The following is a 144179-nucleotide window of genomic DNA, read 5'->3' on the forward strand; positions in this document are numbered from 1 at the left end:
AGTTAAAATTTGTCAATGCCCTTGAATGCTACCTAAATAATAGTTTTAAGGTCTTTACTAGCCTTTTCCCCACCTGAGAACTCTTAATCCTACAGAAACATATATAGAAACATTAGCTAGCAATAATCTGGTAAGAGAAGTCATATTTTATTAACTAAAATTGAAGGTTCATTCAGATTAATTTGAAATGCAAATCTGCATATATTTTTTCTGAAATTATCTGAAATCAATCCACCCCAATTCAGAAAAGAAGTTTATGATAAAGGGCTCTTGTGTCATTTTTCAAAAAAATAAATGGAATGGCTTTTACATACTGAACACTGTTTACTATTAGCAGGCATTCACTATATTTGTTAAAGACATTAAAAAAGAATTTATTCACTCAAGACTACCCAGCTTGGAGTTGAAATGACCCAAAGTTGAAATTAAATCTGTCCAACCCCAAAGCCTAAATTCCTATAATAATACTATACTGTCTCCCAGAATGGAATAAACACAAATATTCATTATAAGCTTTTGCAAATGTTGGAAAGATACATTTATATACATATATACATAATAATATGCAATAGTTAATATATGTGTTTATATTTTCTCTGACTATATGCAAATGAATTTCTTTAAATTATCACAGATGTAGATTAATTCTTAGCCATGGGTATTGTATAATGTAACCTTAGTATCATATTCATAAGTAGTATGTCATTTTCTAAAAACTTTTATAGGAGCTTAGAAAATCATAAGAAAAGACAATGCACATGAGTTGGTTTCCTAAAACTTATACTGGTCAGCCCACTATCACCTATAAGCCAGGTCCTAGGGAATCCAGCAACCTCTTCTGACCTCCATTGGTGCCTGCATGCACATGGTACATGAGCATAAACTGAATAATGTGCATACACATAAAATTTTTGTGAATATATTTTTATGTATCATGTATAAACATAGTGTGTATAAGTGTATAAAACATTGTATAATGTTAATGTTAATTGTATAACATATAAAGCATTGAAACAACTCAATTATTTCTCTTTAGACACTGGATTTAGGATCTTGACTGAGTTGTATTTCTATAAAATCACTACCTAGGAAGTGTCAACACCAGATGTTAAAGTCAATTATTTTGTCTTTAGACTTTTTCTAAGACTATAACGCTTTCTCTACACAGTATCAATTCCCAGAGAAGTTGCTGAGATTGGAAACTTGCTAGTCTCAATTGGACATGGTGTTATTAGGCACAGTTTAGGGACTTGTACCTTTTCCCATAATATTGTTTTACCTACCAGAAGCAACACACTGTTGGTTACTCTTCCTATTTTAGTCAGCATCTTTTTGTGATAGCTTCCCATAGTCCTGATTTTAAAATATCTGCTACCAATTCTCTGTTGGCTTTAAATTCAATCATTAAATATTTAAAATAAGGATGTCTAGGATACAAGACATTTTAACATAAAGAGTATAAACTCGTCTTTTATAGGAGATAATAGTTTACCTTTGTATTTGTCTAACTATAAAATTACTATATGCTTATTTTCAATATTCACAAAGTCTAGGAGTTTAAGTATGAAGAACAAATATAGTAATCTTAACATCAATATCTGAAAAAACACAATCTTACTATATTTTCATGGAGTTTATTAATTTGTCAATGTGGCTATCATTAATTTTAAGGTAGCCTCCCAGTCCCTACATGTCCATATTTTTAAAAATGTGACAACTTGTATCTTATTTTATTTTTCAGCCAGGGCTTCTCTACACCTCTTGCTAGCCTGGACCTCACTGCAATACTCCTGTCTAAGCCTCCCAAAGTTCCAGGAATGAGTCAGTACTCCTGACTTCCTCTATTTTTACTTGCTACATAAGTTAAACTATTTGATGGGTTCGTAAATGACTTTTAAACACGTGGGCCTTGATTTTCACATAAACTTCATGATGTAAATACACTGTAACATTATTTCCCCTTTGTTCCAAGTAATATTACTATTGTTTCCATTTGGGGACATAATTACATGAAAATCATTTTTGATCAATCAGAATTTTGACTTAGATTTCCACTTGTGAACTCAAGAATATGGAAAGTTTAGGCTCTGGATATACATAGTTCATTCTCAATAGTTTTATAATGTCCTCTTGTGTACATTAAATGAGCTGTAGTCATTTTAGTTACATCCTGTAGCCTAGCAGTTTCCTTCCCTTGCTCAGAACAGGCTAGGTGGTTTTACTCCAAGCATTTCAAGATGAAGTTAAAGTCTGAAGAGTATTGAATAGAGCAGAAATTGGATGAAAGCTTTCCATTTCACCCTGGTGCTGTCATCATCCTTTAAATCCTATTTGCGGTGGTGTTGCTGTTGTTGAAACAGCCTCTGTGTGTGCAGCAAGGCTGTCTTTGAACTTGCAATCTTCCTTCCGGAGTCTCTAGAGTGCTCAGATGGGTTGGTCTTGTCTTTCATGTGAGGGAATACATGCACTGAGTCACAAACTACCCAAGGCCTGTTCTGAAAGTTACCTTGAAAGCAGTTGGGAGCAGCTCACAGAAACATCTGCAGTCTTCCCCATTCCCCCCCCCTTTGGTTCTATAAGTAATGCAAAAACACCTGTTGGATATTAAATAATAATTTGTAACTGTGCAGAATATAAAATTAATTTCTTCATATTGTTAGTAAATCTGTAGGAATAGTGATTGAAACTATCATTAACTAAAATCATTTTATTTTAATAAATTTTTAATTGAAAATAGATTCTTCTCTCAAACAATATACCCAGACCACAGTTTCCCCTCCCTCTCTTCTCCCGGATCTCATACACCTTCCATCTTCCCCACATATACTCCCTTCCCCAATTTCTGTTTAGAAAAGAGCAGGACCCCAAGGGACAACAACCAAACATGACAAAACAAGATAAAATAAGACAAGCCAACCACCCTCATATCAAAACAGGACAAAACAAACCAAGATGAAGGAAAAAAGTATCAAGAGCAGGCAAAAGTCAGAGGCACTAAAAGAAAACATTTAAAAATTGAGACACCTATGTATCCTTCACTGTACACCTGAGGCTCCCTGGAACACTGCACATTATTTGAGAAGTTTGTACTTCCTAATTTATTACATAATTGTAGTAAAGAGGACATTTCTGTGCTTCAAGGCATACAAAGAAGTCAAAGAATGAAGACCATTTTTATACTATGGTATGCTCGTATAGTAAGGAGGATGTGTCTCACCAGCATTCACAGGGGCCTTCATTCGGTGGACCCAAGGCTTAGGCTATTTCAGCCTCTGACCTACTGGAGTCATTGAATGAAATGAAATCCGAAGATTGAGAAAATCTAGTTAATAAAGCAGTAAAAATCGACATCTATTTCTCAATGAAAATCTTTATCTCCATCCATTCAAAATTTCAAGTCCCTATCTGCGGCTTCATATGTACAACCTACTTCTATGTTGGAATTAATTTCTCTACATGACTTCAAAGCTGACTTAGTGACCTTAGACTTCATTAGACTGTGAATAATTACATATTTATTCAGATAATCCCTAAGCTTTTTCTTTCTCTTGGGAAGTCTCTATTTCCTACTTCTAACTTTCATCTGCTGGCTTGATTTTGTCATTAGTTTTCTTGAGGTCTTAATTTCTCTACTAGACCATTACACACAGGATTGTCACCTCTTCTCCTGTGTTCATCATCTACCTTTTCTGATTTACACTGATGTTCATGGACCAAGAGGTCAACTCTCATCATTATCCTGGTTCTTTGAGCTCATTAACCAGTTGTAGTATTTCTACATACTAAACTCTACCTTTATATTCACACTTCTCCTACAGCAGTGTTCTCAACCTCCCCTATGCTGTGACTTTGTAATATAATTCCTCATGTTGTGTTGACCCCCCAACCACAAGATTATTTTTGCTGCTTCTTCATAACTGTAATTTTGCTACAGTTACCATTCATAACCTAAATATCTATGTTTTCCAATGGTCTTAAGAGACCTCTGTCAAAGGGTAGGTCAACACCTAAAAGTTCACAATCCACAGGTTGAGAGCCTCTGTCCTATAGAGACCATAAATAGCTGAGGGTTGAGAGTTAGGATTTTGATCTCACACTGTATATATTTATTTTGTTTTAGAGGTATCTTACCACGCATAATGAAATTGATGGAGCTCCAGGCATATTTTTATGACATGATCTTACTATTAAGTGAAGTCAAGACAGAAAACTTAAAAACTGTCAGTACAAAACATCTGCTCACTTTTTTGAAAAAAAGAATTTATATAGGTTTACTTTATCTAATGAATGTATGTATGTGTATGTATGTAGTATTCCTGTAGTATGTAGTATGTATGTAGTATTCTTGTAGTATGTGCAATATTCTTGAGGACAGATTAAGGCATCAGATTCCTTGGCCCTACAGTTAAATATGGTTGTTAGCTACCATATGGGGGCTAGGAACCAATCAAATTCCTCTGGAAGAGCAGCCAATGTTTTTACCCACTAAGCCATACTTCCAGCCAGACTTACTCTTAAGATCTATGTAAATTATGTTTCTTCCTCAAGCATAGTATGATTTTACTCACATTGTACATATATTTTTTTTGTTTTTTGGTTTTTTGGTTTTTTTATTAATTTATTCTTGCTACATCTAAATGGTTATCCCATCCCTTGTATCCTCCCATTCTTCCCTCCTTCCCATTTTCCCCTTATCTCCTTTATTTTCCCTTAACTTTAATACCTACATACATACCCTTGGTCCCTAAAATAAAAATATTCAATTTTCTAATCTCATATCATACCTGTGAGTGGTGTTTGTAGATAAATTTAATGTTAGTAAGTTAGGAGAACTTCTCTATGGACCCTAGAGAAGAAGTATGGAAGCAAATGCTCCTTTGACAAATGTCAGTTAGAAACAGAAAAGGATTTCTGTTTACCAAAGATTCATTTACAAAATTCCTGTTTTGTATATATTAACTCCTTTCCTCATGACAACAGTCTTAGTACTTTTAGATCAAGCTCAAATCCTTTTCTTCCTAAGAGTCCTAACATTTTTGTTAGCCACTCAGTTGTCTCTAGCTGTTCTCCATAGGGGCCCTCAGCCCTTCTTGTCACAATCTAGACAAAATTTGTTTTTTTTTTCTTTTTTACACATCTTTTATCTCTTCTACTAAAAGCCTATTCCCTAAACTCATTCGCACAGAAATGCTCCAGCTTCTTATGTCCTCCCTTTGGTGTCTAGGAGGAAGCCTACCTTCTAAGAATAGTTTGTGTACCTGCATTCCCAGGACCTGACCTGACCTGATCTATCAGTTTGTTCAGTACACAGCTTCCTGTCACTCCTAGGCACCCTTTGCCAATGAGGCGTCTGCAGGGTCAGCTGCTTGTCATGTGACCTTTGCCTCAGGTTACTTGCAGATTGAAATTGGGCAATGAAAAGTACCTCTTTAAGCTATTCCTTCAACAAGTTGCCCTGATTTGTGCAGAGATGCTTCTAGCTTTCCATAAGAAAAACAAAACAAATCTGAAGAAATTTCAGATAGAATGAGAAGGGCTATGGGAGCTACAGATGTGGGGTAGAGGATCACACAAAATTAATTTGATTGTTCAGGAATAGAGAATGCTCAGTATTTCAGTTCCTCTGTGTGGAACATCATTTTAGAGAGAGTCATTTATCTTTCTCTTCATCATTTCCTTGTTATCATTTTGTCAACTTCTTCCTATATTTCTCTTTATTCCTCCTGTTTATTCTTTATTCTCTTCCTCCTCATTCCTCCTGTTTATTCATTATTCTTGTTCTCCTCCTCTGCTTTTTTTTCTTTTTCACTTCTTTCTATTTCTTTGTGTCTTCAAATAATTTGTGGTTTCAATAACTACAATAACTATCACTCATTAGAGAGGATGAACACAATTAAATCAGGTCCCAAGTCTGAACAGAGCAGTACTGGGCAATAAAAGTGTTAATTCAATACTTCAGTCTTACCAAGCAACCTTATCATCAAAAGCAATAGTTGACACATGGAAAGTTTCAAGGATCAGGAGCTACTTGTGTGCATCCCTCACACAAATGAGCATTAAGCAGCTGCCTTGTCCTTGCTTCCAGTCAGTGCTCTTTTCTGATCACTTTGAGACTCTGTTTTATCTTTTTTTGCTTTAAGAAATGAATTTTTTTTAAAACATTATTCAGTGTTGGATTTACTCTTTCATTATAAGACAAACTGACACCTTATCTGAGACCATAGAAATCTATAATTAGTCTTCTCCTTTATTCTAATATCTGTCACTATCCTTTTAATCAGATCCACAAGTATATCCATTTCTGCCCTAGCCTTCAACTTTGTACTTACATGTTCCATACTCAGGTAAATCTCAGGCTGAGCTATAGTCCCTCTCAGGGTGTGATATAGGCTCCAATTTCTGAGGTTGTTCACCCTTAATCATTGTGCCCTGGCACTGTCAACAGCTGTCCAGCTGTGGCTCATGTTGCCTTGGCATTTTGATATCTTCAGAAACAATTTGAAGATGAATCCTCACTTTGTCTGAAGCTCCCTGGTATTGATTTAAAAAATAAAAACTTCCATCAATTCTTCCCCTGCCCCTACAGGTGATATGACTCTTCCCTTAAACATTACAGAGTTTTGTGAATTGTCTCCATTTATTTTTGACCATTTTCAAACTTAACCCTTTTTGTTGCTGTGCAGTTTGAAATTTTTATATTGTCTTGATTATGTTTTTCTTTAGATTTCCAATATTTGAAAATGATATGCTGTATGTGTAACACCATTAGATTTTTGTATATGGAATTTGCTCAGATTCTTCAAACAAAATACTTATATCTCTAGATAAATTGGGATAATTTATCCATTATTTTATTTCATTTCTTTACTCTTATCATTCCTCTGCCTTTTTCAGGACTAAAAAACTTGAAATGCTTCATATTCCTGCACATAACGCAGGGTGTTTTAAACATTTCTGTTTGCTCTCTCTTGTTCCAATTTGATGGATTCAACTCTAATCTACTTTCCCTCACTATAATATTATTTTGTTTTATTCCTCTTTTAAGCCCATCCATTGAAATTGGTGTTTCAGATTTCAATTTCAAGTGTTTTTACTTGCTTAGCTTCTGTACCTTCATTTATTTTCATGATAACTTTATCTTTCCTTCTTAGAACTTACTATTTTCCTTTATTTTAAACATATTCTCAATTATTCATTAAAATGGGTTATCATAATTAAGTTCGTTCATGTAAAAACATTAATGCTGTTATTATATGAGAGTGTCTTGACTCTCTTTTCCTTCTCACAGTGAGATTTTCTTTGATAGTCATATAATTAGTACTTGTGGACAGATAATGAGGACATTGGAAACATTTATGACTTTGAAGCTTATTAAGACATTCTATCTTTGGCTGAGTTCTTCTGATGCCACTACATTAGAACCTGTGGAGCAGAGTATGATGCAACATCTTTATTTCCACATAAAGACTGAACTAAAACCTTTTCATTTGTTTTCACTGACACATCCTTGGCTGGGAGAGTAAGATTAGAGGTACTTCATATCTGTTTTCATTTGGCCTCCTCTGACACAATGGAGAAGTAGGACAAACAGTGACAACAGTTTGGTTGAAGAATTAGTTAAAATGTTTTTTTCTTCATGACGTCTCTTCTGACACCAACTCAGAAGCATGAAAAACATCTATATATACATGGCCAGCTTAATTATAGTTTCTGACCAGGATAGCTCACTACTCTTTGGCATTTTTCTAGTGGACAATGGATTTTAAATAATTATAAATTGAAATATTATAAATTGAAATTATAAATTGTAATTTCTTCCTATTAGGAAATTTTAAAATTGATCTAGCTTCTGAGTATGTTGTGTAGTTTGGGTGTCATAATGGTACAAACATGTAGGAGTAACCAACTACTTCTTGATTGTATTTACGTTGCACTCCACAAGATAAACCAATACCTGACACCATTACTGGGCTAAGAATCTGTTGATAGACACATCATAGCCCTATAGAACTGTATACTACTATTATTCCACTAAATGGAAATACAATTAAGCTGATATCTAATGAATTATTGCTATACTTGTAGATACATTATGCATCACTTAATTTTAACCAGAGAAGCTTCTAATTACCTTAGATGATGATTAACAGAGAACCACAACTGGTCCATGTGTAGAGAATGAAAGACTTTGGAATGCTCAGCTCTAACTAGGACAACTATACCACAGAACCTACTCATAAGGCTTAGTGAACGTTGTAGAAAAGGAGCTGTAAGAGTATAAGTGACTTTCTCACATACTCTGGTGCCTCACCTTTGACCATGTCCCCTGGAGGGGGAGACCTGGTGGCACTCAGAGGAAGGACAGCAGGTTACCAAGAAGAGACTTGGTACCCTATGAGCATATTCAGGGGAAGGTAATCCCCCTCAGGAACAGTCATAGGGGAGGGGAATAAGGGGAAAATGGGAGGGAGGGAAGAATGGGAGGATACAAGGGATGGGATAACCATTGAGATGTAACAAGAATAAACTAATAAAAAAATTAAAAAAGAGTATAAGAGCCTGAAACAGATGACTACAAGAAAAACAAATTTTCTGAAACAGCAAGGTAGATCCACATATGGTTGAAATGGTTATGACTGCATGTAAAAGACCCATTTAAGCTCAAGTCAGAATAAATTCTAGCATCGAAATGGGAGGTGAGTATGAAGTCCCTCCCCTAGCCAAGGAGATTTGGCAGTGGATTGTCGCTAGAAGAGACATATTCAATTTTCTCTAACAGTATAGATGCTAGTAAATCAAGTATATGCCAGTGGAAGGGCACATATCCAAGAATATGTGGGCAGTACAAATTGGACTTTGTGGATGTAAAAATAATAAATAGAATGTAAAAGGTAATGATACAATTGAAAAAATTCTCTGTAGTACCAGAGACTTACATCAATAAGTCAGTATATTTTGCAAGGGAACACAGTAGTGAAGACATGGACGACATTAGCTATAAAAATAAATTATAATGCTGTAATCTGCTCTTGCTTAAATTATCTGCTTAAGTAAAACTTATCCATGCTTATCATTGAAACCAAAACAAAAATAATACTTATCGGGAATAAGCTATTCTTTTACTGCATTTGCTAAATTATAACAGAATGTTGCCCAAAGAATATGTGCTCAAATTGTCCATTTGTGATGAAGAAAACCATTCAGTTTCTCAATGGTATATCAGTGAAGTCCTAACACACTGAATAATCTGTTAGGAAATGGGTTCTGAAATAGGCTGAGGAATTACTCCTCTGAGGAGTCTGCTGTTTTACTAAGTTTGTTTCTAGTTCTGAGGTTGATCTAGAATAAATGGAGTCAGTGTTTTACTAACACTTATGCTTTAGACACTGAAATAAAGACTTATAAGCATACCAATCAAGTACCAATTACATGGCTAGAGGATTGCCTTAGACATTGTTTTAAGGATAATAAAATGTTTATAGGTTGAGTATTAGCTTCCTTCCCATTTCCCCTCACCCCCTCATTGTTTGAGATGGGATCTCTTCCAGTTCACCCTCATCTTGAACTCACTGTATAGGTGAGGCTGATCATGACTCCTGCTTTTCTTGCTCCAGCTTCTGGACTAATATGATTTTAAACATATGCCATTATTACCATCTTAGAATAATTCTTTTTAAACATCAGCACCAAGCTTCTCTCCAAACAAAACAATGTGGGAGAAGGAAGAATTAGTTTAAAACTATGGGCTCACAAGCCTGTAGTGGATGACAGGTAACATTTATAGGGAAGGCTGGTGAATTAAAACTCATACAGAATTTCTCTGTTTAGAGTCTTGAGGCAAAATTACTTCTGAAAAATCTCACATTTTCTTTCTAATGTCATCAAGTGAGTAGATGAGGCCTATCACATTACTGAGGGAAACACCAAGCTCAACTGATTTCAAGTGTTAATCAGCTTTACAAAACCTTCAGGGTAAAATAAAGATTAGTGTTTGACCAAAGAATTGAGCATGATAGAGTAAGTAAGATCTGTTCTCATAAGAGGCAAATTATTATGCATGCAAATTATGGTCCCTGTTTCTTAGCACATAAAACACATCATATATTAGTAGTAGTTTAGATAACAACCAAAGGGGATCATCCTTTATAGTATCTCACAATTTCAATGGTTAAGTCCATATTTGTTAGTCCATCATGCTAGTGCTCTCATGATCATATCATGTCTGAGGCTGCCTTAACAGACACATGCAGATACGTGCTTCACTAGTCTTCTATGTAGTTGACAATTATGTTGAAAATAAAAAAATATCACTTATTCATATATATATATATATATATATATATATATATATATATATATATATAACCTACATAAGCTAATTTAAGCATTCCCTAACAAGAGAAGAGATGGAAACAATAATGATAAATGCTCCCCACCCCCCCAAAAAAAAACAAAAAAAAAACAAAAAAATACCTCATGTCTAAATGGATTCAGTGTCAGAATTTTGAAAGAAATAGATAATATCTATTAATTGTTAACTGTGGAGCCTGAGCCCTTGGTGTTCTGTTCAGAAACCTCATGAAACTCAAAAGCTTCTGTAAGGCAAAAGACACTATCAATAGAACAAAATGACAGCCGATAAACTAAGAAAGGATTTTTACCCAACCCTACATTTGACAAAGGGCTATTACCCAAAATATATAAAGAAATCAAGAAATTAAACACCACCAAGCCAAATAATCCAAATAAAAATGGAGTACAGAGCTAAACAGATAATTCTCAACAGAGGAATATCAAATGGATGAGAAACACTTAAAACAATGCTCAAATTCCTTAGTCAACAAGGAAATGCAAATCAAAATGACTCTGAGATTCCAGAGTCATACCTATCAGAATGCTTAAGATAAAAAACTCAAGTGACAGCAGATGTTGGAGAGGATGTAGAGAAAGGAGAACACTCCTCCATTGGTGGTGGCAGTACAAATTTGTACAACCACTTTGGAAATCTATCTGGCACTTTTTCAGAAAATTGGGAAGAATTCTACCTCAAGACCCAGCTATAACCTTCCTGGGCATATACCCCAAAAATGCTCTAACATACAACAAGCACACTTGCTCAACTATATTCATAGCAGCCTTATTTCTAGTAGTCAGAATCTGGAAAAAAACTAAATGTCCTTCAACCAAAGAATGGATAAAGAAGCTGTGGTATATTTACACAATAGAATACTACTCAGCTATTAAAAACAGGGAACTCTTGAAATTTGCTGGCAAGTAGATTGAACTAGAAATGATCATAATGAGTGAGTTAACCCAGAAGCAGAAAGAGTCAAATGGTATATAGTCACTTATATCTGCATACTAGCCCAAGGGGCATGTCCTGGTAAGTCTTCACTTACCAGGAAACTGGGACAGAGAGGAGGACATCCTATTGGGTCTCTAGATGAGAGAAGCATGGGAGAATGGCAAAGCTGAAGGATCTAGAGGGTCCTAGAAACCTACAAGAAGAACATTATGATAGGCAGATTTGGGCCCAGGGGTCCTACTCAAACTGTGGCTCCAGCCAAGGACAATACAGGCCGTAAACTTCAAACCCTTACCCAGATATAGCCAATGGACAGGACATTCTCAACAGTTGAGGGGAGAGTGGGGTATGACTTTGACAGGTACTCTGGTGCTTCATATTTGACCACGTCCCCTGGATGGGGAGACCTGGTGGCACTCAGAGGAAGGATAGCAGGCTACCAAGAAGAGACTTGATACCCTATGAGCATATAAAGGGGGAGGAAGTCCTTTTCAGTCACAGTCATAAGGGAAGGGAGTCAGGGGAAAATGGGAGGGAGTGAGGAATGGGAGGATACAAGGGATGGAAAAACTATAGAGATGTAATATGAATAAATTAATAAAAATAAAAATTAAAAAATAGCAACAAAAGGATAATATCAATATTTCTCAAGTGGCAGGAAAGAATCATATCAAGCTCATTCTTAGAAGCCAGTATAGACATGTCAATACACGCACATGCACACACACACACACACACACACACATGCACGCACGCTCACAGGCACGCACGCACGCACAGTAGCAGATAGATACACAGGCATAGACGCAAAAGAAAAAGAAAACGATGATACCCTATGAGCATATACAGGGGGAGGTAATCCCCCTCAGGAACAGTCATAGGGGAGGGGAATAAGGGGAAAATGGAAGGGAGGGAAGAATGGGAGGATACAAGGGTTGGGATAACCATTGAGATGTAACAAGAATAAATTAATAAAAAAAAATAGGTGAAAAAAAAGAAAACTATGAACCAAGTACCATGATAAACACAGATACATATTTTCTTAATGAAATATTTGAAGCTGGGTGGGGGTGAAGTGCACCTTTATTACTAGTACTGGGGAAGCAGAGGCATAGTTAGGGAGATCTCCAGGAGTTTGAAGCCAGCCTGGTCTACAGAATGCCTTCCAGGAAATACATGGCTCCACAGAGACACCATGTCTCAAAAAAATGAAATGAAATATTTGCACATCAAATTGAAGAACATAGTATAACATCAAATGTGGACAAATAGGTTTTATATCTGGCATGCAAGTTTGGTTCAATATATACAAGTCAGTAAGTGCAGTGCAACAAACAAGTATACTAAAGGGAAAAAGTTACAGGATTATTAGAATCTTCTGGCAAGTTCTAATAAGCCATCAATAAAAGTTCTGAAAAAAGTTAGAATGTATTTGTGTATAATATATAGTATATGTGTCCAAACTACAGGCAACATTAAATAAAATGGGGGAAAATAATGAAGGTTTTTCTCAAATCTTCAACAAGACAAGGCTGTCAATATTCTTGCTTTTGTTCAACATAATACTTAGATTTTTAGTGATAGCAGAAAGATAAAGGAAAGAAATGAAAGGTATTATAAATAAGGAATGAAGAAGTCAAAGTACCCTTCCTTTCAAATGACATGTTCCTGAACATAAAAGACCCAAAAACTACTTGAAAAATTTTATACATGATAAACACTTTCAGCAAAGTAGTGGATTATAAAATAACACACAGAGATCAGCAGCCATTCTACACAGTAATTACGTACTTACTAAGAAAGAAATCAGAGACAAACCCATTCACATTATTTCCAAAAAGCATAAAAAGGAAAATGGAAAATATAGGAATAAACCCAACCAAAAAGGTGAAAGACTTCTACAGTAAAAAGAGGAAAGCTTTAAAACACTGACGGTAAAAAGAGGAGACTAGAAGACAAGCCTCTGTTATGGTTGGTGTTAACAATGGCAGGATGTGGAAACACCTAAGGAATTACCTCCAGACACTCCAGTGATGAAATATTATTTGCTTCTGAGCATCCCTCTGAGGGAATATCTTGATTTGATTAATCCAAGTAGAAAGATTCACTCTAAAAGTGGGTGATGACAGTCTCAGAGTTTGCATCTGAGACTACTTCAAAGGGAAAATCCCAGTAGAGGACTAACCATTTTTGCTCTCTTCTTGATTGCAGGAACATTGTCTCCAGCTACTTCAAGCTCCATCTGCCTTGATTTTTCTACCATGATGGATCTTAGGACTTTGAAGTGAAATAAATCATTCTTTCTTCCTTTTGTTGTTGGTTTTACAAGATATTTTTCTCTTGAGGAGATAAAATATCCCATGTTCATAGATGGGCAGAATTAATATTGTACTGATGACAAGTTTGCCAAAAATGTTATATAAATTCAATGAAATTCCAATTAAAATTCTAAGCACATTATTCAGAACATTAAAAAGAAAAAAATCTAAATTTTATGTAGAACCATAATAGGCACCCAAATGAAAAAAATGAAAAGACATCGCATTGCACTCTCTGACCCCCATAGGCTTGTAGTCATAACATATTAAAAAATACATTTAAGCCAACTTCAAAAGTCTCCATAGTTTATCACAGTCCCAACAATGTTTAGAAGTTCAAAGTCCCTTCTGAGAGGCATGCAATCTCTTAATGTCTTCCTCTAGAAAATAAAATAAAATAATATACTTCAATCTATAATACCACAGATTACATTATTATTCTATAAAGGAGGAAAGGGAGCATGCTGAGGAAATCCTGGACCAAAGCAAGTTCCAACACGAGCTAGGCCAACTCCAAATGTTGCATCTTAATTAGGGTTTTATTTCTATCTTAATTGGTATTTTATTTCTGTGAAAAGACACCATTACAATGCAAACATTTATAAGCAGAACATTTAATTGAGAGTAGTTTACACTTTCATATATTCTAACCATTATCATCATGGCAGGAAACACAACAGCACACCAGCATACATGATGCTAGTGAAAGTGCTGAAAGTTCTATATTGTGATCCAGGGGCATCAAAAGAAGATTTTGTTCCACAGTAGATGTAGTGTGAGACTAGATCTCAAAGCCCACCTCACAGTGACATGCTTCCTCCAACCAGCTCATCCTTCCTAATAGTGCCATTCCCTATAAGCCAAGCATTCAAATATGTGATTCTACGGGCGCAATACCTATTAAAAAACATATTGGGGAAAGCACTAGATTTACTTTATTCATGTCTATGCCTTACAGTTTTAAGTAGAAACTCATAGAAAATGCTCTATGTTTGTTGTGATGGCTATTGTTGGTTGTGTGTACTTGACTACATCTCTAATTAAGTAATTCCCCAAAATGGAAGGCACACCTATAAGGGATTTTTTGCTCAATGTGAAGTGCAAAAGTCTGTTTCCAATCTGGACCTATGAGATAAGAAGACACATTTAATTCAGATCTTTAGAGCTAGGAAAACTCACCTCTAATCTGGGCCACACCTTCTCTTGGAAACCTATGAAGTACATGGGGAAAAAAAGCATTTGCTCTTTGCCTGCTTGCTCCCACTTTGCTGCAGGGCCATTCTTTCACTATTATTAGAGCCTACTTCTTTAGGATTACAACTTATATTGAAGACCAGCTGAAACATCCAGATGTGTGAATTGAGCAACTACTAGATTCTTGGACTTTCCATAATTAGCCATTTTTGGAAATGCTGAGCCACAGCCTGTAACTCACTCATAAATCTTATATATATACATGGGCCACAACTATTTAAAAAATCATATTGGGGATTGCACTAGATTTATTTTATTCGTGTCTGTGACTTACAGTTTTAAGTAGAAAACACACACATATAATGTGTGATATATAAAATATGACTATATATATATATATATATATATATATATATATATATATATACAGAGAAAGAATGAGAGACAGAGATTCAAATGTAAGTTCTGTGACTCTAGAGCAGTGGTTCTCAACCTTCTTAATGTTGCAACCCTTTAATACAGTTGCTCATGTTGTTGTGGCCCCCAGCCATAAAATTATTTCATTTCTACTTCATAACTGTAATTTTCCCACTCTTAGAAATTGTAATGTAAACATCTAATGTGCAGGACATCTACTATGTGATCCCCAGAAAGGGGTTGTAATGCACAAGTTGAAAACCACAGTTCTAGAGAATCCTGACTAATATAGTTTTTACTTTGGAATATTGTATATTTAATTACCTTTCTTTTAAATGTATTCTTTCTCTGTGAACAGGAGCTCTTCCAGTAGACTTTTCAATTTGGTTATCTATGTAGATGTGTCAAGGACATATTTTGCCAGTGTATTATTCAATTACAACAAAGGAGAGACCAAAGGTAAGGTTACTCTCAGTGCTGAGAGGAAATACCTGATAGAAAAAAACTTTACCAAAAAAAAAAAAAGGTTTATTTTGACTCATAGTTTGAAGGTACAAGGATCATAGTTCAGAATACATATTATAGGAAACTCTGGACATTTTGTACATGATCAGGAAATGGAGAAAAAAGTATGTTTCTGTTCAGCTTTTTCTCCCTCTTTATTCATTCTGGAAAACCAGCCTCATATGGTGCTTCCCAAAATCTTTATATCCTTTTTTTAATCTATAGTTCCTCATAATCATTCTCAGAAATTTGCATCTATGGTGAATCCAAACCATGCCAATTTGAATTCCAGGCTAATCATCATCATGCCAAACACGATAATATGAATCTATGAATTAGAAAGAAATCCCAAGGTTTTGTTATGCTTACAAGCCTTTCTGCCTATACTTGCTTGTGTTATAATGAAACAAAATGAAATTTAATAGGAAAAGCAACCCAAGAACTGAAGCAAACTGAGAAAAAACTGCTGCCAGATGGTGAAGTCTGCAGCGCTTCACCAGTGCTGCTCTTCTCCCTAGGTGTCCTGGCAGAGCATCGACTTACTTCAGTAACAGAAAGCAAGTTCTTAACACTATTGGCTGCTCCTGAACCAATGCAGTTATGAAAGAGAAAGCTGGGCTCTTTCTGACTGAAACATCAACAACCCTGCGACCTATGCACCATTTGTAGCATCTTTATTACTGCTGATGATGTCAGAGCCAAAATAGCACAACCTAGTTAATAATTGACAACGAATTTTGCTTTAGTACACCAGCAGCTAAAAATGGTCTTTTGGTTGCTAAACCAATGACATTCAAAGTAAAAATCACTGAGATTGAAAAAAAATATCTTAAAAGCCCCAAAAGATAATATAAGAAATCATTATTCGATCTGTAATTAAAATTTAATGTCATTGAAAAGTTCTTGTTCTTGCTGTTTAGAGTACAGTTTTTGTTCACATTAGACCACATGCTTTTCTTAGGGAAATCTGTCACAAGACCCTCTGTTTATCATCATAAATACCTTATGTTCATTCCAAAAGAACAGAAAGGGAATGTATGTGATCACTGAAGCTAAAACACACATTTTATTATTAAAAAGTGTGAATTCTCAAAGTCCATCCACTTTAATGTTTCTAGTTAGAATTCTTATTTTCTCAGAAATTATCATTTTTAAAGTTAAAAAATTATAGGCAGATTTGGGCCCAGGGGTCCCGCTCAAACTAAGGCACCAGCCAAGGACAATACAGGCGGTAAACCTTAAACCCCTACCCAGATCTAGACAATGGACAGAACACTTTCCACAGTAGAATGGAGAGTGGGATATTACTTTCTCACATACTCTGGTGCCTCAACTTTCACCATGTCCCCTGGAGGGGGAAACCTGGTGGCACTCAGAGGAAGGACAGCAGGTTACCAAGAAGAGACTTGATACCCTATGAACATATAGAGGAGGAGGTATTCCCCCTCAGGAACAGTCATAGGGGAGGGGAATAAGGGGAAAATGGGAGGGAGGGAAGAATGGGAGGCTATGAACTGGATCCATCATGTCACTGTGTCCTTCCCGTATTAGTCTGTAACTGTTTTCTCACTCTTTTATGTGCATGTTTACAATTTTCATGAAGCCTATCTTAGCAATAGTTTCCCTGGTGGATATTGGGTCTTTGGCGTTTTTGTCAAAAAATCATCATTCTATCTAAGTCATATAGTTTATTTTTTTCAGTTATCTTTCAGTAACTTTACAATTTTAAAAGGTTTACACTGGGTTTAGTGACCATTTTTTTCTTAATTTGTATGAAGATACAAGGCCTGTGAGTGCCTAGTTGCCTATCTTTGTATTTAAAGACTATCTTCCCCCCATTGTGTTGCTTTGCTCCTTTAGGAAAGGTTAGTTAACTGTATTTATGTGAGCCTCTATATGGGCGTTTTAGCTTGTTTCGTTGAGTTACATGTTCTTTTACCAGAAGGACATATTTCTAATTTCTACTTTTCTTCTTTACATATTAGGACATTTATTTTGTTGTTGTTGTGCCTCTATTTATTTTTTTCCAAGATATATATTATTTTATTAATTTGTTCTTGTTACATCTCAAGGGTTATCCCATCCCTTATATCCTCCCATTCTTCCCTCCCTCCCATTTTCCCCTTACTCCTCTCCCCTATGACTGTGACTGAGGGGGACTTCCTCCCCATGTATATGCTCATAGGGTATCAAGTCTCTTCTTGGTAACCTGCATTAAACTCAACACACCCCATCCCATGATTATGTTTGCTTCATAAATTGCTCACCAAATATTATTTTTAAAAAATACTATTAAAGCTAGCTACACACCTTCATTCAAAAGCATATACATAACATTTGACATTGGTAGCAAACATGCAAATGTGTTCTTGACAATACAGTCTACATAACCAATATTTTATCTATGTTCTGTTTCTTTTTCATGATTTCAATTAGTTCAGAGAAGTTTTTGGTACAAGCCTTTATAATATTAGGAGTAAATAGGAATATAGACCAAGAAACAGTAAATCCCATCAACATTTTTGCAATGATTCTCTGCTGTGGCTGTTTCCATTCTCTCACTTCCTGAATCTGCTTGATGCTACTGTATCCTTTCATCCATCACATTTCATTGTGTGTGGACTATGGTACTAAGAGAAATTTGAAAATTCTTCTAACAGAGTTTTAGGGAGTCTTTTCAAAAGTTTTGTGTAGGTATTAATAATTGCCATGAGAATTAAAAGAAGAAGATGAAGAGCTATAAATTCAATCTGGAGGCACAGGATTTGCTAATAATTTTAATTATCCTGAAAATGTCTAAACATTCCTAAATATACTTCAGAATGAATTTTAACAAGTCATGCTTATTTTTCATGCCTCAGTTAATTGTAGAAGACCTTATATGGATTATTAATGGAAAATATATGTAAATATGTTACAGAATTATCATGCAAGTGTTGGTAATTGATTATAATCACAAGTTCATAGAAATTATATTATATATTCAATCATGTAGAAATTATTATGATATGATATTTGGACATACTTTAAGATTTTCAAAAATACATTATTGTTTATACAAGAAACAAAAGAAACAACTGCTGGCAAGAAAGATTACTACACGAAAGTGGTCCCTTGGGGACTCTTTTAAGCTCCACAAATATTCTCCCATTCCAAGAGCATTTCTGAAGCACAGAATATATTATATATATGAGGTGATCACTTTCCCTCAAGTAATATATAATGAAATTTAAATAATTTCTACTGAATTCATGAAAATTAGAGCATATTTTACAAACTTAGGTGAATTGTTTAATAAAGTTCATTATATGATGATCTGTCTATATTGTGAACACAGAATTGTCTAATTAATGATGCTGTCATCTTCTAGGTTACCTGCCCAATTATTAGGCGCCAAATGTGACTAGATTCTACATTTTTGGGGGGTTGTCAAAAAAAGAAAAATGTTAATTTTCTCTTTCATCTCCAATCGCTAAGAGTTCTCCTGCTTCTTCTTCTCTGTGCAGACTCTGCCCTTTTGACACAACCGCAGACTCTCCTCACCCTCTACCTCTGTTTCCACAACTCAGACCTCAGGTTTCCTCCTTCCCTTTTCCTGAGCAATTCACACACACACACACACACACACACACACACACACACACACACACAAAACTGACCCAGATTTATCGTTTTCCCCTTTAAAACAATCCTCACTCACTATCTTCTACACACACACACACAAAACAGACCCAGATTTATCATTTTCCTCTTTAAAACAATCCGCGCTCACTATCTTCTTATTTTTTTAACCTGAGACTTTTTTAGACTTCTTTTTAATTGAAAATAGATTCTTCTCTCACCCAATACATCCCAAGCACAGTTTTCCCCTAAGGATTCCAACTTCCTCTCTCCACAGATGCACTGGCCTCCATTTTCCTTCAGAAAACATCAAGCCTCACAACAACCATATTTAACAAAACAAAATGCAATAAAACAAGGCAAATGGCCTCATACCAATGCTGCAAAATCTAAACTTATAGGAGGAAAATACTCTAAAGAGCAGGTAAAAGAGTCAGAGACACACCTGACCTTATTTAACTTTTTATTTAACTTTTTTATCCATAACTCCTTATGCAGACCAAGTGGCCTGTATCTTACCTTCCTTGGCAATTACTAGTTCCTTAAAATAATGCAAAGTCAAAATTATTTTATTTTTTGTCTCTGAGTGATGGTTTGCATTTTACTGTTCAAATGTATTCTAAACTTATGAATCCATTGCAGAGAAGTTAAAGGGATCCAAAACCTCTCCATGAAGAGTGTTAGATAAACAGGGTTATTGTTAACCAGAGCTTTTGTCCTGCTAGCCCTATCAAGCTAGGCATGGCCACTCATTTTTGATAAGTGAGCTAAAGGTGCAGTATTGAAAACCAAATGGAAATTTTTATTCCAATTGACCACACTTGAAAGGAGGACAAAGAAGTTCAAGGTCCTCCAAAGTCTGTGATTAGATCTTCAGGATATTAATATGAAGCTTATATTTAGACGGAGACCCAGAGGTATTCATAACTCAGCACTGCAGATCAAGGTTTCACTCTGCTCATCACTGTGGTCTCAGTTCCAATCTCTCCTGTTGGTTTTCATTTTGTGTGAGTGTTATTGGATATTTTTAAAGCTTTTTATTGATTCTTTGTGAGTTTCACATCATACATCCCAGTCCTTCTTATCTCCCCATCCCCTCATATCTGTTTTTTTTTTCTTGCAACTTCCCCCTCAAAACAACATACACACAACAAAAAAAAAGCAGAGAAGAGATAGAAAAGCATCTCCTCATGAAATGTGTAGTACCTCACAGTGTGTCCACAGTATCCCTCTGCCCACACAGCTTCACTTACAAACGTTCATTTCAATGAGTCATTGGTTTTATTTGAGGTCTCTGGCATCTGTGACACAATCAACACTGTATCCTCACCTAGACTCCTCCCAACTATCCTGTTGTTGACCTCTGACACGGAGACCCTGTAGTTTTGGATCCCCAGGACTGGCCTTTCCATGGTCTCAACCATTAGCAGATGATATAGATTTAGGAACGAGCCAACTCAAATCCCTGGATCTGAGCCTGGGCTCCTAGGCTATCCCTTATCTGCACCACTAGCACAAACTCTCAAAATGGCTCTGACTAGTCCACCAAATGCCATTATTTGCAGGACACAGGGTCAACTCTTCTACTCTCATTCCCTCTGGGAGGCTCACCTACACCTATACCTCCAGAAACAACTCCACTCTGCTGTCCAATCAAGGTACAAAGACCTACTTTTCCAAGTTCTGCACTCTGAGAGGGGCTGGGATGGTCTCCTGATCTCATGCCTTTAGGCATGGCTCACCCTTGCCTTCAAAATCATGGCCAGCTCCCCTGTGCTACCTGGGCAAATCACAGGACCCATTCTCCCAAGTGCTACCACAGGTGAGAGGTAAGGCTATCTCTACAGTTTTGCATCTGGACATCCATTTGGCCCCTGGCAGCTGTCAAAATAGTTGCAATCAATATTTGCTGTGCCATGGAGAAGGGAGGATATGTGTTAACTTTCAAGACAATAACATAAGCACTGTTAGGTGCATTTTAATATTTGAACAAGGTCCTAAGTCGAAAACACAGAAGACAGCAAAAGAGTTATAAAAATTCTCTGTCTCTGTCCTGAGATCTGCTTAATCTCAAAAAGCAGCATTAATTAATTATATCATCATCATCATCAACAACAACAACATCATCATCATCATCATCATCATCATCATCATCATCATCATCATCATCATTAGTTTTGGAGAGATTAAACTTAGCCTCCTATGCACACTCTGCAGTACTCTACCCCTGAGCCACACTCTCAATCCCAAATAATTTTAATTTTTCTTTGTAAGAAAAATCAATTTATTATAGCCTACTCCCTTGAGCAGAATTTTTGAATCCTCGTTCCTCTGTAATAGTTTAAGATTGCTTACTCATAAGAACAGATGGACTTAGAAGGGTATAAGGAACAAGGCCAACTCTTAAATTCCAAACTGACTCATTCAAAATGAACGATGTGTCCTTAGCTCTGTGAGCTGAGCTGCCAATTGTTCATTTGTTAAAGAGACCACAAGTAATGTTCCCTCCTTGGCTAAAAGGCACACATAGTTTAAATAAGTCTTTCAGTATTAAAACTTGATAAAATTATTTTTTGGTGAGATTTGTATTGGTAAGCATGTGTGTATGTATTTAATTCCTATGGTTTATTTTTTAAACATTGTTTCAAAATATTATCAGATTTTAAAATATTGTTTTAAAATACCATCAAATAAAGCATGTTCTCTCTGGGGAATATGAATCCAAGGAAACTGATGTGCGTTTTCTTGGTCTGTGCTCCCATGCACCTTTCCAAGGTCTTCTAGTAAAATTCAGTTTAGGAGATTAATGGCACTATATTCTCATGACATCTATAGTGCAGAATTAGCCTCTATAATGGCACTTATGTACCTTGGTCATAAAACTCAACACTATAAACTCTCTGCTTCAGGTTCCTCGATGGCCTCTATATTGTCCACTAAAATTATTTCCACACTGATAAATTCTCCTTTGACCTAAACTTGTCAAAAGGCTTACAAAGCTCCCTCAAAGTCAGAGAAAGCTTCCAGAAAGATACTGCTTTTTTCTTAAACAGTTCTTTGTGTTCTGGTGTATATAAGTAAACATTTAACATGAGATTATCAGTAGAGGTTAACCAAAGCAACCAAGAAGAAATATGTCCATTTTCTTTTGTTTTGTTTGGATCAATGTCTTGAAGACTTTATTCCTACCATGTTCAAGTTACACATAATAAATTTAATATTTGCATAGGCTTGCCTGGCAGTCAATCTGCCTTTAAAATAGAAAAAAAAGCTCTAAAATTAATTATTTTAATTCTACATGATATGTGTGTTCTTTGTATGGTGAATATAATTGTCATAGTGTGTGTGTGTGTGTGTGTGTGTGTGTGTGTGTGTGTGATTGTGTGTATGTAGTTGAATATGTATACAAATATGTAGAGGTAAGAGGTTGACATGGAATAACTAGATCACCCTCCACCTTTATTTTTTAAGAAAGGGTCACTCAGTGAACCCAAAGTCTTCAATTTAGCCAAACTGGGTTGCCAGTGAGCTTCAGGAATCTCTCTTTGTCCTCTTTCAGCTCCTGGCTTGGGAACAGAGGCACACGCCACCTTGTCAGCATTTTTATCTGAGTTCCATGAACCCAGAGTGTTTGAGCCATAGGTGTGTTATAAATTTATCCATCTTCCAAGTCCTTGGATTTGTCTGTTTTGTGATAACATTGTATTTGTAATAGGATGTTTTCTCTTTACTTTCACATTATCATCTTCAAAATAAACTAAACATCTCACTGTCAAATTCACTCATATACTAAACATTTTATGAGCTTCTGTAATTGTTTTGTTCATTCAAAAATTGTGTATTGAAAGAATAAAATTGTAACTCCATAGTGGAAGGGCTCAAAAGGTTATGGAGTAACTCTTAAACCAAATATACCTGCATGGAATTTTTTTTAGTATTTGTTCAACTTAATATACTACTCAATCTGTCACTGCTACCTTGATCTGAGCACCTCCACATTGGCAGCTCTATTAGAATGTTCTTTCTCCTCAAAAATCTCCCTGCATTTGAATAAAATAACTGGCTTCCCTCTTAACTCCTTTGTCTATGCATAAATCATCCATGGCACAGCAAGAAATCCTCTTCTTTTTGCATACTCATATTTTCTCAGGGTAGGGTGCTATTCTGGGCATCTTTCTTGAAGAACTTTTCCAAAATAATCTTAATAATTTTCCTCATGAGACTATATCTTAGAAATGCAAACATTGTTGGTAGGTTGTTACATAATTCCTTTCTTTTAGTCAATAAATATTTTGGTTCCTCAAGTTTCAGTCAGAGAAGGCTGTGAGCAGAGGTCAAGAGTATGCACAGCATTAAGTTCTATGACTATCAATATTTTAGGGTAAAGAAAGCAAATAGCTCTCACTTCAGTATTTACCATATCATTCACACTCCTAGTATAAAGATGAGACTTAGAGCAATGCCATAAGTAAGTAATGAGAAAGGACTGTCTGAACTGCAAGCTTCTATTAGATGTATTAGAAAGTAAGCATTCTGTACAACAGAAACAATCATAGAAACACATTCGACCTGTGCTGAGCTCCTTCAGAATTGTCAAACAAGATATATTATACTCAGAGAGATCATCAATATTTGAAATTAAAATAATCCCCATGTCATCTACAACATTTAGCAGAACCAGAGACCTGATTAAGTGCTTATTCATTGGATATGTATATGGAGGCTTTTTAATTAAAGAAAAACCATATCACTAATAATTAGATTTTAAATTAAAACCTATGACTAATGTAAAAATCATAAACAATGGCATTAATTCATTTAACAAACCAAGAAAGTAATGATTTGGTGTTTGGTGACTTGGTCAACTTTACTTGATTTATTTGTTGATATCCAAAAAGGGGAAAATATATCACATCTGCTTCAAAGAAAAATTAATCAGAGTTTAAAATATAACTTGAAAATACTTAAAAGCAATAAACCAAAAATTGTATTAATTCAGTACTGTGACTCCTGTATAAGGAATAAATGATAGGAATAGTGGTCACGCACAGTCTTATATATAGGATTCAAGTTGTTATTGATTAAAAATTGTGAGTGCTTGGTCTATTTACACTCATCTCAGTTAGCATAGGAATTGAGCTCTCCAGACTCTGCCTCTGCTGCATATGATTTGTGTGTTGAACTCTCAGGTTAAATCTGGAAGGAAACACTAGTCCTAAAGTGGTACTCAGTGTAGGGAGTCCGAAGCCTACTCAGATAAGATTTCCGGGATAAGAACTAGCAGTGCACCCTTAAATCTCATGTTCACCAATGGTGGGATGGAAGAAAATGGAAAAATGAAGCTAGATTTAGGTCTCCTAACCACATCTAAAACAACATTTTCAATTCCAGATAAAACTAACATGTAAGAAAACCGTGCAAGTCAGTTATGGAGAAAATAAACCAACTATATCATAAACAAGCGGTAACCTAGGAAACTGGACAGGAAAACAGAAACTAAGACATAGGTACACAAATTAATTATCAGACATGGAATAGATATGTGTGTAGAATGTTGCAGCTCTTTCATTAACTATAACAGAAGGTATATAATAATCCTATTATAAACTGAATACAAGAAAAATTGGTATGAGGAATTTTAAGCCATCAATAACTCATGCTTGCTCCGCTTCTCTCCTCTTCCACTTCTTTTTTTTGTTTTCCGCACTTCTAGCCCATTCTCCTGTTGATCACCCTCACTGACCACTCAGCCTCAACTAAGATCTTTAGGTTATTGATTGACATGAAAATTACTTATATTTTTTACATAAGTTATTACATGATAGAAAGGTTGGACAATGTATAATGAATGAATTACATAGATAACTGAGTTGACTTAAGTTCTGCTACAGATAGTATGAGAGGAAAGAGCCATTGCAGGTTATCACAGAAGGATCAGTCCTAAATATTTAATCAATAGACCGGTACTTAAATATTTGTGAATATACTAATTTTCCTTAAGTATAAAAATATTTCAGAGGAAAAGACATTTATCCTACATTTTTAAAACTTAGTAATAAACTTCAAAAGTAGTTATATTTGACAAAATTCTAAAACCTAGTTGCTTCAACTAAAATATTCAATGAGATTAAAAATCCACCAGCCAGATTTAGGGTTAACATCAAAGTACTTAATGTAAAAGAAGTGATCTCTTCTCAAAGTCCAGGGAGGTAAACAGCATAAACTCTAGCCTGTCTTTGTTTAATCTATGCAAGTATTATGGTCTAGAAACACTACGTGGTTTTCATAGGAAGAATAGAGGGAGACATCATTTTCTCTCATCTCCATAGGCTGCAGCCAATGACATGTTAGTGGCCTTAAAAACTAATTTCTCATGATAAAGCAACATAATTATGGATATACTATCCACTACCTGCTGTAACAAGAAATAACATTCTCATGACTGAAAATATGCAGCAGTAATGAGGCAGACCTACTTTTTATCCTACCACTGCATTCAGGTTTTTACTTCTCTTAATTAAAATTTGAATACTCAAAAATATTTACTAGTTTGCTCTCATAATTTAGTATGATTGCCACAATACACACTCTGCATATGTGCAGTACCTCATAAATTACACAAGCAGATGAAAGGCCTTGGAACAAAATAGAAAAACAAAGTGAGTTATTTGTTGCATGGATGCTATTCTTGCTAATAACTCCTATCAAAATCTAGTTTCAGGACACTGAAAAGAAACAGAATCTGTTGATGGTTGGAAGACTATGGTGCTTATTGCATAAACATGTACAAGATCTCTTGTCTTCCCAGCCCTCATAGAAATAATTAATTATGTAGCCTGTAGTACATGGCCGTTAGTGTACAATCTCTACTAAGAGAATAAGAATTACCTACATATTACCATGGCCAATGGTACCAAAGGCAAAAGGATGCTGTAATATATGCAGAAGCAGCATTATTTCTACTCATTTTAATCCTGTTTGAGACCATAGAGACATTAAATTTTATCTTACTATTGTAGAATGTGGAAGAACACTGTCCTGACAGCTTTTTTTTTTTGAGAATGTGAACTGAAAGATGGTAGAATTTTCTTCCATATCTATACTAAGATGTTATAAGTGAGCATTGTTATTGTCAGGAGTCACAAAAGGAATGGTATTGATTGTGGAACTACCCAGACTTAGCAAGATGCTTTCATGTTGGAGCACAAGAATCAATTCTACAGCCCTGCTCTTAATTTCAATTCTTCAAATTGGAAAAGTAGCAGTGACACATTATTTAAATTTAAAATATATTACACAATTTACATTTGTTATATCTCTTTTCAAGTCATCAATAAAATTTATTTCAAAAAAGATATTATTTGTCACATGAAGTTTCTCATGAAAAATATTAATAAACCCTATTGTGCCTAAATACTATGACTAGTAAATTACAAGGCAATTCATACTGAAGATGAAGATGAAATAGAAGTTCTGGTTAGTAGACTATAATGATTAATTTTAATTTTCAACACAATCCATATTTGCCCATGAAGAAAGACTCACTGAGAATTTGTCAAGATCAGGTTGGCCTAAACCAGAGGTTTTCAACCTGTGGGTCATGATCTTTTGTGGGGGGTTGAATCACCCTTTGACAAGGGTTGCCTAAGACAATTGGAAAACACAGATATTTACATTGCAATTCATAACAGTAGCAAAATTACAGCAATGAAATAGCAACAAAAATAATTTATTGTTGGAGGTCACTATAGCATGAGGAACTGAATTAATGGGTCTCAGCATTAGAAAGGTTGAGAACAATTGGCCTGAGCATGTGACTTTGGGAGTTGGTTTTGATTATGAACACTGACGTGGAGAGATCCAGCTGACAGACACTACATAATACCACTTGCTAGACTGTAATCCTGAACTGTATAGGAGTGAATAAGAGGAGCTTGGTAGTAGGCATTCCTTTCTCTCTGCTTTGGACTGTGATGTAATAAAATTGGTTGCTTTAAGTTCATGTTGTCTTTATTTCATGAAGGACTCAAGCCTAAAATTGTGATCTTTATAAATCCTTTGATCCTTTAAGTTAACTTATTTGTAGGGGTATTTTTATCACAACAACAAAATGAAACTATGACAAAAACAAAAAGAAGGCATTCCAGTTCTTAAACAGGTAGATACAATAAGTTATCATCAGAGTATTTCAGAGTATAAATTATTATTCATCAAGAACTGTAATAAAGGAAGCACTCAGAGAATTTATGGACAAAATAATGGAGGGACTAATTTATTCTAATTTTTCCATCTTGGCATTACTTGGTTCTATGAAAAGTTATACAAATAAAAAGCTTGGAGGGGTGCTTGGTATGGAAGCCTCATGTCATGGCAACTCCCTAGATCTTCAACCCTAGTGAAGACTCCCAGGAATGAGGGACATGTAGCCTGGCCATCTTCTAGAACTAGGCAATGCTTCCTGCATTGGAACTGGGAAGCCAACCTAGTCACAGAACCTTTGATCCACAATCTGTCCTGCCTCCAAGACATGTTGTGGTAATGATGACTCTGAATTTTTGGGAGTGGCCAACCAATTACTAGTTGAACTTGAGTCCCACACCACAAGAGGGAGATTACACCTGACACTGACTGGATAGTCAGGAACCAGGGTATCCAAGTTTTCTGGACAATCCAGAAAACCAGGATAGAAACAGGCATGACCAGAGTAAAACATTCAATGAAATAATTGCTAATGATATTCTGCTATAATCATAGATCAGTGCCTGTCTCAGTAAGGCATCATCCACTAGGCAGAGCCAGGGAAACCCACAGAAAAGGGGAGGGGGAAGGATTGCAGAAGCCAGAAGTGCCAAGGACACCATGAAAACACAGCTCACATAATCAACTAAGCGGGGCTCATAGGGGGATCACAGCGACTGAAGTGACAATCACAGACCCTATATGAGCCTGATCTATGTCCTTATCATATATGTTATGGTTATGTAGCTGAGTATCTTTATAGGATTCCTAATAGTGAGAGTTAGAGGTGTCTCTGTTTCTCTTGGGACCCCTTTTTCTCTTACTGGGTTGCTTCATCCAGTCTTGATATGAGGGTTTGTGCCGAGTTTTATTGTAACTTGTTATGACATGTGCAACTGATAGCCCTAGGAAGCCCGCTTTCTTAAAAAAGGGAAACAAAGGAGGCGTGGATCTGAGAAAGAGTGGAGATGGAGTAGAGATTGACTAGGAAGAAAAAAAGGAGGGGAAAGTGGAGTCAAGATGTAATGTGTGTGAAAAGAATAAAAGAAAAACACTCAAGATTATTCTAAAGTCCTGAGAATTTGTGGTCCACAAAGTTTACTAAATTAAAAAATGAATTTGTTATGTATGCATATATCTATAAAGTACATCTTTTAATTTTCTCAATGAGACTATAAGTTAAATATGATTCTTCTTCTAGCTTTTTATGACAGGTAATATTGATTGTCTTTTTTTTTTTTTTTACAAAACCATGCAATGAAGTGTCTGGGGATTACTGTGAAAATTTATCTGCATCATGTAAACTGATATGCAAAGATGTATCCTAATGGTAAGTGGAATTATTACATAGGCTGGAGGTACGGAATGAATAAAGGAAAGAAAGTGAGCTAAGCATGGATGTTCATCACTCTCTACTTTCTAATGGAAGTCCCAGTGTGGCCTCCTACCTCATTGACAGACTGTATCCACAAACCCTGAGCCAAGGTAGCCCTTTTTTCCCTGTGTGCCTTTGTAAGGCATTTTGTCGTAGCCATGAGCATAATAAGTAAAAAATAAAGTTAGTATTAGGAATGGACCTACTGCTGTGATAAACCAGACCACAGAATTATCAGTTATTTAACTGGTTTGGAGAAAGGAAGCAGAAAACATAGGAACTTTGGGTTAGTAGAGTTCTTGAATAATGTACACATACCTTAACGGTCCTTTCTTGTGAGAGTTTGTAAAAACGGACTATAAAACAAAAACATGGATAGTGAAGTCCTAGATCAGAATACTAAAGAAGAAAACAAGAATTCTTATCAGAAATGAGGCTAGGGCCCATTCATGTGGTATTCTGGCAAAGAATCTTGCTTCATTCCACCCATATCCTGAGAACTTGAGTGATAGTGAATGCAGGAGTAGTGAATAAATGTGTCTCACCAAGAATGTTGCAGATAGGACAGAATACAAACTGTGAGGAGAATACTCCTTACTTCTCTAATTTATATCTATACTGGAGGGAGAAAAGATTAGAGAAAGGGATTTAAAAAAAAATAAGTTTGGTGAGGAAGATTGTAAATGTCTCTAATCTTACAGAAAAGGCAGATGTAAATTTTAAATAGATAAGTACCGGAAGGTGCCATGTGAGCTTTCAAAAGATGGAGTAACCAATAGTCATACCCAGCTATGATGCCTATGGTTCACATCAGTGATGAGCATGGCACAGTAATGCTAAGGGTGCAGGAATGGCACACATACCTTACAGGGACCAACAGGTCTCTGATTTGATTATGGTCCAATCAATAAGAAGGAGACTATGCGTGATAATAGACATCGAGCCAACTCCTCAGTGCTAGTGAAATTGTGGTTATTGGAGGAGAACCTAAAACCACTAATTTATTAGACCAGCATAATCCTTAGCAGCAATATATAAGCATTCATTCTTTTACTCACAGATAAATATAGTCATTATGTTTCATTAAAGAAAATCCTTTCTACCACAGATAGAAAGGATTACAGAAAACCACAACAAATCAAAGTGCAGAGGCATGGAGCCCTATCCAAACTGATACAACTACCAAAAACTCTTGGAGCTAAGGATCAGAGAACACTGTAGAAAGGGGGATGGAAAGAGTATACAAGCCAAAGGATCAAGGGTCAACTTTGTCTCCTATTAATATAATAATCTACACCAAAAAACCCTTATCTATATGACTTCCTATATTGTAGATAAACAGGGTTGACACCAATGAGCATGCCAAACTAGACACAGAAAAGGCATGGAGGTCGCAACCCTACACAAAAATCTATAGACAATTGAGGAAAGCCACAGATGGAAAGGGTGGCCTGCTCCATGGAAGAGCATAATATTTGGTTGTCAAGAGGAAAATGGTCATCCCTGGAAACATATACACACCTAGCATTATATATTCTGATCAGGTTGTACCTATGTATATAAATAGGTATGTGTGTGTGTGTGTGTGTGTGTGTGTGTGTGTGTGTGTGTGTGTGTGGACATGTATACACACACATGATTATAATAACAATTAATGAATAAATGGGATGAAGAAATCAAAGGAGAGAAGTGAAAGATCTATCAAAGTATTTAGAAGTAGGATGTGGAAGGGAGAAATGTTGTAATTATAATCTCAAAAAAAAAAAAAACACAGTCACTGAAGAGATTACTGGCACTCTGCACTGAAACAGCAGAAAAAGTGCCCTAATGACAACACTCTACCCACCAAAAGCATTATTTGCCGAAAATGCAATTCACTAGAGAGGAGATTCTAAGCTTACTTATAGAGATTCCTTGCTCAAAAACAACTGCCAACAAAAGTGCTTACCTAGGATCTGTATCAAAGTCAGATGGAAATGTGACCCAACATAGCCAGATTCAGCTGAAGATGGCAGCACAATTTGGCCACATCTTCCCAATGGTACTAATTTTGAAGATGTAAAAAAATGCAAGGTTTAGGGAGACAGAGTTTTGTTTGACCATCCTAGATAGCTATATCCAGGCTGTGTGATAGAGTAGACATCTCAACAAGAAGTCCTGTAATAGCTTCTGTATAAAACTGTGAAGATGAAGGCTAAATTTTAATGGACATCCTAGAGTACTGAAAATGTCAGAACTACTGGATTTATGTCAAAAATCTGCAGTCAAGAAATACGAGCTTTCTTGGGAGAAGCTGACAGTGTCACAAGACACTGGGCTCTAGTGGTAGAGATATGTAAGTCCTCTAGAGCCCAGATGATTGCACCATGAGCCTATACCCTACATGACATTGCAAAATTTGCTGTTCTTACTATTTAATTTAGTCTGATATGTCCTTTGTATGGCCTTATGCCTTTATTTTATAATTAGAATGCTTACTTAGTGTCATTTTATGCTGATTATATGTAACATGATATTTTGGTTGTATAATTGATCATAGTTAAGTGATTGCCCCATTTCAGGAGAGTCCCTATACTTACACTTTTGTGTAAGAAGTGTTAGAAGTATTAAAGATAATAGGGATTATGAAATTGAACTGAATGCATTCTGCACTGTGTGAGTGCCACAAGATTGGAGGTGACAACAAACAGAAGATTAGGGCTTCAAAGTAATAGGTTTAGGAATTGAGTTTTCAAGGGGTGAACTCCTAATTGTTGAACTGATTATCAACCTGATATGGCTTAGGGTCACCATGGAAAGAAGCAACTGGACATATCTGTGAGGTTAGATGATTAGAAGACCCCTTCTCCCACAAATGTATGTAGAACCATCCTATGGTTAGATGTCACAGAGTACAAAGGAAAAAGTGAGCTGACCACAGGCACTCACTGGTCTCTGCTTCCTAAGTATGGATGCAGTGTGTGACCAGCTGCCTCAAACCCCTCCAATCACAGCAACCCAGTTTGGGCTATAGTCAAAAGAAGCTCAACTCTGAGAAGACTCAGACTTATGTAAGAGAGGCCACCACTGACCTCACCCCATCCAAAAGCTGTTTCATACTCTCCTAACTCTCTCTTCAAAGCTCCTTGCAATTTCTCCTTACTGTATTCTTGATCACATTTCACACATTTTCAACGGAGACTGGAATCTGAGCCCATAACCACAGTGAGATCCAGCGAGAGCCAGAAAGCTATGTACTTTGCCAATATTCTTTCAGTATTCAAAATCCTCCATGGACTTCTCTAATTATTTCTAAAATATGTAGTGCTAACCCTATTAAACACTATTATACAGGTGAGCCATTGGAGGAAAATCTATCTGAATAGATCTGCTGAGGCAAAGTGCCAAAAATAAAATGTCAGTACCCAGATTAAACATTCAGCTAAGTCAATTCATTCTAGTGATATCTCTTAAGGAGTAGTTCTAGCTAGATATTCCCCCAAGAAACAGCAGAGGCAGTGATTCAGGGCACACAGAAGCCTCAGTCTAAGTCACAGGGCCAATTCTAACTCTCTTACAGAAATGAGGAACCCACTGCACTGGGAAAGCTGTTTCTTGACTTCACACTTCAAAAATTAAGTTGACTTTTCCTGAGTCTTTGGAATATTCTACAGGGATTCACTTGGAGGTTGTACAATATATGGACTGACCTATAATCCCAACCCAACCTTAACACATATCCCATAAAATTTTATGCTGATATTATTATTAATATTTTGCCTACAGGTTTTGACATTAAAAATAACGTTGATATTATGTTATTTGTTTTCTCATCATATGATAATTGAGTATATTCAAATAGCAACCAGTTTACACAGAGGAATTTTCAAATATTTGTGTTTTGAGTTAATGTAAGTTCTGTTTGTTATTTTTCCTTGCTTTCTAAGAGTGTCTTCAAATTTCTACTTTATTCGTAATGTTTTAGTGTTCTTCTAGATACTTTTGCTGCTAAGTTGCTCTCTAGGTCTCTGAGTTACTTGATTAAAAAAAAAAGCACCCTAGATTATATCTACCTACAGTCTCTTCACTTAATGCCCATAAATTCACAGCCTCTCCATGTGTATGGGCTGTGTTGGATTGAATAATAATGGCCCTCATAGACTCATATTTGAAGGTTTGTGAAGTGCCGTCAGGAGAGGTAGTCTTTTGGAGTAGATGTGGCTTTGTTGGAGAAAGTGTGTTTCTGAAGGTGGCTTTTGGGGACTGAAGTGCACAAGCCAGGCCCACAGGATTTTTTGTTGTTGCCTACTGATCCACATGTAAAACTCCCAGATACCTTTTCAACACCATGTTGGCCCACTAGCTGTCATACTCCAACTATGACAATAATAGACTGAACCTCAGAACTGTAAACCAGCATGAATTAAATGTTTTTCTTTGTAAGAGTTGCTGTGGCCATGGTGTCTCTTCACAGCAATAAAGCCCTAAGAGAAAAGTTGGTACCAGAAGTGGGTTACTGCTAATAGGCCAGACCATGTTTGCACTTGAAAGAATATGAAACATTTAAGGAATATGGACTAGAAAAGCAAATGGAGGCTTAATGAGCATCCCTGGTAGGGGCCTGGATAATAATGGTGCTGAGGGTGATTTGAACTCTGTGGGCCCAGATCAAGATGTTTCAGAGGGAAGAATATTAGTATTTTAGGTATCATCCTTATGCTGCTTTGGTGAAGACTGTGAATGCTTCCTGCCTAATCCAAAAACTCTGTCTGAGACTAAACTGAAGAGTTTTGTATTAACAGTTTTTTTTCTCCTTTATTAATTTATTCTTGTTACAACTCAATGGTTATCCCATCCCTTGTATCCTCCCATTCTTCCCTCCCTCCCATTTTCCCCTTATTCCCCTCCCCTATGACTGTTCCTGAGGGGGATTTCCTCCCCCTATATATGCTCATAGGGTATCAAGTCTCTTCTTGGTGACCTGCTATCCTTCCACTGAGTGCCACCAGGTCTCCCCCACCAGGGGACATGGTCAAAGGTGAGGCACCAGAGTATGTGAGAAAGTAATATCCCACTCTCCATTCTACTGTGGAGAGTGTTCTGTCCATTGTCTAGATCTGGGTAGGGGTTAAGGTTTACCGCCTGTATTGTCCTTGGCTGGTGCCTTAGTTTGAGCGGGACCCCTGGGCCCAAATCTGCCTATCATAATGTTCTACTTGTAGGCTTCTAGGACCCTCTGGATCCTTCTACTTTGCCATTCTCCCATGATTCTCTCATCTAGAGTCCCACTAGAATGTTTTCTCCTCTGTCTCAGTTTCCTGGTAAGTGAAGGCTTTGGTGAGACATGTCCCTTGGGCTAATATGCAGATATAAGTGAGGACATACCATTTGAGTCTTTCTGCTTCTGGGTTAACTCACTCATTATGATCATTTCTAGCTCAATCTATTCATCCACAAATTTTGGGAATTCCTTGTTTTTAATAGCTGAATAGTATTCCATAGTGTATATGTACCACAGTTTCTTTATCCATTCTTCTATTGAGGGACACTTCGGCTGTTTCCATGTTCTGGCTATGATGAATAAGGCTGCTATGAACATGGTTGAGCAAATTTTCTTGCTGTGTGCTGGAGCACCTTCTGGGTATATTCCAAGGAGTGGAATAGCTGGGTCTTGAGGAAGCCCTATTCCCATTTTTCTGAGATAGCACCAGATACATTTCCAAAGTGGCTGTAGTAGTTTGCATTCCCACCAGCAATGAAAGAGTGTTCCTCTCTCCCCACATCCTCGCCAGCATGTGGTGTCGCTTGAATTTTTGATCTTAGGCATTCTGATGGGTGTAAGATGGAATCTCAGAGTTGTTTTGATTTGCATTTCCCTGATGATTAAGGAGGTTGAGCATTTCTTTAAGTGTTTCTCAGCCATTTGATATTCCTCTGTTGAGAATTCTCTGTTTAGTTCCAAGCCCCATTTCTCAATTGGGTTATTAGGTTTGGTGGTGTTTAATTTCTTGAGTTCTTTATATATTTTGGATATTAGACCTTTGTCAGATGTAGGGTTGGTGAAAATCTTTTCCCAGTCTGTAGGCTGTCGCTTTGTTCCCTTGACAGTGTCTCCTGCCTTACAGAAGCTTCTCAGCCTCATGAGGTCCCATTTATTAATTGTTGACATTAATGCCTGGGCTGTTGGTGTTCTGTTCATGAAGTTGTCTCCTGTGCCAATATGTTCCAGGCTCTTTCCCATTTTTTTCTTCTAAGTAACTTAGTGTCTCTGGTTTTATGTTGAGGTCTTTAATCCACTTGGATTTGAGTTTTGTACAAGGTGACAAATATGGGTCCAGTTGCATTTTTTTACACATAGACATCCAGTTAGACCAGCACCATTTGTTGAAGATGCTATCCCTTTTCCATCGAATGGATTTGGCTTCTTTGTCAAAAATCAAATGCCCATATGTGTGTGGATTCATATCTGGGTCTTCGATTCGATTCCACTGATCAACCGGCCTGTTGCTGTGCCAGTACCATGCTGTTTTAATTACTATTGCTTTATAGTACATTTTGAGATCAGGTATGGAGACTCCTCCAGAGCAACTTTTATTGTACAAGATTGTTTTAGCTATTCTGGGTTTTTTGTTTTTCCATATGAAGTTCAGAATTGAACTTTCAATGTCTTTAAAAAATTGTGTAGGTATTTTGATAGGGATTGCATTGAATCTGTAGATTGCTTTTGGTAGGATGGCCATTTTTATTATGTTAATTCTCCCGATTCATGAGCAAGGAAGATCCTTCCATCTTCTCATGTCATCTTCAATCTCTTTCTTTAGAGTTTTGAAATTTTTTTCAAACAAGTCCTTCACTTGCTTAGTTAGAGTAACTCCTAAGTACTTTATATTGCTTGTGGCTAATGTGAAGGGTGTAGTTTTCCTAATTTCTTCCTCTGCAAGCTTGTCATTTGTGTATAGGAAGGCTACAGACTTTTTTGAGTTAATTTTGTATCCAGCCAATTTGCTGAAGGTGTTTATCAGCTGTAGGAGTTCTCTGGTGGAATTTTGAGGGTCGCTTATGTAGACTATCATATCATCTGCAAATAGGGATAATTTGACTTCCTCCTTTTCCATTTGAATACCCTTGATCTCCTTTTGTTGTCTTATTGCTCTGGCTAGAACTTTGAGTACGATATTGAAGAGATATGGAGAGAGTGGGCAGCCTTGCCTTGTTCCTGATTTTAGAGGAATTTCCTTGAGTATCTCACCATTTACTTTTATTTTGGCTATTGGCTTCCTATATATAGCCTTTATTATGTTGAGGAAAGTGCCTTGTATTCCCGATCTCTCTAAAACTTTAAGCATGAATGGGTGTTGGATTTTATCAAATGCTTTCTCTGCATCCAAAGAGATGATCATGTGGTTTTATTTTCAGTTTGTTTATGTGGTGGATTACATTGATGGATTTCCATATGTTAAACCATCCCTGCATTCCTGGAATGAAGCCTGCTTGGTCATGATGAATTATATCTTTGATGTGCTCTTGTATTCGTTTTGCAAGTATTTTATTTAGTATTTTTGCATCGATGTTCATCAAAGAAACTAGTCTGAAATTCTCTTTCTTTGTTGAGTCTTTGTGAGGTTTAGGTATCAATGAGACTATGGCCTCATAGAATGAATTTGGTAATGTTCCATCCCTTTCTATCTTTAGGAGTAGCTTGAAGAGTATCGGTATTAGCTTGCCCTTGAAGGTCTGGTAGAATTCTGCACTGAAACCATCTGGCCCTGGGCTTTTTTTGGTTGGGAGATTATCAATGATTACTTCAATTTCTGTAGGGGAAATGGGACTATTTAGCTTGTTCATCTGTTCTTCACTCAGCTTTGGCAAGTGAAATTGATCAAGAAAATCGTCCATTTCCCTTAGATTTTCAAATTTTGTGGCATATATGCCTTCAAAGTAGGATCTTATGATTCTTTGTATTTCTTCAGTGTCTGTTGTTATGTCTCCCTTTTCATTTCTGATTTTGTTGATTTCAATACTGTCTCTCTGCCTTTTAGTTATTTTGGCTAATGGTCTGTCTATCTTGTTGACTTTCTCAAAGAACCAGCCCTTGGTTTTGTTGATTCTTTGGACTGTTTTCTTAGTGTCTAATTTGTTAATTTCACCCTTGAGTTTGATTATTTCCAGACATCTACTCCTTTTGGGTGTTTCTGCTTCTTTTTTTTCTAGGGCTTCCAGTTGTGTCGTTAAGGTGTTTATGTGCGATGCTTCCAATTTCTTTTTAAAGGCACTTAGTGCTATGAATTTTCCTCTTAGCACTGCTTTCAATGTATCCCACAAATTTGGGTATGTTGTTCTTTCATTTTCATTGAATTTCAGAAACTCCTTGATTTCTTTCTTTATTTCTTCCCTGACCCAGGTGTCATTTAGCAGAGAGTTGTTTAGTTTCCACATACGTGTAGGCTTTTTGTTATTTCTGTTGTTGTTGAATTGCAGCCTAAGCCCATGATGATCTGATAGGATACAAGGTATTATTTCAATCCTCTTGTATCCGTTGAGGCTTTCTTTGTGAACTACGATGTGATCAATTTTGGAGAAGGTTCCATGGGGTGCAGAGAAGAAGGTATATTCTTTCTTGTTTGGGTGAAAGGTTCTATAGATATCTGTTAGATCCATTTGACCATGGCATTGGTTAATGATGTTATTTCTTGGCTTAGTTTCTGTTTCAATGACTTGTCCTTCAGTGAGAGTGGGGTGTTGAAGTCTCCCACTATTATTGTGTGGGGATCGATGTGTGGTTTAAGCCTTTTTAGCAGATCTTTTACAAATGTGGGTGCCCTTGTATTGGGAGCATAGATGTTCAGAATTGTGATGTCATCTTGGTTGACTTTACCTTTGATGAGTATGAAGTGTCCATCCTCATCCCTTTTGATTAATCTTGGTTGAAAGTCTATTTTGTTCGATATTAAAATGGCTATGCCTGCTTGCTTCTTGTGACCATTTGCTTGGAATATTTTTTTCCAACCTTTTATCCTGAGGTAATGCCTATCATTATGGGTGAGATGTGTTTCTTGAATGCAAAAGAATGTTGGATCCTGTTTATGCACCCATTCAGTTAGTCTGTGTCTTTTTATTGGAGAATTGAGACCATTGATGTTGAGAGATATTAACGACCAGTTACTATTAAGAGTCTTAATTTTGATGTTGGTTCCAGTCGAGCATTTGTGTAGTTGTGTTTTTGCCATGGTATAGTTATCTATTTCCTGAGTAGTTTTGGTTGTAGCTTGACCCTTTGGGATGGAGTTTTCCTTCTAGTACCTTCTGTAAAGCTGGATTTGTGGATAGGAACTGTTTGAATTTGGTTTTGTCATGGAATATTTTGTTTGCTCCCTCAATGATTATTGATAGTTTTGCTGGGTCAAGTAGTCTGGCCTGTCATCTGTGGTCTCTTAGTGTTTGCAGGATCTCTGTCCAGGCCCTTCTGGCTTTGATGGTCTCTGCTGAGAAGTCGGGTGTATTTCTGATAGGTTTGCCATTAAATGTAATTTGGCCCTTTTCCCATGCAGCTTTTAATATTTTTCTTTGTTCTGTATGTTTTGTGTTTTGATTATTATGTGACAGGCAGTTTTTCTTTTCTGGTCAATTCTATTTGGTGTTCTGTAGGCCTCTTGTATGTTTATAGGCATCTCTTTCTTTAGATTGGGGAAATTTTCTTCTATGATTTTGTTGAGAAAATTTCTGGGCCTTGGAGTCTGATATCTTCTCTTTCTTCAATGCCTATTATCCTCAGATTTCTTCTTTTCATGGTGTCCTTAATTTCCTGGATGTTTTGTGTCAGGAGTTTTCCAGAATTGGCATTTTCTTTAATGGTTGCTTCAAGATCTGTTATTGTATCTTCTAGACTTCTCACGTTCTCAGTTTTCTTCTGTCTGTGTGTTTATCATTGAATCCATTTTCATCTTCATATCTTGAACGGATTTTTTTATTTCTTTCATCTGGTTGTTTACATTTTCCTGAAAAATTTCCAGTTCCACTCTATGTACTTCTTTTATGTCTTGCACCTGCTTGGCTGCATCTTCCTGCATCTGACTTCGAATTTTATTTGTTTCCTCCATTATCATCCTCATTACCAAGGATTTGAGGTCATTTTCTTGTGTTTCCGTTGTATTTGAGTTCTCTGGGTTGTTTTCTTTGGGATAGCTGGGAACTGGAGACGCCATGTTGTTTTAGGGTTTTTTGCGTATGCTTTTACGCTGTCCTTTAGACATCTTGCTATCTCTGTTTTTGTTGAGTAACTTCCAGAGTTGAGTGGAGTGAGTCTGATGATAGATTCCCTTGTTTTCTCATGATTTCCGTGGGCTGGAAGCCCTGATACTTCACTGGTGTGGATGGCAGGAGGTTAGCCCTGTAGTTTTGGGCTCTCACAGCCAGTGATCCTCAGCTCCCCTTTGCTGTGGGTCCTGCAATCGTTCTGGGTCTCTGAATGAGCATTGGATCAGGCCAAGGTATCCACAATCTTTTGGGTCCCCTGCCAAGTCCAGCCGGGGATATTGGGCCCGAACCACGCGTCGAGCTCAGCTATTTACTCAGGGCCTGAACCGTCTGCCACAGCAGGAGAACTGTGACTGCACTGAGCAAGTGCCTAGGGTGGAAGTGAGCACTCCACCCAGCCTGTGTCACAGCAGGGAAACTGCGACTGCGCTGAGCAAGCACCTGGTGGAAGTGAGCACTCTGCCCAGCTTGCATCACAGCAGGGAAACTTCAACTGCACTGAGCAAGCACCTAGGGTAGAAGTGAGCGCTCCGCCCAGCTTGCGTCACAGCAGGGAAACTGCGACTGCGCTGAGCAAGCACCTGGTGGAAGTGAGTGCTCCTCCCAGCTTGCGTCACAGCAGGAAAACTGTGGCTGCGCTGAGCTGGAGCCTGGGGGGTAGTGAGCACTCCACCCAGCCTGTGTCACAGCAGGGGAGCCTTGGGCAGAATTGCTTGCTGAGCTGAGCCAGCTTCTCCACGGCACAGCTCACTAAGCAAACCCAGAACTCTGGGGCTGAACTGTCTGCTGAGTCTAGTTTGGGTCTCAAGGCACCACGCGACCCAAATCCTGTTCAGAGTCCCCTCTCCCGCAGCAACTCCCACTGTCCACCACACCAATCGCCTCCACTGGAAGGCTCTGAGCTGCAAACCTCAGCCACCACCGCTGGTGCCGCTGGAGCCGCTGGTGCCGCTGGTGCCGCTGGTGGCACTGCTATCTCTGCCACTGCTGCTCTGATCTGAGAAAGTCCGTGCTCCTCCTGTGTGCCGGGGCAAGCAGGTCTTCCGCACCCTGGTCCCTCCAAACCGTGGAGCACTTCTGCTGCCGTGGTGTGGGGACCTTGGTGTTCCTGGCTCAGAAATCTGTGCAATTCCCTGAATTGTTCACTGGAGCTTTCAAACACAGTCCACACTGCTCACCGCCATCTTGGATCTCCCCCTGTATTAACAGTTTTGACAGAAGAGATTTCTAGGAAGACTAGTACTGACTGTGTTGTTTGGTTATTAGTAGCCAAAGTTTTATAATGCCAATATAAAGCCAAAGCAGCTTTATAATGAATACGTACAAGCTGACCAAGAAGAAAATACAAATGTACAGCTGAAGGAAAAAGAAGCACCAAGAATAATGGGAAGGGGACTGTTGTAGTTGAGTAACCATTATTATCAGGCCCCATTTTGTGTGTCACTTGTTGTTGTTAAATTATCAATAGGGTCTAATTGTTTATTATCAAACCTAAAATTGTTAGTATTATGACAGTATAACCCTCTAGCAATCAATAATGGCACAGACACCTGTTATAATTTTAAATACCCTTGGCTCACCTGGGGCAGGGCAGATATTAATCCCTTAAATTACCTCCTATATTGAAGCAGGTATCCCATACCCTGCCCCAATCTGATGCCACCTGCTTCTAATAATTTCTGTCAAGCTACCTCCCGTCCATTATCCTGTATAGTTGCTAATGTTCTTCATTTTGGCCAAATCTCCATCCACGCCAGCCATATGCTTCTCTTCCATCTATCCCATGGTGGCCTTCTCCTCCTACTCTTCTCCAGACACTACTTTTCCCCCAAGATTCTCTCTGTCTCTCCAAGCCTGGTAAACTTAGCCATGCCTATCTCATTTGCCAGGTGTGATGGCTTTTAATCAATCAGGACCAAAATACATCAGACCAACCCCCAACAGATGACCTTAGGCCAAAACCCTAAGCTTCCAATTTGTTAAAAGGAATTAAAGAAAAGTTTAGAGCCAAGCTTGGTGGCACACACCTATAATCCTACCACTCCACAAGAAGAGACAGGCAGATCTCTGAGTTCAAGGTTAGCCTGCTCTACAGATGAACTTTAAGGACTGCCAAGCTTAGGCAGTAACGGAAACTATCAAAAACAGAAAGCTGGTGAAAATGTCCTTGAATAAGGGGACCATGTTTCATCCCCAGCAAGCAGCAGGACTTGGCAATTTTACCCACATGGTTCTAGCTTTAGAATCAAGGATATAAAAAATGGACTGTAGGATCTTTCTTTCCAAAGCTGAGGAAAACTGCTGAGGCCAGATGTGTGTCAGAGGTTCCGTTTCATGGAGGCCTACAGAGACCATTGTGTGATGCTATGAAGATGAAGCTTAGGTTGCTTTGGAGATCCTATGATGTTGGGGATGCAAGAGGCATGGGGGTAATGGGCATAAGAAAGGTGCTAACATGGACAGGAGCCAGTTCCAAGAGAGGACAGTGTACTGCAGTCAACAAAGCTAAAAAAAAATTGGAGATCTGAAGAATACTTTGGCACCTGGAAATGTAGAGATTGGAGTTTTCCAGCTAGTTTTCAGTCTTGCTTTTAGCCAGTATATTCTCACTATACTCTCTTTCCTTACTTTTGGAATGGTAATGTATATTATGTGCCAAAATATGTTGGAAGTATGTGGTTTTTTTAATTTTGATTTTTATAAGGAAATATCTTTAAGAGTTTGCCCTGAGTCTCAGATGAAACATTGACCTTTGGACTCTTAAACAGGGTTCAGAATGATAGACTGTGGGGACTGATGAAGTTGGACTGAACACATTTCAAAATTATAATTAAAAGCCTATGGGGTGGGGGGAAGTGGGAGTGAGGGAAGAATGGGAGGAGACAGGGGAAGGGCTAACAGTCGAGATGTAATATGAATAAATTAATAAAAAAATCTATGGAGTATATGTTGTAGTTTGAATAATAATGGCCCCATAGATTCATTTTTGAATGCTAAGGAGTGGCATTAGGAGGTGTTGCCTAGTTGGTGTAATATGGCCTTGTGTGAGGAAGTGTGTCACTGGGTATGGGCTTTGTGCTTTTTAAATGCCCAAGACAGGTTCAGTGGTGCTCTCTATTTCTGCTGCTTGCCAATCCAAATGTACAACTCTCAACTCCCTCTCCAGTCCCATGCCTCTGCCATGTTTCCACCATGATGACAATCAACTAAATCTCTGAACTGTAAGCCTCAATTAAATGCTTTCCTCTAGAAGAATTAGTGTGGCCATGGTGTCTCTTCACAGCAATGGAAACTCTAAGACAGGAGGAGTGAAGGATTCCAGCAAACATGCTACTGGAGGGCTGTAGGGCCACAGTGTTCAGGCCAGGTTTGGTCAGAAGCACAAAGGCCCATCTAGATCAGACAACACAATCAATTGGGGAATGAAAGCAGAGGTCAGTTTGGGATGTAGGCAGAACATGTATTTTCCTAGCATACTTGAGCCTTCAGGAATTTTAAACCTGTGACTAAGGGGAGAGGTGGATCATCAAGACCAAAGTATGAAAGGACACATCTAACATATGTTTCCTGCTTTGCTCTATACCCTATGGACCTGTGTTTAAAACTGTCTTGGAAATCTGACTCATAAGGAAGCAATTACTTCTGTACTTATGAGGCTTTCTGTCATGGCTGCCAAAAATCCTGTTTGTTTATGATTGTGTTCAAACCTTCCTGCACTTATGTATTCTAGAATTGTAACATTTTCTGGCCAACAATATTAACTGAGCTTCAATCTCAGTTCAATCCAGAAACTTTTTCTACCACTGTTATGGGATACTACTTAAAATAAAGATGCTTTATCAGGATATATGTTTGGTTGGTTTAGTATTACCACTAAAACAGTTTTCAAGCAGATTCTCAATGAAAGTTAAAAATATATTACTGTAAAAATCATTATAATCTACTTGTAGGCTTCTAGGACACTCTGGATCCTTCTACTTTGCCATTCTCCCATGATTTTCTCATCTAGAGTCTCACTAGAATGTCCTCCCCTCTGTCTCAGTTTTCTGGTAAGTGAAGGCTTTCGTGGGACATACCCCTTGGGCTAATATGCAGATATAAGTGAGTATATACCATTTGAGTCTTTCTGAACATTATGATAGGCAGATTTGGGCACAGGGGTCCTGCTCAAACTAAGGCACCAGCCAAGGACAATACAGGCAGTAAACCTTAAACCCCTACCCAGATCTAGACAATGGACAGAACACTCTCCACAGTAGAGTGGAGAGTGGGATATTACTTTCTCACATACTCTGGTGCCTCAACTTTGACCATGTCCCCTGGAGGGGGAGACCTGGTGGCACTCAAAGGAAGGACAGCAGGTTACCAAGAAGAAACTTGATACCCTATGAACATATACAGGGGGAGGTAATCCCCCTCAGGAACAGTCATAGGGGAGGGGAATAAGGGGAAAATGGGAGGGAGGGAAGAATGGGAGGATACAAGGGATGGGATAACCATTGAGATGTAACAAGAATAAATTAATAAAGGAGAAAAAAATCATTATGAAACATTTTTGCTATCTTGATTAAAACATGCTATATTCTATATTTTACTATTTATTTATGAAGATTTACAAAAATTATTTGTAGTTGGGGAGGAAGAGTCAAATTTTATTTTTATAATTTGTATTATTTCTGTGTCTGGGTAGTAAGACCCAGTTTAAACCCGTAAAGGCCACTGTCAGAAAATTTACTTTGCTGCTGGTTTAAGGTCAACAATTTAATTTTGTGTAAGCACTTTCCATTTCTTTTATTTCCATATATTCATTATAGCTCACTTTCACATAAAGCTAAATGTACTCTTCCATTGCTAAGGCAGTAAAAAGGTTAATTTAAAGCAAGAGTAAGAAATAAAAGAAAAAGTCAGCACTTCACCGCAGCCAAGCTCTAATTCTCTTAAACCTTCATGTAATCTTCCTCACTGTGGAAAATTCCACAGGCATCAAACTATGCAAACGAAGTAAAAGAATGCCTACTTGTCTGTAAGCCCCTCCCTTCTCCATCCCAGAAACAGGCAAATCTGACTCATTTTTTTTTTATGTGTAAGAAATTTATAATGTCATACTGCCAGTCATTCTATTATTTACTTTATCCTCTCCAGTAAGAAACTTTCTCTTTTTTCATGCATAAGTTTGTTTTACTGTTATATATTATGTGACACTATTGTAATGTAAATTGCAAGAAACAAGGATTCTCATCATTTAGTTAACTCCCACCTTGATACTTCCTATTTTATGTGCCACCAAACAATCCAGAGACGGTTCAGATAGTAGAAAATATTATTTGTCAACTTTGTAAACCAGTTGATGAATGAGCCAAATAGATTTACAAGAAGCTGCCTGGAATTGAAAACTGTTTTTAGAACATTTTTTTTTTTTTTTACTAAAAACCTAAAATGTCTTAGAGCAGAAGGCACTAAACAATTTGGGCTCATGAGCAGAAATATGAATAAAGATCTAGACAGAGACAGTTTAGTGAGTGGAGCCGAGGATTCCAGTGAGATACTTGGAAACACCAGAAAACGGCAGAAGCAAAACTGTGCTCAGTGATGAACAACGCATTCAAGAGTGAGTACCAACATCTCTGAGTTCCAGAGATTCACAAGATGTGTGCCCAGGTCATGAAGTTTACTGTCTTGAACCTTGAAAAGTTTGACTTTCAGTGTCTGGAGATTGGTGTTGTAGATGTTCAGGGCAAAGGCTTGTGCATCTGTGTAGAGTACCATTACTTAAAAGTTTCAATAAAATAGATGATTTACCATTTCACTGACTTTATCGAGGACTACTATTATAAAGTCCAGAGTACTTTACAATTGAATTTGAGTTTGCTAACGTTGTTCCTGCAGTTTTCAATGTGTCCAAATGACACAGTGACGTTATGAACAGCCATCAAAGGAAGAGCTGCTCTCTATTGACAGCTCCCAGTCAAAGGAGCATGGGACAAAAGAAGTGTGTGACATCTGTTAGTAAGTCAATCCAGTCCATTCCCTAACAACATAGTTTATTTGAAAGAAAGAAGCTTAAAAGTGTTTATAATGAAGACTGCTGGATAACATTCACACCCTTAGCACTATTTCATAGTATGTAACTCTAGCCGTGCACACTTCTTCTGCCTGTGATTCACCAGCATCCAATAGCTCCCTGGAATTTATAGACCAACACTCCAACCTTCTCTTTAATGGATTAGCAGAGAACTTCATATTGCTCTGGATTCTAGTTTTCCTAAGAAGTTAAGTTCTATTTGTTTCCTTTGGGGAGGCTGATTTGACTTTTTGGAGAGAGGGGAGTGATTGTGGCCTACTTCTCTAAGTGTACATCTCATGTTCAATATTACTAAAGAGTCAAGTGTGTTTTTGTTTGTTTGTTGTTTGTGTGGGTTGTTTGATTGCTTGTTTTGTGGTGGCTAATGGCCAGGGAGCATTTAAGATCTTAGATATCCCTCTCAGTACCCTTGTCTTGAATCTCCTCTATGACAGTACCTGAGAATTTCCCCCTTTGCATACATCTCTCAGGCTTGAGTCTTTCTAATGTCTCCAGTCACCAATCAAAAAAAGAAAAATAATCATCTTCAATTTTAATGGACCTATATGCTCTGGCCAGGATCAGTGAGATAATTTCTACAAGGTAAAGTCAGCCAGTGGGGGATCTTACAGCTGCATCTAGACTACTGTTTGAATAACCAAAGGCCCGAAATCCTGGAGAGCCATTTGAGAATTCTGGCAACCACAGCAGTTATTTTACTTTGAAATGAGATTGTGATGATGTTCAGACAACTCTGTAAATGTATAAATAATCATTGAATTGTGAACTTAAAGCAGATGGAGTTTATGGTATGGAACTCCCTCCACAATAAAGCAGGAGAAAATTACTTCCATTTGCACTGTCAGTCTTTAGAAAGATTAAATAACCACATTGCAGTTACTATTACTGCAACTTTGAAGATAAAGAAGAACCAAAACTCACAGAGTTTAACAAATTCTGTGTGAACTGTCAGAGTAAAAAGCAGAATTGCATGAATAGTTTCTTACAGGTTCCATTATTTTGTCTTATATAATTACCATCTGTTTTGGTAAAAACATAAGAAAATTTTAGGATTCTTCCATTGTTACCTGAAAACTATATCTCATTTTAAGATGTTGATTATTTCACAAATGATTTTATATTTACTCTATAGGATGACTCTCTGTGTATACAATTACAAATGGCTAAAATTGAATAAAATACTTCTTAATACACAAATGCCCTTTTCTACAAAACCATCTCATAGATAGAGGAAGAATAGAAAATCAGTAGCACTGAGTGATAAAGAGAGATGAAGGAGGAGGAAACAGATATAAACTAACCTCAGTAATTTTTCTCAATATGAAGACAAATGTATACTGGATAGTACCCCACACTGGAGATGGGTTATTTTATACTCTACACATTGTTTCTAAGAGTGTGGAGTCTCAAGCACACATGAACAGTCACAGCTGTTATTTCCACTCTTTCAGAAACTGCAACACTAAAATAAATCCCACACTTAATTAGCAATTCAGATATTGCAGAAAATATTTCTAAGCTCAATTTTTTCACCTAATAAAAATTCAGGTTTTTAATAAAAAAATAAGACAACTAAAATATTATAAGTCCAGAGAGAATGCAAGAATAAAATTGATTTTCATTGCATTTTATCCCCATAAGGAAAAGCATTTCTTCATGTAAACTATGTTTTAGGGATCACTAAAAATTTTCAATTGCTTAACAGCTGTTTGGTACCTCCATAGAAGAGATATATAAATTGTGCTTTTTATTTTTATCTTTTTGGTAAAAGTTGTGAAGACTGTTAATTAAAAAAGAGAGAAAGAAAAGAAAAGAAAAAACTGTACAAGAAATAGTTGAAATGTAAAACTGCATGTTGCTTTCAATTCTATAAAAGATACAAAAATCCTTTAACAAAAAGAAAATCTGTATGGCCGTGTATGTCTATTTAAAACCTACAGTTACTATTACCTTAATCATCCAGATGCTTTTAAGATATTTTTCTTTCCTTTGCATTCAATTTACATAGAGTGAATTGGCATTGTAGATTTTCTCTTGTTGGTTTTATGTTGTTGTTGTTGTTGTTGTTGTTGTTGTTGTTGTTGTTGTTGTAAGTTTTAGAACAAATATGACTTGGCTTTTTATTTTCAGTAGTTCTACATAGATAAATTCTAAGTACTCAGTTATAGTATACAATAAACACTAGTGACTCAAACATAACAGATATTAAATACTTAAAATATTAAAGAAGGAACTGGATCTATTGGCTAATTTGCAATTCCCAGCAAGCTCCATTACTAACTGCCCAGGCTAGACTGCCTACTATGGCTTTCTAAGAAGCAGTTGTGCCCTGCCTGCCAACTCCCATGAAACTACAGCCAATAGTAGTAAATTGCACTCCATATTATGTGACCCATTTCCTGCCCCTCAACGCTACCTGCTTTCCCAGATGTCTGTGGGCACCAAGGGGTACCATGTAAGCCCCTCCTGCCTTAAGTGCTGACTGTTGAATCACCTGAAAGCACACTCAACAGCAGTAAACTGCACCGATAGTGCTCCACTTCCCAACCCCCAATTCTACATTGTTTCTTTGGGGCCTGATGGCACCAGGGACATCAGGTAAGCACCTCCCTCCTCCACAAGCCCTTGACTACTAAATCCACTGGAAGCACCTGCAACAGTAAGAAATTGCACCCCTACCCTGTGTTCCATTTTCTGTCACACAGTAAGCCTGCATTTTTGGAAGTCTGTACTCATCAGTTACAACAGGGTAAAACCCTACCCAAATACCTTGCCTGACCTATTCCCCTAAAATACATTCATCAGCCTTAAACTGTATCTCACTTTCCGGACTTCATTTTCCAGACCATAACCTGGCCTGCTTTCCTGGAGGCCTGCCAGCACTGGGTATACCAAGCTATTCTGATACTAGGTACTCAAGAATAAAGATAGCACTCAAAAATCCAGAGGTCATGCAGGACACAAAAACTCCAGGAGAAGCACCCTACTAGAACTGAAGATTAGCTAGTTACCAAGCCACACAGACAAGTAGACAGAGAGAAAATCAAAACTATGGGGAAAATATCCCAAACACATCCACTCAACAAAGATAAACTCAGTATTAGCATCTAAGCTTACAATGATTGCAACAGTCAAATGGCTAAAGGCCAGTGTAATAAAAAAAATGGTAGGCAGGACAATATGGTACTACCAGAGCCCAGAGATCCTTCTTCAACAAGCTCTGGATATACAAATATAGCTGAAACACAGGAAAATAACCTTAAATTCAATCTTAGGAAGATGATAGAGGCCTTTAAAGAAGAAAGAGAATGCATCACCTAAAGAAACACAGGGAAATAGAAGCAAACAGGTAAAGAAATGACTAACACTTTTTAAGACCTGAAAATGGAAATAGAAACAGCAAAGAAAATATAAACAGTGGGAATCCTGGAGGTGGAAAACCTTGGTAAGAGAACAGAAACTACACACTCAAGCATCATGAAAGAATACAAGAAATAGATGAAAGAATCTCTGGCAAAGAAGATGCAATGGAAAAAGCTGAAACAACAGTCAAAGAGAATGGCATATCTAAACAGTTCCTGGCACAAAACATCCAGGAAATCTGAGAAAGTATAAAAAACTAAACAAAGGATAATAAAGTAGAAGGTAGAGATGGTTCCCAGAGCCAAGGCCAGGAAAATAGTTTCAACAAAATCATCGAAAAAATTTCCCCAGCCCACAGAATGATATGCCTATAATCATACAAGAAGCTTACAGAACACCAAATAACTTGTACCAAAAAAGAAAACCTTTCTGTCATATAATAATCAAAACACTAAATGTACAAAATAAAAAATATTAAATGCTATAAGAAAAAAAAAAGGCCAAGTACATACAAAAGCAAACCTATCAAAATTATACCTGACTTCTCAACAGAAACTCTAAAAGCCAGAAGATTGTGGGCAGATATCTTGTAGTTTCTAAAAGACCATAGATGCCAGCCCACACTTGTATACTCAGAAAAACTTTCAATCACCATAAAGGAGGGAAAAGATATTCCATGAAAAAATTATACAATATCTATCCATAAATTCATCCTTAACAGTAGATGCTAGAAGTTAAACTCCAACCAAAGGAAGTTAACTACACCCCTTCCCCCCAAAATACCTCATGATATAAAAATTCCACACTATCAAAACCAAAATAAAGGAAACATACACACACAGACACACACTACCACCACTAACATCAAAAGAACAGGATATTATAAAGACTGGTCACTAATATCTCACAACATCAATGGACTCAATCCCCTAATAAAAAGGCACAGACTAACACAACAGATGCAAAAATGGGACACATCATTCTACTGCATACAAGAATCAGACCTCAGAAACAAAAATAGAAATGACCTCAGGGTAAAGTGCTGGAAAAATATTTTCAATGGAAATGGTCCCAAGAAGCAAGCTAAAGTATCCATTCTAATACATAATAAAACAGACTTTCAACCAAAATAAATCAATATAGATGGGGAAGGATATTTCATATTCATCAAAGGAAAAATTCACCAAGATGGCATCTCAATTCTGAACATCTATGCCCCACATGCAAAGGTACCCACATTCATTAAAAAAAAAAAAGCAACATGACTAAAGCTTAAATCATATATCAAACATCACATAATAATAGTGGTAGACTTCAACAACCCATTCTCTCCAATTGACAGGCCATCCACTGCAATTAAACAGAGAAATAATTAACATGTTATGAAGCAAATGGACGTAACAGACATCTACAGAACATTTCATTCAAACACAAAAGAATATGTCTTCTTCTCAGAACTTCATGCAAATTAAGTGTCCATAGATACAAGAAAATGAAAGAAAACCTTGTATCCTATCTATACTTCAACCTGAACAAGAACAAAAACAAAACGGAAAGCCTACAAACCTACAGAAAGTAAAAACTCCCTACATAATGACCACTGGGTCAAGGGAGAAATAAAGACTTTCTATAATTCAATGAAAATGAAGGTACAGCACAGCTAAATTCTTGAGGCAGAACTAAATCTTGCTAAAAGGAAAGTTCATAGCACTAAGTGTCTTCACAAAGAAAGTGGAGAGATCCCATTCTGGCTACTTAACACACCTGAAAGCTCTAGAAGAAAAAGAAGCAAACACACCCAAGAGGAGTAGATAGCAGAAAATATTCAAGAAATTATAAACAAAGAGAACAAGACAAAGAATCATCAAAACCGAGAACTGGTTCTTTGTGGAAATCAACAAGATAGACAAACCCTTAGCCAAACTAGTGAAAAGGTAATAAGAGAATTTCTAAATTAACAAAATCAGAAATGAAAAGGGGAAAATAAAACAAAATCATAAGGTCTTACTTCAAAAGCCTGTACTTCACAAATTGAATCATCTAAACAAAACGGATGGCTTTTATTTTAGATACCACTACAAAAGTTAAATCAAGATTTAAAAAAACTATTTAAATTGTCCTATAGCCACTAAAGAAAATGAAGCAGTTATTAAAGATCTCCAAATGAAAAAGAGCCCAGGGCCAAATGGATCTAGTACAGATTTCTACCACACTTTCAAAGAAAGGCTACTACAAATGCTCCTCAAATTATTTTACAAAACAGAAACAGAAGGAACACTGTTGAATTTATGTTATGAGGCCATAGTTACACAGATAACTAAACCACAAAAAGACTCAAACAAGAAAGACATTTTAAGCCAATGTCCCTTATGAGCACTGATACAAAAATACTTAAGAAAATACTCAGAAACTGAATTCAAGAACACATCCAAAACATTATCCACCATGATGAAGTGGGTTTCATACCAGAGATACAGGAATAGTTCAATCTATGAAAATCCATCTTGTAGTGCACCATATAAACAAAGTAAAAAAAAAACATGATCATCTCATTAGATGATGAAAAAGCTTTTAGCAAAATCAAACACCACTTTATGATAAACTTTAAAAAAAATTTATTAATTTATTATTGTTACATCTCAATGGTTATCCCATCCCTTGTATCCTCCCCTTCTTCCCTCCCTCCCATTTTCCCCTTATTCCCCTCCCCTATGACTGTGCGTGAGGGGGATTTCCTCCCCCTGTATATGCTCATAGGGTATCAAGTCTCTTCTTGGTAACCTGCTATCCTTCCTCTGAGTGCCACCAGGTCTCCCTCTCCAGGGGACATGGTCAAATATGAGGCACCAGAGTATGTGTGAAAGTCATACCCCACTCTCCACTCAACTGTAGAGAATGTTCTGTCCATTGGCTAGATCTGCATAGGGGTTTAAAGTTTACCGCCTGTATTGTCCTTGGCTGGTGCCTTAGTTTGAGGGGGACCCCTGAGCCCAAATCTGCCTATCATAATGTTCTACTTGTAGGCTTCTAGGACCCTCTGGATCCTTCTACTTTGCTATTCTCCCATTCTCTCATCTAGAGTCCCAATAGGATGTCCTGCCCTCTGTCCCAGTTTCCTGGTAAGTGAAGAGTTTCAAGGATATGCCCCTTGGGCTAGTATGCAGATATAAGTGAGTATATGCCATTTGAGTCTTTCTGCTTCTGGGTTAACTCACTCATTATGATCATTTCTAGCTCAATCCATTTGTCCACAAATATCAGGAATTCCTTGTTTTTAATAGTTGAGTAGTATTCCATAGTGTACATGTACCACAGTTTCTTTATCCATTCTTCTACTGAGGGACACTTCGGCTGTTTCCATGTTCTGGCTATTATGAATAAGGCTGCTATGAACATGGTTGAGCAAATTTTCTTGTCGTGTGCTGGAGCATCTTTTGGGTATATTCCAAGGAGTGGAATAGCTGGGTCTTGTTGAAGCCCTATTCCCATTTTTCTGAGATAGCACCAGATACATTTCCAAAGTGGCTGTCGTAGTTTGCATTCCCACCAGCAATGAAGGAGTGTTCCTCTCTCCACATCCTTGCCAGCATGTGGTGTTGCTTGAATTTTTGATCTGAGCCATTCTGATGGGTGTAAGATGGAATCTCAGAGTTGTTTTGATTTGTATTTCCCTGATGACTAAGGAGGTTGAGCATTTCTTTAAGTGTTTCTCAGCCATTTGATATTCCTCTACTGAGAATTCTCTGTTTAGATCCAAGCCCCATGGTAAATGGACTTAGAAAGAAATTAATGAAACAACATTCTTTACAATAGCCACAAATAATATAAAATATCTTGGTGTAACTCTAACCTAGCAAGTGAAAGTTCTATATGACAAGAACATTAGGTCTGAGAAGAAAACAATTTGAAAAAGATATAAGAAGGTGGAAAGATCTCCTATGCTCATGGACTGGTGTAATTAACAGTAAAAATGGCCATCGTACCAAAAGAAATCTATAGATTCAAAGAAATTCTCAAAAACATTCCAACACAATTCTTTACAGATCTCGAAAAGACAACACTCAGCTTTATACGCAAAATTGAAAAACCCAAGATAGTTAAAATTCCTATAAAATAAATGAGCTTCTGGAGGCATTACCATCCTTCATTTCAATCTGTACAACAAGCAATAGTAATAATAAACATGTTGTACAGCCACAGGTTGATCAATGGACTCAAACTGAAGACACAGAAATAACTTCACACACCTTTGTACACTTGATTTTATGTGGAAAAAGTCAAAACTTATACAATGGAATAATACAGATTTTACCAAAAAAGGTTCTTAACTAATTGGATGCCTGGACACAGGAGAACGCAAATAGTTCTATATCTATCACCCTGCACAGAATTTAAGTTCACGTTGATCATAGACCTCAATGTAAAAATGGATATACTAGGGGGGGTTCCAAGATGGTGTCGACAAGTATGCACTGTGTCTGATCTACTGCATGGAGACCAGGGACTTGAATGGAGCCACAGACTGCTGGATCTAGAGACCTGTAGGAGAGTGGGGTCCCAAACTGTGCAGACCACCGGTGACCCTGGCCCCAGGATAAACAACAGCCCAGAGGCCCTGAACCCACTCCCCAGATGCTCGAACGGAACTCACCTGCAGCCTGCAGCCAGCTTATAAAGCACAAACTCACTGTGTGTGGGCTGGAGGTAGACTGGAGCCCCTGGCCTAAGGAGTCTCAGAGAATAGGGTGAAACTGCCTTTGTTTCCCTCCACCCACCCCACGCCAAATTGCGTAGGTCCCCCAGGCTGAGTGGAAACACAGGTGGCAGCAGGGGCCCATGAAAAACAGCTAGAGTGTGCATGCAGCTTGTGGGCTAACCTGGGCCCAATCTAGAGCTGGACACAACGGACTTAGCCTGCAAACAGGGGCAGTTAGAACCCATATTGGACTGCTCCCACAGGCCCAGAAGAATCTCCCAAGCTCTTGGGAAAGGCTGACACCCCTGCAGTGTCTAATTGCTGGCCTGAAAGGCAACTATAGCTCCGGGGATCTGTGAGCAGTCCGGCTACAGGTTCACTGAAAGTGCAGGCACCTTGGAGCCTGCCCACGGTCTGAAATGGTCTTGTCTCTGGGCTGCCTCATACTGATCCTGTACTCTCTAACAGACAGAACCTGACTGGATCAGCTCCCACAGGCCTGGCACCATTTCCCATGCTCTCAGGAGAGGCTGGACACCTCTGCAGTGTTTAGAGGCAGGGTTAAAACACAGCTACAGCTCAGAAAAATCTGATCCAGCTGGGGTCTTGGCTACAAAGCGGCAAGAAGGACTGGCAGCTAGGACCAACCTACTCAACCAAAGTGCTTGCGTGCTGACCTTCTTCTAGGTCCCAAAACAGCAGTCCTGAATTAGAGCAGTAAAGTGAAAGGATCCAGACAGAAACCTACTTCTGCTGACTTAGTCCGGAGCCTAAGGTGTAGAGCAAAATCTCCAGGAATGGAAACCAGATCACCTGCCTGTTCCAGGGAAATACTCCCTAATCTCCATAGGCAAGGGCACACAACCTATAATCATTTACCAACTATCCAATCTCAACCAGTGAGGGACACCAGAAGCTACCTCCAACATCAGAAACACCAAAATGACAAGAGGACAGCAAAAGAATGCAAACAAAAACCAAAACAGTTTGGCACCTCCAGATCACAGCAATCCCAATGAAAGCAACCCTAAAAACCCAAACACAGTCGAAATACAAGAAAATGACCTCAAGTCCTTAGTAAGGAAGATGATAATGGAGGAAATGGATAAAATCTATAAACAACTGCAGACATAAAAGAGTCATATAGAGAGGCACTGGAAGAATTTCAGAAAAATACAAACAACCAGACGAAGGCAATCATTAAAAACCATTCAATATTTGAAGACAAAAATGGAAGCTATGATAAAGGAACACACAGGAAAAAAACATGATTGAGAGGCCTCAGAGAAGAAAGCAAGCATCACAGAAGTGACCTTACATAACAAAATCCAAGAAATAGAGCAACAAATACTGGGACTTGAAGATACAATCATAGAACTCAAAACAACCATCTAAGAAAATGCTAAATCTGAAAAGTTCCTGACACAAAACATCCAAGAAATCAAGCACCCCATGAAAAGACAAAAATGAGAACAATAGATATTGAGGAAAGAGAGGAAACCCGACTCCACAGTCCAAATAATATCTTTAACAAAACCAAAGAAGAAATTTCCCCCAATCTGCAGAAAGAGATGCATATGAGAATACAAGAGGCCTACAGAACACCAAATAGAATAGACCAGAAGAAAATCTTCCTGGAACATAATAATAAAACACAAAATATACAGAACAAGGAAAAATATTAAAAGCAGCAAGAGAAAAAGGCCAAGTAACATATGGTAGCAAACCTATCAGAATTACACCCAACTTCTCAGGAGAGACCATGAAAGCCAAAAGGGCCTGGAAAGAGATCCTGCAAACCCTAAGAGACCACAGATGCCAGGTCACACTACTATACCCAGCGAAACTATCAATAACCATTGACGGAGAAAACAAGATATTCCATGACAAAAACAAATTCAAACAGTACCTGGCCACAAATCTGGTTTTACAGAAGTTACTAGAAGGAAAACTCTACCCCAAAGGGTCATATTACAATCAAAACCACCTAGGAAATAGATAACTACACATCACAAAATCACAACCTCACAAACTCTCAACTGTAACAAACAGCAAAAATGAAGGGACTTAACAGTCACTGGTCATTAATATCTCTCAACATCAGTAGTCTTAAATCTCCAATAAAAAGACACAGACTGAGTGGATGCATAAACATGATGCAAAATTCTTCTGCATTCAAGAAATACACCTCACCCACAAGTACAGACATTACCTCAGAGTAAAAGGTTGGGTAAAAATATTCCAAGAAAATGGTCACAAGAAGCAAGCTGGTGTAGCCATTCTAATATCTAATAATATAGACTTTCAACCAAAATTAACCAAAAGGAAAGAGGAGGGACACTTCATACTCAGGAAAAGTAAAATCAACCAAGAAGACATCACAGATGTTAACATCTAGGCTCCTAATATCAGGGCACCCACATTTGTAAAAGAACTATTAACAAAGCTTAAACCAGTCATCAATCCCCACACATTAATAATGGGAGATTTCAACACTCCACTTTCACGGAAGGATAGGTCTTTGAAACAGAAACTAAACCAGGAAATAACTTCATTAACCAATGTCATGAATCATATGGATCTAAGAGATATCTACAGAACTTTTCACCCAAATGCAAAGGATTATACCTTCTTCTCAGCACCCCATGGAACGTTCTCTAAAATTGATCACATAGTAGGTCATGAAGCAAGCCTCAACAGATACAAGAAGATTGAAATAATACCGTGTATCATATCAGATCACCATGGTCTAAGGCTGGACTTCAACAACAACAGAAATAACAAAAAGCCTACACACACATGGAAACTGAACAACTCTCTACTTAATGACACCTGGGTCAGGGAAGAAAGAAAGGACTTCTTGAAATTCAATGAAAATGAAGGAACAATATACCCACATTTGTGGGACACAATGAAAGCAGTGCTAAGAGGAAAAAGCACTAAGTGCCTTTAGAAAGAAAGTGGAAACATCCTACATAAACAACTTAACGACACATCTGGAAACCCTAAGAAAGAAAGCAGAAACACTCAAGAGGAGTAGACATATGTGAATAATCAAATCAGGGCTGAAATCAGTAAATTAAAAACAAAGAGAACAATTCAAAGAATCAACAAGCCAAGAGTGGGTTCTTTGAGAAAATCAACAAGATAGACAAACCATTAGCCAATCAACTAAAAGATAGAGAAACACTATCTAATTCAACAAAATCAGAAATGGAAATGGAGACATAACAAAAGACACTGAGGAAATACAAAGAATCATAAGAACCTACTTTAAAGGCATTTATGCCACAAAATTTGAAAATCTAAGGGAAATGGACAAATTAGTCGACCAATTTCACATGCCAAAATTGAATCAAGATCAAATAAACAAATTAAGTAGCCCTATTTTGCCTATACAAATAGAAGCAATCATTAATAGTCTCCCAACCAAAAAAAGCCTAGGGCCAGATGGTTTCAGTGTAGAATTCTACCAGGCCTTCAAAGAGAAGCTAATACCAATACTCTTCAAGCTACTCTAAAAGACAGAAATGGATGAGACATTACCAAATTCCTTCTAGGAGACAAAAGTCATGTTGATACCTAAACCCCATAGAGCCCCCCCAAAAAAGAGTGTCTCAGACGAATTTCTTTTATGAACATTGATGCAAAAGTACTCAATTAAATCCTCGCAAAATGAATACAAAGACATAGCAAAGACATCATTCACCATGACCAGGTAACTTAATTCCAGGCAGGCAGGGATGGTTTAACATACAGAAATCCATCACTGTAATCCACCATAAAAACAAACTGAAAGAGAAAAACCACACAACCATCTCCTTAGATGCAGAAAAAGCATTTGACAAATTCCAACACCCATTCACATTTAAAGTTCTGGACAGATCAGGATATAAGGCACATACTTACACATAATAAAAGCTATATACAGCAAGTCAATACCCAACATCAAATTAAATGGAGAGATACTCAAGGAATTTCCTCTAAAATCAGGGACCAGAAATGGCTGCCCACTTTCTCCCTATCTCTTCAATATAGTTCTTAAAGTTCTAGCCAGAGCAATCAGACATCAAAAGGAGATCAAGGGGATCCAAATGGGAAAGAAAGAAGTTAAATTATCCCTATTTTCAGATGATATGATAGTGTACATAAGTGTCCCCAAAAATTCCACCAGAGAACTCCGAGAGCTGATAAACATGTTCAGCAAATTGGCTGGATACAAAATTAACTTAAAAAAGTCAGTAGCCTTCCTATATACAAATGACGAACAGGCAGAGGAAGAAATTAGGAAAACTACACCCTTCACAATAGCCATAAGCAATATAAAGTATCTAAGAGTACTCTAACCAAGCAAGTGAAGGACTTGTTTGAAAAAAAGCTTTAAAGCTCTGAAGAAAGAGATTGAAGATGACATCAGAAGATGGAGGGATCTCCCTTGTTTGTGGATCAGGAGAATCAACATAGTAAAAGTGGCCATCTCACCAAAAGCAATTTACAGATCCAATGCAATACCTATCAAAATACTTACAAAATATTTTGAAAATATTGAAAGATCAATTCTCAACTTCATATAGAGAAACCAAAAGCCCAGAATAGCAAAAACAATCCTATACAATAAAAGATCCTCCAGAGGAATCTCCATACCCGATCTCATGCTGTACTATAGAGCAACAATAATTAAAACAGCATGGTACTGGCACAGCAATAGGCTGGTTGATCAATGGAATCAAACCAAAGACCCAGAAATGAATCCATACACATTTGGTCACTTGATTTTTGACAAAGAAGCCAAATCTTTTCAATAGAAAGAGGATAGCATCTTCAACAAATGGTGCTAGTCTAACTGGATGTCTACATGTAGAAAAATGCAATTAGACCCATATTTGTCACCATGCACAAAAATCAAGTCCAAATGGATTAAAGACCTCAACATAAAACCAGAAACTTTAAAATCGATTAGAGGAAAAAGTGGAGAAGAGCCTGGAACACATTAGCATAGGAGACAACTTCCTGAACAGAACACCAACCGCCCAGGCCTTAAGGTCACAATTAACAAATGGGACCTCATGAGGCTGAGAAACTTCTGGAAGGCAGGAGCCACTGTCAACAGAACAAAGTGACAGCCTACAGACTGGGAAAAGATTTTCACCAACCCTATATCTGACAAAGATCTAATATCCAAAATATATAAAGAGCTCAAGAAATTAAACACCACCAAACCAAATAACCCAATTGAGAAATGGGGCTCAGAACTAAACAGAGAATTCTTAACAGAGGAATAGCAAGTGGCTGAGAAACACTTAAAAGAAATGCTCAACATCTTTAGTCATCAGAGAACTGCAAATCAAAATGACACTGAGATTCTATCTTACACCCATCAGAAAAGCTAAAATAAAAAATTCAAGTGACACCACATGGTGGCGAGGATGTGGAGAAAGAGGAACACTCCTTCATTGCTGGTGGGAACACTAACTGGTACAACCACTTTGTAAATCTCTCTGATTCTTTCTCAGAAAAATAGGAATAGGGCTTCCTCAAGACCCAGCCAATACAGTCCTTGGAATATACTCAGAAAATGTTCTACCACACAACAAGAACATTTGCTCAACCATGCTCATAGTGGCCTTATTCATAAGAGCCAGAACAAGGAAGCAGCCTAAGTGTACCTCTGTAGAAGAATGGATAAAGAAACTGTGGTACGTTTACACTATGGAATACTACTCAGCTATCTAAAAAAATGAATTCCAGGAATTTGTTGGCAAGTGGATTGAACTAGAAATTATCATAATGAGTGAGTTCACCCAGAAGCAGAAAGTGTTAAATGGTATATACTCACTTATATCTAGACACTAGCCCAAGGGGCATGTCCCATGAAAGTCTTCACTTACCAGGAAAGTGGGTCAGAGGGGAGGACATCCTATTGGGACTTTAGGTGAGAGATACATGGGAGAATGGGGAAATAGAAGGATCCAGAGGGTCCTAGAAACCTACAAGAACATTATGACGGATGGATCTGGGCCCAGGGGTCCTGCTCAAACTATGACACCAGCCGAGGACAATACGGGAAACAAGCTTCGAACCCCTTCCCAGATCTAGCTGATGGACAGGACGTTCTCCATCATTGAGTGGAGAGTGGGCACTGACATTCACACAAACACTGGTGCCCCATATTTGACCATGACCTTGATGGAGAGGCCTGGTGGTACTCAGAGGAAGAATAGCAGGCTATCAAGAAGAGACTTGATACCCTATGAGCATATACAGGGGGAGGAGGGCCCCATCAGTCACAGACATAGTGGAGGGGAGTAGGGGGAAAGTGGGAGGGAGAGACGAATGGGAGGACACAAGGGATGGGCATTGAGATGTAATATTTATAAACTATTAAAATATTTAAAAATGGATACACTATATCTGATAGAAAAGAAAGTGGCAAATGTCCTTAGGTCATTTGACACAGGAGACATCTCAGGCACTAAGATCAACAAGTAATAAATGGGACCTCATGAAACTAAAAGGACATTCTTTTTTTTAAAGGTTTATTTATTTATGTGTACAGTGTTCTGCCTGCATGTACACCTGCAGGCCAGAAGAGGGCATCAGATTTCACTGTAGATGGTTGTGAGCCACCACGTGGTTGCTGGGATATGAACTCAGGACCTTTGGAACAGCAGACAGTGCTCTTACGCTCTGACCCATTTCTCCAGCCCCTCTAAAAAGACTTTCTAAGGCAAAGAACACTGTCAACAGAACAAAGTGACAGCTCACAATTAGGCAAAAAAAATCTTCACCAACCCTCCATCCAACAGATGGCTGATAGCCAAAATATATAAAGAATTCAAAGAACTAGACATTAACAAACCAAATAATCAAATTTAACTATGGTGCCCCATATTTGAACACTTCCCCATGGTAGGGCGCCCTCGTGACACACATAGAAAGGATAAGCAGGCTATCAAGATGAGATTTGGCAGATAGCCTATGACCATGTAGTAGGGGAGGAGGTCCCCCTCGGTCATAGATCAAGGGAAGGGGAATAGGGTGAAAGCAGGAGGGAAGGAGCAATGGGTGGATACAAGTCAGGGAAAAATAATTGAGATGTAATATGAATAAATTAAATAATAAATAATTTTAATGGGGCATAGATATAAATAGGAAATTCTCAACAGAGAATCTCTACTGGCCAAGAAGTACCTAATGCAGCTGAAACACAGACAAATGACTGTAAATCTACACTTTTGAAGATGCTAGAAGCCTTTAAAGGAGAAATTAATAAATCCCTCAAAAAATATAGAAACATTTTAAAACCTAATGAAAGAAATGTATTTGAATAACTAGAAGCTTACTGAACACCAAATAGATTAGATACAAAAAATTCTACCTGCCACATAATAGTCAAATCCCTAAATGTACAGAGCAAAGGAAAATAATAAAAGATTTAAGGAATAAATGTGAAGTAATATGTAAAGGCAGGCAGACCAATCAGAATTATACCTGACTTATCAACAGAGACTATGCAAGCCAGAAAGGTCTGGACAGATGTCATGCAGACCATAAGACAACATAGATATCAACCCAGACTACTACATCCAGCAAATCTTTTAATCATCATAGATGGAGAAAACAAGATATTGCTTGACAAAAGCAAATTTAAACAATGTCTATTCATTGAAGAAAACAGAAGATAGAAATAACTAGACTGGAAAAAAACAAAATAATATAAGAACACCAACACACTAACACAATCAACATCAAAATAATAGGAACAAACAATTATTGATCATAACATCTCTCGACATCAATAGACTCAACTCTCCAATAAAAAGATACAGACTAACAGAATCAAAGCATAAACAGAACTCAATATTCTGTTGAATACAAAAACACACCCACAACAACGAAGAATAACTTTACCTCAGAGTAAAAGGCTAGAAAAATGTTCTCCAAGCAAAAAGACCCAAGAAGAGAGCTGGAATAGTCATCCTAATATCCAATAAAATAGACTGTCAACCAAAATTAATCAAAAGATATGGGGAAGGTCACTTCATTCTCATCAAAGGAAAAATCCAGCAAGAGGACATCTCAATGCTGAACATCTATGCCACAAATAAAAGGGCACATACACTTGTAAAAGAAACATTATTAAAGTTTAAATTATACATCGATCCACACACATTAATAGCAGGAGACTTCAAGCACCTCTCTAACAAACAGGCAGATCATTGAGACAGAAACTAAATAGAGAAATAATGAAACTAACAGAGAGCATGAACTGAGACATAATAGATATCTACAGAACTTTTCACCCAAGTACAAAAGAATATACCTGCTTCTTATCACCCCATGGAATATTGTCTAAAATCATTCCTTTTAATAGGTCACAAAGCAAGCCTCAACTGATACAAGAAAATTGACTTAACCCATTGTATCTTATAATACCAGCATGGATTAAAACTAGAACTCAACACCAAAAACAAAAGAAACCCTTCAGCCGCATGGAAACTGAAAAACTCCCTACATAATGAGGGAGGGGTGAATTAAAAAAATAAATTAAATATATTCTCGAATTTAATGAAAATGAAAACACAACATACCTGAACTTATGGGACACAATGAAAGCAGTGCTAAGAATAAAGTTCACAGAATTAAATGCCTTCAGAAAGAAATTGGATAGATCCCCATACTGTTGTTTTAATTGAAACTAATGACCCAGATGTTGGGATGAAAAACCTGGTAGCTCAGAGAGGCAGAGAATGCACCCAGAAGACCTTCCTACTCAGCTCTTGCCCTGATGGAAAAGGCCTAAAGGTTCACAAGCTCAGCTGAATGCCCAGGAGGAAAAGGCAAAAATGTAAATAAAAAAATAAAAATAATGCCAAAGGCTTGCTTGCTCAAAGCCCAAAGAGCCAAAAAGCCAATGAGCTAAGGAGCTCAAGAGCTAGAGCACTAAGACCCAAAGAGCTAAATGCTGAAGAACTAAGGAGTTCAAGCTAGAATCCCAAAATCCAAGAGCTAAAATCTAAAGACCTAAAGCCTAAAGCCTTCTTCTACTTCTACATGCTGTCTTAAATAACCCTCAACTCGAAGTCCCTCCTATTCTTCAATCCCTGTCAGCTGGTTTCTTGCTTTATCTGTTGACCTAAGGTTAAGTTTATTCAATCCTGTGTACAGATAGCTCTTGGATTAAAGGTGTGTGTTAGGGCTCAACCACACCAAACAAAATACAGATTTTTACAGTTCACAATCTCAGGGATCACAATGGGATCAAATACCCTGCAACACCATACTAGAAATTTAACAGCACACATGAAAGTTCTGGAACAAAAACAAGCAAACACACCGAAAAGGCATAGATGACAGGAAATACTTAAACTTATGTCTGGAATCAATAAATTAGAGCTGTTTCATTGAGAAAAATCAAGAATAAAAATAAACCCAGCCAAACTAATCAAAAATCAGACAGACAATATGCAAAGTAACAAAATCAGAAATGAAAAGGGGCTGAGGAAAGTCACTGAGGACATCCAAAGAGTCATTAGGCCTTACTTCAAAAGCCTGTATTCCACAAAATGGATCATTTCCTTGATAGATTTCACATAACAATGTTATATACAGACCAAGTAAAGAGTTTAAATAGTCTGTAACCCCTAAGGAAATAGAAGCTGTCATCAAAATTCTATCAACCAAAAAAAAAAAACAAAAACAAAAAAACAAAAAAACAAAAACAAAAAAAACCCCACAAGGCTAGATCATTTTAGTGCAAAATCCAACCAGACATTCAAAGAACAGCTAATACTAATACCCCTCAAACTATTCCACAAAATAGAAACGGAACGAACATTAACAACTCACTCTATGAAACCATAGTCACTCTGATACCTAAAACACAAAGACTCAACAAAGAGAGTTTCAGACTGATTTCATTCATGCATATTGATGCTAAAATAATCAATAAAATACTCACAAACTAAATCCAAGAACTCATAAAGTACATTATATACCATGATCAAGTAAGCTTCATTCCAGGAATGCAGGGATAGTTCAACATAAGAAAATCAAAAAATGTAACCCACCATATAAACAAGCTGAGGGAAAAAAATCACTTGCTGATCTCATCAGATGCAGAAAAAGGCTTTGACAAAATCCAACACTCCTTCATGTTGAAAGTTTTGCAGAGATTAAGGATACAAGGCACAAACCTAAACATAATAAAGACTACTTACACAAAGCTGGTAGCCAATATCAAATTAAATGGAGGAAAACTCAGTGCAATTACACTAAAATCAGGGAGAAAACAAGGCTACCCATTCTCTCCATATCTCTTCAGTATAGTGCTTGAATTCCTAACAAGAGCAATAGAGCAAGTAAAGGAGATCAAGGGATACAAATTGGAAAGGAAAAAGTCAAAATATTGCTATTTGCAGATGATATGATAGTATACACAAATGATCCCAAAAAATTCTACCAGAGAACTCCTACAATTGAGAAAAAATCTTCAGCAATGTGGCTGGATAAGAGATTAATTTTTTAAAAATTGGTACCCTTCCTGTATACAAAGGAAAAATAAATTAAGAAAGAATAGCGAAACTACATCCTCTACAATAGCCACAAATAATATTAAGTTTCTTAGTGTAACTCTAAACAAGCAAGTCAAAGACCTATATGACAAGAACTTCAAATCTCCGAAGAAAGAGATTAAGAAAATATCAGAAGATGGAAAGATAGCCCATGCTCATTGATCGTTAGGATTAACATGGGACAAATGGCCATTTTACCAAGAGCAATCTATAGAGACAATGCAATTCCCATCAACATGCCAAAACAATTCTTTATGAACATTGAAAGAAGCGTTCTCATCTTCCTATGGGGAGACAAAAAACAAAAAACAAAAAACAAACAAACAAACAAAAAAAACAGAATAGCTAGATAATCCTAAACAATAAAGTGACTTCTGGAGATGTTCCCATCTCTTTCTTCAAGCTGTACTACAGAGCAATAGTAATAAAAACTTCATGGAACTAGCATAGAAACAGACTGTTTAATCAATGGAATCTAACCAATGACCCAGAAATAAGCTCACATACCTATGAACACTTTTTTTTTTAACAAAGAAGCCAAAACCATACAAAAGAATAAAGAAAACAGCTTCAACAAATAGTGGTCTAAATGGATGTCTACATATAGAAAAATGCAGATAGATCCATATTTATCACTCTGCACAAAGCTCAAGTCCAGGTAGATCAAAGACATCAATATAAAACCAGAAACCAGAAAATATGTTAGGGAAGAGCTTTCAAATCATTGTCACAGGAGATGATTTCCTGATCAGAGTACCAACAGCTCCAACTCTAAGACCCACAATTAATAAATGGGACCTTATGAAATTGAAAAGTTTTTTTTAAGGCAAAGGACATTGTCAATAGAACAAAATGGCAGCCTACAGATTGAAAAAGGGTATTTAATCCTAAGGGCAATTATTCAAAGTATATAAAGAACTCAATAAATTAAACACCAACAAACCAAATAATCTAATTTAAAACGAGGTACAGAGCTAAAGAGAGAATTCTAAACAAAGGAATATTGAATGGCCAAGAAACAGTTAAAGAAATGCTCAACATCCTTAGTCATCAAGGAAACGCAAGTCAAAACAACTCTAAGATTTCTTCTTACACACATAATGGTTAGGATCAAGAACTCAAGTGATAGCACATGCTGGGGAGGATGTGGAGCAAGGATAACACTCCTCCATTGCTGATGGGCTTGCAAACTTACACAGCCACTTTGGAAATCACTCTGGCTCTTTCTCTGAAAATTGGGAACAGCTCTACCTCAAGACCCAGCTACACCACTCCTGGTCATATACCCAAAAGATGGCCACCATACAACAAGGATATTTGTTCAACTACGTTCATAGCTGCTTTACTCATATCAGCCAGAAACCGATGTGCCTGCCGATTCATGTCACCTAGCTTCTTCTACACTGTAAAGTACTAGGGAAGGGGCACTAATGTGCCATACAAGTAATACGGTCCCTGATATATCAATCCTTAACTCTCCTGTCCTTTCAACCCAGTAAAATGAGTATAAAAATTGTCTTCTCCTTTGATACTTGTCTCAGTAATGCCTGTCATCCCTTTATTGTCTTCTCATTCCTGGTGTTCATGGAAATTTCATCTAATGATAATCAAATGTCTTTTTAAAATCCATGAACTTTCCCACAGGAATGTTGTCTTTCATATTTCCAAAGGTTACACATTCCTTTTCTCAAGTAAGGATATATAGTTATATTTCTTAGTTTGGCTGCTTCTATGCACCAACCCTAAAACCATTTGTCCCTATATTCCTCAGCCTCATGCGGTAATCTGTGAATAGCTCTTTAATTTCTTACTTAAAAGAGTTTTAGTATTCATCAGTTTAGAGGTAGTCTGTCTCCAGACTATCATAGTTTTCATTACTGAGTCACTCTGAAGGCCCTTATTTGCATGCTGAATTATGGATTTTTTTAAATCAAAAGTCAGTAAGTCAATCCTTGAGTATTACCTATTAATTCTACCCCATTCTTGTGGGAAGCCGCGCTCACATTCGCCATTACAAGATGGCACTGACACCCTGTGTCCCATTCTGACAAACAACTAATCTGCGCATGTGCGAAGGGATTTTCCACTCGTTGTGCTCTGCCTCTCCCGTGGCATCATCTCGCCTGATGAGCAACAGCCAATCAGGGACTGACACATCCTAAGCGGAGGACAGTTTCCTACATAAGGGAGGGGTTTCTGCTGTTTGCTCTCTCTGTCTCCGTTTTACGTGTTGTAAGCTTATGCTCTCCCTCTCAAGAGGCATTAAAGCTTTACTGAAGAAGGGTCCTGTTTGTGTGTGCAGCGTCGTTCTTGCTGACGAGACTGTAACGCTAGCCACACATTCTCACCTTCTTTGCTGTCCAATTCCTTCTACAAGTCCCGAGTTTTTGGAACCTAATAAGCCTTCTTTAATAATCATAAAAGTTGTCTTCTCTCTTATATCCTTCCAGATAAAAGAAACAACTAGCCAACTATTCTCTCTCCCTTCCTCCCTTCCTCCCTTTCTCTCTCTCTCTCTCTCTCTCTCTCTCTCTCTCTCTCTCTCTCTCATACACACACACACACACACAGACACACACAAGCACACACACACTTTTACAACCAAATTACGAGTTATTAAAGAGAAAATATCCACATGTTTTTTTCCCCAGAATCTTTGCATCAGTTCAGAATAAAATGCAATGTTATAAAAGTGATAATACAACCTGAGATACCACAATCTCATCGCCTATTTGGGGGTTTACCAGTATCACTGGTCCATGAGCCATATCCATTCTGGGACCATTTCTGTATCCCACCATATCTCAAAGATACATGTCAAATCACACTCACAGAAAAGGGCAACTTCCTTGAGGATGCCCTACAAAAATTGCTTGGACTTCATTGCATGACCTATCATTAATTTCAGGGAACATTAAAAAAAACTGCTACTTATCAAATAAACCTTACATTTCAGATTATATAGGGAAAGAAAGACGTATTATGATTGGTTCTTCAGACACTGCCACCTCATACAGATCAACTTCAATTGTATGCCTCCTCTGTCATTTCAGGGGCCATGTAATCTCTTGTCTATAATTTGTCCTTTGGTGTGTCACTCCATGTTCAGGTTCCAATTATGTTATGAGATGTTTCCTGAGGAAACAAGAACAATATCTCTTGATCCTAGATGAGACCCAAATCATAAACCACTGAGGTGATTACACTTGAAGTCTTTGTGAACCAATATGTTTACTGGGGTTTATTGATGGAAGCTCCAGAAAAGGGTTAATTTAGAGGCAGATGATTGGCTGAAAGGCAACTGCGTTGCCAAAATGCCATCAGGATAAATCACAAAAGGTGCAGGCAGCTCCACTGGAAATAGTGAGGTGGTTTTGAATGAGAAGGGCCCTCATGCACTCATATATTTGAAGATCTGGTTGTCGCTTTGTGAACTGTTTAGGAAGGCCCCATGAAAGTCTTCCTTCTATTCATTGCCTTAATAATGGTGTTTTGTCACAGCAAAACTACTATGACACCTCGTAGTTGTTTACTGCACAAATAGCCTTAGCTTCAGGCCTGTGAACATTGTAACTTCCCAAATTTCCTGAGCCTTGAATGTTTCCTTAGTTTCTTTAGTTTTAGGACTATTCCTCCTCCATACAGGACATAGCATTTTAATTAGAAGGATATAGCTACATACAAACACCTTAGTGTATAAGCATCAACTAAAATCAAACAGCAAATTGGTAAGTTCTATTTAATTAAACATAAACAAGTAAAGAAAATAACCTGCTGAAATTTCAGTGAGAACTACGTATGAGTGCCAGTAACATTTATGACTGGATGTTCCATAACCAGTCCTATAAGCCTAGGTAGTATGATTATTCTGAACAACAGATGCAAATTGGCCTATTGTGGCTGACTCAGAAAGAAGTGGATACAACACACTCAGAGATATCAGCAGGAAAGTAGCAAGCGTGGTAGGAAACCATGCAGGTCCCTGGGACTAACAGCAGTTGCCGTGGAATGATAGACTAGATTGCTAGAAAAAAGATACTCAGGGACAGCCAAAATTGGAACATTCTTACAGGGTCTTTACAGTCCCTTCACAAAGCTCAAGCCATCTGTACTGGTACAGCATACCCACTGAAGAACTTAGAGGACCAAACTTAACTAAAATACTGATATTGGCCCAAAAGTTACCTGACCTCTGAACAATACTTTGAAATCAACACTGAAAATAGGTTTGTAAGACATCAAACCTGTAATGAACCAGTAGCTGACTATAAAAGAGGCAAGAAGCTAGAAATTCAAAGCTAAAATTATAGCCGATAATAAAAATTGTCATAATGGATTGAACACATAACGTGAATCAAAGATTTCATAGGTTAAGAACAGGCAGGTAACACATGAAAGGAGACATGAAACAGAAACCGGGAAGCAACTTGGAAACAACAAAAGATTATAACGCATAGTTGCTATGACATTAAATCATCCATTTTCAACTGAATTATATGATCTATGCAAAGAACAGCAAAGTATGTCCATGAGCCAATGAAAAAGCAATTAGCTGAATCTGTGTCAATGAGCCCGGCCAGATGCTGTGTTAGCAGCACTGAGTTTAAAATAAGTATAGCCAAAATGCTTGTAGAATTAAGGAAGCCAAGTATAGGAAACAGAGAAATATACAAGGACAGCACTCAACCAAAAACAGATTATTCATAAAACTAAAGAAACCATTAGAAAGAAGCAGATATAAAATCTAGAGTTAAAAAATGCAATAAACTTACCTGATGGACTCAGTAGTAGATTTAAGATTGCACAAGAAGCAGTCAGTGACCTTGAATATAAATCAATAAAAAGTATGCAGTCTAAAGAACAAAAAGAAAAAACCTGAAAAATGTCTGCAGAAGATTAGGCATCATCCAAGTACCTAATATGAGACACAAGAAAGAACTGTGTGAGAAATGGAAACTTGAAAAATAATACAAGATGCACACAAACACACACACACACACACACACACACACACACACACACACACACACACACACACACACAATGTAAGTGAACATGTTAGACACTCCATTTTGCCAAATCCTGCTCCTGTTTAGTGGTGTGTTCATTTATTTTAGATATAATTTATCATATTTTGGCTTTGCTCATCTATGTTTAAATATCTCCATTGGTTTTCAGTTCTTCTCTTTAAATATTTGCTTATCTTTGGGTCATTTGACATCCTCATCGCATTCCCTTTCATTTATTATAATTTTAACTAGATTTTTATGACTTTATTACTTTTCCTAGGTTAAAAAGTATGTACCTAATAATGGTGCATTTAGTTTGTTACCACTTACCATTAATGCACAGGTCCATTTACTGTCCACTACACATTGTATGATGACACCATCTTCCAGTTCACAGATGCAACATTAAACCTCATCAGTGCAGTTTAAAGAACTTAAGAGAACCATTCAGTATTTAGCATTTATGTTCTAAGATCTAAGATTGCACAAGAAGCAGTCCTTAATGATGTCCCAATTTTTCTTCTAGTATCATTTTTTAACTGCCTAGGAAGTTCTATTTATCCATTACTTCAAAGAAATTCTACAAGTTCTTTAACAATGAGTGGCTCTCATCTGTGAGTTCTTTCTTTAGCCATCATTCCCAATTGTCAGTGGAATTAGTACTCCAGGGTCAATTTGTTGTTGCCTCTCCTCATATTTCTCTCTCTCTTTTACCTCTATTTATATTTGGTCTGCTTCCTTGTCTATTTTCTTGCTCAGTCACTCTTTCTTCAAACTTCCAGCTTTTTTCTATTGAATCATTTCCATTGGTGTCTGTTGGTGTTGTTTTCTATGGCTCCAATGCTTTTAGGTTCCTTTGTTCACTTGATATTTGTCCATCTCTTTTCTGTATATTTTTGTCTTGTGTGTTTTAAAGTATGTTCACAGTTTTCATTTGTTGTCATTCAAGCCTTTTTTTAAACAATTGCCTTTGAGATGTTTATAGCGTTTGTACTTTGGTTCATGCATATTGACTGTCTTTTCTGAGTCAAATTTGACAAATAATTTACTTCAGTACTGCCAGGTATCTTTGATTCTGTGGACTGGGTTTCCAGTGCATTTCTTTTTCTTTTTCTTTTTTAAAATTATTTTTCCTTTCATTTCTGTTTTTATTTTTATTTAAATAATTTATTCATATGTCCCAATTATTATCCCCTCACTTGTATCTTCCCATTCCCACATCCTTCCCTCTTTCACCCTATTCTACTCCCATAGACTTGGAACAGAAGGAGAACCCCCCCTCCACCACCATAAGATCACAGCCTATCAGGTACCCTGGTAGCCTGCTTACCCTTACTCTGAGTGCCAACAGGCCTACCCACCAAGGGGAAGTGCTCAAATAGGGGCACCAGAGTTCATGTCGGAGTCAGTTTATGCTCCCCGCACAGCTGTGGTGAATGTGCTATCTATTGGATAGATCTGAACAGGAGGTCTAGGCTTAGTGCATGCATTGTCCTTGGTTAGTACAGTAGTTTGTGCATGCCCCTGGGTCCAGATCTTCCTGCCTTGATGGTCTCCATGTAGGATTTCTGGACCCCCTGTATCCTTCTATCTCTCCATTCTCCTATATCTCTCTCACCTGGAATCCCAATAGCAAGGCGCGGCATTTGTCCCAATTCTCCACGGAGCGAGGACTCTCAGAGAACATCCATGTTGGGCTAGTATCCAATTATAAGTGAGTATATACCATGTGTATCCTACTGGGTCTGAGCTTACTCACTCAGGATGATCCCTTCTAGTTCCATTCATTTGTCTCCAAATTTCAAGATATCTTTGTTTTTAATAGCTTATTACTATTCCATAGCATAGATGTAGCACAGTTTCTTTATCGATTCTTTGACTGAGGGTCATCTAGGTTGTTTCTAGCTTTTGGCTATTATGAATAAGGCTGCTATAAACATAGTTGAGCAAATGTCCTTGTTGTGTGGTAGAGTACCTGTTTTTCATTTTCTAGAGACCTAAACAAGGATTTTCTCACTGATTGGTCAGGATAGGTGGAAAATTTTATAACTTTTAAGGCATATGCTACAGTTTTCAGGTGTGGCCAGATTAATAGCCACATAATCTCTCTAGAACATTTATTTTTCTAAACACAGAGATGGCTACAAGCAAACATATTATAAAGTTTATATACTGGCACAAAGTCATGGTATCAAAGAAAGTACCAAAATCAACAAATTTATGAAACATTAGTAGAATGTATTATCGCTAAGCATAGTAAAACCTTATACTTTATGTTAACCAGATACTAAATGATGGAAAGGTCTCCCATGCTCAGGGATCATTGGTATTGTATAATAAAAATGGCCATTTTACTAAAAGCAATCTACAGATTCAGTATAATCCCAAACTAAATTTCAAACAATTCTTCAGAAATCCTGAAAGGATAATTTTTAGCTTCAGATGGAAACACAAAAACACCAAGTAAAGCCAAAAGCAACCCTGGAGAATAAAATAACTGCGGGATGCATCACTATTACCATCACAGATCTCATATTTTCAATACAGAACTAATAAAGTAATAAAATTACCATGGTGGTGGCACAAAAGTGGGCATTTTGACAAATGCAATTATATTAAAGACTCAGAAATAAGTCCATGCTTCCATGGACACTTGATTTTTCTAAAGAAGCCAGAAATATACATTTGGAAGATGACATTTTTAAACAAATGGTGCCACATATAGATCCATATTTATCACCTTTTATAAAAACTCAACTACAAATTGATTAAAGATTTAAGATACACTAATTCCGACAGAAGAGAAAGTAGGGAATAACATTGAACTTATTGGCACAGGAAAAGAACTTAGAATATCTTCAGCACAGGCACTAAGATCAACAATTAATAAGTGGGACCTCTTGAAACTGAAAAGCTTCTGTACGGACAATGATTCCATCATGCAGACAAAGAGGCATCCTGCAAGGTCCAAAGAGAATTTCCCAGCAACACATCTGATAGGGGGATAATACCCAAAATACAGAAAAACCTCAAAATATTAGCCACCAGAAAAACAAATACTCCAATTAAAAATATGGTACAGATCTAAACAGATAATGCTCCAAGGAGGAAAGACTAATGTCTCAGAAGCACTTAAAGAAATGTATAACACCCTTATTCATCAGAGAAATACAAACCAAAACTATTTTGAGAGTTTCTCTTACAGGAGTCATAATGGTCAAAGTCAATAAAAACAAGTGACAGCTCATGCTGCTAAAAATGTGGAGTAAGGAAAACCCATATCCACTGCTGGCAGGGGTTCAACCTTGTACAACCACTGTGGAAATCGGTGTGGCAATTGCTTAGGAAGCTGAGAATCAATCTTCCTCAAGATTTAGTGATACCAGCAACCTTCGGGCATATATCTTTAGAAGAAGAATTCCTCATCCTATTAAAAAGACACTTACTCAAGAATATTCATAATAGCCAGAAATGGGGAAAACATAAATATCCATCAATGGATGAATGAAAAAAGAAACTATAGTATAAGATTACTCAGCCACTAACAACAACAACAGTAACAAATATGAAATTCATAGGTAAATAAATAGAGCTAGAAAAATTTAGGTTTCCTAGACCCAAAAGGACTAATATGGTATGTGTTCACTTATACATAGATGTTTGCTATTGAGCTATTGTTAAGTAATAACTCAAATTTTAGGTATAAAGTAGAAGACTAGATGGGAGGAAAAGATCTCCATAGGAAAAGGGAAATGGAGTAGATTGTTATGCATGGATGGGGACAGGGAATGGAACAAGAAAATCAAATGGCAAGAAAAGGACAGACAGAGACAAGGGAGGAAATACGGGAAGAGAGAGCTAAAAAACAAGCGGTTGAATTGAAAACTAATACAGTAGAAGCTTCCTAAAATATATACATATATGGCAGCCATCTAAGTAAAATTGCCACCTAAGGGGCGAAACAGAGCTCCAACTGTACATATCTCATCACCAAGGCTACCAGTACCAGGAATATGTTATATATAATCTACAGTTGGACAAAGGGGTCCCATGAAAATCCTGAGATAATCAAGGTTATTAAGGATCAAGGATACTGTTGCTGTCCACAAACTGACAATTAGACCCTTTTTCTAAGAGCAACACCTACACAACATATTGAACTTAGAGATGTTGAGCTGATGCCTACCTATACCTACTACCACTACATACTAGTGTTCATGGTACCAGAATGAACTCCGTGTGCTACACCAACATAGCTACAAACCATCCAATCTAAAATGGTAACATGCCGGTAAAACACCTGGTGCAATAGGGACACAAAGCTTGTGGGAGTAACGAAGATCTGAATTGATTTAAAGTTCCATGAGATGAAACCTATACTTCACTCTGCTTGTATGTCTAAGAACATGGACTACATAAGCATCATGCCCAGCAGTTAGCTGGATAAAACAATATCAAACTCAATAGCATCTTTGCAGGTTCTTTGTCACATAATAGTTGTATCGGGTACATTTTTTAAAATCATACAGGTTCTTTATGTGTGTGTGTGTGTGTGTGTGTGTATAAAATGGCTTCAGGTTTATGTTTTTACAGGATTCCTGTGTGTGAAAAATGTTTCTCATGTTTTTTATTTGGTTCTCTTTCTTTTATTTGTTTATTTGTTTTGTCCTATTCCATCTTGCTTGCTTTTTAAAACATCTTTATTTTTATTATTATTATTATTATTATTATTATTATTATTATTATTATTATTATTTTCTTAAATTCTTGTTTATTTTCTTAGGATAGACAGAAAGGACATGCATCTGGAAGGGAAGAGAAGTGTGAAGAAACTGGGAGTTTGGGGAGGAATTATCATAACCACAATTTATTGTTTGAAAAAGTTTATTTTCAATAAAAGAAAAACTGAGAAAAAGCAAGTTGAGTACAGATTCAGTGGGATAGATTCATTTATGGAAGGAAACAAATGGCAACAAGGAGGGAGGAGATGGGGGCAAGAGCAGAAATACAGTTCATCACATTCTTATCCACATACAAAGAGAGAGAGGGGGCAGAGACAAAGAGTAGAAAATGGATCCAGGCTAATAGCTCCAATGTCTAAATGTTCTGTAACCTTTCTAAGCAAAGCCATCAACTGTGGACCAAATGTTCAAGTGTTTGACCCTCTGGGGGCATTTCCCATTCAAACCGCAACAACTAGATATTCATATTTTTACTTAACCTATACAGAAATAATTGCTAAAGCTTAGACAAATATCAGCATGCCTTAATTAGTCTTACCCTTAGCTGACCAATATAACAGACAAAATCTCAAGTGCATGCACAAGAGTATATTATCAAGTTTTTAGTCTATGGAAAATTAATACTCATTAAAAGATCTAAAATTCTAGAAATACTTATCCTGAATATCTTGCCTTGTGCTCTCTTAATCTCCAGCCTATACTCAAGAGCAAAATGATGCCACATTTAAGTATGTACTGTTTAAGGTGACATGAGCAATTTCTATTATTAAATGAATTCAATTTTTAAACTGCTTAAATTTAGAACGATTTGTAGAAATTGTTTGTTACTTTATGTGGGTGTCTTTTCTCCTTTGAATCAACTATTTGAATCACCATTTCTGCTTTATCATCACTGACTTTTCTTCAGTATTTCATTAAGCAAACAGAAGCAGCGGAGGGAGAGGTGAAAGCATGTTGCTGCCATATGCGTGATGGCTAGGGTCTTAGAACTGATATATTTGCTCATGCTGGTAAACTGAGTATTCACCATGGGGAAAAGAAAGCAAAGGAAATGCATTACAGGTAGGAACTCCACATCACAGAAAATTTCTGTTTATATTAACAAAATTTATTTTCAAGACTGAGTAAGTAATTCAATTGCCTCCACTTAATGCTATTTGTTTAGCAAGCTTTTGTATAGTATGCACTTTGCTCACCATGTAACTACAAATTTATAGAAGGATTTGCTTCCCCCTGAGATCGTAGTGCTAAACTTGAACTATTGATCTGTGGTGTTTTAACAATAGCCTTTGGGTTTACCAAAGAACCAAAACATTAGTGCTTAGATTTAATACCTATTCTGGGAATAACACATGAAGATACTTGAAAAAACTTCTCTTTATCAGTACTTTTCTCTTAATGAGCCTGGATAGGGTTTGGATTTCTATCTGTCCTGTCTAAATGCCTAGCCAGTTATTCTCCTGAGGAGTGTTTGGAGTAATTTACGTGAGTTAGAGCACGCTGTCTTTCATGCTAGCATTTAATGAACACAGTTGCTCTTGTATTGTTTAGGAGAAATAAATTTCATGCCTTGGCCAATTTTCATATGGTCTAATTTTATGACAGCAAAACTCTTCTTTTTTTTTGTTAAGCTGCCATTCTCCTCTGAGATCTGTAGCTGGAGTAAATATACTAGTTAATTTTCCTTTCATACAATTGGTTCCTTTTTATGTAAAATATTTAAGTATTTACCATCATGGTGCTCTAACATTCAAAAGCAAATAATGCATGAAATAAAAATCAATGCCAGTATCTAAAATTCATTCATAAATATAAATTAAAAGATATGTAAGCCTCAGCAGGAAAGCAAATATTACACAGAGCATAGCCTGACTTCTAACACTCATGGACCACTGCTGCAGCACACCACGCACTTCAAAAACCCCTTGTAAGGGAAGTGTGTTAGCTCTATGATTACCAAAAGATGCCAACAATAAGGTAAGGAAGACAAGACATAAACACGTCACCATAATTCACATAATGTTCAAAAAAATACCAAAATATGGTTATCTATTTTTTTCTAGTTAAATCCAAATTTTGAGTTCACTGTTTCTATCACCTTCCTTCTGAGTGCACAAACTTTCTTTCTGATTCACTGTGAGAGTCAGAGGCTCTGTCACACTCCCCTCCTAACCTTCCGTTCCTGTGCCTATCCATGGGATCCTTTCATCAGTTGCATCAGTGAATCTTTGTCCATGTGCTTTGTTTGAATGTTGGATCTACTTTTTTTCCACCCACTTAATTATTTTACCCTAATAATTACAGCTTTCCTTATATAAGGTTTTTCTTCTATATGACGCTGTAACAGACAGAAAGATCATTGAGACATGGTTTTTCTCTTGTTAAAAACAAAACAAAATTTTTCTCAAATTCCGACTTCTTATCAACCACAGCACTTTAGGCTGCTTGGTCTTGTTCTTCAGTAAGCTGTCTAAACTCACTTTAAGCAATCTTGCCTCCTCCCAGACTACTTTAAACTCACACCATGCAAATGACTATCGACTACTTCAATAAAATTTATTTTGTCAAAATAAGACTTCAGTTTCTCATGTCAAAAGTCGATTCTCCACTGTCTTATTATTGGACTCTTAGTGTATGAGTTGCCTTTTTTTTTTCATGAAGATGACAAATCATTCCACTAAAACAACTTAAGGGTGAAATAATTATTTTGCCATGGAATGTTATAAAACACATTATGTGAATTCTGAGCCACAGTGGAGACTACAGGATATCAGAGCTTCCAGGAACACAAGCTAAGGAAAACCATATGCATTGTGTGGAACCATTGAGAAAAGGAGTGCTCACATATACCACAATGTGAGGGAGGCATGGTGACAGGGAATTTTTTCACTGTATTACCAGAAACTTTTATTTACAAAAAATCATAAACAAGGAGGGTAGTAAGACCAGCCTCTAAACCCTTGTGCCCACCTCCTGGAGACCAACATTCTCCATATGGGTTTCATTTCCTGTACATTGTAGAATCTCCAAGTACCAGCAGCTAGGGACCAAGTGGTCAAACAATGAGGATGTTGAGGCACATTTTGTTGGGTCTGGAGTCACGCATATGAAACACCAAGAGCATCCTTTAGTGGAACAAAAAGTTTATTTTCCAGGAAACACATATCGGCCTCCAAAGACACAGCTCCAAGCTCAGGAATTGAAGCCACAAGAGAAAAGCAAGTTTGCTACTGTCTTGTTAAAGCAAATAACCATAAGTAGTCAACAATGTGTCAAGTCAGCAACAGCAACATATTTTGAGACTGGGAACATCTGTCTGTCCTTGGCTACTGGGTGGTCTCATTGTTCTTGTGGTTTTTTGTTTGTTTGTTTGTTTGTTTTTCTCGGAAGTGAAGGCCTGTGTGCTAAGACGGAGGATGGGGCTAAGATGAAGTCAGGCTAGCTAATCCTTTCTATCTCACATAAAATCATAACATTCTATGATGGCTCCCATCATGGATGGTTTAACGGCTACCTCACAATGCGGAACATATTCAATAAATTTCAAAAATACCAAAGGTCTTAAAATCCCAAGTTTTAAGATGCACAAACTATCTTGTGCAACTTAAGGTAGTCTCTTAACTGTGTGTTCTTAGATAATCAAACACAAGTTACATACTTCCAAGATTAGATGGCATAGGGTAAACATTGCCACTCAAATAGGGAGGACTGCAAGGAAAGGAAGAAGCAAGGAAAGACTGAAACTGAACAGGACAAACACCAACCTCTGTAGCTGTGTGTCTGGATTTAGGACTTATTGTATCATCTTCACTGTACTGGGCTTGGGTAACCCAGCCTCTCCAATGTTTTTGACTGGCACACACATGATTTATCTTTTGGGCTGGCTCCACACATGACATATAGCTTTCCTTGGCAAATCCTCCTTGTTTCTAGAATCTCTCTTATCTTAGAATCTCCACTGCACCTCTGGATTCCACTTTGTAGGTACATACATGGTCCCTTAGGAGTTCCATATAGGGATTTTGATGCTGATATCATCAGCCGACTTCACAGGTCTTCTGATATTTGATATGGAGATACTCTCTTTTGAAACAAAAGTTTACATTATTGAACTTTGGAAATCAATTTTTGGTTGACTGTTAGGAGTATTTCTGATTATTCATAACATGCCCCATTCAGTGGCACCTGAGTTTGTGTAAATGATCTAACTCAGACAGAAATCACAAGGTAATGTAGGATGAGACTTATCTTTACACAAAAATTAATAGATAGGTAGATCCTTAAGTACCACCCACTTCTCCCTACCCACCCTTCCAAGAAGAGTAGGAAAAGTAGGACCTTAACCTCTATAAGGCTCACAAATTATGAGCTTCAGAGAGCTTTCCAGTGGGTGTACACCTAATGATGTTTGCAAGGTGTGCTCAGAGAGGACAGAAGAGCACAGCGTACTTTACTCTGTACCTTACTCACTCTGTACATGTTTTCTACTTACTGCTCCAATGTTGCATCCAGTGAATATATATATATATATATATATATATATATATATATATATATATATATATATATATATACACACACCATCCTGAATTCTAGGAGCTGTTCCTGAAAACTAACAAAAATTAGAATGATGTTAGAATACCAGTTTACCGCTGATCAATTAGAAATATGAGGCCCCATCATTTGTAAGTGATGTACAAATTAGGATTAGACACTTGAGGTTGAAAGTGTTTGACTTGTCTGTCTCCTAGGAGTTAGAGGTGGAACTGAGTAACATTACACTGAATTATTGAAATTACAGTGACTAAAAGACAAGAGAATAGGTTGCTGGGGTTAGAACACATTTCTACTCCATACAAGTTCCTTACTACTTTAGATGACCAAAGAGACTTGACCCATGAGATGCATTGGTTTCCAGTAGTAACATAAAGCCTCTGAAAAAAGCCAGCAATGAATGAAAACCTCCATCCTAAGTCCACAAGGTATAGAATTCTGCTGAAAATCTGAATGAGCTTGGAAACAGTCATCATCATACTTGCTACAAAGGAAATTTTCCTTCTATAGGCAATTATTTATTCATATCTGTGGCTTTGTCATTAAAGAGAATGAGAAAGGTTTAGTTGGACAATTAAAGCAAGAGCTTAAGCTAAAGTGAAGGAAAATACACACATGGAGGCAGAGTAGTGAGGTTTTCATCTGTTTTAAGTTACTGTGTAGGCTCAGATGAGGAGCCAATGTTTTAGTCAAAGCATCTTCTAAGTGTCTATTTCAATAGCATTTGAGAATTTGGATGGATTTGGGAATTTTGAAAGGACACATAAAATGAAAGTTCTTTGGAAATGTTAGGGTAGGGTAAAAGAATTTTGTATTTAGGGATGACATGACACTTTGATTGACTAGAAGGCAGAGAGGTAAGCAGATTTCCAAAGATGAGCCATTCTAAATCGCAGTTTTGTAAACAGTAATTGAAGTACTTGCAAGAGTTTGCAATGTAACTAAAGTCCGAAGTCAATTGACTTAAAATATAAAGATTATTATTCAGCACTGATACAATAAGGCTATGCCCTTAAAAGCCTGGAGTTTTCTTCTCTTGATGTCAAAAGCTATGTAAGACATAAAGTACAATAATAAGTTGTACTGTTCCTAGTTTGCAGATTAGAGGAGCACATGAAAAAGCCTTGGGAACTGAGCGAGAAGCCTTGGGAACTGAGCAAGAAGTCCTTCTCTATCAACCAGTTGTGGGTGGGGACTTAAGCATATAGCTGTATGACATCAAGTTCTGCCAACAATCCAAATCCAAAATACAATATGTTACGTCAGAATCCTTGCCAATCATCAAAGAATAACAAGTCGGTAGTACACAACTTGTCCAGAGCTCAGCCTGAGGTGCAGCTATGACACTCCCAAGACAGGATCAATCAATAGAAGAGAATGATGGATAGATCTTCATGAAACCAACTACAATTAGGAGGTAGACTTTCTACAGACTATACTGAAAAGAAAATCATTAAATAAGCAAAGTACATTATTTTATTAAATTTTAGCAAGTGGTATATCCTTCTCACTCAGTTGAGAAATTTAGAAATTAAAACTAATCTAAATCTTCTGCATAGCTGAATAAAGAAATAAACTATTTAACTTGATAAATTTATATACCAAGTATTAACTCAGGCCTATGGAGCAGAAATCAAAAATAAAATTATACTTTAACACGAATCACTGATTGGCAGTACCTAAAAAGAATCTTTTTTTTTTTTACACAAGAGACTTATACAGGGCAGTAAATAAAAGGCTCTCAAATAATTTATTATGCATATTGGTTAACATGAAAGTAGGAGCGAACTCTGGTAAATTATACTTTAATGAAAAGTTCAAAATGTTGAAAACTGTTCTTGCTTTTATTTCCCTACCTCAAAATTGAGAAAAATATTATATGCCTATAGAGGTATGTAATGTGATAATGGAATAGGTTGTGTTTTATGAAGAGATTGTAAAACCCATGAAAAGTTGCCCACAGCCAAAAGGAAATTAGGCCAAGCATAAAAAGCATATTGCCAGTGGAAAATAAGAATTTTAATAAAATTGAAAATACAACCCATCTCCCTCTTTTATACTTCTCCAGGCTACCAATGCTCTTCCCCAGCCATGTTTCATTGTTACAACATTGATAAGAAAGAGAGCAGATAGTTTTGAGAGCTGGCAAAATAGTTTTGGTGGGTGAATCATTCAAAAGCTAATATGGCAAAGAAATTGCAGTCATAGAATTAAATTTGGCTGCCCCATGAACAATGTAATAAATTACAGCACTAGAAATAAGTGATAATTTATATGGGAGTGCTAAGATGAAATGATTATTAGTTCTTAGTTGGAGAAAAGTACATTGAGAACTCTAACTCAGTCTTTCAACCCACAACCTAGTTATGAGGCAAGTGATTGGAACTGGTGTGTCCAACAAAGTAGGAAATATGAAATTTAAGCATATGTCTCATTTTTAAAATCTTTGTATTCTTCATTAAATCTTTCAGAATTAATTAATGGCAGCGTTCATAGCTACTAAAAACATTTACCTGCTTAAATTATTTATATTGCCAAGAATATCGTCAAAATTGACTAGGATAAAATGCCAGCACTTTCTACAAGAAAGCAGATAAATCAGTCAAGGGGTTCTCCTGATGCGTCTTCACCAATCCAAATGTACAATTAAGACAGCTCAGCCTTTTTTCTTGACTCAATCATACTGAAATTCTTCTCTGCGAAGCTCTGGGTCTTTGCTGAGCCTAGGCTGGAGAGGCTGAACTGACAGCTGAGACCTTTCTGGATGCCTGAACCAGGCTGCTGATAGCATGGAAGGCACTTTCTCAGCAGCAGGACTCCAACTCACTACACATACATGCTACATCAAATGCACGGTTGTGAGGAAATACACATTTTTTTCTTTGTAACTTTTAAAAAGAGTTTAGAAAAAAGGAGTCCTGACACACCTGGGTTAAAGTCTATACCTTCCACTCTTTATTTCCACCTTTCAAATGGCCTGGAAGAATCAAATGAGATTATGAGCAATCACCATCTTGCAAGTCTCCTACACCATTCAATGGCCTCTCAGAATTTTGTTGCCTATAGACAAGGGTCAGCTTCTCAAACAGGTTGCCGACTGGATGCAGTTATTACAGGAATAGTCTGGATTCTTTGTAGCCAGGTAATAATACAGAGCATACATAATACAGAGCACAGAGATAATGAAGGAAGGTGTCGTCACATGAAACATTAAGTTACATTCTGGAGATTTTAAAGCAAAGGTAATTATACACTATTCTGCCAAAAATCAGAGAGGCAATTATTTATTCTAGCATTACATAGGCAATAAGAGGAAATTTAGTAGAACAACCTCATGAAGTTTTGTCTTTTGTTATGAGGTAATTAAAGCCAAGGACTCACAATAACAGATATTTCTTTCAAAAGTTTTCTAAAGACAAGCCCTACTCCCATTTTCGTCCCAGATGAACTTGGCTGGAAATGTATTATGTTTATTATGTTTATGGCTCATTTTGAAAAAAGGTGTAGATGTACACGTGTGCACACATATATGCTTATATCAGTTCATGCCTAGAGAGTCATAGGCCCTGTGGTAGAATCAAATATTTTTACATATACATTTATATTATTACACATGTATACAATAAACTATATACAGTAAGGAGACCCACGAAGCAATCAGGAATTATATAAATGTTACAGCCATAATGCTTTGGCTATTTGTATTTGACAGCCTTGAAGAAAACATTTTTCCTATCTTGGTGCATCTAAAATTCTGAATGTAAGCCAATAGCCATTATATCTTGTCATTATCAGCTTAAAACATATCTTTAGACCTAAAAACATCTTAACCCCTAAACAACTAAGCTTAATTGTAAGACTAAACTGTCTGGTCTTCAAGCCCATCAGAGATTGGAGAAGGAATAAAATTAATTACCTGAGTATACAGGAGTGCAAGTTAGCAGCTTGCAAAATAAAAAGATAGCAGAGACAGCTCGCTGCCTGAACAGTCAGCTCAGAGGTTAAGAGCACCAACTACTATTTCTGAGGTTCTGAGTTCAATTCCTAGCAACCACATGGTAGCTTGCAACCATCTGTAATATGATAAAATATTGTTATTTTGATATATGGTCATATTATCAAACTGTCTTGTAAATATTTATGTTTAAAGCTTGATAGATGGCTCAGCAATTAAAAATACTGACTGTTTTTCTAAATGACCCAGATTTGATTGGCAACACAGCTATGATGACACAGAACTGACTGTTACTCCACTCCCAGGGGATCCAATGTCCCATTGTTTCACCTAAAGGCATTAAGAGTGCGTGAGGCACACAGAATAAATACAAATGAGACGCCTGTACACATAAAATGAAAACAAAACTTAATAAATTTATATTTTTTGCAATAGAAGCTTTGTCACTGAAGCTTCTTAATTCAGTGAGCTGCAGTCAATGCAGACTCAGTACCACATAAAGAACTGAAAATAAGTCAATGTGAGTGTTCCACCCTAAATGAGACTTCTTTTCAAGTCTTCTCTGTCATCCCACTACAAGATTAAGCCAGAGAGAAGTCTAGTATAGACCTCTAGTATAGACCAGAGAGGGATACATGAGGCTCCATCTCTGAGAAGCTATTGGGAGTTAATGGCTGTTGGGGAAAAAACAATCATTCTTTGGGGGTGTGGCCACAGGTAGGTTGTCCATGCTGTAGTGGCTACTGTCATACCCACATCCATATGGGCAGCACTAAGCCAACTTAGTAAGTTGCTTGTTTTGGTTTGGTTTCTTAATGGACATGAAGTTGTAATGTAATAGGTGGAAGGGATATTGCAGGGATTTGGAAGGGAGAAGTGCCGGGTGGATAAGATGGCTCAGAGGTTAAGAGCACTGTCTGTTCTTCCAGAGGCCCTGAGTTCAATTCCCAGCAACCACATGGTGGCTCACAGCCATCTATAATGTGATCTGACGCCCTCTTCTGGTGTATAAATGTAATAAATAAATAAAAATAAAATATTAAAAAAAAAAAAAGATTACCCTTAGTTGTATCCACCTGGAGTTTACAACAGATAAATTAGGAAATCTTAAAAAAGAAAGTAAGATCAATAAGATGAATAAAGTCTGGCGGGTAAATTCAGAGTTATGTAGGCTACAACGTCCAGCAAGGAAGTCCAGGTAGAGTGAAGTGAAGACCATTTTGAACCACAAAATCAATCAGATCATGAACTCATGTATATATCAATTCAAATCACTTCTCATCTGCAGAAGAGAAAAGCAATTGCTTTATATGTGTCAAATTAAAATTTGACATATAAAAAGTAATTTAAAAATAAATAAATAAATACTAAAGGGGATAGCATGTGTAAAATGGTAAATGGAACCAACTGGAATCCCATCTCCTGTGAAAGTTGTCCTAAGTAGCTAAAACAGCTGAGACAGATATCCCACTAAAAAACAAAAAGACAAAACAAATACAAAATATGTTGAAAAGCAGTCATGTTTGAAAAATGTGACATTTGTAAGAATAGCAGTTGCCCCACCCTGTGGATGTGATTAAAACAGGTGTGAATTTCCGATGGTTTGTTGCTTTGATTCCATCTTTCAAATCTTAGTTAGGATCTCTTCCCAATATCACTGGAAACATACAAGAATTATATGTGAAAATAATATCAGTTAAAAATAGAATTATCCCAGGGGTTCACACCTTAAATCTCAGTACTCATGGAGGCATAGGCAGGTGGATCTTTGTGAGTTTGAAGCCAGCTTGGTCCACATAGTGAGTCCAGCACAGCCGAGAAGTGCACAGTAAAACCCTGTCTCAAAAAGAACAAAAACAAAAACAAAAACAAAAACAAAAACAAAAAAAAGCAAAACAACAACAACAAAAAAAAACAAAAGACAATACAGAGGGAATGGGGGATATAGGGAGGAATTAAAAAAAAATACTACAGCCTGAAAAAATGTTGAGTAGGAATACTAAGCAACATGATATCAAAAGTTCAACTAATGAAGGGATTGATTCATTGTGTCATCTCCGAACTGGGATGTAACAGAGATACAAAGACACATTTCACTTGCCAAGTTGTTTTTATGGTCTTTTAGATGGGGGCAAGGGTTAACTTGAGACAGTAGCCAGTTTTGATCTTCTGCTGAGGCAGGACATTTTAGTGTTCTATGCATTAAATTATATATTAGCAGTTCTCCTGGCTGGTAGATGGGAAACTATTCCAGCCTTTTTGAGGACTATAAATTGTTCCTAGCAATCTGATCGAGTTATTCTTTACCCATCTCTTCTCTCTCTCTCTCTCTCTCTCTCTCTCTCTCTCTCTCTCTCTCTCTCTCTCTCTCTCTCTCTCTCTCTCTCTCTCTCCTATCTATCTCTCCTACCTAGGGACTACCCTTAAACACTGTCTCATACCTAGTATCTTTAAATCATTGTTTCACATATTTTGTTTCCTTTCTCTTTAGTGTCTTCCAGTTGGAGACATTTCTGTTCCCTGCTTCTCCATCTTTCTAAAAATATTTTAAGACCTTCTTTGTCATGTTACCACAAAGTAACATCATAGTTAGAAGCACAAAACCTAATTTAAGAATATAATTTTATTCTAACTGTCAGTATTCTCTCACTGCCTGGCTTTGTTCACTAGCTGTAGGAACTTTGGCAGTAATTTATAAAGTGCTCCAAACTGCCTTTCCACTTTATAATATATGTTTCGTTACGCATGTTCCACCTGTCAGAGTAATGAGTAATAGGTTACATAGAGTTCTTTTCATATGTCCTATTGAATTCTTTCTCCAAAATATAAAGTGTTTCTAAGATTGTTCTCTTCACTAACTATGTGATGTAGACATAGGTGATTGACAACAAATCATTCGAAACTCTGCAGGGATGTTTCTAAAATATATTTTCTACTGTATTTACATTCTAAATAGAATATTATCAAGTCTGGATAGTTCAATAAGGGTATATAGAACTCTCAATATAGAGAACTAGGTGATTTCCTGTTGGATTTAATATCCAGCCATGAGTACTTGTGGAGAGTGAGTATTTTTTTTTTTTTTTTTTTTTTAGAATGTGTTATCTGTACTGTTAGGTCCCTAATGCAATCTTTAGTTTTACTCCGTGGAAAAATGTTTATCATGACCTAAAATCTTATTCATATAAATAATGCTAATCATCATCAGCAGGTCACATTTATATGTTAATTTACACATATATGTAACATTAATAATTAAAGAAAAAGTGGTCATGAATTTGAGAGAGCAGGATAATCACATGGAGGGGTTAGAAAGTGGAGAGAGAGAGAGGAAACAATGGAAATATATTTTAACTATATATAAAAAAAACTTAAAATAGTTTAAACCAAAAGTGTAGAAAGTGAAGAATTTTAGTGAGGACAGTGACAAGAATGTACCTGATAAAATTGAAGGCAACTGTCATCTTAGAAATGACTACATGAGGTACTCAGTGCTATGTTGTCCGGCTCTATTTTCAGTACTAGGAAAGTACTGTCATTTCTTACTTCACAGGTCTTTTCCAGCACAGTCATTTTCTCTTTTGTTCTCTGCCTTAGCTTAATTTTTGTTGCTGTGACAATTGTGACCAAAAGCCACTTGAGAAAAAGATTTATTTCAACCTAAAAATATCATGTATGGAGGCCTGAGCAGGAAGCCAGGGCAGAGGTTTTAAGACGCTGCAGTGGTGGCACATGCCTTTCGTCCCAGGATTCAGGAGTCAGAGGATATCTGTGAGTTTGAGGCCAGCCTGGTCTACAAAGTGAGTCCAGGACAGGCAAGGATACACAGAGAAACCCTGTCTCAAAAAACAAACAAACGAACAAACAAAGCTGCAGGCGTGCTTGGACTCATGTTCACTTGCTCATACTAGTTTTATCAGTTTTATTATTTCTAGGCTCACTCACCTAGGGATGACACCACTGCCCACAGTGGGCTGGACCCTGCTGTGTCAATTAGCAATCAAGAAAGTGCTCCACACGAGGTGCCAAGACTGGTTGGGAGTTAAGAGCTCTGGAAGCTCTTTCAGAGGACCAAAGATCACCTCCCAGAATACACACGGTGGGCAGCAACCTCCTTTCCCTACCTCTGTTGGCACTGCTTGAATGTGGCACACACACATATAAGTGGGCACACGTAAACACACATATTTTTTTTTAATCTTAAACAAAATGTCCCACAGACATGCTGCCAAGCTAGTTTGAGGAAGGTGATGTTTCTGTTGAGGACTTTTCTTCTGAGGTGTGTCAGACTGACAAACAAGATTAGCCATCACATACTCCTTACGAGGACATAAAAACCATGCTACTAAAGAAGCTTCTATGGAGATGCACTTCCAGGAGAGGACTGAGCCTTTGCACTTTTGGTTTCTTTTCATTCAAGAACTCAGAATGAAATCCAACAGGCAGAGCACCTTCAATCAAAGGAAGTATGCCCAAAGTAAATGATCTAATCCTGTTTCTATATGAGTCCCTGAAGGAAGAACTGATGATGGGAATACAACAGTTACTAATGGATTATTAAATAATAACAGTAAGAGGTTTCACTGAAAAGAGACACTGAGAAGGATACAAAGTACATGACTGATAATCTGAAAATTATCTTGAGACAACTTTAGTTCAGAATCTGGTTCTTCCTCTATAACATTGGACATGCATTTCTCACAAGAGTTTTCTCCTTTTAAACAGCAAAAATAGTTGAAATGCAGAGTTTACTTACAATACTTACAGGAAGAATACATATTGCTTAGGCTGACAAGTAGAATATACCCTTGGAAGAATTAGGAAACTACTGTTAGTTATAAACTCAACCCATTATAAGGGGAGAAACACAAGCCCCTTGAATACAAAGGGCTAAAAGCAATTATCTATTGTTTCACTTCATTGGCAGACTGAAGAGCGGAAGAAACAGATTTTGTTAAAGTTGGTTAATTAAAGATCAGATCAAAGTAACCACTTGGTAATGTTCTGTAATGTCTGCTCCACAACAGCCACCACACACAATCCTATTACTAAAACCTTGTGACTTTTCTCAGGAGAGGAAGGTTCATGGTCAAATTGATCTTAGCTTAAATCTAGCATGAAACCCCTTCAGGTGATTCCCAGAGTGTCTAAAGAAAATTATTCTGAGAGTCAGTGTTTATTTTTTATTAAAAAATATGTTTACTCTCACAGAACATATCCTGATGACTGTTTCCATAGACATTATCCCTCCCAGCTCCTCCCCACCTCCCCTTCCATCTCTCCTACCCTCTTTCTGTCCTTCATTCAATAGAACAGGCTTTTATGAAATAATAATAAAATAAAATGAGATATATTTTAAAAGACCAATCAATCAGAATAGAACAAAGCAAAGTAACAGTAGGAAAATTGTCTAAGAAAACACACAAGAAGCAGACACAGAGATTCACATGATTGCACATTCAGGAATCCCATAACAGCACTAAACTACAGGTTATAATATATACTAAAAGGAATTGTAAGATAAAAACAGATTAAAAGTATATATACATGAAAAAATTCTAAAAGCACTGACAAAATATTATGGGATAAGGAATTTCCCATGATGCTTTTGAGTTCATTTTCTATTGCCTATCTTCTCCTGGGCATGCAGGCTACCTTTAAGAGTAGATTGGTTTCCAAGTGAGATTGTATTTTAGTAGCATGCAGATTACCTGCCCATAACAAAGACACTTAGCACATAGGGGTGAAGGTGCTATGGATGTATCTACTTAACTTCTTCAGGTTTACTAAATTTCAACGGTGTTGTCTTCAGCAATGGAAGCTTGCTGTCAGCTTTGTGGAAAGCAAACAGACTTGCAGGTTCCCATGGGAATGTTTTGGCCAATTAGATGTAACCCAGTTCCTGTATGCAAGTTTTATTTAGTGACAAGAGATATTCAATTGGGCCTCTGTCTCTCTCTGTCTCTCTCTGTCTCTCTCTGTCTCTCTCTGTCTCTCTCTGTCTCTCTCTGTCTCTCTCTCTCTCTCTCCATATATATATATATATATATATATATATATATATATATATATATATATATATCTCCAATATCCTTTACATACAAATATAATTTAAGAGAGACTAGGAGAGGAGATTCAGGAAGAACAGCTGATTGGAAAGCATCCAGACAGAGTTTAGAAAGACATAGAAAGTGTGGTCTGATTTCCAAGATGGTGGTGCTGAACAAGCACTGTATCTGATCTACAGGAAGGAGACTAAGGATCCTACTGGGATCCACACACTGGAAGACCTGGAGAACACTAGATGAGAGGGGTTTGCACAATGCAGACCACAGGTGGGTCTGGCCATCTGGTCATCAAATGGCCCACAGAGAATGGAAGGCCGGTCACCAGAGTCTGGATGAGCACCCCCCTGTGAAATAGCATGAACTTGGTATATGGGGCTGAACTCTGAGCAGTGAAGCACCAGAGCTCCTGGCCTGCTGAAATCTCAGGGAAACAGGTGGATCTGTCCGCAGACTCCCACCCTGCCACCACACTCCAGTCCACAGAAAGACCCAGGTGCCACATGGGGTCCAGGCAAAAACCTAAACAACTACTAGAAGCCAGCAGGGATTCAGGCCCTCTAGGGTGATCTGAGCCTAGGAACCAAAGCCCCAAAGCCTGATAAAAAAATTAAATAGTCCTATTTATCCTTCAGAAATAGAAGCAGCCATTAATAGTCTCCCATCCAAAAACAAGCCCAGGGACAGATGGTTTCAGTGTAGAATCCTACCAGACCTTCAAAGATGACCTAATACTGACTCTTCAAGGTACTCCAAAAGATAGAAATGGATGGAGCTTTTCCAAACTCATTCTATGAGGCCACTGTCACCTTGATACCTAAACCTCACAAAGACCCAACAAAGAAAGAGAATTTCAGACCAATTTCTCTTATAAACATTGATGCAAAAGTACTGAATAAAATACTTGCAAACCAAGTACAAAACACATCAAAGATATCATTCACCACCAGCAGCTAGGCTTCACTCTAGGCATGCAGATATGGGTTAATATATGGAAATCCACCATATAAAAAAACTGAAATAAAAAAACCACATGATCATATCCTTAGATGCAGAAAAAGCATTTGACAAAATACAACACCCATGCATGTTTAAAGTTTTGGAGAGGTCAGGGATACAAGGGACATACCTAAACATAACAAAGGCTGTATAGCCAACATCAAATTGAATGAGGAAATTCCTCTAAAATCGGAGACCAGGCAAGGCTACCCACTCTCTCCATATCTCTTCAATGTCATTCTTGAAATTCTAGCTAGAGCAATAAGACAACAAAAAGGAGATCAAGAAGATCCAATGGGAAAGGAGGAGGTCAAATTGTCCCTATTAGCAGATTATATGATAGTATACATAAGCGACCCCCAAAGTTCCTCCAGAGAACTCCTGCAGATGATAAAAATTTTCAGCAAAATGGCTGGATACAAAATAAACTCAAAAAAGTCAGTAGCCTTCCTATATGTAAATGACAATCGCACAGAGGAGGAAATTAGGGGAACTACACCCTTTATGATAGCTGCACACAATATTAAATATGTAGGAGTAACTAACCGGGCAAGTTAAGTATTTGTTTGAAAAAAACTTCCAATCTCTGAAGAAAGAGATTGAAGATGACATTAGAAGATGGAAAGACCTCTCTTGTTCATGGATTGAGAGAATTAACAGAGTAAAAAATGGCCATTTTACCAAAAGCAATTTACAGATTCAATGTAATCCCTATCATAATACACACACAATTTTTAAAGACATAGAAAGGTCAATTCTCAATTTCATATGGAAAAAGAAAACCCCAGAATAGCTAAAACAATCCTGTACAATAAAAGATCCTCTGGAGGAATCTCCATACCTGATCTCAAGCTGTACTATAGAGCAACAGTAATTAAAACAATATGTTACTGGCATAGCAATAGGATGGTTGATGAATGGAATCAAATCAAAGACCCAAAAATAAATTCACATACATTCGCTCACTTGATTTTTGTCAAAGAAGTAAATCTATTCAATTGAAAAAAGGATAGCATCTTCAACAAATGGTGCTGGTCTAACTGGATGTCTACCTGTAGAAAAATGCAAGTAGACCCATATTTATCACCATGCACAAAACCCAAGTCCATGTGGATTAAAGACCTCAACATAAAACCAGAGACACTAAATCTGTTAGAAGAAAAAGTAGGGAAGAGCTTGGATCTCATTGGCACAGGAGACAACTTCCTGAACAGAACACCAACCGCCAGGCCTTAAGGTAAAACATTAATAAATGGGACCTCATGAGGCTGAGAAGCTTCTGTAAGGCAGGAAGGAAACACTGTCAACAGAACTGACAGCCTACAGACTGGGAAAAGATCTTCACCAATCCTACATCTGACAAAGGTCTAATATCCAAAATATATAAAGATCTCAAGATATTAAACACCACCAAACCAAATAAATCAATTAAGAAATGGGGATCAGAATTGACCAGAGAATTCTCAACAGAGGAATATCAAATGGCTGAGAAATACTTAAAGAAATGTTCAACATCTTTAGTCGTCAGAGAAATGTGAATCAAAATGACCCTGAGATTCCATCTTACACCCATCAGAATGGCTAAGAGGCCTGGTGACACTTGGAGGAAGGATGGCAAGCTACCAAGAAGAGTCTTGATATCCTATGAGCATATACAGGGGGAGGAGGTGCACCTCAGTCACAGTCATAGGGGAGAGGAGTAAGGGTAAAATGGGAGCGAGGAATGGGAGGATACAAGGGATGAGATAACAACTGAGATGTAATATGAATACATTAATAAAATATATTTTGAAAAATTCGTGACACCACATGCTGGCAAGGATATGGAGAGAGGGGAACATGCCTTCATTGTTGGTGGGAATGAAAACTTGTACAACCACTTTGAAAATCAATCTTATTCTTTTTCAGAAAACTGGCAATAGGACTACCTTAAGACCCAGCTATTCCACTCCTTGGAATATACCCAGAAGTTGCTCCACCACACGACAAGGACATATGCTCACCCATGTTCATAGCAGCCTTATTCATAATAGTCAGAACATGGAAACAACATAAATGTCTCTCAGTTGAAGAATGGATAAAGAAACTGGTAAATTTACACTATGGAATACTACTCAGGTATTAAAAACAAGAAAATACTGAAATTTGCAGACAATTGGATGGAACTGGAAATTTTCATACTGAGTGAGTTAACTCAGAAAGACTCATATGGTATATACTCACTTATAATTGGACACTATCCAAAAGGGATGTCCCATGAAAGTCTTCACTTACCAGGACTTTGGGATAGATGCGAGGACTTTCTATTGGAACTCTAGGTGAGAGAAGTATGAGAGAATAGAGAAATAGAAGGATCTGGAGGACCCTAGATACCAACAAGAAGAACATCATGATGGGTGTATCTGGACCAATGGGGCTCTTCTCAAACTACTGCACCAACCAAGGACAATACATGCAGTAAACATTGAACCCCTACTCAGATCTAGCCAATGGACAGGACATTCTCCACAGTCGTGTGGAGATTGGGGAATGACTCTCACACACACTCTGGTGTCCCATATTTGACCACTTCCCCTTGGTCAGGAGGCCTGGTGGCACTCAGATAAAGGATAAGCAGGCTAACAAGCAGAGACTTTATAGACTGTGACCATATGGTGGGGAGGAGGTCACCTTCTGTCACAGACCTAGGTGAGGGGAATAGGGTAAAAGAAGGAGGGATGGAGGGAAGATTGGGGAAATGAGAAGATAGAAGTAAGGGCTAACAGTTAAGATATAATGTGAATAAATTAGTAAACCTAAATTTAAAAATAAATATAATTTAAGAAGTTTCTACTCTACTAGGTTCCATAATGCCCCTACAATGGCACTTAATTTTAGCTACCTCTCCCCATATTTACTCCCTCACCTGTCTCTTCCCTTGACCTCTAAACTTGATCCTCTTATTCCAGTCCCAAACCATCTATTCATAACTATCTATTCTATTTCCCTTTTCTATAGAGATCTACCTGCCCATTCTGGTCCCTTACTTTACATCTTACCTCTGTGGTTCAACTGATTGTAGATTGATTATTATTGACTTAATAGCTAATATCCACATTTAGGTGACTAGTTGCCCATTTGATTTCTGGGCCTGGATTACCTTACTCAGTTTTTGCCTTTCAGTTTGTTTATATGGCAGATTACATTTATCAACTATGTATATTGAACCATTCCTGCATCTCTGGGAAAAAATGCTACTTGATCATAACAGGTCGTCTTTTTTTGACATTTTTTTTTTCATTCAGGTTGCAGGGTGTTTTAGTTTTTTGTTTGTTTGGTTGGTTTTTTTGTAGTGCAAAACTGAAAGGTCTTCTAGCCCAGAAGAACATTATTTTTCTTCTGTTCCTCTTTTGGGCCAACTCCAGTACTTTATTAAAAATGAAGTTCAAGGTTTTTTTTCATTAGAGATTACATCATGGTTTTTTCATATTTTCCAATCAATAGAACATTTAAAAATCAACAGATCAAGAAAACAATCTATCAAAGAAATACAAACAGTTCTGTATAATCTACAACAAAGCATATAGCAAAAATTAATCAATATCCAAGCAATGGTCAGCATGACAGATTATTTCTTTCTGTTCTATTTTTACTTTTATTATATTTTTTAACTTATACATTTATATTATTATACATGAATAAAATAAACTACATAGAGCAGGAAGAAGCATGAGACAATCAAAAATTATATAAATGCTACATTTATAGTGATTTGGCTATTTGTATTTGGCAATGTGAAGTAAACGTCTTTCCTATCTTGTTAGGTCTAAATTTCTGAATGAAAATCAATATCTATCATAGCTCATCCTTTTTAACTTAAATCATATACCATGATTTTAAAACATCTTAATCCTTAACCTACTAAGCTGAATTGAAAGACTAAATTTTCTGGTCTTCAGCCCCATCAGAGATTTGAGAACGAAAAAACTTAGGTTTCTGTTTATTCTCTTGTTCTACAGATGATTATTTTCATTGAGAGATGGTTATGATATTATTGATCTTTTAAAGAGAGGGAACTAGGTTTGACTGAGGGACATCTCTCTTTTCCTTTATCTTTCTTTTGTAGGTAAGGATATAGGAGCTCAAAAGAAAGAAGGGGGGATATAGAAACATAGAGGGAGGATAGAACAAGAGGTAGATTACTGAATCTACTCCTCATCTCAAGGACTTAATTGTTTGTTACAAATAAGGTTATTTTTTTTAATTCAGTGATATTGAATTTTATATATTGAATCAAATTGTGGTCATGTCAAAAACTAGTATAATTTTATCACAAGAATATATATTCTAGGTCTAATATATAGATATGATTCCATGGATATAAAAGATAAAATTGTTAAATCACGTCTTCAAAAGCATCAGAGACATCCAGAATATGGCATATAAAAATGTTTCTATTATTCTAAACATAATTTGACAACAAGACAAGTTAACTCCTGGCAACACCCAGCCTGCCTCAAAGAACATGATGAGCATCAAAGAACCTCCTTATAGAGTTGGCTTCAGATGTGGGAAACCAGCCACTTGGCAAAATGTCCTAATTTCTGCCCCAGACAGAGTTCTGCCTAAAAATAGGCAAGTTTGGATGCAGGCGGAGTCGATGGTTAAACTCTGCCAAAACAGGGCAAGCGATTCTTCAATAGTTCCTGCCTCACACATATGTCTGTTAAATGTATAAGGCCAGAAGGCTGAAGATGATGCTCCAATATTATAGAGAGTGTTGGGTGGCTGTTCAGGCAGTAAACTGTCTCAGTCATTTTTTTTTCATTTTGGAAGCTGCTAACCTGCCCTTCTAGTTTGCAGGTACTTTATTGAGAAGTGTTATACTTACGTTCATAATGGAAATTGGTGTAAATTTTTCCTTCTTTTTTGAATCTTTATATTATTTGAGCATCAGGGTACCTGTGGCATAATAAAATTGAGCAATGTTCCTTTTTGTAGAATAATTTGAGGAGTATTGGTATTGACTCTTCTTTGAACACCTGGTAGAATTGTGTGCTGCAACCATCTAACTCTGGACTTTATTTTTATTTGGTGATTTTAAATTGCTATTTATTTCCATAGGAGCTGTAGATCTATATACATTGTTTATTTGTTCTTTATTTATCTCTAGTAAGTTATATGTATTGAGAAAATTATCCATTTCTTTTAGATTTTTCAATTTTGTTGAATACAGGTTTTTGAGTATATCCTTATAGTTCTCTGGACTTTGCTGGTATCCATTGTTACGCCCCTTTAGTTTCCCTAATTTTGTTAATTTGAATATTCTCTTTCCACATTTTATCTTATTTGGATAAAAGTTTGTCATTCTAATTGATTGTATCAAAGAACCATCTCTTTGTTTCACTGATTGATTCTTTGTAATTTTGTTGATGTTGTTTGTTTCTAATTTATTGATTTTAGCCCAAAGTTTATGCATTGTCATTTACTTCTTTTGAGTATAATTCTTCTTTTTGTTCTAGATATTTCAGGTGTCCTGTTAAGTTACTACTAAAAGATCTCTCCATCTTATCATGCAGTCATGTAGCATTATAAATTTGCCTCAGATTCAACTTCATTTTGTCACAAAATTTTGGGCAGGTTGTGAATTCATTTTACTCCAATTCTAGAAAGTCTTCTTTAATTTCTATATAGAACTATATATTATTCCATAGAGAGTTGTTAAGTTTCCCTGAGTTGGTAGGTTTTCTTTTGTTTTCTTGTTATTGATATTCAGGTTTAATTCGGAATGATCAGATAGAGTATAGGATATTATTTCAACTTTCTTTTATCTGTTGAGACTTATTTTATACCTAATTACATGGTTATTTTTGGAGAAAGTTCCATGAGGTGCTGAGAAGAAAATATGTTCTTTTGTGATTGGTTGAAATGTTCTGTTGATATCTGTTGGTTCCATTTGGGTTATAACAGTAGTTAGCCACAGTATATTTTTTATTAGTTTTTGTCTCAATTACCTATCTATTAGTGAGAGTGGAGTATTGAAGTCCCCCACTATCTGTTTGCTCTGATTGATATTTTACTTAAGCTGTAATAGCTTATTAATTTTGGTGCCATTTTATTTGGCATATTGATGTTAAGTATCAAAACATCCTCTTAATAGGTTTTTCCTTTGATAATGATGTGGTATCTAGTCCTGTCTCTTCTGATTAATTTTGATTTGGAGTATGTTTTGCCTGGTATTAAAAGGATTCTATCATCTTGCTTCTTAGGTGTATTTGCATCCATCCTTTTTACCTTGGGGTGATCTCTATCCTTGATATTAAGGTACATGTCATTGATACATCAGAAGAAGGAACTTGTTTTTTCATGCATTCTTTTAGTGTGTCTTTTCCTCTGTGAAGGCTGAAGGAAAAGATCTGCTCGATCCAGTGGAAATGGGGCAGAGGAGCTAAGAAGGTTATGACAAGTGGTCTGTGTTGAGAGTGAGACTAGGGGATTGGGTTGGAAGAGAGCAGAGAAAGGTGATAGACGCCTGCTTCCTTGGTTAGAGTGTTTCCAGGAATTGTTTGCTGGAGTTGGGTACTGGGATAAATTCATGAAAGGTTGTGGAGATGAAGACGATTGGAGGAGAAATTCTATCTGAGGAGGGGGCAAGGAAAGAAAAGAGCCCACAGCAGGTAGTCTGACACAGTACTTCCAATGAGATTGGGGGATTGAATTTGGAAGATTTTTCAAAAGAAATTAATATTTTACCTTAAAACTGTGTTATCCTATACTACATTAGGCTTTAAATGATATTATGTTTGTTTCTGATGACATCCTAACCAACTGTGTGGGGCTGAGAATACTTCTTTGTTTATTTAAGAGAAAGTAAAATAAATTTTGAAAATGTACAGTGATGTTGAATATAAAAATAGTGTATTTACAACTTGTCTTGCTTGTGCAGTTAAATTGTTTTCTTGTTGATAATGGCATACAGCAAGACACTGTATTTTATAAGACCTGTAGGGTATGTGTGTTGTGTATGCCTTTGTGTACATACAGGCACACATCATTTTTTTTGAGACAAAGTATACCTAGCTATATATGCAGCTCAGGCAAGCCTTAATCTTGTCATGTATACTAATTTGCCCTTGAACTTCTGCTTCAGCCTCCTAATTGCTGAGATCACAGGCATACATCAACATACCTGCCTAATAATCTAGTTCATCTGTTTTCTAGGCTTCATACAAGACTCCTGGGACATAATGATCAAAAATTATTGCTCTGGCTCTCAGTGTAGCAGAGTGCCAAATGAGAGTAGGATGCAAACGTGAGAATAATTAATCCTAGAGAGACTGTGAAAGTTTATTGAAGTAATATTTACCTAGGTTCTTTGATGAATAGAATAAATTATATACCAAAAAGAAGAAAACAATAGGCAAGACAAATGAACAAAGCACTGAGCAGCAAATGGGATTAGAATATCCCAGAACATAGGAAAAAGTTTACCATGAGGGATACACAGGTTTGGGTACAGAAGCAGGAAGGTAAATCAGGAAAATATGCTGAGGAGTTCAAAACCATGGAGCCTGTATATTAATTTTAAAGAATTTTTCAGCAGAAATTTCATAGTATGAATGGTGTAATCAGATCTCTCCTGCACAAAAATGACATCTTAGAAAACACATTTGAGGAGACAAAATTAGGGTAGCTAATCAGAAAAATATTAAAATTGCAGAGCTAAAAACTGTCCAATGACCTATGAGGGCAGTGACAGTGGGAATGGGAAGTGACAGAAACTGGAGGGAAAAAGTGCTTCATTGAAATGAGTGAAATTTTTAGATTAGTTGACTTAAGGAGAGGACTCTACGGCTTGAACATCTGATGGTTGAGGAGTCATGAATTAAACAGAAATATGGGTGGAGAACTCACTTCTGTTTTCTAGGTATGAACTTGCTGCAATGAATCCTGCTCAATATAAAAAAAGCTGAAATCTTCAAGCCAACAAAAAAAAATCTTATTAAAAATGAGATCATGGTGGATGGTACCTGAGGAGACAGCTCAATTGGTTAAGTAATGGCTGCACAGGAATAAGGATATGAATTTGGCATCCCAACATTCAATATATAAACTGATAGCACCCATATATAATCCCAGAGCTCAGAGATAAGAATATTTTTTTTATTCTTTTTTTATTAATTTATTCTTGTTACATCTCAATGGTTATCCCATCCCTTGTATCCTCCCATTCTTCCCTCCCTCCCATTTTCCTCTTATTCCCCTCCCCTATAACTGTTCCTGAGGGGGATTTCCTCCCCCTGTATATGCTCATAGGGTATCAAGTCTCCTCTTGGTAACCTGCGGTAAATTTTAAACCCCTACCTAGATCTAGCCAAGGGTCAGAACATTCTCCACAGTTGAGTGGAGAGTGGGTGATGACTTTCTCATGTACTCTGGTGCCTCACATTTGACCATGTTCCCTAGAGGGGGAGACCTGGTGGCACTCGGAGGAAGGACAGCAGGTTACCAAGAAGAGACTTGATATCTTTTTTTATTCTTTAAATAAAATTTTAAATTTTTTTTGTTTAATGAATGTATTCAGATTACATCTCTATTGTTATCCCATCCCTTATATCCTCCCATTCCTCCTTCCCTCCCACTCTCACCCTATTCCCCTCTCCTATGTCTGTGACTGAGGGACCTCCTCCCCCAACATATGATCACAGAGTATCAAGTCTCATCTTGGTAGCCTGCTTATTCTTTCTCTGTGTGCTACCAAGCCTCTCCACCACAGGGAAGTGGTCAAATAAGTATGGGAGAATGGGGAAATGGAAGGATCCAGAGGGTGCTTAAAACCTACAAGAAGAACATCATGATGGGCGGATCTAGGCCCAGGGGTTCTGCACAAACTACTGCACCATCCAAGGACAACACTTGCAGTAAACATTGAACCCCTTCTCAGATCTAGCCAAAGGACAAGATAAGAATATTTCTAGATATTGTTATATAACTGATCTAGCCAAATTGGTGAGCTCCAGTTCCAGTGAGAGGACCAATCTCAAAAACTAAACTTAAGAATGATAGAGGAAGGTACTTGAAGTCAACCTGTGACACTTGAGAACTCAGTAGCTGTGATGGCCAACACCAGAGTGTTTACTTTTAGCACTGCACAGTAGTACTTTATCAAGATGTGCCTCAGTTCACTCACTCAGCTTCTAATGGACATCTAGATTTCTGTAAACTTCTCACAGCCATGCTGAAAGTTGCTATACTTACCCCAGGGCAGATCCTTGTGTTGAAATAAGTTTTCAGTTCATATGCACGCATTACAAAGAGTGCAGTTGGTGAATGGTCTAGGGTAAGGATGTGCTTACTTTTGTAAGAAACATCCAAACTCTCTTCCAAAGTAGCTCAACTGTTTTGAAATTACCAGCAATGAAAAAAAAAAAAAAAAGAAATTACCAGCAATGAATGAGTACAGCCATTGTGTCACACTCTTGTCAGTCTGTGTTTGGTGGTGGAGGCATCCTCAGTAAAGGCCATTCTAATTGACCACTTGTGTGCTCTTGCTATCTTTTCCATTGGCAATCTTCTAATGACAAGGCCCTGAGCACATTTTAATGAATGAATTCAACTTGAAACTCAAATTTTTGGTTCTGTGGGCTTCAAATGTTGAAGAAATGTGTCATTTAAACTGTGGTTTAATCTAATTTTGTCATTGCAGCCTCAATTTAATACTCAGTGTACTTGCACATTTTTGCCACCAACCAGGTATACACTGAATTTAAAAATTAGGGACCTTGACTTTCAATTAAATTGCCTATCTTGATAATTTGATTCCATGTCCTAGATTTTCTATCTCTGGTTCACTTTATCCCATTGTACTAAACACACAGAGTAAAAATTTATAGCCTTGCAGACATTAATATTAAGGCATAAGAAAAGAAATTCAAAGGAAAGAAATTTCATTTTTGAAATTGATATGTTTTGTGATCTTTGCCAAATAGCACAGATTTTCTCAATCTGTTACCATCATGATAATTATGAGGCTCAACAGAGCCCAACAGACTATCATTTCACTTGTAATTTCCTCAGTAATTCAAGCAGATTTCTGAGAAAGTCCATCTTGTAGCGATATTAGTTTGAAAATAAGGAAATAATTTCAAAGTCAATTCTTTGATAATATCCCATTTTGGCCAAACATGGAAACATTCCATATCTATTAAAACAAAGAGAAATAGGAGACATTTTTTAGATGTTAGCTCATCATGCCATGTATTTTCCGTAAAACATATGCTGCAATTCTACTTTTAGTGTGACAGTTTTTGTTGTGTTAACTTTATTCTGCCATCCAACAAACAAAATGATGGTTATTAAATTGAAACAAAGCACTAGGACATTGAATTAAATGAAATTGTGTCTGAAGCACCATTCAGAATGTCCCTCCACTCTGTAGTAGCTGTATTGTGTACAATGGCATGCTCTATAAAATACAGGTATGTAACAGCATGGATGGTAAGTGAGGATATTCTCAGGCTGAAGATAAACACTATTTTCTTAATACTATCTTTTCTTATGCCTTAGCACTTGCACTACAAAGTAAGTAACCTGATGTATTTTGTGTTGCTTTCAACAAACCTAATAATTCAGGGTAAGTTAACTCCAAGAGGTATAATATTGTACTTTTCAATTAAGTTTACTAATTTTCACAATTTAAGTTACACTTAAATAATTTCAAGCATTTCATAAATATTTTAGGATATAAAATATATATGTTTAAAAACTAGAAACCCCCAAAGTGCTCATTATATGCAGACATTATACATTTATGATCCTTAATTCTATAAATGATAATATGTAAAATTTGGATTTTACAAAATGTTTGTGGTCACTTTTAGATTTCTAGAGTCTGATGGCAAAATAGGGAAGATCATGACAATTTTAGCTAAAAGGATAAATTGCATATAAAGTTAATCAAATGCTTTTTAAACTCCAGACAGGCTTCTGTTCTTCAAGAAGGAGTGCTTTAGAGTGTAACCTCCTGACTTGGTGCCACAATCACAAAACACTACTAAAAGTAGCTTAAAATAAAAATAATTTTGGTCTGCATTTTTCATATATTTTTACTGAGTGATTAGGAGAAATGAATCAAATAGAAAAATGGATGAGATACATGAGAAAGTGTAATTCCTCAAGTGTAAAATATACTCATCACTTCTGTCACTCTTATTATCAATTTGAAACACATACATACACATAGGGTGTGAGGGGGAGAGAGAGGGGGAAGGGAGAGAGAGAGAGAGAGAGAGAGAGAGAGAGAGAGAGAGAGAGAGAGAGAGAGAGAGAGAGAGAGAGAGAAACCATTCCCCATTCTATGCAGGGCAAAAGGGTCTTGTAACAAGGCTTCCTGACATTTTATTTTTATTGTCAGGTACTCAAATGGCCCTTCAGAGGCAACAACAATGCACACACTCCAACCACACAAACAGCACAAAGCAGCAAAAGACTCTTCTTGAGCTTGCTATCATTCCTTAAGGACCTGTTCCCATAATCTCTACATCCTGGATCAGAAAGGAAGGGTGTGCCTCTAGACCTAGATATGTGTGGTAGAGATGAAGGTGGAGGAAATGAGGAAGAACCCAAAGCAACAATGATACAGAAAGAGCAGCATGCTCCCCAGAATGCATCAAATACCTAGCTTTTAATGCTCCTACATGCACAGTACTTTTGTAATTATTCCTAGATTATCTTCACCAAGTATCAGTATAGTGATAGTGCATTCTTTTCTGAAATTAATCAGCTCTAAGAAAATAAAAAATCCTTGAGACTGATATTACTGTTGCTACTACTGTGGAGCAGATAGCAGTGTATATGATCACAACAGGTGCCAAGTAATGGATCTTAAAGTGAATCCCATGGGACTGCATACCCTATGGTCATCACAACTCTCCACACTTCTACTAAAGACCAGCTGGTGTAGCAAACCCCCCTGAAGAGGTTCAGATATAAAATGATGCTGAACAGGAGACCACTAATTTAGGAGACGTTCTATAAGATAAAGCTACTCTACACACAGGGTTTGTTTTATTGAATCTCCAGCTCCGTGTCTTTTTTATTAATTTATTTCCTCATATATTACATTCTGACTGCAAATTCCCCTCTTTCCCTTCCCTCCTCACCTCCTCCATCTCCCCACATCTTCCCTTCCCTATCCACTCTTCAACTACTTCACTACCAGAAAGGGTAGACCTCCTGGGGATATAAACCAAACTTGGCATGTCATGATGCAAGTAGACATGGCACTTTCACCTCATGTGAAAGTTGTATGGGAGAACAAGGGTCCCCAAAAGAGGAAAGAATGTCAGAATCAGCCTACATTAACTTCTGTTAGGAGTCCCACAAAAACACAAAGCTACACAACAGTAACATATTCATATTCAGAGGGCCTTGGTTGGAGCAATGCAGCTTGCTGACTGTCACTTCAGTCTCTATGAGGTCCTACATTTGTTGATTCTTTGGAGGATGTGTGTGTGTGTGTGTGTGTGTGTTGTCTTTGATAACGCTTCTTCCTTTTCTTCAACAGGATTCACCCAAATTCAGCCTACTATTTGGATGTAGGTCTCTACATCTGTTTCCATTACTTGCTGAGAGAAGCTTCTCTGGTGACAACTGAGTCAGGCAACAGTCTATGAGTATAGTAGAGTTTCTTTGGCATTTTTGTTAGTCGTGTTTGGTTCTATATTAGGTCTCTGGGCATCCAGTCTCTGGTTTCTGCTCCTCCTGGCAGTATCTGTGTAGACGCCCTCTCATACCATGTTTCTCAAACTGGACTAGTCATTCATTATCCATTCCTGCAACTTGTGGCACCTTACCCCAGCACATAATACTGGCAGAACAAATTATAAGTTGGATGTTTTGTGACTGGGTTGGTGCCCCACACTCTCTACTGGAAAACTTGCCTGTTTGTAGGAGATGGCCAGTTCAGTCTGTTCATTCACCATTACTAGGAATCTTAGCTAGGGTCATCCTATTATATTCCTGGAAGTTTTCATTGCACAAGGTTTCTGCCTTGGCCCCAAACTGCACCTCCCAATTCCAGTTGTCTATGCTGGTACTCTCCACCCTCTCCCTGTATAATCTCTGTAAGAGTATCTTTTATTCAGCTGAATTATTGTTTTGGAGGCTTACTGCCTTAATCTGCTAACCTAGGCCTACTTCTGGAAGCTTCAAACCTCTGAACAATCTTACAGAGCCCAGAAAACTTTCAGGCTCTGAGACTTACTGCTGAATGAACTCACCCTTTTTAGTTATTTTGGAACTCTTCTGGCTGGTTCAACTTGGCTACTCTGGTTCAATGCCTCTCCAAGCTGATTAATTCAAACTGCCTTCTCTTGGCTTCTAACTGAATTTCTCTGCTTGGCCTTAAACTAACTCTAACAATCCATTCTAATCTTCTGCCTCCTTCTTCTTTGTCTCATATGTCTTCCCCTGTCTAATTTTTTTTTCTCTGCAATCTGTCTCTGTACAAATGTCCCAGTAAACTTGCTTCCTCCATCTCTCCCTCTGTACTGATCTTAAGTCACATCCCTTTCCTCTGTTCACATGAGAGTTGGGCCTCTCCTATTCTGTAAAATCTTTCTCTGATTCATACCTTTTACTCTCCCTCAATTAGAAATCACTTTCAAACATGGATGGTTCTTTCTGCAAACTAACTTTGTTTGGGATTAAAGGTGTGTGTGAAGTACGTATCTGTACTCCATCCTGAGTAGTCATGCGGCTGGATTAAAATCTCTCTTCTTTCAGTCTCCCAGTCCACCTGCAATATATATGCTGTTTCCCCTTCCCAGGGAGACCCATGCATTCCTCATCCCCTTGCAGCTCAGTATTAAATGTGAAATAGACACAAACATCATTAAGTGAAGGAGGTTAAACACTATTAATTTACATCACTTTAAAAACTTCAAAAGTCCTGACAGCCTATTCCACATTCAAAATAGAAAAGAGAACAAAAACCACACACACATGCACACACACACACACACACACACACACACACACACACACACATACATACACACACAAACTGGATAAGGTAGGAGGTAAAATGACACATATCTTGCAGTGTACCTTAGTTCTTTTTTTTTTTAATTTTACTAATTTATTCAGATTGCAACTCAATTGTTATTCCATCACTTGTATTCTTCCATTCCTCTTTCCCTCCTGCTTTCACACTATTCCCCTCTGCTAGGTCTATGACAGAGGGAAATATCCTCCCCCACTATATGGTCATAGGCTATCAAGTCTCATTTTGGTAGCCTTCTTATTCTTTCTTTGAATGCCACCAGGCCTCCCCACCAAGAGGAGGTGGTGGTCACATAAGGAGCACTGGAGTTCATATCAAAGTCAGTAACCGCTCTCCACATAAGTGTGGAGAATGTCCTGTCCATTGGGTAGATCAGAGTAGGGGTTCAATGTTTACTACTGTATTGTCCTAGGTTAATGCAATAGTTTGAGCAGAACCCCGTGGGCCCCAATACACCCAACAAGATGTTCTTCTTGTTCTAGGACCCTCTGGGTCCTTCTATTTCCCCATCTCCCATATTTCTCTTACCTAGAGTCTCAGTAGGATGTCCTCACATCTACTCCAATCTCCTGGTAAGTGAAGACTTTGTGGGATGTGCTTTTGGTCTAGTGCCCAATTATAAGTGAGTATATACAATGTGAGTCTTTCTGCTTCTGGATTAACTCACTCATTGTGATCATTTCTATTCCTATCTATTTGTCCACAAATTTCAGGATTTCCTTGTTTTTAAAAGCTGAGTAGTAGTCCATAGTGTAAATGTACAATAGTTTCTTTATCCATTCTTCAACTAAGGGGAATTTAGGCTGTTTCCAGATTCTGGCTATTATAAATAAGGCTGCTATAAACATGGTTGAGCACATGTCTTTGTTGTGTGGTGGAGCATCTTCTGGGTATATTCCAAGGAGTGGAATACCTGGGTCTTGAGGAAGCCTTATTCCCAGTTTTCTGAGAAACTGCCAGACAGATTTCCAAAATGGTTTTACAAGTTTGCATTCCCACCATCAATTAAGAAGTGTTCCTCTTTCTCCACATCCTCACCACCATGTGGTGTCACTTGAATTTTTTTATCCTAGCCATTCTGATGGATGTAAGGTGGAATCTCAGAGTCATTTTGATTTCCATTTCTCTAATGACTAAAGATGTTAAGTATTTCTTTAGTTGTTTCTCAGCCATTCCATATTCCTCAGTTGAGAATTCTCTGTTTAGTTCTGAGCCCCATTTCTCAGTTGGATTATTTGGTTTGGTGCTGTTTAATATCTTGAGTTCTTTATATATTTTGGATATTAGACCTTTGTTAAATGTAGGGCTGGTGAAGATGTTTTCCGAGTCTGTAGGCTGCCATTTTGTTCTCTTGGCAGTGTCTTCTGCTTTACAAAAGCTTCTCTGCTTCATGAGGTCCCTTTTATTATTTGTTGACCTTAAGGCCTGGGCTGTTGGTATTCTGTTCAGGAAGATGTCTCCTGTGCCAATGTGTTCCAGCTCTTCCCCACTTTTTCTTCTAACTGATTTCATGTCTCTTGTTTTATGTTGAGGTCCTTAACCCATTTGAACTTGATTTTTGTGCATGGTGACAAATATGGGTTCAATTGCATTTTTCTACATGTAGACATCCAGTTAGGCCAGCACCATTTGTTGAAGATGCTATCCTTTTTCCATTGAATAGATTTGGCTTCTTCATCAAAAATCAAGTGAGCATATGTGTGTGGATTCATCTTTGGGTCTTCGATTCAATTCTACTGATCAACCAGCCTATTGCTGTGCCAGTACCATGCTGTTTTAATTCCTGTTGCCCTAAAATGCAGCTTGAGATCAGGTATGGAAATTCCTCCAGAGAATCTTTTATTGTATAGGATTCTTTTTGCTATTCTGAGTTTTTGTTTTTCCATATGAAGTTGAGTATTGATCTTTCAATGATGTTAAAAATGTTTTGTAGGTATTTTGATACGGATTGCATTGAATCTGGAAATTGCTTTTGGTAAGATGGCCATTTTTACTATATTAATTCTCTAGATCCACAAACAAGGGAGATCTCTTCATCTTCTGATGTCATGTTCAATCTCTTTCTTCAGAGATTTAAAGTTGTTTTTCAAATAAGTCCTTCACTTGCTTGGTTAGAGTTACTCCTAGATATTTTATGTTGTCCATGGCTATCGTAAAGGGTGCAGTTTTTCTAATTTCTTTCTCTGCATGTTTATCATTTGTATATAGGAAGGCTACTGACTTTTCTGAGTTAATTTTGTATCCTGCCAATTTTCTGAAGGTGTTTACCAGCTGTAGGAGTTCTCTGGTAGAACTTTTGGGGTCACTTATGTACACTTTCATATCATCTGCAAATAGGGATAATATGACTTCCTCCTTTCCCACTTAGATCCCCTTGATCTCCTTTTGATGTCTTATTGCTCTGGATAGAACTTCAAGAACTATATTGAAGAGATATGGAGAAAGTGGGCAGCCTTGTCGGGTCCCCAATTTTAGAGAAATTTCTTTGAGTATCTCTCCATTTAATTTGATATTTGCTATTGGCTTGCTATATACAGCCTTTATTATTTTTAGGTATGTGCCTTGTATTCCCAATCTCTCCAAAATTTTAAACTAAATGGGTGTTAGATTTTGTCAAATGCTTTCTCTGCATCTAAGGAGATGATCATGTGTTTTTCTCTTTCAGTTTGTTTTTATGGTGGATTACATTAATGCATTTCCATATGTTAAACTATCCCTGCATACCTGGAATGAAGCCTACCTGGTCATGGTGAATAATATCTTGGATATATTCTTGTATTCATTTTGCGGGTATTTAATTGAGTATTTTTGCATCAATGTTCATAAAAGAAATTGGTCTGAAATTCTCTTTTTTTGTTGTTGTTGTGTCTTTGTGAGATTTAGGCATCAACATGACTGTAGCCTCATAGAATGAATTTGGTAATTTTCCATCTGTTTCTATCTTTTGGAGTAGCTTGAAGAGTATCAGTATTAGCTCTTCTTTGAAGGTCTAGTAGAATTCTGTGCTGAAACCATCTAGCCCTGGGATATTTTTGGTTGGGAGACTATCAATGATTCTTCTATTTCTATAGGAGAAATAGGCCTATTTAATTTGTTTATCTGATCTTGATTCAATTTTAGCAAGTGGAATTGATCAAGAAAGTTGTCCAATTCCCTGAGATTATCAAATTTTGTGGCATATGTACCATTAGAGTAGGATGTTATGATTCTTTGTACTTCTTCAATGTCTCTTGTTATTTCTCCCTTTTCATTTCTGATTTTGTTGATTTGGATAATATCTTTCTGCCTTTTCATTAGTTTGGCTAATGGTTTGTCTATCTTGTTGATTTTCTCAAAGAACTAACTCCTGGTTTTGTTGATTCCTTGAATTGTTCTCTTTGTTTCTAATTTATTGATCTCAACTCTGAGTTTGATTATTTTCAGATGTCTACTCCTCTTGGGTGTTTCTGCTATTTTTTTTTTCTAGGGCTTCCAGTTGTGTCATTAAGTTGCTTATATGGCATGTTTCTACTTTCTTTCTAAAGTCTCTTAGTGCATTGAATTTTCCTTTAGCACCACTTTCATTGTGTCTGACAAATTTGGATATGTTGTTTTTTCATTATCATTGAATTTCAGGAAGTCCTTAATTTCTTTCTTCCTTTCTTCCCTGATCCAGGTGCATTAAGTAGAGAGTTGTTTAGTTTCCATGTATGTGTAGGCTTTTTTGTTATTTCTGTTGTTGTTGAAGTCCAGCCTTAGATCATGGTGATCTGATAGGATACATGGTACTATTTCAATCTTCTTGTATCTGCTGAGGCTTGCTTTTTGACCTAGTATGTGATCAATTTTGGAGTAGGTTCCATGGGGTGCTGAGAAGAAGGTATAATCCTTTGTGTTTCGTTAAAAAGTTCTATAAATATCTGTTAGATCCATTTGATTCACAGTGTTGGTTAATGAGGTTTGTTCTTGGATTAGTTTCTGTTTCAATGACCTATCCTTCTGTGAGAGTGGGGTGTTGAAGTCTCCCACTATTAAGTATTTTGGGATCGATATGTGGTTTTAGCTTTTTTAATAGTTCTTTTACAAATGTGGGTGCCCTTATAGTTGGAGCATAGATGATCAAAATTGTGATGTCCTCTTGGTTGATTTTACCTTTGATGAGTATGAAGTGTACTTCCTCAGCCCTTTTGATTAATTTTGGGTGGAAAGTCTATTTTGTTGGATATTAGAATGGCTATACCAGCTTGCTTCTTGTGACCATTTGCTTGGTATATTTTTTCCAGCCTTTTACTTTGAGATAACATCTGTCCTGGTGGGTGAAATGTGTTTCTTGAATGCGGAAGAATGTTGGATCTTGTTTATGTATCCATTCAGTTAGTCTGTATCTTTTTATTGGAGCATTGAGACCATTGATGTTGAGAGATATTAATTACAAGTGACTGTTAACCTTCTTAATTTTTGATGTTTGTTACAGTAGAGAGTTTATGTGGTTGTGTTTTTGTGATGGTGTATTTATCTGTTTCCTGTGTAGTTTTTGGTTGTGGCTTGTCCCTTTGAGGTGGAGTTTACCATCTAGTAACTTCTGTAAAGCTGGATTTGTAGATAGGTACTGTTTGAATTTGTTTTTGTCATGGAATGTTTTTTTTTCCTCTGTCAATGTTTATTGATAGTTATGCTGGGTACAGTAGTCTGGCCTGGCATCTGTGGTCTCTTAGGGTTTGCAGGACCTCTGTCCAGGTCCTTCTGGCTTTTATGGTCTCTGATGAGAAGTTGGGTGTAATTCTGATAGGGTTGTCATTCTGATGTTACTTTGCCTTTTTTCCCTTGCTGCTTTTAATATTTTTTCTTTGTTCTGTATATTTTGTGTTTTGATTATTATGTGATGGGGAGTTTTTCTTTTCTGGTCTATTCTGTTTGGTGTTCTGTAGGCCTCTTGTATGTTTATATGCATCTCCTTCTTTAAATTGGGGGAATTATCTTCTATCATTTTGTTGAAGATATTTTCTGGGCCTTGGAGTCGAGTCTCTTCTCTTTCCTCGATGTCTATTATTCTCAGGTTTTTTTTTTTTCATGGTGTCCTTGATTTCTTGGATATTTTGTGTCAGGAATTTTTCAGATTTAGCATTGTCTTTCATGGCTGCTTCAAGACTACAATTGTATCTTCTAGTCCGGAGATTCCTTCTTCCATTTCTTGGATTCTATTAGAGAAGCTCACTTGCTTACTTTCTTCTCTAAGGTTTCTCATTCCTGTTTTTCTTCTGTCTATGCTTTTGTCACTGTTTCTATTTTAATATTCAGATCTTAAACTGTTTTATTTATTTCCTTCATCTGGTTGTTGGTATTTTTCTGAAATTTTTCCAGTGTTTCTCTGTAGGCATCTTTTATGTCTTCCTCCTGTTTGGCTGCATCTAACGGCATTTGATTATGGATTTTATTCATTTCCTCCATCGTCATCTTTTTAAACATTTAAGACTATGCATCCAGAAGCTGCAGATATGGCTCAATGGTAAAGAACACTGTCTATTCTTCAGGTGGCCCTGGTTCTATTCTCAGCATCCACGTGGTGCCTCAGACTAGTCTGTAACTACATTTCCAGGGGACTCACCACCTTCTGGTGGCCTCCACAGGTACTTTATGTACATAGTGCATAGCATACTCGTCCAATAAAATAATCACTTATCCCAGAAAATAAAAGGAAAAGATAAATAAGTAAGCGCTACCCATACAACACCAGATGTGCTCTGTCCTCTTCTCCCTTAAGCCTATTTTCAAGGATTACTCTCACTCCCTCTAGAAAGAAGAACATTCAGAATGGGTACATGTTAACCATTGGAGAGCCAGGGTAGAAGCAAGGAAAGAAAGTTTCAATAGATGTTCACATACTTCAGTGTGAGTGGCAACATGATTTTGCCTTGTTTTCCATTTAAAGCCTTTTGTGGCATTTCTGCTTCTGTTTTTATTTTGGTGAGATTTTTGTAAATGTTTTGTGCTGTATGAATTTCAGGTGAAGCCTTTGTTTTGTATTCCAGGTTGATTTTAAATTCATCATCTTCCTGGCTCTACTTCCTTCATTTTGAGATTAAGGTGTATACCACCACACTCTGTAGCTTTGTGGTTTTGTGGTGTATGTTGTATAGTATATGTGAGCTACATTCTCACATACAACAGTTGGTCATTGGCTCTTCATTATCCCCAGGACTGAAAAGCATCATTTTCTAAAGACCATTAATAAAGCAGTGGCTAATAATCCAAGAAAATCTTCCAGAGATAGCTGTAATTCGTACCCATGAGCAATACACATGCAGTAGATGAGGAAGGAGGTCATTATCTGGCCAAGGCAGTCTGGGTTGAACATCAACCATCTCAAATACAGTAATCACTACATGTTTATCTAGTATCTAAATCACTATTATATTAGTAGATAAACTACAGAAGCAGTAGTAAGAGCATCAATCTTATTGGCAAAAAAGATGTGTGTATAAAAATAAACAAAGATCTCAGTCATGAAGAGCACTGGTTGCTCTTCCATGGGACCTGGGTCCAGTTCCCAGCACCCACATGGTAGAACAAAACTGCCTATAACTCTAATTCTCAAGGATCCAATGCCATCTTCTAGCTTCTATAGACAACCAGACATTCATGTGATACCCACCCATGCAATCAGGTAAACACTCATTCATAAAAATAAAAATAAATTAGTTAAAATAAGTAATGGATTAATATAGGTATATATTTTAGAATGTCTTATTATATTAAAATGGATTTTAATGACATCTTTTATTTTTATCTCTGATGAGTTTAATCTTATAAATAAAGAAACATAAACGTTTGATGATGGTTGTCCTCACAATTGAAAGGGAAAAGAGCTTATTAATTCAGGCTTTTGAAAAGCACTCAAATAAGCTTGAATTCTGAAAGGTACAGATTATATTGTGTTTATATGTAAGTAATTTTCACAAATATTTATTACACACTTATGCATATCTGCAAACATGCACGCATATGCCTGCCACAGGGTATATATGGCAGTCTGAGTAGAAGTTGAGGGTGAAGCCTCTTTTATTATGTAGGTTCCAGGAACCAAACCCGGGTAGTTTAGTTTGGTAACAACTTCTCACCCCTTAAGGCATCTCACAATACCTAAATATTTCTTTTAATAAGGTTAATTCTACTCAAATATACCAAATTAAATGAGTTGAAGAATATTTTATTTAAACCAGAGTTTTCTTTCATTTCCCAACATTCCTTGTTAGCCTCATGCCCTATACTATTTCATGTTATATTATTAATTTTTGCAATAAAACATGAATATAGAAATCTTTCCCTCCTATGAAATGCATATGTGCATACATACTCTAGACAGGTGCCAAAAATTCTATTACATGACAGTGTTTTGAGGTCAAGAAACAACCACCTGGTGCCCAAGTACATTTGAGTTACTTGGCTTAGGTCATAAATGTCTGTAAAATTGTAAGCACAATTTTTATAACTTTTTTATTTTTCATAGATGCAAAATAAATAATCCTCAATATAGGAGAGATATATCCTAAAATTCAAATTCCCCACTGTCCTTTCTTTCTTATGAGGATAGCTCCTGATGGCTACTCAGATTGTTAGATGTATCAATGATAATGATGAATGTTTATTGTCATGCATTTTCCCTTCTAAAAAGTGGAGATCAGTTGGAGACACTGAAAGGCATGTCAGGAACACTCTGTGATGAACTAGCTGTCTGAGCACCTCATGTTCAGGCATGCGATACTTAGCTAAAGGTGAACACATAACAAACAAACAAATGAGTTTGATCCGCATCACACACACTCAAGTACATTAGTGTAAACTGGGTACTTTCAAGGCAGAGGTGATGTTTTTTCTCTTGCTTGGAACATAACATTGAGTCCTGTGTGTATTCTGATTATGTCACTCACAGCTATCTTTTCAGGGTGAGTGTTACACCTCAAGCAACAGATTCTTTCTATATCTGTGGTATTTACAGGACACAGTCACCTTGTCCTTATAGCTTGATACTGAATCAGACTAGTGATGCAAAATAAGATGTCTCAAGAGCAATTGAAATGTCTTACATTGTGTGTCTGTGGGCCTATAAGCCACTCCCCCTCCCCCAGCATCCATCACTTCAGAACTGAAAACATAAACCTATGGCACCAAATAAAAAAATCAAAAGATCAAACTTAACTTGTGAAAAGAACACAAAATTGCTGTCATTATGAAGACTCGGTTTAGAATTAGCATTTTATTATTATAAGAATGTCTGTAGATTTGAAATAGCTTCTTTATGAATACTGATATTAACTTTCTTCCCAAGGAAAAATTCAAACTAAGATGTTACTGTTAGGTAATGTGATCAAACTGTACACGAAATATTTAAGTTTCAGTTTTAAATTATTTGCAGGGCAGAGCAGGGCTGGTTCTCCTGCTCCCATGTCCTCAAAGCAGGACCAGCTCTCCTCCTCCTGTGTCATCAGGGAAGGGCAGGCTCACCTGCTCCTTTGTTCTTAGGGCATGGCCCACTCTCCTGCTCCAGTGTCATCAAGGCAAGAATGCCTCTCCTGTTCCCATGTCATCATGGCAGGGCCAGCTCTCCAGCTCCTTGTCCTCAGGGCAGGACTAGTGCTCTGGCTCTCATGTCATCGGGGCAGGGATAGCTCTCCCACTCCTGTGTCTTCAGGGCAGGGCCAGCTCTCTGGCTTCTATGTCCCCAGGGCTGGCTCACCTGCTCCCTTGTCCTTAGGGCCAGCTCTCCTACTCTTGTGTCCTTAGGACCAGCTTTCCTGCTCCTGTTCAATTAGCCAGATTGTTGCTGCCCATCAAGGCCTGGATGGCCTCCTACTCCTGTGGGTACTGGATCTTGTGGGCCATCAAGCAGGTGGCAAGGAGAGGCCCCTCAAAAATCTTCATTGAATTGCTCGCAGAAACCATTGATGTTGGCCCAGCTCAGTTTCTTGTCCAGGGAAACTTGTGGCTCTGTTGATTCGTGCTTCCCAAGTCTCTGGCTCCATCCACCATGGGCCCCTGCCTTGGTGCTGGCCCTAGTATCCGCTTCTGCATGATCCAGCTCTTGGCACTGAGCTTGGCCCCGCCTATGGGAGGAGGCCCATGAGGCTTGTGGTGTGGGTTGTCCAGTCTTCCCTAGGGCATGACTCTAATAGCACCGCCTCCTTGAATGCCATCTCCTTGTCCTGTACCACAACCCAAAAAGCAGCAGCAGAAGCGGCAGCTTGGGGTCCCTGAGAGCTCACCACAGTGTGGTTCCATAGTCGTGTGGAGGAAGGGCACGGACAATCCACATGACAGGATTTCCTTCTTTCTGGGAAAAATCAGCACTGTGTTTTGGAGCTCTCAGTATGGTCCTTTCTTTGGTGGCTATGCAGTAACTGCTGTTCCGCGGGTCAGACACAGTGTGCGATCAACGCCATGTTGCATGATCTGGGCATGGGTATTTCTGATACATTGCACTAAGTGTTTCTTCCCAATCAGGCTGCTGTTGGGGATGAACATTTTTGTGCAGCTCTGGAACATAGTCGTCCTCCTCAGAATGCATTGAGGACCTCGTCTTTCAAACCCATGGAGGCTGCGTGGCCACACGGCCCCTCACTCGCCCCTGCCTTAATTCTTGTGGGCTTTGTTTTGATGTTTTCTAGAGTGTGGCTTTCATATTTAAGATAGAAAAAATATACATTGAAGCCCAGGTTTATTATGTAATATTAATTATCACATTCTTTCAATAAATGAAATTAGTGCCATGCATCAAAACTGCAAACTGTTTTTTCAATTATGTTCTCAGCTATAATACAAAATTTTGAACGATTTAGTGATTCTTTATAATATAAAAAGTTTCAATCTTTGTTTCTCTGAGTGTTTTCTACAAGTGTTAAAAGCTTAGGAAAATCACCAATGTGTTACATATGATAGAACTCAGGGAACCTTGGTTTGGGGAACCTTGTTTTAATCAAAGTTGAAGCCACCTTTCTGCCTCTAGAGGGCGCTGTGAGTTATAGCCTTGTCATCTATTTGCCTCTTTTATTCCTTTAGTTGAGGGTCTAGGCTCTTAATCTCTCTCCTTAACGAATATGAATCATGGGTTATGTATTAAGTCTACTCCAAGGAGAACAAACTAACCTCTGTGGCTAGAGATGGCCTTGCTCGGTTAGTGGAGGGCATATTTATAAGTAATGAAAATAAAATGCCAAGATACCAATAGACTTTGTAAGTATTATGGATGGACGCTGTGCTCCTATTCGACATGTCTGGAAATGATTTGTCTTCGGTAATATAGAAGAACTGTGGTGCGCCAGTCAATGGTGCGGCTGGGAATTACTTTAAAAGTAGTTATTCCCCTTAGGAGTTCAATGCTTGAATCTATACCAAAAAGCAGTATCTCCCCAAATACTAACAGTTTTAAGAGTAGAGCTGGAAGTTTCTCACGTTCCACATTGAGATAAAGCTTTGTGTCCCAAGAGTAACCTTGAAAAATTCAAATAACAACTTGGGCCTCCAGTGTACACTAATAGGTCCTCCAAACTTAGGGCAGAATTAGTATGTTCTCTAGGCATTTGTGTGTGTGTGTGTGTGTGTGTGTGTGTGTGTGCGCGCGCGCGCGCGCGCGTGCGTGCGCGCACGTGCGTGACTGTGTCTGTGGGTGTACAAAATTTTGAACTCAAAAAGAAGTTCCTTATGTTTATTTTTCTAGAGGGACACAGGTATAATGATCTGTCATTACTTAAGTATTTATTGGAACTACTAAGTTAACTCTTAGAAATCTGTTTATTTTACTGCTAACATGGTTGTCATAACTACCAAAAGAGCACACAGATCATTTTACTCACTCACATTTAATTGCATATTCAATACTGTGTCCTTGAAAATATACAGTATAATTTGCTTTTCTGTATCTTAAAAATGGCTTATAATGAAATGACTGACAATTATCAATACCACGCATACAAACTGAATTAGTTTGGGGTTGGAAAAATGGCTTAGCACTCAGGAGCATTGGCTGCTCTTCCAAAGAACCAGCGTTTGATCCCCAGTATTCACATGGTGGCTTACAAGGGGCTGTAACTTCATCCCTTGGAATCTAATACCTATCCTGGCCTCCACTGACACCTGTACACACATGGTACACATATACAATCAGGTAGACACATATAGTCATATAAGATAATAAAATCTTTCAAAATAATGGAACTGGTCAGTGACCAAGAGTTTCAAAGTCATGATACATTTGATCAAAACAAGGTCTTACTTGAAGGAAACATATATGACAGTATGTATTATATTTAGGTTATAACTTTGTGATAAAGTTATGAGTGTTTTTTCATTGAATTCATAAACATACAGCTTTTTATAAGCTATGAAGAGAATGCAAAGAAAAGGTAGAGCACATAAGGGTAAACAACCTTTCTCTATAGACTAACCACAAGTGATGTTGTTCTTGTAAATATAATCAGGCTTTGCAATAATGAATTTGGAAGAACAACACAACAACCACAAATTTCAGTTCTCTAACTCTCAAAATAAACATGATGATATGCAATCACGAAGCACAGATTAAATCAGAGAGGACATGTGTAGTACGTCTCAGAGACACCAAACTCACATAATCATTTTGCTTCATGTTTCTCTTCTGGATGCAGTATATACACAGAAGTTAGAACAAAGATGCTGATGACACAGTATTTACATTTGGTTATCCCTGAACACTGCGCTGATTCTCTACCATGATTAATTCTATATCTATTTTTTCTTTGTTGAAAGGAATTATAGGCAATGTTTTAGTGCTATTGTAAGAATAAAATGTATTCATCTGTATAAAACATTAAAATGTCTAGCACAGAGCAAGCACAAAGTAAGTTCTCACTCTTATACAAGAAAAAAAAAAACAAAGTCAAAGTCATAAGAGATTAAAACATTATATTGAAATAATATTACAACATTGATAACATATCAAGTTAATATTTAATCCATGTATTTTCCTCATAAATAAGGAAGGTTGCCTTTTAACATATTAATAGTAACACAAACTTAATAAACACACCCATAGCTTTTTTATAACCTAAGAAAAGTGCAATTAAAAGGAATAATACATAAGAGGAAAACAACCTTTCTCTATAGACTGTAACCTCAATTTATGTTATGGTAAATATGATCAGGCTTTGCAATAATGAATTTGGAAAACAGCGTAACAACCACAAATTCTATTTGTACTGTCCTTGTATCTAATTCTTAAGATTAATTTATATTTCTCCAAAAAGGTCTCTGATCCATTCCTATGTATATGGCATTTCTCTTTATTTTGCCCAGGAATTTGGTGCTTAAAACCACTTCAAACAAAGACATTTACTCCTCTAGTAAAACTAAACCAAAAATAATTACTTTATAGATTAAAGAAAATCTATTATATGTGTATCATTAGAACCCTGTACAAAACACGATATAAAATGGAATTAGTAAGAGATTTGGTTTTGAGGAGGAGGTAAAGTTCTTTACTTGGTAAATAGATGGGCCAGTGCATCTAGCGGAGATGCTGGAAGGATAGGTAACTCTGCAACCCCTATCACAAACAAAATAATGCCATTAACTCTGAGCCTTCAACTCTATGTTGAACTATATAATTGATTTATGTTTGATTCCCACAGACATAGACATTTTCAAGGTTTATAGGTTTTATTACTCTCATTTACTACTGGATCCCTAGGACACAGAATAATATCTGGTTAAAACAGAAATCACTATTTATTGAATGCATATTTGGAGAGATGGTTGGCTGAGTGGATGTATAGATTTTTGTGGTCCCAAAAGCCCTATTATAGACTTCCTCCTACTTTTGTTATGTATAGTAAAAGCAATAAAAACTTATATTATCATAAATATATAACAATATAAGTACAATGGGAAAGCTTAGAGTTTCTATGGAAACACTCATTCTGTGTTTCCATAGTGACATTTGGTGATAACTGTTATTTATTCAAATAATTTTACTTTCTGTTCTATAGCTTGACCTAAACTCCAAGATGCAGAGATTATCCCATTTATTCTGAAGCAAGAGAAAAAAAAGGAAAATTAAATAAATTCACGAATTTGGACACACTATAGCTTATATAACTTACATAGGCATTAATTAGACTCTTAAATTTTAAAGTGTTTTCTTCTGTATTCTCTTATTAAACATATTGAACCAATTAACCAAAAATAAAATCTTCTCTGTTTACAGTAAATTTGTTGCTCTAATTGTGGTTTCCAAGTAAGCCTTCACCAAATATTTAAAAGTTAAACAAATTAAAAATTTTAGACTTATGCAGTGAAAATACTCAATGTGTCAAGGATTTACTATGAGCAGAGAATGAAAACAAACATTTACCTTTGATAAAAAGGATATTTTGATATCTTCAGGTTAGGACTGGGTATCTAACTCTAAGTCAATGAAAACTTTTCTGAGTTGAGTAGGTCACAAATACATTAAAAGCCTTTTGGATCATCCAATCTTAAACTCAGTAATTTCCTTGAGGATATGGAACAAAATGATACACAGATCTTCCAGGAATCATATATTCAGTCATGCCAAACTGAACAACTAATCACTGAGCAAACTACCTTTTCAAGAGTTAAGAAAGATAGGTGGGGGACCATATTACTTGGCTTTACAATAACAGTAAACACTGGGATGTACAGGCTACTTGTGTGGCCATGTAGAGTAGAGTCAATCTCTGCCTGGGAAATAGAACAAGAATGGAGCTCAGGCCTTAGCCTTGAAACCCATAGGAGTCCTACGTATCTAATGACACCAACGTCACATAGCCTCTGCCCTAGGGCAGTTCTTAAAGACCAAGGCCTGCACCCACACTAGTCAAGTAATCAAGAGACCCTTTCAACTTTGGGCAACAGATGAGGAAGCTGAATTTCAACCACTGCCAAGTAAACCTCACAGCACAGAACAGGACTTTGCTTTAGAGCTCAGGGCCAAGCTGAGACCTAATGCCAGACAAAGCCTAGAGGTCTCTGAAGCGAGCCCTTAGATTGAGCCTCTTGAAACTCCGGTAGGCAGAGATTTAAATACCAATGTATAGACCAATGTATAGACTGTCTGCCTTGTGATGTCGCCATGTCTCCCTTTTTCTAAGACTGCACAGGTATATGTAGCTGTGAGATGCAGATAGGCCACAGTTTGGTGTTAGCATTGGCAGCCAGAGGATTGTCTCTAACACCTGTCCCCAATCATAAGCAGTATGGCTATCTCAAAGCCAGTGCTCCAGGTGGAGCCTCTACAACTGTTCTTACACCAAGAAGCCAGTGTCCCAGTGGGAATCCCTTGGTTTTGGACTATAGTTCCTTGGATCATGGAATGAATATAGACAGGTGCATCACTCTGGGTAGTCTCAAGATGTTTAATAATCACAAGAGATGTATCTTGGAATCACCCTTGGTGGCCAAAGAAATGTTTTTTTTTTCCCAACGGTGTTTCAATCTCAGAAAGCATTAGTGCATACTGGAAAGTGCAGGCGGGTTTGCCATGGAACTTTGGTAGCTGAGCCTACAACTATGAAGACCTTAGAGGAGATATTCAGGATCCCAGCTCTGCACGTGGCCTCTAGGTGTGACCCCTGCTATTGAAGAGACACACAACATATGTTTGCTGGCTTATTCTAGACAGCTTCATAAAAGTCCTGAACCACAGATGTCTTCTGCAGGGACAAACGCATTGCAGTGCAGACTTGCATATGTTGAGCACTCGTGGTGTTGCATTGGTTTAAGCAGGCTATAAGTCCAATGATACAACGTTGATGGCTATGACCCTGACACAAATATCAGATGCTGACTTCAATAGTGATGCTTCCCTGAATCTTTCAGAGCTCATCATTGTGTTAAACATTGTGTTATGCATAGGTGTTAAACATAAGCCAAAAAACTGAATAAGCAAATAGGGTCAATTTTCATCTCAAGATGGAAGCATGGCATTCAAACTATAATAGCTGGTAATGAACTACTCTTTTGGTATGAATTCTTAATTCAGGAAAAACACACTAGCTATTATAGTTTGAATGTGGAATGCCCTCTTGTGTTTGAATGAGCCATAATGAGTTAGAGAATATGCTTCCAGAAGATTTGGAATCTTTGGGCTTGGGGCCTCGGTATACAAGAGAGGACCAAAGGGGCAATCATTCTTCCATCCTGAGGTCATGCTGCCTTACTGAACAAAATACAGATAGTCACTACAAGAGCTCTCACCATCACCTATTGAGCCTCTATCTACCATGCCTCTCCCAATATGAACCTAAGATATAAAATAAATTATTCTTCCCCTAGGTTGCTTCTGTAATGTATTTAATCCCATTGGTGGGTAAACTCATTGCCAAGTATTAATTTAGATGATAGAGTGAGCACATTCCAAAAGTACACTTAAACAAACCTGGATTTGGGGCACCTGTGAATGGTGAAATAGTAAGTTTGACACTGATCTTAAGATAATGTAATGGTTAATATTTTCTGCTCAACAGGATCTAGAACCACTTTCCTACTTTCATACAATCCCTACCATGTTGGACTATATGCCCTTCAGGCTGTGAGCTGAAACAAACACTTGTTCTCACACAATACATTTGTAAGGTATTTGCCACAGTGATGGTCCCCAGATATGAGGCTTTTGTATGATAAATCTGACCAGGTTTCTCTGTCTTCCTCTTTTTCTTTCTCCCCATGTATTATGAGACTATATCCTCATGTATATATTTATTATATATCTACATAACCTTTATGAGCACATACCAAATAAATACGCTAGACTCTACTTTGAGCTAAAATTATTTGAAAAGTATATATAGTCAGTTTCATTGCTGTCAAATTAATATTATAAAACAATGTATCACTTCCTGTATAACTCATAAACATAATTTCAAATGTACACTTGAAGAGAAAATTCTAATTACAGTTGAGGAAAGGCAAAACAAGATATAAGGTTTCTAGGGAACAGAACATGAAATATGCAAAAGGTCATATGAAGAATATTTTAAACACATACAAAAGACAAGAAAATTGAAAAATGAAAAGTAGGATATTATTCTAATTAAAAATGCATCACAAAGGACATACAAGGATATTCTCCCCCACCAAAAGATGAAAACTGCAAATACATGCATGCATGCATTCACAGAGAGAGAGAGAGAGAGAGAGAGAGAGAGAGAGAGAGAGAGAGATTCTGTCTTTCTTTCTCACTCACATTTTCATCATACAAAATCTTTTCTTATGAAACATTTATTATTTTTGTAATTTGTACATTTTTCCTCACCACCACGCAAATGTCAATTTCATCAAGTCAGTTAATACTCAAGTAAGAAGGGACTGGTACATAGGCAATGCTGAATAAATATGTCCAAAAGATCATCCAAATAGAGAAAATACATTACTATCTACATTCAATACTAGGTAGATAAAGAATATAGAAGGATAACCAAGTAAGTTGATATATAAACATTACATCAGTTGATTGATAGGTGTTTTTGATAGACAGCTGTTCATAAATGTTAGACAGATAGATAAAGAGAAAATGATTAAATAAATAGAGTTAGTTCATTGAAAACCCAATACATTCATGCTGGCCTTCGATACTCCCATTTTCCTCACATTGTTTGTTTATAGTAGTGGTAACGTTTAAACTATTATCCTACTTATCCATTGCACTGTTCCCCTTGTGTATTTCTTGACACCACAAAGCAAGCTCCTTGGAATGTTGAGGTGTTTGTTTGTTCCATTTTTTTTTTTACTGAGGGAGAGGTGCCTGATAATACGAATTATTAAACACATTTTTGCTATACAAACGTTATTTGTACATTTAAAATAAAGAAATTGCAGAACAATAAGCTGTTCTAAGATTTATATAAATAAACATTTATTATTATAAGTAAATCAGAATTCCATTTTCAAGGAATGTCCAGTGAAGATAGTTTAAACCTCCCAAGTTAGCTTAATAAAATGCTAATTTCAATTTATTCAAAAATACTCAAAATCACATATAAGTTTAATGAATATTCCAAAAATGCAGTGCACTCTATTGGAAAAGTTGTGAGTAATTAGTTCACCAGATACAGATACTGACTCTTCAGAAAGCAATTGAAAAATATTTACCAAAATCCAAATGTATGAGTTTTGATCAACAACTTCAGTTTTAGGGTTTTTCTATCTAATGCTTTCATATATATAAAACACTGAAGACATGACTCTGTTATTAAAATATATACATATATATTTATAAGCATAAAATTTTTCAATAGTGAAACAACAAAATACACTATTATTTTATTCAATTATAAGAACTAAAAATCAACTAAAACCTCTTATCTCATTTAGAGCTATAGAAAGTTTGCATATCGTAAGTCTTTTTTGAAAATAACACCTAGAAAAACATGCACAACATGAGCTCTTTTAAAAGAAAATTGGGAGAATTCTATATCTCCACGTGGGGTAGGAAAGTAAGCTGACACACAAACTGGTAGTATAGTTACCTGCTGGAGAAGGACACAACAGTGTAGAAAAAAATGGGACAGAATTTTAAGGTATGTTCATATCTAAAAGATTGCCTTTGCAAAAAAAATAAATAAAAATTAAAAAAATAAAATGTAGCTGCTTTTTAGGAAGGATGAGACAGAATGTTAAGCATATTCACACTACTCAGTAGGTGGTCCTTACAGCAAACAAATAAACAAGCCATTCCTTTTTTTGTGAGCTTCAGGCCAATGGTAAGTACATGTAGGATGCTTTCACTGGAAGACACCAGAATAACATTTGTCTGTAGTGAAGTATCTCAAGTGTATGACATTTTAGAAACATAATATTCACTGCACAGGTGCCTTTTATATGGCCATATTCCTCTACTAAATTTATGCTTTTTTTCTGGAATTTTGAGACAATGTCTTCCTAGGTAGCTTTGACTAGCCTAAAACTAGTAGACATCTTCCTGCCGCTGCCTTTTTGAGTGCTAGAATTTAAGATGTGTGCCATCATGGCTAAAGGTGAATGATTCTAGCTAAATTTACTTTTGTTGTTGTTGTTGTTGTTGTTGTTGTTGTTGTTGTTGTTGTTGTTGCTTTTCAAAAAAATGTGCAGATACAATTTTCCTTTACTATTATCACAACCTTTTAAAAAAGTGTCTTAGCTTGGAGTTTGCACTGACAGTCTGAAGAAATTGTGTACAAAGTAGTGGGACCCTGTTTAATTTAGCGTATTGAATTAGCTATTCTTCTATTGCTATGACAAGACAAAATCACCAAGGCAACATAAAGAAGGAAGAGTTGATTTGAGGTTATAGTTATAGACGGCAGATCCACAACAGATGAGGAAGGACAGCAGCAGGAGGCCAGTGCAGGAAGCTGGGAGGTCATGTTTTCTTTTTTTTTTTTTTTTTATGTTTTTTTTCCCTCCTTTATTAATTTATTCTTGTTACATCTCAATGGTTATCCCATCCCTTGTATCCTCCCATTCTTCCCTCCCTCCCAATTTCCCCTTATTCCCCTCCCCTATGACTGTTCCTGAGGGGGATTACCTCCCCCTCTATATGATCATAGGGTATCAAGTCTCTTCTTGGTAACCTGCTGTCCTTCCTCTGATTGCCACCAGGTCTCCCCGTCCAGGGGACATGGTCAAAGGTGAGGCACCAGAGTATGTGAGAAAGTCATATCCCACTCTCCACTCTACTGTGGGGAGTGTTCTGTCCATTGGCTAGATCTGGGTAGGGGCTTAAGGTTTACCACCTGTATTGTCCTTGGCTGGTGCCTTAGTTTGAGCGGGACCCCTGTGCCCAAATCTGCCTATCATAATGTTCTACTTGTAGGCTTTTGGACCCTCTGGGTCCTTCTACTTTGCCATTCTCCCATGATTCTCTCATCTAGAGTCCCACTAGGAGGTCATGTTTTCAATCACAAAATAACAAGCTGAGAGGGAAGTGGAAATGATGGAAGAGTATCAACTCAAAGCCCACTTCTAGTGACACACACTCTCCAGTAAGGCTGCATTACATCCCATAATGGCACCACCAACTGGGGATCAAGTCTTCACATATCTATCTGCACCAGTGGAGTTTATTTTTTACTGAAACCACCACATCCATATACACACAGCATTTGCATGTATTTGAAAGAAATCTCTAGTTTTTATATCTTCTCTCTTGTTTGTGAATTTATTTTCCTACTTCTTTCTTTGTATTTTTTTCTTTTCCTACAATCTTCACTTGTTTCTCTCTAGCCAAACACCAAGTTATCTTAATTGTTGGGAGATGAGAAATGTTAGTATTATTGCAGGCTTTGCTGGAAAGTCAATGTTTCTCGCTTGTTTCTGACTTTTCAAAGATTTCATTTATTTGGGTTCTGCTGAAGAGGTCAAATGATGTCACATTAGTAGTGGATGAAGGAAGCGATGACAACATATTTATTACATTTCACAGTGAGTAAGGTACTACAAACTAGGGAATATAAAGAGAAGTTTTTAAATCTATTGTTTGAATAGCCAGTAACCATAAAATTATTTTCTGTAGAGCAAGAATTCGAAGAGACCCTTAAAAGACTCTTTCCCAATAAAATAAGATAATTGTATATGTATAGCTCTTTATTTATAGTCTGTGGACATTTGTGTACTCTAAGGCATACATGTATATACTTGATTGCATGCCCTGGTCATAATAAATATGAATAACTATATTCCTTTATCATGTTTCAGCCAACTGAAGAGTACAAATGATGCTAAAAAAACAAAAAAGAAAGGAAATGTTTTTCTTGATCAATGTACATTAATTATAAAATGTTGGTATAATCATAGAGAACTAAGTGTCATATAAATTTATATCCTCAAGTAAAGATAATGAATTTCTTTGCACATGATGAAATGCAGTATTTCAATAGAGACTTGTTTTATGATGTGAAGCTCCTTCTATGCAAAACTGTGTGGTCAGGAATGCTCAGCCAATTGAGCGACTGGGTTGGCTGAGCATCCTCAAGGGCTATATAATTTAGGTCATGCAGGTTAATTAGCATATTATTGTTTGGCCCAATGAACATTGTGAAGTTGCCAAACTTAAGTCCTTTAAATAGTAACACATAAATCTTAGAACTTCTACAGATGGTTGCTCACTATCAGATAGACAGAAAGAACTGCTTGAGCACAACATTAAGATTGCAAAAGGCAACAGAACTCCACACTGAACACATTTCACAGGGAGGCAGAAATTGATCACATTTGTTTTGTCACTGTAACTCACATCTTGCCAACTACACTCAATGTAATAACGGACATACACAGAAGGTAGCAAAAGTGTAAGTTAAAACAAAAAAAATTTTATGCAAATATAGTGAACAATAAACCGCACTCTCAGGAAGAAGTGATGCAAAGTTTATCATTGCTTTTCTTTTTATGAACAGTATCTACTCTTACATCCTTTTGTTTCCTTTTTATCCTTGCTTCTTACAACTATTACACAATATATTTTCAGAAATATTCAGTCAAGGGCTGCTTCTCCATCATTTTTTTCTGCTTTCTATACAACTGGCATTATATTCTTTAAATAAACACATACCTCATGTAACACATTATGATAGCAGTCTCTGGAAATATGTTTGATAACTATAGTATACAGTTTAACTCTGTAACATGGGATTTAAAAAAAAACACATTGAAATCTGGGTCTAAGTTCAGCTTCAGGCGTGACAAGTCACTACAAAGATTTATAGGACCCAAAGAGCATTTACAATCACAGCTATTTTTTATTACACACAGATGAGACTTGGCACAGGGGAAAAGGATGTAGGGAGGAATCTAGAAGTGACCAGACATGACCTTTAGTTGTCTTGTCCCAGCAGTGGCTGAGCCAGGATGCAGCTCATTTACTGACAATATATGACATCAAAGGAAAACATACCTGAGCCTTGAACCCAGAAATTTTATTGGAAGTGTTTCCTTGACAGGTTGAGTCTCTGTGACTGACTTTTAACCTATATTTGCCACTTTTAGAGTTCAAACTGGAACAGTACAGCAAAAAAGTTTTTTAAACACACCACTATAAATATTTCAAAACACGTATTTAAATTTTCAAGAAATCTTTATGTGGGCAGATTTACAAATTGTATTGGCACTGAGTCAAAAGCCAGAGACAGAATAAACAGTAAATATCAAATCTCTAGGTGATAAATATGGTCAAACATTCCAGCAGTTGTGATTTAAACCACTGAAAATGCAATCTTGAGGATGCGGCCATAATTTAGGCCATTCTAAAGTATTTTTCATTCATTTTACATTCTCTTAGAATGAAACATGTTCTCCAATACCTACATGCATGGACCAATGGGAATGCCTTAATGGCACAGCACTTCAGTGTCAATAACCAATAAGTGTTATAAAAATATGAGTATTTATTCAAAATGATTTTCAGGAACTTGTATTTTGCCATTACACATTAAGCCTTTAAAGCTTGAAACTATATTGTTTTAGACTGTGTTGAAAAAACAACTTCCTAGAGATGCAAAACACATAATTACCTAAGCTGAGAGAAAACCAATAAGAAAGAAACACATTTATAAACAAACATGGTCTTATTAAAACAAAATGATATTATACACTCACGTCTGAAAAGACACACTATTCCCATGATCACAACTTTGCAAGATGATGCAAGCAGAAACCTAACTCTACTAAAGTACTAATAACAAATTATAAAATTAGGAATTTAAATGTAAGTGTAATATTGTCATATGTTTTCTACAATGTAGGATAGGATATTTAATAAACTAACAGCTCATAAATCCATAGAGTTGTTTCCTTAACAGGATCATTCTGTGGTTACCTTTCAAAAATTATTATACCCAAATGTATCTTTTAAATATAAAATAAAAGGTGTACCTTTTTTCCAGAATTGAAGCTTGTATGCTGAGGAACTTGAGATTCAAAGCTTCTTCATGATTATGTTATTATAAATGCTATTAACTAGATTTGAATTTGATATTAAATGTATTAGTGGTGTTTGAGACCCATGGGCTGTGTAATCTTAACTATATCTTATTTCCTTTTTTAAAACTATTATTTTTATTATTTTTCTTTTTTACAAGTACATTTGTATCATTACACATATACAATAAACTACATATATCAAGAAACATGAAACAATCAGGGTTATATAAATGTTACATTCATAGTGTTTTGATTATTTGTATTTGGTAACCGTGAAGAAAACATCTTTCCTATCTTGTTGAGTCTAAAATTTTGCATGTAAATCAATATCTATCATATCTCATCTCTATCAACTTAAAACATATATCTAGGCCTAAAAACATCTTAACCCCTAAACAGCTAAGCTTAATTGTAAAATTAAAGTATCTGGTCTTCAACTCCATCAGAGTCTTGAGAAGGAATAAAAGTATTTACCTCTGTAGACAGGAAGAATGAAAGCTTGCCACTTCCTTCCATCTCAAAAAGTTCCCTTTGAATTGGAAGAGTTTTCAATAGTAACCACTGCTATAATGGTGTTTCTATGGCTTAAAAGATTGCCTCTACTAACACAAATACTTTGTGCAAAATTGGGGCATGATGGGAACACCAAGAATCACTGACTTATTTCTCTATAGCAATTTTCTACTTACAACTCTCAAAATTAAATCATCCATTTAATGTAGTGATGTCCATTTGAAATCTTTCTAGAATGTTATACCTTCAACTTACTCATATTCATATGTTAATTTTTCAATTCTTTGCAGTTCTATTAATTTTGAGATATTTGTACTTCATCATCTGCATTATACTCATTCTTTAAATCGTCCACAGTCATAATGTTATTTTGTACTCAGAGAAAGTTGTGCCTGCTCTTTGGTGGCTATTTTATATTGAGAGACTTAAACTTCTATGATTTATGAATTTATTTTGTAGTAAGAAAAACTTTTTGTGAAATGCTCTCTGAATATCCCATTTTCAAATCCCCTGAATGCATACAGTGCGTAAGTTGACATGACTTTTCTTAGAAGACTTGAAAAATGAACCCCGAACAATGCTTAAGAAATAGCATTACCGGCAATTGCAAGGTAAATAAATAAATAAAATAAAGGAAAGAACTCACAATGTCAAGGACAGCTGAAAACACACAGGGCAACAGAAACGTGGCTCGGTCAATGGTGTGCTTGTTTACCAGCACCAGAATCAAAGAGAAAATAGACAATGCCAAATCATTTTTCTTTTCTAATATTTGCTAGAGGAAAATGCATGTGCTTCAATTTTTTCAGTGATAATTTGTTGGGTTATGAAGTCAAGGCAACAACCAAGAGCAATATGAGGCAGCGGCAAGGAAAAAAATAATGCCTGGCCCAGTTTTCAGCCTCAGAAAATTAGGACAAAAGATAATAAGGGCAAGGGTTGAATTCCTCCCTTTCCTGGCACACGTACATTCTCACTTTCCTGTGGGCTACATTTTTTGTATACAGGAAGGGCTGCTACAGTGAAGTCAACTGGCATGAGAATTTTACTAATATTTTTGAACAAAATATTTACTAATAAAATAAGAGTATATTTAGGCTTCCAGACATCTAAATAAAGCAGCTGAGAATATATTGTGCCAAGCAAGAGAGGAAGTTATCTCCATTTGATCTGATGTGGAGCATCTTGGGAGTACACTAATAAGAAACTTTTTGTCAGCAAGCATTTACTCTCATAAAAGCAATCGTCTGAACAGCTGTTAGCAGCATTAGCAGCACCAATAAAAATTAAGATGACTCTCCTCCTCATGTTTAAAGGCTGATAAGTCTGCCTACCTGAAATGAACTCCTAAATAGAAAAAAATAAATGCAGCAATACACTCTCATGGAGTAAGCAAAAATGATAGGATACAAATCATTTCCCGAGGCAGCTAAGGACCCACTGAGCACTAAGAGGCAATGGCCCATGTTGTACTGGTCCATTTATACTGTATACACACTGCATCCTTAGTCTAGGTATCTGAAGTAATCCTGTAGAATGTATCTAGCTTGAATTGTCATATAAAGGAAGAGACTATTTGCAGTGGTTATAGAACATTCAGGAGACTGATCCCAAGAGCCATAAATGCAGGCTTCAGAACAGAAACCCCACTAAAGCAGAATAGTCTCCGCATCCTTCATTGGCTTATATTCCTCAAATGCCAAGCAGCAGAGCAAGCCATCTCATGAGAGAGATGAACTGCAGGAGACTTCACCAGGCACAGCACTTCTGACTCGAAGCATAAGCTCTGCTCTTTCGGATTCACCTTTCTCCTTTGTACAATAGAATAATTTATTAACTCTGGGGGAATTTCATACATATCTAGAATGTATTTTGATCATTTTCATCACTCATTCCTCTTTCTAGGTTCTTCTAGAAACATCAGTTATTATACACAAAAATCCATGTCCTTTTGTTTTCCCTTTTTAATAACCTACCAAGTAAAGGTTGTTCTTCCAATGTATTCAATGGTTGTGGGCCCACACACTGGAGCATGACTGGCCACACCGTTAATAAAACTAACCCTAATCCTTCCCCTTTAGTGATTTACCATCAAAAGCTCTTCAGCTAGGCATGGGAATCTCGCGCGCTCCTCTTTTATCTTTGCTGGAACGCTCCCTGGCTTGATCTTAAGGAAACTCTCTGTAAGTAACCGTAACTGTTGGGAGTTCTTGAGTGCATCAGTCCTATCATATACAGAGGCGATCTCTATGCACTAGCCCATCCTGATGTTTGACTCTTAAAATCTTTCCACCCCTCTTCTGTGATGATCTCTGGGTGTCAGATAGGAGGCTTTATATAGATGACATATTTATGGTTGAACATTCCAAACACTACCTTTGTACATCACACAGATCTCACTTTCTGTGGTTAACCACTTTTCACTGGACAAAGAAAATCCTCTGGAAGGACAGCAGGTTACCAAGAAGAGACTTGATACCCTGTGAGCATACACAGGGGGAGGTAATTCCCCTCAGGAACAGTCATAGGGGAGGGGAATAAGGGGAAAATGGGAGGGAGGGAAGAATGGGAGGATACAAGGGATGGGATAATAATTGAGATGTAACAAGAATAAATTAATAAAGAAGAAAAAAAAGAAAATCCTCTGAAGAGAATTGAGAACTGCAATGATCATGTGCAGAGAGATGTGAGGCCAGGGCTTGGTGGTTATTGGCCCTGGAAGTGAGCTCACAATATTAGACTTCCCTCAGAGTTCTTACCTCTTCCTAATTCTCACAGACCCAAGATTGAGTAGATTAGCTACCACAATATTAGGAAATGATCTCAAACTCCCCTCCCCCTTTAAAAAAAATTCTTGTTCCTATTAGAGAAAAAGGCAAAAGGTGGTGAAATAAAAGAAAAAGGCTGATAACAAATTTTAGTTTGCTAGTTCTCCTGTGCAAGGGGTTGACAGCCAAATCATACCAACACTCAAAGTTGACTCAGTTTACTCTGTATTTGTATTTTGCTCCTGTAGGTTTGGAAATTCTAGCTTTGATATTAACTTACAAAAAAGGATCCAAAGTGAGTTCCTTCCAAGAATACATTAATTACTTCTAACTTTGTATCCTGTACCATAACAACAACAAACTATTACAACAACAAAAATCCCTTAAAATCCTGTGTTTCAATTATTTTCTGTTGTAATACTTAAATATTTCATAACATCAAATGCTACTTAGAATGTAATCAAAAGAATGAGACGCTGGGTTTTCATGCACTCTATCAGTAATGAAGCTAGGCAGTAGACTATTCCAGCCTCACACTAGAGAAAGGAAAGTGGGAAGGACACACACAATTATCAAAGTTCAAGCAAAAAGATTTAGTACCATGGGATAAATTTTTTTACTGAAAATAGACAAAAATGTATTTTTATTTTCTGATGCAAAACATGTTGCTCTAAATATTTGATGCCTCCTAAGAATAATTCCTATGTAGTGGCCTATCTTTTAAAGACAGAGACATTTCTTCACCTCTGTGCACAAGGAGCACCAGCCACGACCACTTTACACAGCAACCATTGAACCAAACGTGAAATACTGCATTTTGTATTATAAGAAACATCTATATTATTATGCATATATATAATAAACAACATCAAGAAGAATGACAAAACAATCAGGAATCATTTAAATATTACATTCATAGTGTTTTGGCTATTTGTATTTGGTAACCGTGAAGAAAACATCTTTCCTATCTTGTTGAGTCTAAAATGCTGAATGTAAATTAGTATCCATCCTATCTAACTCTACCAACTAAAACATCTCATCGTTCTTTTTTCATTTTGGAAGCTGCCAACTTGCACTTCCTGTTTACTCAGGTAATTAATTTTATTCCTTCCCAAGTCTCTGATGGGGTTGAATATTAGATATATTAGTTTTACAAATAAGCTTAGTTATGTGGAGGTTAAGAATTTTTTAGGTCCAAGTATAAGCTGGAACCACAACTTTGACCATATGGAGTTCCTTAGTGTAAGATTCCTTAGCTGGCAACAGTCTATAGTTTGTTTGTGCACAGACCTTAGGAAAATAAATTATTACAGATTCTCACAGGCTGAATGAGACTGTAATATCTGGCTGAGAGATATGACTGTGGGCTCTTGGGGTCCAAATAATCTGTCCTTCTTTTCTCAAGCACAAATCCTGACCTAGTGACTTCCTGGGAAACTGTGAGCCTGAGAAAAGCCAAGGAGGAGTGTGATTGCAAGGGAAACAAGGGGAAAAAGCACGGAACTTTGGAAGGAAGAACTGAGATAAGGGTAAAAGATACTGTTTTCAGGGGAAGTATAAAAAGGGAAAGTTCAGGAGAAGAGTCAAAGGTACTGTTTGATCAGGCTCTGCCTGCAGTGTTACCTTTGGTAGCTACAGAAACACCATGTAAGTCACGGTGAGAAAAATAAAAGTTGATTGTTCTAGAAGTGAACCCAGAAGACTCTTGTGTCTCTGTGCACTGTTATCTTCCAGTCCAGGTCCCTGTGATGCCCATGGCTGTGCTGAGCAAAGCATTCAGGATTTTATTAAGAATCTACATATTTGTGGCTAGAGAGATGACCCAACAGTTTGAAACTCAGGTTTAGTTCCAAGCACCTTTATGGCAGCTCAAAGACCTGTAACTACAGTTCCAGGAGATCTGAGCCCTTTTCTGTCTTCCACAGGTACTAGGCGTATACACAGTGCAAAACACCCATACACATAAAATTATACTACATTTTTTAAAGTTTAAATCTACATATTTGATGCATATACTAAAAACTTTTTGGTTGCTGTAATATAGCATCAATATTGAGACAACTTTAAAAGAAAAGACATTGGCTTGTGGTTCCTGGGCTTTAAGAGTGCATGACGGTGGAAGAAAGGTAGCAGGTAGCAGGCTTTGGGGCTGGTGAAAGATGCTGAGTGCTCACGTCTTGAACCACAAGCACAAACCAGAGAAAGCACAGTGAGAGTGGTTTGACTATCTTAACACTCAAAGCCCACCTTTAGTGACAGCTTTCCTCCAGCTGTAATACTGAGACCTCTACAGAGATCTCTAGTCTATTCCCAGAGTCCCCACTAAGAGGGGAAAAGCATAGGAATTTATTGAGCTGATGCAACGGGGTCTGTCCAGATATTTCAAGCTGCAGACCCCGAGAAGCAGAGGCATGGGTCTTTTATAGGTTTTAGACAAAGAAATGAGTTTTACAGTATGTGATTGGTTGGCATTTGGGCAGAAAAGCTGCAAACAGGGAGTTCCAAGTCTTGTCGTTTCATGGTTGGATAATGGGTAGAGGGACAAGTTAATCTATGGAAAAGATTGGTTGAAGCAGTCACAGGGGGCGTTTAGGAACTTTTTTAGTTGGGGAGGGGTAGTGAAAATTTTAAACACAGCTGGTTGTCCTTGAGTCCAGCTGGACCCTGAGCACAGACAGAGACCTTGAGTCAAGTTGGACTCTTCAAGGTTTTTCCTGTCACACACACACACACACACACACACACACACACACACACACACACACAGAGTAATCTGATATCTGTCTGTCCTTGGTTCAAACTGGACCCTCTAGAAATTTACATGCTTTGGCCTTAATGTGGGTCCTTAAGGGAGGACTGGGTAGGCCGACTTTTACATTTTCCCAGACTTTGGCCTTAATGGGAGGTCCTTAAGGGAGCTGGTTCCTTCACAGCAATGCCACAACACCAAGCCTTCCCAAACAGTGCCACAAAGTGGGACCCAATGAACATGATAGAAACATGTAAAGTGAATAAATATCTTTTGTGAGACAAGAGATAACTCTAATGCTGAGGCTAGAATCAGATTTATCATGTAACCCATTTTTGGCCTTAAACAAATTATCATGATCTCCTGGTTCAATCTCCCAAGTGTAGGGATTTGCAGATATGTGCCACCAAACCTGACAGAAAAAAATTATTCTATTTAGTCACTGAAGCAAGTAACTGAATATTTAAGACAACCCATGAAGTTCCAAACTAAAAATAATTATCGAGTAATAATATCAATAAAATACAAAACGAGTCACACAAAATCGCATTAGGTCTTCTGAAATATGTAGAAAGTAAGTATTTTTCTCCTTCCATAACTAGATGTTTGAGGTATGCACTCCAGAGCTAGTTCTAAAAATTGTTAAGAGTACATTTGTCAAATGTGTCCTGTTATGGAAGTGTATGCACCTGGGAGAGCATAATAGTGCATAATAGTGACCCTCGTTGTGAACATTAGCCATAGAAGGGGAGTAATGAAGCTCATGGAGTTTCATAAGGCTCTTGTCTGTTGCTAGGAGTGAAAATACAGCTTTATCCAAGAGCAGGCAAAAGAATCCCAACCTTTAAGAAACCTATTGCTGTGCTTTTATCTGCAATCAGCATGATTTTTCTTTCTCGTCAGTAACACTGGGCATTAATCTTTGCAAGTGGCCAAGTAGAAATGCAAGTTGTCAGTTATGCATAGCATCATGTTCATGGGTGGCTAGGAGCATAATTTAAAGTTCAGCTTACTGAATCACTGAGCAAATCCCTTTCTCTGAAAGAGACTCCCTCTGATGCAAACCCATCGTGCTGACAGCGACTGAGAGATCTTTAGTGAATTGAGTTTAGCAGCATCATCAGTTTTCAAGGCAAGGAAACATGTTTTGATTCTGCTTGAAAATGCTTCAAGGGACATCAGCATGCCCAAGAATGACATCCTGGAACTAATCAGTTTGGGTAAGGTAGAACTTAACTTCTGTTGAAGATAGTCTCATTTCTATTTTTTAATTGTGTCTTTATCTTTTCAATTAGCCTATACAGTATTATATATTACAATGACCTTTATTTCTGTTGAGGATAGTCTCATTTCTTTTTTTAATTGTCTTAATCTTTTCAATTAGCATATGCACTATTAGATGTTACTGCGACACTTCGAACAAAGCTCATTTTGGTGAACATTCCTTTTTCCTCGTCTCCCTCACCCTATTAGTTGTCCTCCCTTTATAATCTCCCTCTCCCAGTCTGTCTTTCTCTTTGACTTTCCATGCATCCTTCTTCCCATCCATATCCTTCCTCATCACCCGTTTTACCTTCTCTCGGTCTCTTTTTAGTTCTGCTTTGTCAATACTTAGACACCTGTTTGTATTTTTCTATACACTACTGACTAGGAGTCACAGCTGACTTATTCTATTTTTTCTGAGTTTTAAGTTACTTGTACTTAGTATATACTTAGAAGATCAATACATTTTTCCTTGAGTTTCATATTTCTTTGTGGCTGCATAAGATTTGTGGGTATGTACTATATTATTTCATTATCCATTCTTCTGTTGATGGACAACTAGGATGATTCCATTTCCTTGCTCCTGTGAATAGAACATCAATAAAGATAAGTATCTAAGTATCTCTGTAGTAGATTGTGGAGTCTCTTAGGTAACATAGATGATCCTGTGGCACAATTCAGTCACCACTAGGAAAGCCACAAGGAATATTAACAGTTCAACAATCACTTTGTATAGCCAAACATATCTCTCTCAAGGTTAGTGGAAAAATCACTCGCTTAAGAGTCATCTAAACACATCTGTTTATGTGTTTGAATTATTATGAAAAACAAGAAGAAAAAGATAGAAAGCCAAGTAAAGGTTTACTTTACTTACCACAAAAAAATCCTATAAATTTTGAATAAATTATAAAAAAAACTGTCTCATGTTTATGTGACATTCAGATCTGAAAGGATGCACAGGGGAAATCTTTACTATCCTGCTGCTCTGCTGCCCTTCTCACCCTGCCAGTGTCAACTTCTTCTGCAGCCAGTTCAAAGGAGAGAGCCTTTTTCCATCTCTGCCCTAAAGCTCACTCTTTTCTTCCAGACTCCTCAGAGTAACTGTCTTGGCCGTGCTTTGCAGTTGGCACCAACCTGGGATTCTTCTATAAGCTGGCATTGCCACAAATGGGGCCCAACTTCTTACAAGGGACAGTTGTTCTTTTAATTCCGTTGCCTTTTGTTATAACACATACACCCAATATATTATGTTGATAGAACAAGAAGTATGAACAATGAAAGTAGAGTTGCATACTGCAGGAGAAGGAATGAGATTATTCTACAAGCATAAGGCTTCCCCAATGTCCAAAGGTATAACACACACACATATTGAAGCTTGCACACACACACCCAGTTCACAATTTCCCTTCAAAGCTAAGCAGGCATAGACTTGGTAGACCTTATATCCCTTACTTTTCTCTAGTCTGCAAATCTCAACTCCAATTTAACTTCCTGTCATCCATTACAAGGTGGACTCCACCCTTGTCAGCCTCCGTCACATGAGGTAAACCATATCATTCTGCTTCATTTCACTGCTCTTAAAGAATTACCTAAGTTTCTCAAATTATCTTTTTAAATGTGGTTCTGCAGAGAGTTCTGGATGGTGTGGCTCCATGTTAGAGTTCTTAAGGTTATAGACAAGAGCTTAAATGAAAAGAAAAAGCAAACTGATCATGAGTGACAGTCAAAGAACATGAGGTGTGGTTGAATAGGGAGGTGGAAAATATTTGGGAGGAACTGAAAAGAAGAAAGAAAAATAATCTAATGTATTGGGTGAAAAACATTTTAATAAAAATGTCTATACATATATAACATAAAATAAAAACACATATATAAGGTATATATAAAAAGGGACTTTTCTATGTAAATATCAACAATATGCTTGCTGGTGATTATACTGCCTGATTTCAAGACATGCTACAGAGCCATAGAAATCAAAACATCATGGTATGAGGATAAGAACTGACCCAGGAACAATTACAGAATGATAGAAGGCATTCAAATATGTCCACACTACTTGTCAATGATTCTCAAAAGTTAAAAAGAAGAAGAAGAGGAGTAGGAGGAGGAGGAGGAAGAGGAGGAGGAGGAGGAGAAGGAGGAGGAGGAGAAGAAGAAGAAGAAGAAGAAGAAGAAGAAGAAGAAGAAGAAGAAGAAGAAGAAGAAGAAGAAAGAGAAGTAGTAGTAGTAGTAGAATTTTCTCTGGAGATAATAATGTTTTCACCACATGGCAATCAGTAAGATATGGAAGATTGAAACAAGACTCAGCCTTTCAGCTTGTACAAAATCCACTCAAAATGTAGCAGTCATATATGTGTGAATTAAATTCCTAATTATTATGAAAAAAGGAGGGAAAATATTCAAACAGTTGTGTAGGCAATAATATGTACAAAATCTATATTTATTAGATTATATTGCCTTATAACATATTAACCATGTTTTTGTTTTTGTTTATTTCAAGACAGGGTTTCTCTGTGTAGCCTTGTTTGTTCTGAACACACTTTGTTGACCAGACTGGTTTCAAACTCACTGAGCTCTGTCTGTTTCTGCCTACCTGAGTCCTGGGATTATAGACATGTGCCACCACATCAGGCTTAACTATGTTATTTTACATTAAATAAGAAAAGTCTCTGCCTGTCACTCTTTTGCAAAATGAACTGAATTACAAACTGCTATGTTAGTTGAAATAATCCAAGCACAGAAAAATGAATAGATCATCATGCACCATTTATAGAAGCTAACATGAGTGTGAGGATAATGATTATTACAGAGTATGGATGAAAAAATATAGTTGATCACTCACTCCATGCTTTATGCATGTCTTAAACTGCCACACTGTATCCATAGGTATACACAATTAAAACAGGTCAATAAAAGTAACAGATTTTTTCCATTTATTTATTAATTAATCTCTTTACAACCTGGTTCCTCCTCCTGGTTCCACTGTAATTGCCCTCACCTTTCATTTCTTCCTCTACTTTTTCTCAGAGAATGGAAGTCCCCCAAAAGGTATCCACCTACCCAGACACCTCAAGTAACAGCTGCAGTAAGAGCATGTCCTCCTACTGGGGCCTGTCAAGGCGGTCCAGCTAGGAGGAAGAGATCCTGTGGCAGGCAAAAGACTCAGAGACAGCTCATACCTCCATTGTTAGGGGACCCACATGTTGGCAACACAGTACATTTGCATATATATATATATATTCATATATATGAGGCCTAGTCCATTCATGCTTTCTGGTTGGTGGTTCAATCTCTGTGAGCCTGTATGGTCCCAGGTTAGTTGACTCTGTAGGTCTTCTTGTGGTGCCCTTGAAGCCTTCAGCTCCCTCTTTCCTTCCTCTCACTCCTCCACAGAATTCCCTGAGCTCAGCCTATTTGGTTGTGGGTATCTGCATCTATTACCATCAACTGCTGGATGACGCCTCTCAGAAGACAATTATACTAGGCTCCTGTCTGCAAGCCTAAGAGAGCATCATTAGTAGTGACAGAGGTTGCCTCTCTAACATGGGGTAGGTCTCAAGGTCTGCCAGCCTATGCTTTGCTATTCCCTCAAACTATGCCTTTACCTCTACACTTCTAAAAGACAAAACAAACTTTGGGTCAAGGGTTTTATAGGTGGCGTCTCCTTTCCTCCACTGGAAGTCCCACCTCATTCAGGAGGTGACCACTTCAGCCTCCTTCACACACACACACACACACACACACACACACACACACACACACACACACACTGGCTGCTGGTAGAAGTTTCAGCTAGGATCACTCCTATGGACACCACGGAGCCTTCTGTGTCCCAGAAATGCCCTGCCATGGGTTTCTGGTTTCTTCTAGCACTTCCCCTACCTCCCCATCCCTTGCTCTACAGAAACCTGATCCCCAGTCTTGTTGCCCTCCTTAAGTTTCCTCCCTCCATCTACTTCAGATCTCTGTTTTATTTCCTTCTCTGAGTGAGATTCAGCATTTTCACTTTGCCTTCCTTGGACTATAGCATGGATATCATACTTTATAGCTAATATCCACATATAAGTAAACACATACCAGGCATGTCTTTCTGAGGCTGCATTGCCTCACTTAAAATGACTTTTTCTAGATTCATCCATTTATCTGCAAATTGGGTGAAGTCTTTGTTTTCAACAGCGTTTTAGTTTACTCTGTAGGTCTTCTTGTGGTGCCCTCTATCCTTCCTCTCACTCTTCCACGGTATTCCAATGTGTAAATGTACCACGTTTTCTTTAGCCATTCTTTAATTGAGGGATATCTAGGTTATTTACAGTTTCTGGCTCCTATAAATATAGTTGAGCAAATCACCTTGTTGTATGGTGGAGCATCTTTTGGGTATATGCCAAGGAGTGGTATAGCTGGGTCTTGAGGTAGATCTATTTTCAATTTTCTGAGAGAGCGCCAGATAGGCTTTCCACAGCGGTCAAACAAGTTTGCAGTCCCACCAAGAGTGTGGGAGTGTTCCCCTTCCTCCATATCCTTGGCAGCATGTGTGGTCACCTGAGCTTTTGATCTTAGCCATTCTGAAGGGTGTAAGATGGAATATCTGAGTTGCGGTTGTGTGTGTGTGTGTCTGTGTATGTGTGTGTGTGTGTGTGTGTGTGTGTGTGTGTGTGTGTGTGTTTCCCCGATAAATAAGGATGTTTAACACTTATTTAAGTGCTTCTTGGCCACTCAAGAGTCCTTTGTTGAAAATTCTTTTTAGCTCTCTACCCATTTTTAATATGGCTGTTTGGTTTGTTATTGTCTAGTGTATTCATTTCTTTATATATTTTGGGTATTAGGCAATGTCAGATGTAAGGCTGGTGAAGATCTTTTCCCATTCTGGAAGCTGCCATTTTGTCTTATTAATAGTGCCCTTTGACTTTGACAAGCTTTTCTGTTTTCTCAGGTTATATTTATTTATTGTGGATCTTAATGCTTCAGCTGTTGGTGTTCTGTTAGAAAGTTGTCTCCTGTACCAATGAGCTCATTGGTACAGGACCCACAAATATATGCAGTTAAAACAGGTCAATAAAGGCAACAGATTTTTTAAAAATCAGAATCATGTTCAAAGGATGAAATCATAAACTTGTCAAATATACTCTTGTGTATTAAGGTTGTATGGAATATTAAATATAAATGTGATGCCTACCTTATAATTAGAGATAATGTAAAGGCTGTATTAATTTAATATATGCTAGAAATGTACTTGAGAAAATTCTCACATAATTCTAGAATATATGAAAACTTGTGTAATTCAAAATTAATTATAAACTATCATTTAACATATAAGCATATTAGGCATATCATACATTGGCATATATAAACATAGCTTATGAATAAGGCATAGCATATTCCCCACAAAGAAAAATACAAACGGAAAATGTGTTGTTGTAATAAGCAAAAATAAAATAAAACTCACTGTTGGCTATGTATAAAAATATACTTTAGATTTAAAGATACAATTCAGTGACAATTAGAAAAGCAGTGTGAGTTTGTGTACGTAAAGCAGTAGCTGGGAAAAGGACAGTGGTTCTGTGGGTAAAGTATCTGAATGATGGATGCACTGTGGATCCTCAACACATAGGTAAAAGCCTGGTGTGGTTGTTCACATCAGTCATCCCAGTGCAGAGGACAGAAAAGTGGATTGTGGTTACTCTCTGCCTATTTGTCTTAGCCAAAATGATTAGTCTGTGGTTTAGTGTGAAGTTCTGTCTCCAAAAACAAGGTGGAAACTCAATTGAAGAAATATTATGATATATTATGAGAGCCTCTGTACATCACGTACACTCATATGGACAAGAAAGCTTATATACGTGCTTTTAAATAAGACCACACAAACACACACATGAGCGTGCACACACACACACACACTTGCATGCATATGCACATGTCAATGCACATGTCAGTGGTGGTTGGTGGTTGAAGGAAAATTTCAATGACCCAGGTAGCAGCAGCAGCAGCAACAAAAACATACTAGAGACTACATAAGTATTAAATAGAATAGACTTCACAGAAATGTGTTTACGTTGAATAAAGAATAATTTATAATGAAAAGGGGATTCAAAAGAGAGATTAAGTTAAAAAACAAATCAAAACAAAAACCTTTGAACATAAACATAAATGTGCCTATAAACAGAGCACCAACATAGATAAGGCAAAAACTGAGGGAAATGGAGTGGAAATACATATTTCAGTAAAATAATTGAATACTTCATTTCCCCACTTTAATAGCAGACAGAGCAAATTAAGTTTTTAATAATTTCTGTATGTGTGTATGCACATAGGCATACACACAGAGAGAGGTAGGGAGTGAGGGACAGAGGAAGAGAGGGAGAGAGAGAGAGAGAGAGAGAGAGAGAGAGAGAGAGAGAGAGAGAAGCATTCACTATATGTGTATATAGTATATGCTTACATCTGCGAAAACCAGAGGAGAATAACGTCTTGATCGCTAAGCCTCTCCCCTTATTTCTTTGAAACTGGGTCTCACTGAATCTAGAACTTGACTTAGATCCTGCAAACCTCAATGATCTATTTGTCTGTAGTTCAGGCTTTCTCTCCAGTGTCTATAATTGTGCAAGTGACTGCTTCGAGACTCCAATCGCAGAAATACAGTTTTGAGTAACTTTTCTTATCGAAGCAGCAGAATTGTAAGAATGCTAGAATAATTATAATGATATTTTGTTAATGTTTATTTCTTTCCTTCTCAGAGAAGTGTCTCCTGTAGCCCAGGCTAGTCTTTTTTTTTTAAGCTTTATTTATTTTTTATTTTTTTCCTTTTTTTATTAATTTATTCTTGTTACATTTCAATGGTTATCCCATCCCTTGTATCCTCCCATTCTTCCCTCCCTCCCATTTTCCCCTTATTCCCCTCCCCTATGACTGTTCCTGAGGGGGAATACCTCCCCCTGTATATGCTCGTAGGGTATCAAGTCTCTTTTTGGTAACCTGCTGTCCTTCCTCTGAGTGTCACCAGGTCTTCCCAAAGTAGAAGGATCCAGAGGGTCCTAGAAACCTACAAGTAGAACATTATGATATGCAGATTTGGGCCCAGGGGTCCCGCTCAAACTAAGGCACCAGCCAAGGACAATACAGGCCGTCAAACTTTAAACCCCTACCCAGATCTAGCCAATGGCCAGGCTAGTCTTGGGCACACTAACTTACTGAGTAGCAGAGGATATCCTTGAACTGTTGATCCTCCTGCCTCCACCTCCTGAGTTCTGAGATTACAGTTGAATGCCACTGCATTTTTCATTTATATGGGTGCTAAAGACTGACCCCAGGGCTTCATCCATGGCAGAAAAGCACTCAGCCAAATGACGTGTATCCTCAGCCCTCTAACGCAAAACTCATGTCTCTCTCTTGACATTCCACAGGTCAGAGCACACCATGAGGTTCAGCCACAAAGCAAGAACCAGTAATGTATCTTTCAGCAACCTCTGTAGGATGGTGAGTGGCTGACAGGGGATCTGAAGTGTGAGTAATATTTCTTCTTGGGCTCCAACAATCTTCTGGATTTCAATCATCTAGTCTCTCTGTGATTTACCTAGATTTTAAAATTCTTATCGTTCTGCCAGTGTCGTTATCTCTTCTTCAGGATTCAGTCTATTTCCAAATGTGGTCGCTCAATTTTTAATGTGTATAACTTTGATATTTATTTTAAAACGAAATATCATTACCTTTGTTTATTCTTCAAAGTGGTTGCACTACATTTTAAAATCATCTTATATGTTTTAATGATATTCACTCAAATTTCATGAACCCATTGTATTACTTTATTAAGAATTACTGAATTGCAAAGTTTAATTGTGACGTTTCCCTAGAGTCTGAATTCAAAAAGTTTCTACAAATTGTCTATTCAAATATGAGTCATGTCTTGAGTTTTTTTTTTCACTATACTAAATGGCCTAGAGCACGAAGCTCCATGTCAAGCCAAATCTTTAACTATAAATCCATTTTCCCTGCTTTGGTTTTGTTTTCCTCCTTGTTTTGTGTTATGTTTGCCAGTGGATGAAGAAAGAACAGACAAGAGTTAAATATCTGTATAAATAAAATCTGTCAATTACTTAATTCTATAGAGCTGTGTACAATGGTGAGGACCTTTCTACTCCAGTACCTAACCTGGATGTGTTCAGCTCCAAGCTTATGAGACTCATCCTCCAGTGCTCTGGGGTAATGCACACTCAGTCCACTTGTCTTTACTAGAGTTGTTTTATTTAAATATTGAGCATGAAGTTTCCCTGATTTTTTTCTGTCTACTCCCTGGATTAAAAGATGAGTTTTTAAAAACTGAAACTTCTACTAGCGTTTATTATTTTTAGAGGGAGTAACCTCAACTTTTATCACCTAAAATGAAAACTGTCCTTGATCTGAAAATTTGTGTTTGATATGACTATAGATAATGTTGATGGCTGTAGGCTAAGATGTTTCCAGAATATAACTAATATATTTTTCATTATATTTTAAATATACTGTTTTCACTCGAGTGATAATAACCCCACTGAGAAACAATCTAGGCTAGCAGCTAGCTTACTTTGAAATCAGCATTCTTAATAGTATGTTCATCATAAGATATTTTGTTCTATTGTATAACTATTTCGCTATAATGTTGTGAATTTTTCTATTTGTTATGAGAAACTGTTATAAAGGAAAATCACAATTTATAGGTAATTACAAAAGGAGAAATAACACTTTGAAATAGTAAATTTAGTGTTAATTGAAGCCTTCTTTTAGAAGCTAAGAGCACGGCATCTATTTCTTTTCTTTGCCTTACAATATTTTCTTTAGAAAACATTCCTTTCCTCTTACATACTGAAGTAACTTTAAAAATAAAATAAGTATTTCTGCATTTATAATTTAGAATTGCCTTTCTCTAACCCTGAAAAACATCTTTTCGCATGCATATTCATCAAGAAAAATAAAATCCTTAGCTCCCAATTTTCATGCAAGAACAGGAAACTGAATAGAAGGTGCTCTCCAAATAGCAAAAGTATCTTTTATGATAAAGATATAAAAATGATTATTTTCTTTAGATACATCTAGTTCATTAACTCCCAAATTGATAAATGAACTATGATGCCATTGATCACTCTTATTTGGAAGTTGTGTTTCTTAGAAAAATGTGTACAAAGAATGCCTCTACTTGGTCACATAAAAGAGTAAGCTTGACCTATATTTCTGCAATCACTTTAGTAGACTTCCTGGAACATACATCACATTTTGGTTTTATACTTATTTGGTAATGAAAAAAATCCCCTATTTCTCATCTACCTATGTAGAGACGGTTTCTGGTTCAGGAAAAGACTGTATTTGCTAGGTACTACTAAACAGTGTCTTCTGTTTTTGGTTGTGAGCTTAACATTTAGTGACTAAGTCATCTCTACAGCCCACAAAACATGTCTTAATTGAGTTGTGATTAAGAGTGTGTCTATGACAAAAGCAATAATCCATAAGGTAAGCCACAACACAAATAGAAAGCTACAGTGACAGCTATAGTACTGGCTATAGGTAGAAGTAAGCATTTCTAATGTTCCTAGAAATACTATTGCTTAATCTGTACCAAAGATCAGTGCAGTTGTTTTCAAATTTTAGATTGCTATAGCTTCTATAATGAAAGGCTATATTTTGTACTATTTAAGTAGCATTTAAAACTGCATTTTAGTTTTACAAATTGATTTAATAGATAAAATCATTTGAGTTGTCCATATTTATTTAAAACACACGCATATTTAAAACGTAATGTTATTGTATACACTCTTATAAATTAATAAATGGTGATAAAATGTATTTAAAAAGATTTGTATCATAGTACAAATCAAAAACAAAGTTAAAAATGACCTTAGCAGCCATCACACTTCCCAAATCCCAATCTCTAAAATTTTAATTGAAACTCACATCATGTCAGTATAATTTGAGTTGTCTATATTTATTTAAAACATATATATTTAAAACGTAATGTTATTATATATACTCTTATAAATTAATAAATGGTGATAAGATGTATAAAACAGATTTGTGTCATAATACAAATCAAAAATAAAATTAAAAATTACCTTACCAGCCATTACGCTTCCCAAATCTTAATCCCTAAAATTTTAGTTGAAACTCACATCGTGTCAGTATTTTCTTCAATTGCTAGTTAGTTTTGACTGTGCACTTACTAGATTGAGAAACGCTTAGGTGAATCATAAATCACACCCCTGACCCATTGGGAGATTCAAAACAGAACATTAGGAAATGGTGAAACTACAGGAGGTGGAGTCCTGTTGGAAGTAATGGGACAGTTGTGGCCCAGTTTTGCTGTCTGTACATTGCTTTGTTCGCTCTTTCTATTCCCTCTTTCTATTCTCTGGTATAACATGGTTTAGCGGTGTCTCTCTTATATTTCTGCTCCCATGATGTTCTTTTGCCAATGTAAATAAGAACAAGTGAAAGGAACAGAGTTCACTAAAACTATGACAGAAAATGAAAATTAATGCCGTTATTTCTCTTATATTTGTTTACATTATTGGCTTTGCCATTGTCATCTAAAAGATAATTTTCAAATACAACAAAAATAAGTATTAATATTTATACCTTCTATGTAAACATGGTTCAATTATTCCATTTCGCCAGCTCATTATTATTTAACTGTTTTGCGCTGTTTAATCTAGCCAACTTTACAATTTCACCTCTCTTGTCATGTGTCTTTCTGTGTTTATGTGTAAGTAATGATCATCAAACTGTTAGTCATCCAACTACATAACCTTAGTACATTTTAGGCTGATATAAACAAAGTATAATATAATTGATGGATAAAATAGCAAATAAATCTCATATTTCTGGGAGCTGCAAGTTAAATGTCATAGTGATGGCAGAGTCCCTGTCCAGTGAATGTCTGTTCCTGGTCCATAGAAAAAAATATACTAGCTGTATCTTTATATTACAGAAGGACATTTTTTTAGTAAGAGACACTAATCTTATCCTAAGGGGTGCCATACAGAACGTAATCATCACCCCAAGGATTCAGTTTGTAACATCACATTAAAGAATAAGGTTCAACATATGAATTTAGGAGATCACAAACCTTTAGTCTAAAACTGGAAAATAAAATTTATTTAATGAGTTTAGAGTTTTAGATTCAGATTTTAGAAATAAAGATGTGTTTTGCAATTTACACATAAAACAGTGCGAGTGGCTGGCTATGATCATGCATGCCTTTAAAGCCAGCACTCAGGAGGCAGGGACATTCTCTCTTCTTGTTCTACATCCCCACAGGCATATTGCAAATCATAGAAGTCAGATAATCTGTAACATGGTTCCAGCCACGTGCCCTAGATACCAACCCAAAGATAAGATTTTTTTTTCCTGATTCAAAGAGCCAGGATTTCTTGAATATAGGGCATGGTATCTCTTTCCTCAGCTTATTTTCTATAGGGTAGTAAAGATGAAAGATTGTTTTCTTAAACCTAATTTTGAAGAAGTACTATTATTCTAACTTATGTTCAATCCTCTGAACTGACTAGTTGTTCAGAAATACTCTCCTTTCTTCTGTTTCCCTCTAAACTACTACAACTTAATATAGTCATCAATCTGCACTACCATTTACCAAGCATTCATACAAGAATGTAAAGAATAGGAGACAAGAAGGGAACCGTGAAGCAAATAAGGAATAGAG

This window comes from Acomys minous, assembly GCF_964271855.1.
Source record: "Acomys minous genome assembly, chromosome: 6".
Taxonomy (NCBI): domain Eukaryota; kingdom Metazoa; phylum Chordata; class Mammalia; order Rodentia; family Muridae; genus Acomys; species Acomys minous.